This window comes from Microplitis mediator, chromosome 10, assembly GCF_029852145.1.
Source record: "Microplitis mediator isolate UGA2020A chromosome 10, iyMicMedi2.1, whole genome shotgun sequence".
NCBI classification, from domain to species: domain Eukaryota; kingdom Metazoa; phylum Arthropoda; class Insecta; order Hymenoptera; family Braconidae; genus Microplitis; species Microplitis mediator.
The window spans coordinates 13,325,698-13,469,876 of record NC_079978.1 but is presented as its reverse complement, the minus strand read 5'-3'; the positions used below and the strand labels follow the sequence as shown (position 1 = coordinate 13,469,876).

Here is a 144,179-nt window from a genome sequence, read left to right as displayed (position 1 = left end):
TTTTTATTCATTGGAAGAGTAAAATTTCTTGGAAGAGTAAAATAACTTTTTCAAATGATCGACAACATACTCTGAAATTTTCAAGAACGATAATTATTGATTCATTCTTGCCAAAAATCTAAAATTTGAATTTTTATCTAATAGTAAGCCTCATGCAAGAGCGTCATTAAATGTTTTTTCTGTGCACCAGTTGGATTACACCACTAAGTAGCACCGCTACACCGGTTTGAGTTCATTTGAACACCGCTTTTTTTACAATACATGAAGAGTAAGTTTAATTATTTAAATAAAATTTATAAAATTGATGTTATATTAAATAATAAATATTAAATGTAATGAAATAAAAGTGCTTTGGCCTATTGCAGACGCCATTGTGCTTGAAACTATATTACAACAGGAAGTAAGCGCCACCTCTCACCTTCCGCAGCTCGTAATTCAGTGTCACGCTAGCTAGGGTACAATGCTTGCATTACGTTACATAATATTACGAGTCAGTAGCACTATGAAGCAACGACATTCGGCCAAGAGGAAGCAACAGCGAGTGAGCCTAGAAACTCCCTCACTGCGAAGGGCAAGCTAACACACCACACCACCACCTATAACCACTGCACGCTGTACGACATCTCCTGAACCAACAATAGACCTCACCACCAACTAAACCTCAGTCATAAATAACTATATACATACGTATTTCCCATTATAGTTGCTTTAAGTACTCAAGAATAAGATATAAACGATAATTTAATTTTATGTCTTATTTAGTTAAGGTAAAAGCATCAATTATTGACACCATAAGAGTCAAGATTATAAGATCTTTTTTAACTTCCCGCTAAGAAAATCGACGATTTTCGAAAAATTCGGGAAGTTATTGTTTTTACCCCGATTTGCAAAAATAGAAATTCCGTCAGATGTCGACATTTTGAGGTCCTAGGAAGCTATTCTGACTATTTTCAGAATGATGTCCGAGTGTCTGTATGTATGTATGTGTGTGTGTGTGTGTGTGTGTGTGTGTGTGTGTGTGTGTGTGTGTGTGTGTGTGTGTGTGTGTGTGTGTGTGTGTGTGTGTGTGTGTGTGTGTGTGTGTGTGTGTGTGTGTGTGTGTGTGTGTGTGTGTGTGCGCATGTGTGTGTGTGCATGTGTGTGTGTGTGTGTGTGTGTGTATGTATGTATGTAAACTCTTTGTAACTAATGAATCGATTCAGATGGTTAATGCAACAATCGAAAGAGCTTGTTGGCCACCAACTTTTCTGATAGTTTCAGATCATTTGAACCAGTAGACTCGAAAATATGGGTGAATTACGAAAAAAAAAATCTGTTTTTTTTAGTTTTTTATTGATATTTCAGAAAGGAGTTGAACGATTGACTTCAAAATATAATCAGCTCTAGAACTTTATAAGCCACGTCGAATGCGACCTCAACCATCTCAATCGGTTAATTTGTTCGAGAGATATCGCGGGAGAAAGAAATGGTAAAAAATACGTTTTTTTGCGAATATCTTTAAAACAACTGAGCTAAACAATTCCAAAATCTGATCAGCTCTAGAACTCAATAAAATACGTCGATTGCCGCCTCAACCATCAAAATTGGTCAATTCGTTCGTCAGATATCGTGGGAGAAAAAAATGCTAAAAAACGGTTTTCTCGAAAACAATGGCATACAAAAGTATTTTCGAGCTCGAAGAGCTCGTAAATGTATCTGCAACAATGTTTTCAAGCTCAAGGAGTTCCTTGAGCTCGAAAACAGCGGGACGTTTTACGGCTGGCCCGCAGGGTCAACCGATAGACAGATTTTTTTTACTATATTAACGATTAATATTATTGAATTTTTTTTTCAACATTTGTAATTGGTCGCTTTATTTTATTAATTAGATGTGGTCTCAGTAGAACAAGGGCGCACACATATATAAAACTTGAGGTATTTTACGTACCTTGTCTGGCTATGCTCAGTGAAATCTCAGGACGAGGATAACCCCGTACTGGATCACTCAGTATTAAATTAAAGAGAGAGATCTTGTAGCTAACTTATCAGGAAGGTTGTTATTAATTAATTATACATGTTAAGATTAAAAAATAATAACTATGGCATTTATTTAAACGAAGTCGCTTTACAAAAGAATGAATGAAACCAGGAACAGTAAATATAAGATGGCTGACGGAACTGACTCAACGTGACTTAGATAAAATTATTTTATGACTCTACTGATCAATTAAATATAACGACTCCAAGATTTCCAATTAAATTATAAATAAATAGTTAACCCGACAATAAATAAAGCGTCTCGACTTACTCCAACGACTCCAACCATAACCAGTCCTTCTTTCCACCGATCCTTTTCCTCCATGACCAAAACCTCCAACCAGTTCCTTCCAAGTCCACCAATCCATTCCAAGTCCTTTCAAATACACCAGGTCCAATCCACAATTATAGTTACATAATATAAAATTATTTTCAACAAAACTTAATTAAATTAATTAAGGAATAAGCTTTCAATTGAGGTGGGCTTATATGCTCTTGGCCCATCTTTAGTAACTAGCAGCACGTGTAGTAGTAGTAGTAGATGGTAGTTTTAGTAGAAACCAAGATAGTAGTAAAAGACTGCATTTCTAACAAGAATAGTAAAAAAATCTGTCTATCGGTTGACCCTGCGGGCCAGCCCTAAAACTTCCTGCTGTTTTCGAGCTCCTTAAGCTCGAAAACATTGTTGTGAATACATTCTCGAGCTCTTCGAGCTCGAAAATACTTTTGTATGCCATTGTTTAAGAAAAAAACCAAGATGGCTAAGGCGGCAATCGACGCGTTTTATGCGAGTTCTAGAGCTGATTAGATTTTGAAATTGTTTGGATGAGTTGTCTCAAAGATACTCGCAAATAATTGTTTTTTTCTTCATTTCTTTCTACCACGATATCTCTCGAACAAATTAATCGATTGAGATGGTTGAGGTCGCATTCGACGGGGCTTATAAAGTTCCAGAGCTGATTAGATTTTGGAGTCAATCGTTGAACTCCTTTCTGAGAAATCAATAAAAAACTAAAAAAAATAGATTTTCTTTTCGTAATTCACCCATATTTTCGAGTCTACTTGTTCAAATGATCTAAAATTATCAGAAAAGTTGATGGCCAACAAGCTCTTACGATTGCTGCCTTAACAATCTGAATCAATTCATTAGTTAAAAAGTTACAAAGAGTTTACATACATACACACACGCACACATATATACACACGCTCAGACATCATTCTGAAAATAGTCAGAATAGCTTCCTAGGACCTCAAAACGTCGATATCTGAAAACTCGATTTTCGACAATCGGGGTGAAAACAATAACTTCCCGAATTTTTGAAAATTTACAATTTTCTTAGCGGGAAGTTAAAAAGTGACGCCTTTAAGCTGTTTTGATAACGATGGATAAACTTTATTTTTTTTGTCAATAACTACTCAATATTTTTCACTTACATTTTTTTTTTTTTAATTTTCTTAATTATAAAGATTATTTAAAAATGTACACGATTATTATCAATACAGTAGGTAATTAAATATCTTAAAATAATGTAGGGTGTCGATAATTGGACCCGTATCAATAATTGGTGCTTAGGCCTCAAATTTATTTCATTTCAAGGTAATTTTTTTTTAATTCAAATAGTCCACCAAACTGGGAGCCATGGTGTGTTTTCAAAAATTTTAATCAAGAATCTCAATATTTTAATTCTATTCATGTCTGTAATTTTTAACAAAGTGAACGAAAGATACTCAAAGGTTTAAAATATAGATTGACTGACTAATATTTTCAGGATTAAAGTTTAAATTACGATCATTTTTTATATTAACTATGAATTAAGTGCAAATATATTTAGCATATGTATTTTAGATTAGATATATGTTTATTTGAACATTTAATTACTTACGCAATTAACACCGTTTAAGATTTACCACACTTAGTAATACATATGCAGAGTTTAATCAAATTAACGTACCCATGTGGTCTGATGGAGTTTACCACAAAGAGTTTAAGTTGTTGCGTATTAAATTAATGCAATGCATGTTATAAAATTTGAAATATGAGCATCAAGGATGGATTTATTTTTGATCGTTTGAAGAATCAATCTTTTTTTGACGCCTGGGTCAAAAATAAAACTTAATTTAGACTTAGTCGTCTTAACTCGTGACTATTTAGACATCTTTGTTATAGAAAAAGAGGAGAGAAGTTGTTAGACCTTAGTGTTAAATAATATTAAAAAGAGAGTTTAGTCCAAGCAAGTTAATCTTTTAAGAGTATAGACACTAGGGTGCTCCGAAAAAAATCGATATTTTCTTTTTCTCTTGGCTGAAGTAAGAATACCCGATGAAAAAAGATTTTATACATTTATATATAGACTATATATAATCATATATAGACTATATATAATTGGATAGAAAAAATGGCCCGATCCAGTTGTATACAATTTGTATAGAAATTGTATACAATTCTATACAAATTGTGGACAATTCTATATAATTATATACAATTCTATATAATTATATACAATTCTATATATTGCAATTATATAAAATTGTATATAATTATATAGAATTGTATACAATTTTTATACAGTTGTATACAATTGAATCGGGCCATTTTTTGTATATAATTTTATACAATTGTATAAAATCTTTTTTCATCGGGTAGTCTCTATATATCGAAAAAAAAAAATCCTGTCGAGAGGATGATTGTTATTTCAATTATAAAAGGTGGCGCTCACTGTTTGAATTTTCCCATGCCAATAGCATAGGAATTGTATTTTTTTTTTTATTATTGTTAACAGTGTATAGCATATTTATGCCTTTTACACTTTTTGCCTTTAATCGCAATCGCCACCTTTTTCTATTCCCTCCTCTTTTTCATGCGGCTGTGGACCGACTTGTGCTTCTGTACTGCATCATTATGTGATGCCCTATACCCCACCTTTTTGCCGTGGGAGTATAGCGGCAAAGGGAAACCACAGAGAAAACCTTTTGCCAGTACAGCTGTCATTTTTCGGAGCAGGTGAAGTTCCAGTGATCGATAAAATTCCCATTTTACCGATCACTGGCTCTTCAGTCCGCGCCTAGCGCACAGAGACGTCCGATCAAGCTCAATGCATGGCTAAGCGGTCACCCAGCCAAACAGTAACCGCGATCGGTGCTGCTTAACTTTGATGATCGCCCGAGCCCCACATGAACCGATCGGCTGCCTCTGCCCCCTACATAGGAATTGTATTTTTTTTATTTGAAATCCTATAACTTTATTTGACCTTGAGGAAAAAATTTGAATCATAAACATTTTTGTAGGAAATTTTATGCTCTACAAAATTGTTCGAAAGCATAAAAGCTCTAAAACGTACGGTTCGAAAGTTACAGATATTTAAAGTTAATAACTTTTCAAAAATCAACGTTCAAACAATTTTTACACCAAAACTGTTACTCTCGAAAAGTATGAAACAAGGGCTATGTAAAAAATTTCATTCATTACAAAAAGAATTCAAAAACATCATTATAAATTTGGAACTTTATGATTAATTAATATGTTTAATAAATAATTTTTCATGGAAATTATTATTTTCTACTTGTATGACAAAAGCCCAGAGAGGATAGTACGACGGGCTCAGGCTTGGCCTAACTATCTAGAACCTTGGGCCAAGCTTGTAAGCCAGCCTTTTGTTGGTTTTGACCAAATTTTGAATCATCGTGTTGTTGATCAGCGGTGGCTTAGCGTATTAGTCACGGGTTAGATGTACGATAAAATTGTCGATTCGAGGAATGTCAGCAACCTCATACAGCAGGTCGTTGTTCACGTATTTTTTCAGTAGAGGTATTGGCGCCCTCTAGGGGGCGTCAGATCAAGCAAGTGCCACCCTCTACGTGGGTTCTGAGACTATTACTCCAACCGTTAGCGGTGCCCGCATGTTTTGCACCTTGTAACATGTGGCAACTCCGTGGTTGCAGGAAGCTAATAGGCACCTCTGCGCGGGCGAAGCCATCTCCTTTTGACTGTCTTGAATATCTAAGGGTAATAGCCCGTACACAATACTATCACTAGCTATAGCTATAGCTATAGTGATATTCACTTGGTGATGACGGTAGAGGGCAATCTTCTAATAGTTACCGTCCTAGATCCAAGTGGGATAAGGTGGAAGAAACTCTTTTAGGGTAATGAGTTATGCTGCAACTCACCACTTATCTGCAGCCTGTAGACCAATACAGGGAATTGGTACCATGGGGACTCTATTCCAAGCCCCATTTCGGCCAGAGTCTCTCTATTTCCTGAGATGGAAGGAGTGGGGGGCCCGAGTGAGGAAGGACTCGTAGTGGCTGTGGTTAGATACCACACGCAATGGGGATTTTTTATTATACCCCCGATTAATGTCCACTCTTGGTTTCGGCCGAGAGTGTCGTCTGGGTGGAAGATGGGTGATTACGCAGCGCGAGTATGCCCAAAAGGGCGAGATATCGGCCTCCCGTCAAATGGAGGTGGGCTTAACGGCCCCGTTACATTAATTAATTGTTCACATATTTTTGGTAGTTCGATTCACTGGTTCGGTATAGCCTGGCGCAGGCTTTTAAGCAAGATCTTTCAAATGCCCTTATTTTTTTCATGACGATGTGGTTGGTGTTCCACCAGGTGGGGGCGGCATATGTTATAATTGGGTGGACCAGCTGGTAACAGATCACCTTCACTTTTATCGAGAGATGTTTGCAGTAAAATATTCTGCAGTTAGCTCTGAATGTGGTTCTAGCTTTATCCAGTTGTATCTCAAGGTGGTCGTTAGATTTAAGAAGATAATCTAGATGGACTCCTAAGTATCTAACCCTTGTTTTCTTTTTTTTGTACTGCGAATACTTTATTTGAGCCTGGTTGCTTGATGTTGACATTGAAGTCTGCGAGGCCTCTTTTTTTCGATGCAGATAGGAAGTTATGGGTCCTTCTGAATAGAATAATTTCGCATTTAGTGGGATTTTCCCGAAGGTTCCATAAGGCGTAGTGCTTAGTGATGGTATTTGCTTCTTCTGAAAGTTTTTTTTTGTAGTATTGTCATTGATGGAACAGAAATATAAATAACGGAATCATCTGCGAAGGTTAGTGATCTTAGTATATAAGGAATCATATCTGTTGTTTTGTTCATTCTGGTGGAATTTACTATTTTTTCTGTGAGAACTATAACGAGTAAAGGGGAGTTGACGGTGCCTTGTTGGAATCCCTCGGTTATGAGAAATATTAGTGATGATATGAATATTCTGTCCCATGTTACGAAAGTTTTATTGCTAATCATATCAAGTATGATAAGAATTAGCCACCGTTTGAACCCTAGTGTTTGTACCTTTATAATAGCCCATTCATCCAGCCAGAGTCAAAGGCTTTTTCCAGGTCGATAAGGAGTGCTGCTGTGTTGTGTACTCGCTCGAGATAGTATTTTATGTCAGACACTAGTTTGTTGATGGCGTGTGTTGTTGAGTGACTGTGTCTGAAACCAAATTGGTTATCGGGAATCACGCCGTTAACTTCGCAGGCTTTAATTATCTGTTTGTTAATGATAATCTCGTAGACCTTACTGATGCTGGGCGTTAGACTTATCGGACGATAGCTGGCTGGCTTATTGGGATTTTTACCTTTTTTCAGTATGGGAAGTACTTTGGCACGTTTCCAGTTGTCTGGAAAATAGTTACGATTTCGAGCGTTATTGAATAGAATAACATAGGCTCTGATAATGTTTGGTGGTAGATGTTTGATGACCATAGGTGGGATGTTGTCTAATCTACTCGAGACTTTATTCGGTAATTTTTTAAGAATATTTTTCAGCTCAGCTGCTGTGCAGAAAAATTCGCCAGATGTTGAGTTAGGATTCAAGGCAGAGTTGTTATTGTCAAATTTGGTATGAGTGTTATTATTTTCTCTGAATTCTTTGGCTTCATGTCTGATTTTTCTTACTTCATGGTCAACAGTTTGTCTGAGAATTGTGTTGTCATTCAGGTATCTTGGTGAGTTAATTTTTTCAAAGTGAGCTCCAATTAGGCTTAGTTTGCCCACTGGTGTTGTAAAAGTTAAGTGATCGTTTTCACTAATAGCTTAAGATGGGTCACAGGTGCTTCGGGTGATGATTGGATCGTCTTTTTTCAGCTTTATATTATCTATGTTAATTTTTTTATGTGGTCTGAGCATTTTATTTATTTTCGGAAAAAATGATTTGCTATTTCGGTGGTTTATTTGTTTGGGCTGAAAAGACCAGTAGCTGTTAGCTGTCTTCACAAATTCAGCGTGAATTTGACTTTTGATGTTTTTAATGGCTATTTTTGTATCTTGTGTGACCTTATTTTTAATTTTTAGATCTGTTTTAATTAGTTTATGGTACAGTGTAAGCAATTTAGACATGTCAGTGTGTAGTTTTTTTATTTTAGAGCTGACATAACTATAGATTTTATCTTGTGGTTTGATAACTGGGACGACTTGGTCTATCGTGTAGATTATTGATTCATTAATTTCCTTGAGGTAGTTGTCTATTTAAACTATGGTTAAGTTTTGATTGTCTGGAATTTCTGAAGTGAAGTTGGTACTTAGTTGTTTGGTAAATTTATTCCACTGGGTGGATTTGTATTTAAGTCTGTGGTGGAGATTTCTAGAATGTTAAGTGGCTATATCGTCCATATCTATGGATATTTGAAATTATATGGCATCATGATCACTGTCATATTCTATTGTATTTAGTTTATTGGTTATTATATTTTTGGAGGTAATTTTTGAGTCAGCAATGCAAATGTCCAGGTATGATTGAGCTGGCTTGAAGGTCGGATTGAATGGTAGGTATATGGTTGCCTTGTATTTTAGTGCAGTGTCATTCGACTCCCGTTTGAGTAATTTTTCACGTCCGTTTTTGTTTGCGTCACCCCACTCACTGATTCTGATGTTGAGGTCACCAGCCAGGATGTAGTATGATTTGTGATTGTCTGCCTTGATGCCATCCAGGAGAGAGTTCAGTCCTTCAATGAAAAGTGATAGGTTGTCATTGGTAGCGAATGCGCTTATGATAAATAAACATGAGTTATTACTTAATTGCAAGCTGATAATTGTGTATTCGAGTATGTTGTTGACTATCGAACTTGGGAAAAAAATTTTTTGGTATTTAATTGATTTTTTTATAATTATAGCTATGTCTCCTCCTCGGATAGCACCAGGTCTATCAGTCCTGATAACATCGTAGTTCTTGAACATCAAGGAGTGATTGGAGTTCAGCTTAGTTTCAGAGATGAGCAGCAAATCGTATTTATTTGAGTCTAGAAGTATTTGAATTTCATACCTTTTTCCATTGTGGATTAGTGAGTTGACGTTTATTGCTATTATGTTTAGTGGGTTCGTTAAGACTTGTTAAGAGTAGTCTATCGTATTTATATCTTGATGGAGGGGGTTGTTTACCCCCAGCATAAGTATAATGAGGTGATGTTAGCTGTGTTTTCAGCTACTTGCTTTGCTATTTCATTTAGTTGTGGGTAGACTCCGTAAAGTATCTCCTTTTTGAATTCATTTATCCAACTTTGTAGTTGCAAGTTGGCGTTGTTTTGATGCTCACTTTGTTGTGAGTTTTGATAGTTGTTGTCGATGTGGCTTGTATTCTGAGGCTGGGTATTATGATGTTGAGATTGGGTGTTTGGAGCTTGCCTGGTGTGGAAATTATAGGTAATGTTGGCATATGTCATTCGGTTCTTTACCGGTCTTGATATACTGCTTAAGTTTGGTTAGCTTTGGTTTTTTATTGTTGTTTATTAGGTTTGCATTTTTTTGATATATGCAAACCTTGTATGAGGCGGGGTGTCCTGTCTGGTTGCAATTTGCACATTTGCTGTTTGATTTGAGTGCATCTTTTTCGATAATACAATTTTTAGGCGCGTGTGCGCCGCCACACTTTACGCATCTTGGTGCATAGTTACAGTTGTGACTTGTGTGTCCAAATCGCTGACATCTATGACACTGAACTGGTCCTTTTTTCCGGGGTTTTTGCCATGAAACTTTTTGTGACACTAAACGTCTAGTCTTTGTGGGGTCTGGCTTATCGTAAATTATTTTAGTGACTTTCATTATTTTGGCCAGCTGGAAGTTGCGAGATTTCAGTTCAGCTTCTACGTCTGCGGCATCGTAACCACCAAATACACCATGTAACACTAGGCTTTTTGGTCTGAGGTATCGTGGTGTGAATGTGTAGGATTGGCAGCCTTCAATGGACTTCACTAGCTCTTTCAATTTGTTAAAAGTGTCCATATTGATTGCTGAGATCATGATTTTTGTTTGATGAGCCTGTCTTCGTACGAAATCATCTTTGTCAATATTGTTGTCAACTGCTAGTTACACGATTTTTTTAATAGTTGTGCCTTCCACAATTACTTGAATTACCTGGATGATCTGCTGCGTCCATATGGTCCATCTCAATTTAATCTTCCTGGAGATTTTTGTACAGGTTGTGGGTGAGAGTGGTTCAATCTTCGGATGATGGATTTGATTACTTTGCTGTCTTTCTAGGTTAGACCCAGTCGCCTTTGATATCCGGAGAACCGTTGGGGTTAGTTGATGAACGAGCTTTGGATAAATTGGGTTGAACTTTGTGTAACTGGTTGCTAGTGCCCATTTCTTTCATTGCTTTTTGAACCATTTTGTCAAGGAGGAATAAATTAGTTATCATCCTAAGTGCAGTTATCTTGTTGTTATTCGGTTTTTTGACACTTTTTTTTTATTACACTTATCATCATTTATTTCACGTTTACTTGTGTTCGACGCCATTTTAGAGGTTAGCCACGCGGGCTATGCCTCTTGCTGTTTACTTGAGGCTTAGTGAGTTATTGACCGCACAAGTATGATATTTTTATTTTTGTTTTAAGTTGATTAAATTTATTTTGATAGTATTTTTATGATTGGTTAGGTTATTCACGGTGATTATGGTTTGACTATTTATAATAATCGTTATGGATCACAGTAGCATGTGTTCGCATCCAGTACTCAATGCAAGCATGATAACCACTCAGCTACAAGAACCATTCCAATATCTCGAGGTATATGCCAAATATAAATAAAATACAATACACTCGATATTATATCTCACGTATTTTAAGTTACAGTGGCAAATAGTAATTTTTACACGCTAAGTAGCAATTCACATTATTGATGATTTAAAAACTGCAATACCTCAACAAAATTTCATTTGATATTGTAATTTTTAGAATACTCGAGTTTTTTTTTACAATGTTTTCAGTATAGTTCTAAAATGTTACAAAGTAATATTAATAATCTTACAAACCTAGTCGCTAAGGACCATCTGGTTGAAGCGACTTAAAATAAATAAATAACAAAAAAAAAAAAAATCTTTCAAATTGCCCGGGAAAAAATGATCAGACCTCAGACATGAACAGGTGTGAGTCTTCAGGCCTGATCAGACATGAAAAATGGCCATGCCTGACCAGGCCTGATCAGGCATGTTTAGGTCTGATCAGGTATGTTCATGTCTGTTCATGCCCATCCGGGTAAAAAAATTATATATAAAAAATGGCCCTATATAATTATATATAATTATGTATAACTATATTCAATTATACATGTATATAATTATTGCTATAAAAATAAAAAAAATAAAAAATTCGGGCGCGTGCAGGATTTGAACCGTGGACCTTACGCTCGAAAGTGTAACTCGCTACCCACTGACCTAAGAGATTTAGTTGAAAAGTAAGTTTCGTATGAACTTCAAGTAATAAAAATCTTATACGTGATAGATTCTTGGTCAAGAAAATTTTAGATCTATGAGCAGACATGAACAGCCATGAACAGACATGAACATATATGACCAGGTATGAACAGGCGTGGACAGGTATGATCAGGCCTGAGCGTATTTAACGCTTCAGACATGAACAGACATGAACAGACATGACCAGGCATGGACAGGTATGATCAGGCATGAGCGTATTTAACGATTCAGAAATGACCAGGCATGAACAGGCATGGACAGGTATGAACAGGCATGATCAGACCTGACTGTATTTAACGCTTCAGACATGAACAGTCATGAACAGGCATGATCAGGCCTGAGTGTATTCAACGCTTCAGACATGAACAGGCATGGTCAGGTCTGATCATTTTTTCCCGGGTGTACTAATCGGGATATAAATGAATCATTATTGCGAAATTCATATATACATTACTTGAGTCATGAGTGAATTTTCTGTCTTTCCCAAATAAAAATCACTATCTAGTATATACAGATATTTGTTACTTTATCTATTGGATTTCATAAAATAGATAAAAATAAATATAAGTTTCATAATAATTTATTCTTAATGAATTGTAATATGCAACTTCTATTCTTACAAATGTTTTTAATTCAGAATTGTAATATTGTCAAAGAGATTTTTGAATATTGTTATTTCCAGAATGATCGGTGTTAAATAATAATGGATCATTACCATTCTTTATTCAATTTTTACAATTTACATTATAATTTTTACAAATCGTAAAATTAACAATAGTAATTGTGAGAATAAAAAAAATGGAATGTTTCATTAATAACATTAATTTTTAGTTTGGATTGTAAATTTCTATTCGGAAAGTAATTTTTATTTAACGACTATAATTATTAGTTAATTTTGAGCTGCGTTTTTTTCCGTGTATAATTTGATAAGTGGTAAAAAATTTATGCAATTTTTTCAGTCCGATATAAGTGTTTTTGCTTACTGAATAGGTAATAAAATTATTTTTATTGCAATTCACGGTATTCATTTTCTGTTTTGAAGATCTTAAAACACTTATTCTCACACCCTCATAATTCGATTGAGGTTCATTTAATCCACACATGCACTGTTTTAACACCAGTTGGTTAACACCGCTCAGAAGGAACGTTACACCAGTGTGAATTTATTTTATCACCGCTGTTTTTACAGCGTAGGTCAATTTTATTTTTTTTTAATTTTATATATATAAGAAGTTATCTCGAAACTAATTTCTCTTTGCTGACGTATATAGAATTTTAGAGACCATTAGACAGATTTTCATAATTAGGGACTTCTACTTATAAAATTTTTATTTTATCTTTAAATTTTATAACAATAAGTTAGTTATTTTAAAAGTCAAGAATAGCAAGTTGAGCAGAAAAATAATAACTAACGCATTAATAATTCATTTTTTTTTCTGTTAAATGTACAATATTTATTGAACGATGATAGTGTCAGCTCTAGTAAAGTAAGCAGTGCCCGATGTACCGTGCAACATAAAAGTATGGAAGCGAATATAAATATTGAAAAAAAAAAAAAAAACAAAAACAAGTAATACTGCTGGAAGTAAAAAATAAATTAATGATAACGGATAACGAAGAAACGTAAGAGTATTGAAATAAATATAAATAATTTTTTGTTCGTTCCACAAACGCATCAACGGTCACGCGTGTCATCATCTCTTGCGATTTTTATGCTTTACCGAGAATAGTCAGGATATAGAATCACTCGATACCGATCTTGTTACCAGAAGCGCGGAAGTATGAAAATATACAAAGCGTGCCTCGTAAAACACGCCACGCTTTCTGCTTCACTGCGGGTATGTTATCACACACATACATACATATATATATTGTTAAAGAATTAACATTTATAGTTTATATATAAATATACATTAGTTTAGTATATTTCAATATTGAAAATATAAGATAAATCATAAATGACCTAATTATTAAGACACTATTATACACGGAGAGAAATTTTCAGTAACAATTACAATAATATAGTATAGAAACCCTAGTAGAAATAATCAAGGTTTTACTCGATTTCAAACCAGTAACTGGCCAGCGATTCCGAGTATAAACTAGAAATCCTGCTACCTACATCAAAGGCGTAAACATCGGTCACCCAAATGTTCTATCTACACTAATGTGTGTGTTTATTTCCTTCTGTTTAACCTATATTAAAAATTATTGTAATATATACTAAAAATCTGTGTGAATAAATCAGGATTTGTGTACGTTAATTCGTCAATAATTTTATGATGTATAATTATTATACATATTAAGAAATGGATGCAATAAAAAAATTTTATACAATTCCCAGGTAGGAATCGCCAAGGCTGACTATAGGCCGAGTCTTGGCCCTGTTGTCACTTGCCAAGCTTCGGCAGCTGACCATTGGCCCAAGCATCGGCCGAGGCTGAGCCCGATAGTTTAATTTTTGTCAAGCCGAGCCTTGGCAGCTGATCATTGGCCAATGCCTCAGCCTGGGTTAAATTTTTATTTAATATAAAAAATTAGCAACTTTACATGTATATATATATATAGAGGGCATAACGGTTCACCGAGTATACAATTAATATCAAGAGTTGAAATTTTCTAAAAAGTAAAATTATTTGATTTACAATAATTTTCATTTAATTAGTTATTAGTCTTTATAATTGCACACTCACAACCTCATTGTTTTAACCTACCTATTGGATATGTTTGAATCTATCCACTGGCTTGTTCTGATCAATCAGCCATCGGCTAAGATGGCGTTACATAGTGAGGTTATGACTGGCTAATTCTATTAGGCAGTGATTAGTTATGACTCAAATCTGTTAGCTACGGACTGGCCTCCTATGAGTTTTAATTCTACTCGGGTAATATATTACATAGATATATTTATAATATTTCACTCTAAAACCGAGTGTGTAGTTAAAATTAATGCACTTGCCAAATAAAATTGAAACGCTCAAAGCAATCTATTGATATTTAATACACCGTGAAACGTGTTTTAAATGACTACAAAAAACTATAGCTCTATTTGTGGCCTTGAACATAGAACACATTTAATATGTGTTGAAAAAGTACACTTGTAACACACTTGGTTTTAGAGTGATATGAAATTTAAAATTAACGATTAAAATATAAGTTCATAATTTCTATACCTAGGATTGAAATTCAAAAATTTATACTCAATTGAAACATGGAAAATTTTGAATTAAAAAATGGTTATTAATTCATGTAGAAATTAATAATTACAAAAAAAATACTAATTGGAGTACTATTGTTTTACTAAAACAAAATTTATGCAATATTCTGACTAATCAATGATGTAGCTGAAAAATTGAAAACCAAGGTTATAAACCCTTTAATAACGTACGAAGTCGACTTATTAGTTTTTATAGTGTCAATTATATTTTTTATCACAACAAATGATCAGTTTGAAAAGCCTCCCGTTTATAAATACCATAATCGTTTTTAATACACTTAAAAGTGTTTTTATTTTTCCATGAAAATCCACATAAAATTAACACACCTTACGGTGTGAAAATTCACTAGAACATTTTTGACTAATGAGCATAACAAACTTGAAACTGCAGAGTGTATTTTTTAAATAAAATAATATATTTCAATAGCTTAAAGTCAACAGCATAATAGTTTTAATTAAATATATTACTCCAATGGAAATTTATAATCGTTTTTACATTTAATGTAAAATTTATGAAATTTATCCAGTTTATTATATAAACTTTATTGATATTACATTAGTAAATACAATTGAGATAATACATTTCGTCGAATTGCCTCTGCCTGTAGCTCGTTCTCTAATAATATATACTACTTTGTGTCACAAATGTTATGAAATACACATACATATATATATATATATATATATATATATATATATATATATATATATATATATATCAGTTTCTCTAAACGCGTCTCTATTAAGTAAGATAACACAAATTATCGCATAGCGACTTTGGCGAGTGCGTACTTAAATTATAAACCGTTTAATCTATCTACCTCTTCTCCTCTCTTCGCGTTTCTTCTCTTCTCTACTTTGCTTCCTCTCGACTCTACTCTACTTGACTTATTCTTCTGCTCCATCGCCTTTATCTTCTCCTCTATTCATACAACACGCACCAACACTCCTTCATTCTCTATTCCTCATAGGTCGCTGTAATTTCACGGTAATATCGTATGTAGTGAAGGAGATGAACAACGACGCATCACGCGTGTAATCGAGTGAAAATACAAGCTGTAGCAAATTTTAAATTATCTTTATTTATCACAAGCTATTCTTCAAATTAACGAGCTTCGCAAACATCTTTTTTTCTTCACTTTTGTTGTATTATTAAAGCACGTTTTTTTATACTTTCAATAATTCATTCTACATTATTTGACGCAATCGCAACAGGTTTTTTTGTTTTGTTAATATTTTACCTTAGTTCTCATAAATTTACTCAAGGATTGTGCATAAAATAATATCAACTACCTCATACATTTAATAATCTGAAAATGATTGGTGCTAATTTTCGACAGCATCTACCTTGCTCACAGAATGAAAAGCACAAGAAACTCTCTAATGCTTTCAACATGCTCGAGTACCTCTTCATGTGAACATCCAATCGGCTTATTCGCGCAGCTTTTTTGTTGATCACCATTGCCAAGATCTGGCAACCATGCTTTTTATCCTCCTTCAGACACAATCTCCTTGACATTCTTAAGTTATATATATATATATATATATATATATATATATATATATATATAGAAAGAAAAGTGAGGTAAGTCAAGCATGACGATTTTTAAGCTAAGTAAATCCTTTCGAAAATAGAGAAAAAATTTTATAATTTCGCAATTTTTTACTATTTTTTATGGAATCATAACTATTTTTATTGTTAAAATAAAATTCAACGATGATGTAACTTCAAAATATTTCAAGCTTAGAATTATAAAAAAATTGTAGAGTATTATTTTAAAAATTACTTATAAAAATATATATATATATTCTTGGCCCTAGCTCGGGTAATCATTGTAACGGCCAATGCCAGGTTGCTCAGTCTTGGCCCAAGTGTGGGTTGCGATTGAATGGCCAAGTCTAGGTTACCCAGTCCTGGCTCAGGCTCGGGTAATGATTAAAATAGTCAGGATTGAGTTTCTTGATCCAAACATGGACCAAGATAGAAGTGCCAAAGCTAGGTTCCCCAGTGCTGAGCCAAGAAAGGCGGAGTGAATTGGGAGTTTCTTTGGCGGAGTGATCTTGGAGTGACGCTAATTTTATTTCACTCCCAATTCACTCCGGTCCGGAGTTTTAACATTTAAATAAATTTATATTACTTTATATTAAACTGTTAAACAGTGTGTGTGTGCGAGTTCACGTGCGCATGTGCGAGTATGTACGTGTGTGCGTTTGGGTGTGTGTGTGTGTGTGTGTGTGTGTGTGTGTGTGTGTGTGTGTGTGTGTGTGTGTGTGTGTGCGTGTGAAAATGTGTGCGTGTGTATGCAAGCGCGTGTGCGGATGTAAGTGTGTGTGCGAGTATGCGCGTGTGCACCTGCGAGTGCGTGTGTGCGAATGTGTGCGTGCGTGTGTGTTCGGGTGGGTGTGTGTGTGCGTGCATGTGTTCAAGTGCGTGCAGGTGTGTGTGCGAGCGCGTGTGCGGGTGTGTGTGTAAGTGTACGTGAGCGTGTATGTCAGAATATGTGTGTGCGTGTGTGTGTGTGCGTATCAGCTGATCAGCAATGTATACGCGAGTTTTTATTTCGATTATATTTAGTGGAGTTATATTTTATTAATTATATTTTCAAAACTCTCCGGAGTGAATTTCACTCCGGGGGGATTAAATTAATAAAAAATTATCTACTCCGCAAAAACTCCCCTTCGGAGTGAATTTCACTACGAGGGGAGTGAATAAATGAAAATTCATTCACTCCACATTCACTCCGGATTTAATCCGCAGTCACTCCACGAATTTTTTACAGTCTATATATTGGGACGTTAATTTTCGTATGGGGGTCAAATCAAAGTGAACGTCACAAGCACCAACTGATTTTATTGTATTTACGAGCATGGTAACTCAAGACTTACATTTTAGCTCACAGTCATTAACGATTTTGATACAGATTTTGATTCAAGTTATAGTTTAAGAATTAAATGTGGAGTAAAGTTTGGCTACAGTTATGGGTTTTGATAAGAGAAATAAGTATTCGAATCAGAGACATGGAAATTTATTATGGGATATGGTTTGAGATTAAAGTTTGGAAAATGATAAAGTTTGAGTTTTGGATTTACAGTTTTGGTATTTTGAGTATGTGGACGAGTGAGTGTTACCGTGGAGCGGGACTTGAATTAGTCACCCGGTATCATCTGACGATAGAACCTAGTTCTATCCCTCTGAGACTTCTTGGTTGATTGCAGAGGTCTAGCTGAGATGCTAGCGCTCCAGTATATAAGGAATTTGACGGATGCAGAATGGGATCAGTTGTGGAGTTTTGGTTTAGCAGGCATCAACAGTAGTTTTGTGACCATTGCTGTTGTGGAAGCCGTTTGGTCATTTATAAATTGTTTAGTCTGGCAGGCTTCAGAGGACAAGCCATGACCACTTGTACCGCTGAGGAAGTCATAGGTCACTTAGTTTATAATTTTTATGATTAGCTGAAGTCTGTTCCAGGAGAGCAACTACCAAGGATATCCATACTCAGAATAAGTTAGTATGTACGTTTGGTGAAGCATGCGCCTCCAGTTATCGATATAGTTGAGATTGAGTTTGATTTATAGATTTAGAATATAGAGGTCAGTTATAGGTAATGATAATGTTTAGCTTGGGGTTTTGAATTTTGGGAATTGAGAAAGAGAAGTCGAAGGGATACGTGAGCATTCGACTCAACACGCTCGAAGCGAGTAGACGTGTGCAGTAATAGCGCTACAGTTCATAGCATTGCGGAAAGCTACAGGTTAAGATTATTGTTACAGAAGTATTATTTAAAACAGTGTTAGATGTTACTTGATATTTTTTATTCATCAATAATAAGGTATGAACTAATTATTATAATTATTAATAATTAATTGAGTTCGAGTCGAAGTCTTGAGGTATTATGCTACTGATTTAATTAAAGAAAAGATTTAAGATCAGAGAGAATTATGAGAATATTGTAACAATTTAGAATCACGTTCACGATTTATTGTTAATATTATTTTATAAAATAATTATAAGAAATATGTTTAGTTATTAATCTAATTAACATGAATATGAGACCCATATACATTAGTTTTACGAGTTTGTTAAAGAAATTGTTCTAGAGTATCGAATTTATAATTATTTTTCTAGTTTACCGAATATTATTTGATTATCGTTTGGCCCTAATTAATTAATTATTTTATTTATAATGTATCGACACGTATGATTTAGATGTCAATTCACTTTTTGTTAAGATTACTTTTACTAGTATTAGATTCAGTATTTTATTATAGAGTAAAATTATTTGTATTATGTTACAGTATTTTGTTTATTGATAAATGGAGATTTTGAGATTAATTGTTGTTTAATAAAAATTGAAAATCCGCTAATAATCTACATGAATTTGGAATGATGTAACCCGAACCACTCCCTCTCTCCATAAACCTACACACTGAGCGACACCATGGCGTAACGTAACTCTGTTTTTAGTTTTCCAGTCTCTGTTTTGTTTTTGCTTTTAAGTTCTGAGCATTTTAGTTTTAGTTCAAGTTTTTATTTATGCGTGGTTTTGGTGATAATTCTACAGATCAAAAATTATCTAAGTTATGATTGACTGGTTTGGTGATTCCAGTCATAAAAATTAGCTGGCGCCCTGTTAGTATTGAGACTGGAGGCTAAAGGCAGAGAACGAAGTTGTAACGGATAAAAATTAGCGTATATAATTTTTGTGTTATAATATATATATCTTAGGATATATAAAAAAAATCGTCTATTTTTATTTTTAAAAAGTACTCTGATAATATTGTTTAGGATACCGGGAAATCGACCCTGTTTTTACGGCAGCTCTTAACTTTAATATTAAGGGGTGCCTCATTACGATCTTCGCAGTAAAATCACCTGGCAACATCAATCTTTCCATCAAGTTGTTCAAGTTAATATTAAGGGAGACCACTAGAGTAAAATTTTGAAAAATTCAATTTTGTTTTTTTTTTTTTTTTGCATATTTCGATAGTCCATACCTTCAAAAATATCATACTACCATTCCAAGTGCATACTTCAAATAGGTTTTTTGAGTTACAGCCATCTGAAGAGCAGCCGCTTATCGGTTATCGTAAATACATTTTTCAAATTTGCTGCAGCTATAACTCAAAGACAAATCATTTGATCGATTTGATTCGAATCGCAGCGTCTTTTTTACATCTTTCTGCGTACCATGAACCTCCAGTTTTCCGATGTAATTTTGGCAGGCCAAAAATCATGAAATTTTCGCGAAATTTTTGTTTGAAACTCCACCATTTTGTTAACTGTCAATTTTTTTCTTAGCTTAAGGGTCATGGTACGGGAAATACCTTCTATAGGTTAATAAACTTTTTGGTTTTTTTTATTTAAAGCACCGTGAAGGTCGCTACAACTGTAGCAGTTAAGGAACTTTTTTTAACTTCCCGCTAAGAAAATCGACGATTTTTTAAAAAATTGAGAAGTTATTGTTTTCACCCCGATTTTCGAAAGTCGAGTTTTCATCAGATGTCGACATTTTGAGGTCCTAGAAAGCTATTCTGACTATTTTCAGAATGATGTCCGAGTGTATGTGTGTGTGTGTGTGTGTGTGTGTGTGTGTGTGTGTGTGTGTGTGTGTGTGTGTGTGTGTGTGTGTGTGTGTGTGTGTGTAAACTCTTTGTAACTTTTTAACTAATGAATCGATTTGGATGGTTGAGGTGGCAATCAAAAGAGCTGGTTGACCCTCAACTTTCCTGAAAATTTCAGATCATTTGATCAAGCAGACTTGAAGAAATTGGCGAATTACGAAGAAAAAAAAATTTTTTTTTTGTTTTTGAGTGATTTTTCAAAAACGACATGAACGGTCGACTCCAAAATCTAATCAGCTCTAGAACCTAATAAGCCGCGTCGAATTCCACTTCAATCATCTCAATCGGTTAATTTGTTCGAGAGATATCGTTGGCGAAAGAAATGATAAAAAACGGTTTTTTTCGATTATCTTTGAAGTGACTCATCCGATCAATTTCAAAATTTAATCAGCTCTAGAATTCAAGAAAACGCGCCGATTGCCACCTCAAACGTCAAAATCGGTTGATTAGTTCAAAAGACATCGGCGCTGAAAAGTTAACAAAATAACATTTTATGTTTTTTTTTCTAAATAAATCAAAATATAATGTGCTAAAATGTGTCTGAAATCATACCAACTCTTTCTCTTTATAATCTTTTCCGATCATCAGATAATGTCATATAACTTGTTTCTTAATTTTAAACATATTGTCAGCAAAAAATTGAAAAACCCAGTCTTTAATGTTTTTCTCGGATATTCCATATATTATTGCTCTGACCTAAGTCAAAACTCATTCAAATCTTGATTTCGATCACTGACATTGATTTCTGCCTTAACACATTTATTTCAGAGAACATAATCGATAAAAAAAATTTAAAAGCCGCTTCTTCATTAATGATTTTCGATTTTTAACTTTTCAAACTCTAGCATAAAATGTAACTTGTTAGAGCTTGAAAAGCTCATAAAAAAATGATTGCATGTAATAGCATTTTCGAGCTCGAAGAGCTCGAAAATATATTCACAGTGATGTTTTCAAGCTCCTTGAGCTCGAAAACAGCGGGAAGTTTTGGGGCTGGCCCGCAGGGTCAACCGACGCCCAGTTTTTTTTCGAGCGTTGGGAGGTTGTGAGTGAATCGCTGGATTTTGAATTTGTTAGTCTAAAAATTTTATCTTGTATTCACTATATATCTACACATGTATCTTTAAAATATTAAAAGATTCGTATTAAAAGGGTCATACTAGTGGTCGCCCTTAAGGATGAAAAATTTTTTCTCTTTTTAAATCAAAAATGAAGATTGTGGGGAATTTAGTCAAGTTATTAACGTTGCCCTCAAAATGACTGTTCGACCATTAGTTGCGGAGATATCGATAATCAAAGACAAAAGGATCCTTTTTCATTTGAAGACCGATATCTCAGCAACAAATTGTCATACAGAGGCAATTAAAAAAAGCAAATTGTAGTTGAATATATTTTTTAACCGAGGTATGCATTGGTTTTAATTCTTTTAATTTTCTTGGGTCCGTAGACTGAAAAAATAAAACCAAAAATTTTAGAAAATTTTAGTCACGAGCTATTTCTCGAAAAAGTGGTTCTGATCGATTTCATGAGCTCAATATTAAAATGGAAATAAATAGAAAACAATGCGGAATTTGAAAAAACTTTACTGATAATAATTTTTAGAAAATAAAATTGTCAACAAAAAAGAGTAAAACATTTTGTTATTAGTCTGATAGTTTGGCGGGAAAAGTAAAAAGATCTCCAACTTTACTTCGAACTCTAATAATTTTTGAACAGATGGATTTATCAAAAAATAATAAGAGACCTTTTTTGTAAAGCGTTCAATTTCCTACAAAAATATGTATTATCCTATTCGATCCATTGATTTGTTCAAGAGTTAACAATACTTAAAGCTAAAAAAAAAATTTTTTCCCGTGTTGTTTAAATGGAAAAATCGAATTTTTCAATGAGCTAGGTCTGTAATCGACATAGAATTTTTTTTCTTGCGCAAAAATTTTTTTTTCGTATTGATCTATGGTTTTTTCCACATGCACTTAGAAATAACAAATCTGGCTCCGAAATGAAGCACCCTATTATATATATATATATATATATATATATATATATATATATATATATATATATATATATATATATATTAAGGTCCTTCGTTTCTGGCGGAAGTTTGTTTTTCGTTTCTCATCAAGCAAAATGTTGTTTTTTTATGCTAAAACAAAAATTCCTGCCAAGTTTGAGCTCTTAATTTCAATCCTAAGTACTTTCCATTTGATTTCAAAGATTTCCCATCTAAAATCACGTAAATTAAATTACTCTTTTTAGTAATTACAGTACATAAATTACAATATAGAAAAAAAATTACAATTGATATTTTATCTTTCAAATTATTAAAATTATCACAACTCAGAAACTATGGACTTTAGCGACTTGACTCATATGACGTTTTTGAACGGAATAAAATTTCCTATAAGATTTCCATTGACATTTTTAGTATAATTTCGTTGGTTTACGTTCTTCAAGCCGATAAAGGTAAATTTCATAGGAAAAATGACTGTTGCAACGGACACAAGTGAAACAGCTTGAATAAAAGCTAAGTTACTATCGGCACGATTAAAGAACACTGAGTTCCTCACAATTTGCAACAAATGACGCTTTGATATCATAAAATGCAGCTGAGTATTAGAAAGTTAAAAAAAATTTGAGTTACGTGTATTTTAAATGAGAAATCTTTGAAATCAAATGGAATGTACTTAGGATTGTAATTAAGAGCTTAAACTTGGCAGGAATTTTTGTTTTAGCATGAAGAACAATATTTTGCTTGATGAGAAACGAAAAACAAACTTTTACCGGAAACGAAGCACTCTAATATATATATTTCGATATTCATATTTAAGTTAAAATGACGCTGAGATTAAATGATAAACACAAATTTTATATTTAATATTTAAAATAATTATTAGTTGAAATTTTATCTCATTAAATTCTCAGCATATTCGCGTTGAAAAAAGAAAATAGTTTAGTATCGCTATGATTTAATTATAAACTTCACCATAAAAAAAAAAGAAAACATTGGAAACGAATGAAAGAGAGTGTAGATGCAAGAAAGTTAAAAGGAGAGCTTGACTAAAAAATCTGACAAACGTTGTAAAGAGAAGATACTTGACCTGGCGTTGCTGTGGGTAAGACTTTTGATCTTTTTCGGATTGAAAAGCTCAGAAGCTCTTGAAACTGTGTTCTCTGAGAAAGCAATAGAGGCTTATACTGCATCCTACCATTTGTAACTTTTACCAGTTGTTTTTATGTTATATTTTTTTAAATTTATTATTCTTTTCAGTACTTTGGATACTTTTTTCATTAAAATCTGTCATATTATTATCAATATTTGATTGCAATATTTCCAAATCCGATGAGTAGGGGAAGGTGGGGCAGAGTGGCCCCCTGGGGCAGAGCGGCCCCCCTGAAATTTTGATCAAAAAATTTTTTTTTTTTTTTTCGACTAATTACTATAGATCCGATATGTTTGCGCATTTTTAGCCTTACGCATGACATCTGGGGTGAAATGGAACAGCCAAAACTTCTAAAAAATGATTTTTTCATACTTTTCAGCCGTTTCTCTATGTCTGAGGCAAATTTGGTCACGAAAAATATTCAAAAACAAAAATTTTTTTTTAGTTGATAAATTTTTGAAATAAAGTAAAACTATTTATAGTCTAAAAAATTAAAAAACAAGTTTTTTGGGTTCAAAATAATGACAAACAAGAAATATAGAATTGTTTTTTTTTTATTTAATAACAATTAGTAATTAAGCTAATAGAGGGTGAACGATTTATTACACCTAAGAAAATTTTTTTTAGTAATATAAAACCAAAAATAGTCGTCAAGAGAAATAAATACATTTTTAATGATGAAAACAGTTAAAAAAAAAAAAAAAAAAAAAAACTTTTTATCATTTTTTAGAAGGGGGCCTCTGCTCCACAAAAAAAATTTTTTTTTTTCAGAATTTCGGCAAAATATCCATAAATTTGTTCGAAATAGGACAAAAGTAAAGTGATCTGATGGTTGAAAGACACAAAAAGTAATAATTGGCTTAGGGGGACTGCTCTGCCCCAACCTCCCCTACATCATTTTATGGATGATTCTTTTTTCATTAAATATCAACACTTTGCAGAAAAACTATTTATCAAAGTTCGTGTATATTTCAGTTCAAAAATATTTATGAATGAGAAGTTTTTTCGCACCCCTCAAATGTACAGCTTGAGATATCCTCAATTCTCGTTAAAAAAGTATTTACGTTTTTTCACGTTAAATTGTATTTAACAAAGCTGTTTCAATATATCAATACACTTTCTAAACCTGAATTAGTGGAAATTTCATTAATTACGTTAGTGAAGCAGTATTCACTTCATAATCAGTGTATTTAAATAACAAATTAGTGAATTCTCGCTAATAAATATAGTACTATAATTTTCACTAGCAAATTAGTGATTTTCACTACTGAACTAGCGATATTTTCATAATTTCTACAAGTGAAACTGTTGTTCACTTCTTAATTGATGAATTTCACAATTTCACTAGTAACTTTAACTAACAAATAATTAAATATTTTACTAGACATAAATATAATTAATAATTATGGTACTATTTTTAAAAATTTTAATAAAAACCTTTCAAAATAGAAAAAAAATCGAAGTACAGAAAAATAATATATTTATATGAAGAGTACGTCAATCAAACATCACGGATTTTTTATTTCTTTATCAGTTATTGTTTGGTATCGTAACGAATATGCTATTTACACTCGCGCGATCACATGCGTAGGCCAGCGCAGTGGATATCATCAAAGACTTTGAATCGGAAAGATGCAGGTTCGAGCCCAGCAGTCACCGGGATTTTTTCATCAATCAAAATCACATATACTTCCTCTAAGTAATAATTCTAATACATTAATCACATCTCGGATCTAATTACAGGTATGTTATATTTTTTTTTCGCAATATAATATATTTTTTCACCGATGAAATCAGTGGATTCCCATATTTACTTTTCAATTTAGTGGATTCTCATATTCACTTATCAAATCAGTGAATTCCAATATTCACATATTCATTGAGTGAATATTCACTACTTCTGCGTGGTACGATTGTAGCATTGACAATTAGTGAATATTTACTTAAAATTAGTGAAAAATCACTAATTCACATTTAGAGAGCATATATACATTTTTGTGACAGACACTTGAAATCTACGACATTTAGCGCCTATAGCCGGCAGCTAAAAATATTAGATAAGATACAGCTGACAAAAAAGATACCTAATCGTTCTAATATTGACGTCATCATCGGATCAAAAAATATTTTTTGGTTACATGTGCGATAGCAAACGACCAAAAAATATCGAAGTAACTTAACGAGCCATCTTGTGACAAAATTTATCATCACTTCAATTCGTCCACTTACCGACTTCTATCTAATTTTCAACAAATACTCAAAACAATCTTACCAAATAAATAAACGCGGATTTATAACCTGCCATTTATAGGCACTAAATGTAGTAAATTTCAATTATCTGTCACAAAAACTAATGTATTTATCTAGTACAATCGAGTCTAAGACGCTCGTGTGTTGGTACCCTCGCCTTCGGCTCGGGCACCAATCTTCACACTCGCGTCTTAAACACGATCGCACTCGATAGATAAACTACCATTTTTACTACTATTTTTAACGAGTGGTATTCTCAAACCCAACTCAACCAATTATGATAGGTTCTGACAAAATTCCTTGAAAAATTGACTTTGAAGACATATGCAATGGTTAGATTTCTTAAAAATCTACCTAAAAATAACGACCAAATTTGTTGTTAATGAAATTAATTTATTTATACAACAAATGCTCAAAATAAACGCCGTAAATGCCTCGGCCTCATAAAGTTTTTTCATCAAAAATTCATCATTTCGGTGACACGACCGTTGAACCGAAGACATCTGATCTGTGACAATTAATTCGTAGATAATTAATCCTAGCGATAATTCATTCGCCGACAATTGCTCCGAGCGATATGGTTGATTCGTCGACAATTTATCCAACTTTAATTGATTTGAGACGCAATTGATCTGAATAACAATGGACCGAATGATATAAAATTCGGTGACAGTTTATCCTTAGAGTACGTACTTTTGGTGTGAATTAATTTCATTAAATAATTTCTTCAGTGCCGATGTAAGCTTAGATGTGTTAACATACACACAAATCTTTGGAAAAATTGTCCACGGATCAATTGTCGTGGATCAATTTTCGCAAATCAATTGTCCTCGGACAAACTGTCAGGTAATCCATCATTTCGATAGGCGTAATATATCCCTACTCTATAATTCAAGTTATAAAAATGTTCATGGTAAGTTACCGGGATGAATTCACTTTTATCTAAAACTGCATCACTCGCAAATAAAATTCTCTAGATTACACGTGCGCATTAAATTGATCGGCTAACGATTGTGGATCTTCATTTACTGATAAATTTGTTTCACCTTAAATTTATAACCTGACATCTAATTTAATTAAAATGCGATTGAAAGTAAACATAAACACTACCTTTTAATAAAATGGAATTAAAGAAGGATATTAATTAACCTAAAATTTTAATACTCTTTACTTCCTATTTAGAAAAAAACTTTTCTAAGTTTTTATATTAAATAATACATGTATGAGACTTTTTATTCGGTTAGGTTTCATGTTTGTTAATTAATAATACAATGAAAAGAGTAATTACTCTAATTTCTATGAAATAACTCGATGCAAAATGATTTTGTTCAATTGTACATGAGTATAAATGATTATATATGAGATCATATGTAATAATACATAATTATACATGATTATACACGGAAAAATCATTCCAGTTAAATTTACGTTACTCAAATCTTAATTTTCCCTATTGATTATTGTAATGGTGGACTATACCTTTCGATCATAATTATCCTTCGTGTCTCGCACTTCGAGATTATGAAGGTAGTATCACTACTTTCATGTCTTGGACCACACTTTTTAGAGAAATTTAAATTAAAAGTATAGTTCCAATTGCATACTGTGGCGCCGCCTCGCTACTACTTACTCATTCGTTTTTTTTTGTGTTGAACAGACCACATGTGTAGTGCGATTAGTATTGATAATTAATAAATACTTTGATGTTTCTCTTGCTTGTATTAAAGTAAAAAGTTAGTAATGGGTCGAAATAAGCGGTCAAGAAGCCGTGATCGTTCGAGTAAGAGGACATCGAAGAGACTTCATAAATTAGAGGAAAAGATGGAAGATATTGCGACGAAATTTGACGCAATTCATCGAGCCATCTTAGGACGCAACGAAAGAGCGACAAGATTGTCAGAAGGTGATCCGTCAGATAGTGAAGGTAATTATAAAAGGAAATTTCTGAGTCAGATTGCACGAGATGCGTTTTTCTTTCAATACATCTTTACTTTTGAGTCCGAGACGCCAATGAAATTGTTGGTTATAAAAACCACAAAATTTAGGTTATACGATTAGTCTGTTTACCTTGGAGGTAAAGTAGAGCTCATATGGTAACCAGACTTTGCCTGTAAGGTAAAGTAGAGAAATTGTTGATTCTAAATTATCCGAGAGATAATTTTGGAGTTGTGTAAATAAAAAATTCTTTGAATCTGGCAATAATAGAGATTCATTGATTCTGAATTATTTGAGAGATAAATTTAGAGTTATGTTAATAAATAATCTTGAAATTAAAAAAAAAAAAAACTACATTAATTACAGATGAGATCACACTAAATTTTGATGTTTGGATCTTCTCTAGGTGAAGGGCAAGTTGCGGATCCCAAATCGGGGACAGGGGAGGATGAAGTAGAGGAAATTAGTCCTGACCCAGGTCTTGCAGCTGAGCCTTCAAAAGATAAGGATTCATCAGTAGCTCAAGAGGGACAGGGGGTTTTGAATGAAACGACAAATACGGGAAGTGAGTCGTTAGCTGTGTCAGCTGATAAAACGGAGCTATTATTCGAGAACCCCAAGGTCTCCGAGACTGAGACCCTTCGGGTACTGGATGGAGATGGTCTCCGCATTTTTGGAGAAGAACCTGCGCGTGCAGAGCCTGAGTTAATTTTACACTCCAGTATTGCTAACCGCTGGAAAAATTACTTTTCTGAAGGGATGAAAAAAGAAGTGTAAGTTGGACTGCTGGAAAAATATCCGAGGAAAGGAAAATTATCATTCGAAGCACCAATTCTAAACAAAGAAGTGACCGTTAATTTAGAAGAATCGGCCCTAAAGAGAGATAAGTATTTCTGTCTCACTTAGAAGTTGCCCGGATCGGTGTTAGCAGCTCTAGCTCCAGTTATTCAGTCGCTAATGCCTTTCAAAGCTCTAGACAGTAAGGAAAATTTGGAAAAGGTCTGGGAGGCTGCGAAGCTGTTGATTGAGATTCATAGATCTCAGACCGTTACACGGAAAGCCTGCATTTTACTTACTCTAACCAAGCCATATGCCTCGGCATTAGAAAAGAGAACAACTGATGACTATCTATTCGGTATCAAATTGGGAGAAAAAGGTAAAGAAATCAAGGCCATCGGTAAGGTAGGCGAAGAGATGAAGCCTAGCTTACCGAAAAAGCCTCTCATGCCTGCGAATCCTTTAAACTTCAAGAGCTCGTCGAGTCAAAAGAAGTCGGAACCTCAGACGAGCGGGATTCAACTGTAAGAAAACTACCGACAAAACAGCAGCTGTCGAAACAAGGGACTTATCCCAAGTCCAACCAGTATCGACACCAGAACCAACGATCCCAGAATCGTTAACTTCGCAGACGGATGTAAGTATATTTGCAGGTCGTGTGGTGCATTTTGTGAAGGCATGGAAATCAATTACTGACGATAGCTTTGTCATCCAATGCGTTAAAGGTTACAAGATACCTTTTTTGTCAACCCCTAAGCAGAACCGTTCGCCATTGGTCAGATCTTGGTCAGATCAGGAATCAGCATGTATCCAACTAGAGATTAATAGGCTCCTGTCGATAGGCGCGGTTGTAGAAGCTGAGGATGACCCAGGTCAGTTTCTTTTACCATTCTTTCTAGTTCCTAAGCCCGACAAAGATTTATTCTGAATCTAAAAAAACTGAATACCTTCATAGACACGGAACATTTTAAGCTAGAGAATCTTAGATCCACATGTAACCTCCTAGAACCCGATATTTTCATGGGGACAATCGATCTTAAAGATGCTTACTTCTTAACTGCCGTTTGGAAATGTCATCGGAAATTTTTGAGGTTCACTTTGAACGGCAAAATTAAAACCCGAGAAGAGGTGCAAATACCTAGGGTTTATCCTAGACTCTTCTGCGATGAGGATTGAGCTTCCGCCAGAGAAGAGAATTTCAGTTTGGGCCCAAATTGAATCGATCAAGAAGAAAGCGATGATTAAGATTCGCGATTTTGCCAGGATTAATGAGGTAATAGTCGCTTGTTGCCCAGCAGTCGAATATAATCTACAACATTTTAGGTTATTCGAGAGAGCTAAAACTCAAGCCTTAGACGAAAGTGGGGGTTGTTTTGTCGCGATGATGTCAGTACCTAAGTTCACGCTGAAAGATTGGGATTGGTGGCTAAAAGCTTTGCCGACAGCCAGCAAGAAAGTGAGAAATAGCAAATATGAACTAACAATCTATTTGGACGGTCCGTTAATCGGATGGGGGGGCCTTTTGTGAGGGTAAAAGTACCAATGGGTTGTGGAGCCAGGAAGAGAGAGTCCTCCACATAAACCATCTAGAACTTAAAGCTGCTTTACTGGCTTTAAAATGTTTCGCATCAGATAGGCGTGATACGGGCATATTGCTCATGGTTGACAATACCACCTCTACGGTCAAATTGGACTCATACAAAATTACACAGAGTGAGACCCCGCTGATCCATACCACCGAGAGACGACTTTCCGTCATGTTACCGCTAACGGAAACGTCCGAAGTCGACATCGCCGAGCGAGTATACTGGATGACGAACAACGAGCCGAATAATTGGCCAAGGGCCATGACCAGTCGTAGCAAAGGCTTAGACGGCATAAAGTAAAAGTGCACGACTTTTTTATTGTTAACACCAGACCGACATCGAGGTAGTCGAGAAGCAACTTGACATCGACCGTCTCAATGAGCTATCGCAGCCTGGCTCGAGACGCTACCGACACGCCACCGAGTGTAAGATCCCGGAACTGAAGGCGAGATTGAGAAAACGAAACCAGATGACGGCATTCTGGATCGTATCGAGCCGTTATTGACACGTGTTGAGATAAAATAAAGTTAAAGCACAAGCAGTTACTAATAAATCTAATATTAATTAATAACACTATTTAATAAATTAAATAGTCCGATATTGCAGTAATCAGTTGATTTGGCATCGATAGCTGATTAATAGATATTATTTAATAAAAATAATTTATAAAACGGACGTGTGAAATTTGTACAGTGAATTCCACGTGCAACGTAACGATACCGGTAACGAAATCTTTCCGCGTGCGGAGATAAAATAATAAATCACTTGATTTATTGTAAGCTGATTACTCATCAACGAGGAGAGGTGATCGGACAGGCCGAAGATAAGCTTGTACAATTCACTTCGTTCGTGCGCTCAACTTTGCTCTCGTAGGCAATCGACAACTTACCGCACTAGTTGTACAATGTACTATTATTTCTACCTAAAATTTTTTTCTACATAACATCAAATCACTCTGCATTCTTATCAGGAGTTCTTACTTTTTTCATTTTCACACCCAAGTGGGTCAACGGCATATCTTCGTTGCACTAATACAGTAATCAGGAACTTTGGCCGAGTTTTTCTCATGGAAAAACGAGTATTTTCAAAAAATTAAAGCACACTTCGCTAAATGAGACAATAGTGCATTAATGTGCAGTAGAGTGTTCCTTGAAAGGACTTTTTGAATTTATTACGATCACTCCTCAAACGATTTCAATTACGGCAGAAAAAATTCCCTTACAGTGTGAGCTCTTAATTCCACCGGGATCACGTGCCGCAAAATTTTATAAGTGATTTTTTTTTTATTATATTTATTTATAAACAGATCTATTTTAGTTATAAATTATTACAGTCAGAAAATTGTAAATAAATAACTATTTCGACATTATAATACACAAAACTATAAAATTTTTGTTTATTATTTATTGCTTAAAACAAATAATAAACTTAAGGGTGATTAATCTATTTAAGCAAATATTAAAAGAAATTTAATTTATTTAAAGTATTTATTAAAGGTATTTTAAATTCTAATCGTTACAATGAAATTCTAAACACAATTGTATGTGTTTATTGCGTTATTAACAATGTTTTGAAAATTCAAATCATTATTTTAACAGCGTACGGTTACATGGAAATTAAAGACTATTAAGTATATAGAGTAATAAAATGTTTATTAATAAAACTCCAACATTTTGTAAACTGTCATCAATTCCTTATAAACAACATTACAAATTTTTTTTTATGAACTATTGTTCTAATATAATGTATTATAGCAGGTAATTATATTTTTTTTCTTCAACGTTTGGAAAAGTAGAAATTAAATAAATATTTTCAAGTTAAATCACATTTTAATATTTAAATCACTTCAAAACTATTATGTTTATTAGCATTATGCTATATCACATTTTCTTTATACCTCGGCCGAAAGTACGTACGTTCGGCCTCGGGTTCACTGCAGAAAATCTAGTATTCGTGCCGTTCTGGGATTACTCGCGCGCCATCTATAACAGCAAGCCGAAAAAAAGCAGTAGCGGGACGAAAGAGTTTTTCGTGCACACTGCTACCCGGTTATACGTATACTACCGTCACTTTGACAAGATTTACTGACACTCCCGCTCGTATACATGACCTTAAATCTTGTTTACAATTAATTTGAAATTTTATATGTCTATGTTTTTGAAAAAGTAATATTTACTAAAGATTAATAAAGATTAAAAAATTATTTTTTATAAATTTAATAATTTTTAAAAAATTAGAAATTATTTATGATACTAAAGTTAGCCGACGTCTAGTAATTCTTTTATTTTTTTTTAAACAATAAATTATAAAAATAAAAAAATATTCAAAAGTGGCGCCTACAGTTTTTTTAATTTTCTTCAAGTGCATATTTTTAGTTTTTTTTTTTTTTTGTAATCGGGTTAAAAAAAAAAAATCCGAAAAGTGTTAATTCTGGAGACTGTTAACTTCAGAATCATAATTATTTCTTTTAAAAATGTGTAATGATGATTTTTTTTTGTCGATGTATTTGATGCCTGCCCCCCGACCAGCAGAACTCACTTCACTCGTGCCGCAAATGTCGGGGCAGGCATCAATACCTGCTAAAACGGGATTATGTAATTTATACATCTTTGATTTGTCAACGTACTTTCGCCCGGGCATAAAGAAAAATAGTATACACTACACGGACAGAAAGTTGGAGAGCCCTGAACTGCGCGTCTGATGAAATCATGACGCGCAGTGCAGGAATCTCCAACTTTCTGCCCTTGTAGTGTAATATACTATTAATACTGTATGATTTATTATTTTTCATACTGTCAATAGTGTTCAGTTCAGTCACAAGTTTTATTTACTTTATATTAGTGAACAAATAAAAACTTAACAATAATAAAGTCTGATGTACACCGCTCACATTACTCACATATATTATTCCTTTTTCATAACTCCATATATATTTCACTACACAATCCTTGATTACTGAACGCGCAGCACGTCACGCGCAGAAATTTCATATACATACATTTGAATTTTCAAATAAGTATTATGAAATTTCAAATGGAATTATTAAAATTCAATATGTCTGAGAATTTTCAATACTTGCTTTGAAAATTTAAAAAACAAGAATTAATTTTAAGTACGTTTATTAAAATTCATATTTTTTTTTCTTAATTTTAAATACCAGCTTGATTATTAAATTACGTATATCAAATTTGAAGCTTTTCTTATTGAAAATACAATTCAAATATCTGGTTATGAAAATTCAATTTCTTTTGTATTGTAATTTTCAAATTATTTTTAACAGTGTATGGACAAAACCAAATTTATCATTAGGTGTATTATTTACGTAGTATAACAATTTGATCATTTGAGTTAAGTAATGTTATGAATTTTCCATATTTATGAGAGTATAGCAGACTAGAGGATCAGACTACAATCGAGCGATTATTAAGGATAAGCAGCATCGACGTGGGATACTAATTGGATGGGGACTCCTTAGTCAAATAGCAGCTTAACCAATAGTTAATGTATTTATTTTCTTTTTTTTAATTTAAATATTACTAAGTCTTACATTAATAAAGACAATAAATCCCAATTCAATTGTTTAATTAATAATTTATCGATATTTTAAATGAGATTCTATAAATCACTATATTCGTTCATGCATGATTATAGATACTTATATATGATTGTATAACTATATATAATTAGACAAAGTTCTTTTCCATTGGGTAAATAAGAATTTAATTTCATTTTTAATAATTAAATCAACACTTGAGTAATTTTTTACAAATAAATAAACTGAAAAAAAAACATTGTTTTCTATAAAGACAAATTATTCAAATGATCGCGACCGTATGACGCTAATTAATTACTTGAATTGAAAAATAAATTTTACTGTAAGGCTCAAACTAGGATATTTTATTAAGCCCTGACCTCAGTTATATACTCTCTTAAGATAAATCATTGAAAAGTGCTGCAAATCAGTGAATATTCACTGCATGAATAGTCCCAAGTATACCACTGATTGAATAAGTGGTATACTTGGGACTGTTTATGCAGTGAATATACACTGATTTGCAGCACTTTTCATTGATTCATTTTAAGAGAGTAGAATCGCCCATAACTACAATATTGAGGTCTAAACTAGAATTCTTTTTGCACACAGTTATCAACCTCTAAATACGGGATTGACCCTCAAATACGTTACGTAGAACTTTATAGTCTAAAGTTGAATTTATTTTTTCACATGGGTAATTAAAAACAAACTGATTATTGTGAGCATGCGTCTCCAAGATTTTATCTTATAAATTTGAAATTTCAATTCAAATGATTCTGTTGGTCTGCTATAAAATATTCTTCAACCACGTTCCGAAGGTATTGAAATATTTTCCACACAATTTCCATATCAATTTTTGATAGAATATTTTTCTGTTACACATTTTATTTGAAAATATTTAAATATTACCAAGTAGACTGTAAATTTTTTGAATCAAATATAGATGATACGATGTAATAAAAAATATTTTAACAATGTGAAGTAGATATTTTTATTATTATTTCGTCAGCTTAAAAATGTAAAATTTGAATTTAGTTCAAATAATTTAAAATTTATCAATCGGTTGAGTCATTCATTATCAACCGTATGTAAATTTATGTAATTTTTTTCCTCCATCCCTTTTAACTTCCGGCTACGAAAATCAAAGATTTTCAAAAAATTCAGGAAATTATTGTTTTCACTCTACTTTTTCGAAAATCGAGTTTTCATCAAATGTCGACGTTTTGAGGTCCTAGGAAGCTATTCTGACTATTTTCAAAATGACGTTCCTCTGTGTGTGTGTATGTGTGTGTGTGGATGTGAACGCTCTATAACTTTTAACTAATGAACCAATTTAGATGGTTAAGGTGGCAACCAAAAGAGCTTGTTGGCCATCAACTTTCCTAAAAATTTCAGATCATTTGACCAAGTAGACTCAAAGATATTTAAGAATTATGAAAAAAAAAAAATTATTTTTCTTAATTTTTGTTTTTTGATTTCTTAGAAACAACTTGAACTATCCACTTTGAAATCTAATCATCTCGGAAACTTAATAAAACGCGTTGATTAAAGAAAACTATAATAATAAGTTAATTAAATAATTAATAATTGATGAGTAGATTTTTCCATTCAACAAGATTCAATAACGGACCATTTATACATCAAGAGTGGCCCAACGTTACGAACCGATAATCGACTAGTCATAAGTAGCCATTCATGGGCCAGCCATCGGCAGCGCCGTATGACTGGCGTTTCCTATACGGGAAGTCATATTCTGATATGAAACCAATAATGCCATAACATATACATTCAAACATTTTAATAAAAATTCATTTCGATTTGACCACGCTGTCTTGAAAAAAATTAAACGGCTGCTGGTAACTAACCAGGCTTGGGCCATTACTAATTGCCAATGCTTGGCCGAGCGAAGACAGTCAGATATCCACCAACCTACGGAATTCTTTCCATTTACGGCGACTTTGCATGAGAAGTTCATATTTGAATTATTTAACTCGTTAAATTAAAAAAACAGTTTCATCATTTTGGTCAGAGATCTCAATTTTTCTAAAAATTAAAATAATAATAATTTAATCACAATAAAAAATTTGTATTATTTTCTCTATTCATAAACTAATGATTCAAAGTTTAGCATACTCAGGAGTTTCATCCCCTCGTTGCTCGATCTTATGTATAAATCTATAAGCCCGTAGATTTTAACAAGCTAAATATTGTACTGGAGATTAAAATTAAAAAAAATTGAATCATGATAACTGTTTTATTTGTTAGTGATAATACTTAAATTAAAAATCACTTTAATTATTTTTATTTTAACTTAAGTAGCGCAATTTAATTGGTGGAATAAAAAATAAACAAATAATCATAAATTAAAACATGAAATATTGAGGTATAAATTGTGAAGCACACCTAACGAGGACAAAAAAAATAAAGTAAGCAAGTTTGTATAGAAATCATATCATCGAGTGAGCGAGCAAAATCGCCAAGAAATTCATGTTGCTATGGTGAGGGAGTAGAGCAAAATAGAAGAATCCAAGCACGGCTGCAGTATTTCCACAGCACGAAAAAGATTCTGCTGTGCGATATCTTTCGAGGCAGCAACTCGTCTTCTGTAACGTGCTTTCAAGCAGACTCTAGGACGATTCCAATGCCGATACCGGAAACGAAAACTCTTCTCTACTCGAATCCGTTCCAGGAGCTAGAAGCATAATTTTTTTTTTTTTTTGTTTACTTTTTTTATTTTTTATTTCTTCCGTCTGGAGTCTTTCCGAACGACATTGCTTGTCTGAAGCCTTTGGAATCTGAATGTACTATCTTGCTTTTATAGTGAAATCAGATAGATTCTTTTAAGATTCTTGCTGGAGCAGCCCAATTTCGACGTCTCTATGTCGTCTAGTCTTTAATGATTGGCATTTCGTTAAATTAACATTAAATATATGCACTGCGTTTTTGTTTATAAACTGAGAAAAAAAAATGCGTGCTGGTAACAAGATTTAATCCTCTCACAGCGTTAACTCAACGACGCCAAATATTTGAGTGAAAAACATCTCGTTTAAGTTAATTGACGGTTCGCAGTTTGTAGCACGTGTTTTTTTTTTCTCAGTGTATGGAACTTGGATATTTCATAAATGCTATCAAACAAGAGAAGTGAAACATAAAATTTTTAATTTCAAAATTTAATGTATGAAAGATCAAAGTATCAGGGGCTCCATAAAATTTATAAAAAAAAATCTGGGCAAAAAATATATGTCACATAGCTGGTCGCTTACAGGTGACACTGCCTAATGATGAGCGGTGATTTAAAAATTATACAAATTTACGTGTTAAAAAACAGCCCTTATAAGAAATGACGACGAGCCCAGGCTTGGTCGAGGCGTAATACTTACTAACTCTGGGCAAAGCTAGAAATTCTAGCCTGGCCTAAGCTTGTTTGAGTACCGAGATGATAACTTTATGTCAGGTCTGAACTCTATCCTGGCCCAATATTGAGTACCAGTATTGAGCCAAGACTGTAGCTAAGTATTAGCCCAATGGAGCTCAACGAGCTCGAAAACAGCGGGAAGTTTTAGGGCTGGCCCGTAGGGTTAACCAATAGACCGATTTTTTTTTTTATAATTCGCAAAAATTTTCGAGTCTACTTGATCAAATGATCTGAAATTTTTAGGAAAGTTGATTGCCAACAAGCCTTTTCGATTTCCACCTTAACCATCCAAATCGGTTCATTAGTTAAAAAGTTACACACACACACACACACACACACACACACATACATATACATACAGCCACTCGGTCATCATTCTGAAAATAGTCAGAATAGCTTCCTAGGACCTCAAAACGTCAACATCTAGTGAAAACTCGATTTTCGAAAATCGGGCTAAAAACAATAACTTCCCGATTTTCCTAACGGGGTTAAAAATTTGCCTATTGGTTGACCTAGCCAGCCACAAAACTGCCTGCTGTTTTCGAGCTCACCAAATTTTTGAAAATTTCTAATTTTCTTAGCGGGAAGTTAAAAAATTCGTATTTGGCAAAAGCATTAAAATTTTGAACAAAATTTTTTTTTCATAACAAATTTAGCGTCGAAGAAGCTTTATTCGAATCTTTCCATATCATAAGGAAAATTCCTACACCATTTTGAAAAAAAAAATTTTATGATATTATGGGAATGGTTTCCATAACATTATGGAAATAGTTCCCATAATATTATAGGAATAATATGGGAACGATTCCCATACCATTATGGAAATGATTCCCATAATGATATGGGAATCGTTAATATGATATTATGGAAACTATTCCCATACTATTATGGTAACTATTTCCATAATGCATAGCAAAAGTTCCCATAATTTTCTTTCCGTGGACGATATCTCTCGAACGAATAAGCCGATTTTGATGTTCAAGGCAGTGATTAGCGCGTCCTATCGAGTTCTAGAGCTGATTAGTTTTTGGAATTGATCGATTTGATAGTTTCCGGAATATTCACGAAAAACGAAAAAAAAACGATTTTTTTTTCATTCTTTCGTCGACGATATCTCTCAAACGGATAATCTGATTGAGATGTTCTTGGCGGCAATCAAAAGCTTTTATCGATTTTTAGAGCTGATTTGATTTTGGAATTTATCGATTCGACAGTTTCCAAAATATCCAAAAAAAATTTTTTTAAATATCTCAATCTATTTGACTAAATGATCTAAAATTTTCTGGAAATCTAAGTTCAGAAGAAATTTTTCGAATGCCGCAAGAACCATCTAAATCGGTTCATTCACTAAAAAGATGTGAGAGGTTTACTTCCACACACACACTTACACACCCGCACACACACATGCATACATACACGTCATACAGACATCGCTCTGAAAATGTCAGAATAGCATTCTAGCACCTTCAAACGTCGACATATGATGAAAACACGATTTTTGCAAATCGGGGTAAAACCAATAACTTCCCGAATTTTTAGAAAATCGTCGATTTTCTTAGCGGGAAGTTTAAAATTCCAAGTCTGAAAAAACAATTTTTTTGTTATTTAAATGGGGAAATTAAATTTTTCAATGAGTTAGATCTGTAATCGACATAGAAGTTTTTTTCTTGCGCCAAGATTTTACTTTCGTGGTGGACTATGATTTTTCTACAGCACTTATAAAAAAAAAATATTCCGAAATGAAGCACCCTCATATATATGTATATGCGAAGACGTTCCCGACTAGAAATTTTTAGTTGAGACCTATTGGGTCCTTATTGGGTTGCCCTAGAGGGACCTCACATAGGAATATTACGTAAAGACCTATTGGGCCCTTATTGGGCAGTCCCAACTGGGCCCCAATAGGCAAATCCCTAAGAGATCTCACTAAGAAACCCTTGTTAAAAAAAAAATTAAAATGCGAAAAAAAATAAGATAATTGTAATTAAATCCGAAATGTAATCAAATGTTCTAGGAGGATTACTTGGAAGAAGTGTACATGATTTGTATTGATAAAGAAATCCCGGTGATTGCTGGGCTCGGACCTGCATCCTTCCGATTCAAAGTCTTTGATCCTATCTACTGCGCTGACCCACGTATGTAAACGTGCGAGTGTAAATAGTATATTTATTATGATACCAAAGATTATCAGATGAAGAAACAAAAAATAATATTCGGAGTGTATAGAAAAAATTTTCAGCTACCGTTAAAAAAAAAATTTTTATTTTTTGTGGCCAAAATGGGACCCTAAAAAAAGTGAAAATTTTTTTTTTATTTTAACGTCGGGTTTTCCTACTAAGGTCCCACTCAGAACCCAATTGGAAAAAATTACAATAATTTCTTTTATTTCCACGTTGGGATTCCCCACTTAGTTCCCACATAGAACCCAATAGGGAAAAATGACAATAATTTTTTTATTTTTACGTTAGGATTTCCTACTTAGGACCCAGTTGGGAAATACTGACCATGAATTATTTTATTTTTGTTTGGGATATCCCGATTGGGTTCTATTTGGGCCATCATAAGTATTTTCCTATTAGGAATGCCCCATTGGGACCCAATGAGGTCCAGATACATACACTGGGTAATCCCAAAATAATTTGTAGTCGAATTGAGGTGCAACAGGGTATTACATCGATATCAATTCCTCGTCACGATATCCTGATCTAGACCTTATTTGAAATAAGGTTAACCTGATAAGGACCTTGTCAGATCCTTATGAAAAATTCTAGTCGGGATATATTTTGTTGTGATTATTCATATCAATATCTGAAATGTAAAAGAATAAGTTGTAAGTGGTAATAACGTAGTATAAAGTCTATTTCGAATGTCTGAATTTTTTTGTTTACTTAGCTCTCCTAATAGTTATATAAATTAATGACTTTAATAGATAATAATGTCATCACTCGTTTTAATATATTTCTATCTTTGTCTTTTTTCTAAGCTGCTTCCACGACGTTGCCAAACCCTCAATAATATATATTTCTGCCGATGAATGAGACTAAAAAATATAGTTTAACTTTAAGTTTTCAAATAATTACGACGGTAATACTATGTTGTTGAAATGTTATCATTTTTTACCAACATTTAAATTTATAAGTGGTTCTCTATTTCTTAAACTTGGGAGATTGATAATAAGAAAAATAGAATGTCATGACGGAAGCTTGTCAGCCATAAGAATCAGCGTATAAGAACTTTGAAAATGTCATTTTTAGAACTTTATTTCTAAGAAACTAGACGGTGGATCCGTTTCAAATTTTGATAATACATCGATAAAGTACTCATTTATATGTATACTATGTTTCAAATCTTTAAATTGGGAAATTCATTTTACATTAGATTCGCTCGAACTTCTTTAAAAGTCGATTTGAAAAAAAAAATGTGATATTGATTTTTTTGAAAATATTCTATTTTTATCGTGGGAAGTGAATAAAAAGTAATTAGATTCTCAAGTCACTATTTAAATATTTTTTCGATGATTATAGATAATCGAAAATTAAAATAATGTATAAAGTAGATAATTTAAACCTCAACGTTTATTGGTACTACCAAACAATCATGTTACAGTTCAATTAACATCAGTCAAATACTGAATGATTTGTAATCACAATCAGTATCCATCGCAAAACATCATATGCATTCACACCGTCATTTTCACACTTCAATAATTCAGTTTGTAATTACATATTCAGCTTTATATGATCACTAATTATAATTATTATAATTTAACATTAGGTCGATTTGAGTGTCATATATAATTTACAAATATCGAACTTGACTGTAGAGTTTTTTAAAATTTTATTTATGAATTTAATCAATGAATCACTTACAAATTAATTTAATATCTTTGATAAATAACTAAAAGTATTTATTGATCCATGCATTAGTTGATACTGTCACAGTAAAAAAAAATGGTTGTAAGCTAATTAGTTTATATAAAATTAATGATTATCAATATCAAATTGTAAGAATGATTATATGTTATACTAGATTGTCATTAAAGAACATTCGCGGTGGGAGACGAAACATAAATTGTCATCATAAAGTGAAAGGACTCTCAGTACTGCAAGTCTATTGTTAGGGAAAGTTTTGTTCTAGTTGATTTTCAACAGTTGTCATTGTTAATTATAATATCATTTATAAACACAATATCAATCATTAAACTTGAATGATTAATAAACACAATAATTAATTTTTATATCAATTTAAATTATTTAATTTAGTAAACTTAAATATTTATTTACAAATAATTGCAAACAATATATTGGGTTTGGATTTAGTTTTAAAAATTTAATCGTGACAAATTGAATGATTTTGTATGGGAGCTGTATATACGAATGAAGAAGGTTCAGTGCGCAATACCATTTGATTCAATTGGAATTCCTGTGTGCGATGAATTCTGGTATTGGGTGTGACGGGTGTTTATGCGCGAGCTAGCTAGATCTCTCCCGTGATTCTCTTATTCTCTCACGGATTCGTACCTCCACTCAACTGTTCGATTTCGTGACACATCGTGTGTGCTGTGACCGAAAGCGATTTCCACACTGGTAATGTTCACAAATCGGCTATTGATCATCATCAACCATTGTTTTGTTCACTCACACATCAATTTAATTAATTCTATAATTTATTTCATTATTTATTCACTAGTATAAATATGCTTAAATATTTTGATTACTTACTAATTTTAGCATTAAATTAAATTTAAAAAATAAATTTTTTTTTTTTTTTTTTTTTTTAAATAAATAAATAATTTTTTAATGACATTTTTTATTTTCAAAATTAGCAGTTTAATGTTAAAAATTTAAGTTTAATTTCCAACTTTTATTTAGAAAAGTTTAATTTTTCAGTAAATGATAATTGTTTACTTAATAATATTTTAAATGATTGTTTGATTTAAAATCTTTATAAATAAAAATTTATCTTTTTAATTTTTAGTTTAAATAGAAAACAACTTTCTTTGAGACTTTAAGTAGACGAAATTAAAATAAATTTATAAATATATGAATAAATAAAACGTTTATATACTTTTAATTTAATATAAAAGATACATTTTTTACTCATTCCGGATTCTTTCACGAGTTGTTGAATTAATATTTTAATTAACTCTGAAGTTATACATTGGAATCCTGGGGCCATTTTTTTTTTTTTTTGTAAGAGGCATGTATATTCTCGTATATTAATTTTGCATAACAGCAAAGCTTTGAAGTTTAGAATAAAAAGAAACAGAAATATAGAAAAATATTATTAATATATAAATTCAAAAAGATATAATAACCAAATTAAAATTTGGAGTTACGTAAATGTTTGTATACATATTCTGGAGCCCTATTAGGGCAGGAACATTGACGAAGTCTATGAGAAGAATTTTTCCGAGTCAAAAAACAAATTCAGATTTAAGTCTCAAAGTTCTCAATGAGGTTTTTGAGGATCAATTTAGAATTTTAAAATTGGCAACAGTATAGAAAGTTATCCTAGTTTAGTCCTCAAAGTAGTAGTTACGACCAATTTTACCACTTTGAGGACTGAACCGGAATAACATAATCTGGATTAGAGCCTCAAAATACTTAAAACATACAGAAATAATTTTATCAACATTTGAACCTCAAAAGTCTCATTCGACGTATTCTCTCCCTCCTGTTTCTATCTAAAATTTTTCAAACTCCGAATTATAACTTTTCAGTCGTTGAGGACTGTGAGGTCCCAGTTATAATTTAAAATCGATAATTTATTCGCATTTAGACCTCATAGCTCTCATTGAGGATTTTGAGTACTATAGTAGAGTTACTTTCTGGGCGGCAAATGAAACATCAATGGAATTAAGGCTTTTCAGGACTAAACTAGAATTTGTTTTTTGACTCGAGTTACTTGTAATTTTGTTTATGAAATAATATAACAAGTAAAAAAAATCAAGACAAAGCGGTTTACTTTGACGAATTTTGATTGATTATTTTTTCAAAATATTTCTAGGGTATGTAGATACTACCAACAAACTATCTCAATAAGTTTCATAGTAAATAAAAGAAATTTTTTTTTTTTGTTATGACCGAACTGATTCAGCTAAAAATTTGAAGTTTTTCTGGCAATAGTAAAATTTAACTATCAATTACATAAAATTACGAGAAAGTTATTTAAAAAATACTTTTTGTTTAATTATTACACTATTTGTATAAAATTACAAAAATATAATGTGTTTATGATTCTTTGTCGTATCTGTTCTCTAAATATAAGACAATTCGATTTAACAAGGAGTTATTAGAATAAATATAAATTTTTGATGGAGTGGATAGAGAACACGAATGTTGGAAAATCCAAAAGTGCTCACTTCAATCGCTAATTTTATTTTTAATCATGCGTTTTTTTTTTTAATTATTATCTCATAATATTAATCAACTTTTTTTTTAATACGAATTTTTATTTAATTTTTGAGTCATTAATTAATCTTTTCATTTCTTACTTTCAGTTTAATGTTTTATATTAAATTTTATAAAAATATCCCGCTTTTTTGTCTTAGATTTCGCTTTCTTTTCTATTCAACTGCCCGCTAGTGCTGCTGCCAGTACTTGATGGATAGAAAAAATGAAAAAAAATAAAAATAGCTGCTAAATTTTTCGTCAATAATCAGTTTTACGTTTTTGTAATTAATTACAATTAAACTAATAGGATTCAGATTGTATTTTTCGAAAGGGTTCTTGTAATCAAGAATACAAAAATAATACAAGAAAAAAATTAAGTCAGTAAGTCGTGCTTTTCGAAAGTTATCGTGTTTTTACGAGGCCGAATACTACAATTGACGCACTAGGGGTTTCAGACTAAATCCATTTTTTAAAATTTATCTCATTATAAATCAACTAAATATTATATTGAAATATGTTCCTTAAATTTCTTTTAAAGTGGTATATAACTTAAACAACTTTGGTGCACTATAAAGAAGTTAGTGTTGATTTAAAGTCAGTGAAAAGACCTAGTGCGATTGAAGTGTGCAAAATCTTTAAATTTAAAGATTTTTTTTAGTTTACTTCCTAAGAATCTATTCCATTTGAAGCCCCCGGGACAAATATTTGATGGGTAGTAAAATCGAGCTTTAACAAAAAGCGTTATGTTGTAGAGCCATCCCATTCAAAGAGTCGTCGTCCCATTACCATTACTTATCACATATTTCCTATACTCCCATTTAGGCCTTCGGCTGAAGAAAGGTCCACATAGATTTTTCTGTCCATGGATTTTCGCAACGGATTCTTACGTATAATATGATTTAAAATAAAGAACAAGTTAGATGACATTATATGATGATCGAATGAGACCATAAAGAGGAAGAGTTGGCATGATTTTGGACACATTTTAGTACATTATGATATGATTTATCCGAAAAAAATAACATAAAATGCTATTTTTTTAACGTTTTAACGCCGATATCTTTTGAACAAAATTACCGATTTTGACGTTTGAAGTAGCAACCGGCGCGTTTTCTTGAATTCTATAGGTAATTAGAATTTGAAATCAATCGGTTCAGCCGTTTTGAAGATATTTGGAAAAACCCGTTTTTCACCATTTCTTTCTCCAACGATATCTCTCGAACGCATGAACCGATGAAGATGGTTGAGGTGGCAATCGACGCGTTCTATTAAGTTCCAGAGATGATTAGATTTTGAAGCCGATCGTTCAAGTCGTTTCTGAGAAAAAAAACACTAAGAAAAAGAAATTTATTTTTTCATAATTCGCAAATATCTTCAAGTCTACTTTTTCAAATTATCTGATATTTTTAGGAAAGTTGATGGCCAACAAGTTCTTTCAGTTGCCGCCGTAACCATCCAAATCGGTTCATTAGTGAAAAAGCTATAAAGCGTTCACATCCACACACACACACACACACACACACACACACACACACTCGCGCGCGCGCACGCACATACATACATACAGACACTCGGACATCATTCTGAAAATAGTCAGAATTGCTTGGTTAGAAAAATGCCAGCGTGCGTGTAACACGTGTCGTATTAACGCTCTGATTTTTTATACAATTAATTATTTTTTTTCGTGCTTATAAAATTTTTTTATGCTTAAAAATAATAATAGATAATAAGTTGTAATTTTATATATAAAAATTTTGTAAAGTTTCATTTAAAAAAGTGCTGAATTGGTTTTTCTAAGTTGTCAGATAAACTTTGGAGGTTAGAATGTTTAGTAGTGACGCTATTCAGCAAATTATAGCTGCTAACCCTCCTCGTATTACAATCTCGGAAGCTGGACAATCGTCAGAAGCCGGTAGTGCTCAACCCTTTCCCACTCCTGAAAGAGTCAAACTGGGAAGGAGGCCAAAACATCAGACCTTTACCAGAGACAGAATTAGTTCAGAGGGTGATATCAGAGAGCTCCTGAAAAGAAAAAGGGAGGTAAATAAAGAAGTAGAATCCTCGGAAAGTGATCCTGACATCACAGTTCCGCCTCTAAAAAAAATGGACAACAGTAAGGTGGTAACGACAGAAGGTTCGGGCCCCCATGGAAACATTGCTGGTACATGTTCACATTCAAGCCAACATGACGTCGCGACCAAATCTCCAGATGAGCTTCTAGGTAATGATACCCCAGACATTCGGAACGATCCTGAAATGATCTTCAGTAACATTCTCTTAACGTTGTCTAAGGAAATCAAATTGTTAAGGTCTGAAGCTAAGACACATACAGAAAATTTGGAGACTAGGATCTCTACTGCGCAAATTAGCAACTTTGCGGGAATCAATGGAATTTGAGACGAACTCATGAATATGGAATCAGCCTGGGATCTTAAATGGAAAGAGCTAAAAGCAAAGCAGTTGGAACTTGAAGGCAAAATTATTACAATTAAATCTAACTTAGAAATACATAAATCCTCCAGCGCAGAGAACGCTATAACAACAGTCAGCCATGATCAGAATTCTTTGGAAGCCAAGATTAGAAAACTGGATCAGCTCAATGAAGCACAAGAAAAAGAAACTAAGCGCCTTAACATCATCATCAAGAACCATTCTTGGGAACATGGTAATCTCCGTGCACATGCACAAAACTTCCTCCGCACCAAGTTTGACACAGAGTCAGACATCTCCAGTATCCAGACACTTGATAAATACGGCAAAATTGTCAGAGTTAAGTTTAATTCGTTGGAAGCCAAAGAAAAAATCTTATCCACAAAAGCCAAGGTTCTAAAAGACAGCAAAATATCTATATCACATGAACTCACTCACCACGAACTAACCCAGAGAGCCAACCTGAGAAAAGCTGCAAAGGACAAAAATAGGCTTGGTATAAAAACTCTGCTGAAAGGTAATAAGCTTATGGTCTATGACGATTGGTTTATCTGGGACAACCGAAGTAATGCTTTAAAAAGGTAAAGTTGGTGGATGGATTTAATCAGATGAAAACTCGACCCCAAGGTGCAAGCTCGCATAGAAAGGATGATAATAATAATTTGAAGCAGCTTCCATCTTCCTCAAATCAGCCTTCAAAAAACTAAGTATTTTCACATGGAATTCTAGCGGCTGCAGCAACTTATTTGACCACATTTATCTGCCAGAAGCTGACATTTACTGCATCTGTGAAACCTGGGTGACATTTGATATTAATCTTCCTCTCGCTTGGCGTAACTATCAAGCTTACTGTGCCTATGCTATTCAAGAAAGAAGCACCGGAAGAGCCAGTGGAGGTCTGGCTATTATTGCCAGAAGAGACTTTCAGGTAAATACTATTGAGGTATCGGACAGCTGGATCTTCTGCCACGTCAAATCGTCACGTTTGGAAGGCATCATTGCCTGTATTTATCTTAGACCAACAAGAGATATTATTGTCTCCCTTAAACTGCTTCAATCTGTACTTGATGAGATAAATGACACATACGGTCACCTTCCAATCATCTTACTTGGAGATTTCAATGCTCGTTTAGGCGACCTTGGTAAAATTCTAGATGATGTACTTACTGATACCACACTTTACTTTGAAAGAAAGACATTAGACACTTTAATCACCTCGAGAGACCGTAAATTAGCCCAATTTACGCAAGATAATAGCTACGTTCTTCTAAACGGCAGAACCTACAGTGACTACCCTGCACAGTATACTTGCACTCATATTGGGCGTAGCATCGTTGACTTCTGCTGGATAAACTCGTCCTCTGTGGCTGATATCTCAGATCTATCAGTCATTCAAGAGGAAAACCCTTCAGACCATTTTCCACTACACGTTAGCCTCTATTGCTCACAATCTAATGCTCTTGAAACTCTCACTCTCCACTCACAGGTACGCCCCTTCTGCTGGAAACCGTCTCAAAAGGAAAAGTACAAGGATGCGCTAAGAAACTCTGAAATAGTATATTGTACAACTAGTGCGGTAAGTTGTCGATTGCCCACGAACGAAGTGAGTGCGCTCATTTGGAGCTCGAGTGGATAATCGGCAACACCGCACGAATTGAACATACATTTTTTTATTATTAATGCGATATGAGTACTATTTTAGTGCTCGCTGTTTTGTTTCCCAAGTAGCTGTTTGCCCATTCAACTGTTACCGCGACATTTTTGTGGGTTATACGATAATTTACTTGTCGCACGCAGATAATCGTATAACGCACACAAATGTCGTGGAAACAGTTGAATGGGCAAACAGCTATTTGGCGAACAAAAGAGCGTGCGCCAAGATAGCACTTATATCGCATGAATGATAAAAAATTAGCTGCCAACTTCGAAGAAGAAAGCTCAGATCAACTCAGCACGAATCTCCTGGCAGCTATAGCAGATGCCGCAGAATCTTCAGAAATGATTGTCAAACCTCACCGAGCACAGAAAATGTCTAAAGACTGGTTTGACCTAGACTGCAGGATGAGCCAGCTTAGAGTCATACAGTGCTTTAGAATGTGTAAAGCAGCGGCCTTTAGTAAAGTCGAGATGGTAAAATACAGAGAAGCTAAGTATGAGTACAGAAAAATGATCAAGAGCAAGAAGAGACAGAAGCAAGAAAAAGTTCTGGAGAAATTAGCCAATATCAGGGACTCTTCGGGTTTCTGAAACACCATTAGAAGATACCGTCCTGCTCATGCACATGAAAACCCAATCCCGCTGGATTCCTGGGAACACTTTTATAGTTCAAATCTTCCACCCGATGACCCTGACTCAACAATGTTTTATGGGGTTGGCCATCCTACGTTGGATCCAGATTTTACTATGGAGGAACTCGACAAGGCTATTGCACATGCTAAAAATAATAAAGCACCGGGACCAGACAACATCCAAAATGAATTTCTGAAAAACCTACCGTTTAACTGGAAGCTCTACATCTTGTGCTTGCTTAATAGAATCTTAAAGGAGGAGGCCCCGCCGAACAAATGGTTTTCCACCTTAATAACTCTGATTCACAAGAAAGGAGACAAGAAGGATCACCAAAATTATAGAGGCATTGCACTGCTGAATCACTTGGCCAAACTTCTTACCAGTCTGATAAACTTCCGGCTAACAAAATGGATGGAGGATAATAAAATTATTCCAGAGTCACAAGCTGGCTTCAGAGCAGGGCGTGGATGCTTTGATAACCTATTCTCACTTGTTGCTGTATTGAATTGTCGACTGCGCCAAAAGAAAGCGACTCAGTACCTCCTGTTCGTCGATTTTAAAAGAGGTTTCGACTCGGTAAATCACAGACTCTTACGGCTGAAGCTCTTTGAGCTTGGACCGAGTGCAAAACTAGTACGTCTACTCAGAAACATCTATAACACTGCACATTTGAAACTGCAGATCGATGGCAAGCTGTCCCAGGACTTTAAGATCAATGAAGGAGTTCTCCAAGGAGAGTTACTCAGCCCACTTTTATTCATAACTTTTATTGCTGACCTTGAAATGTTCATGAGAGAAAACGGCTGTATAGGCACAAATATTGACGGTTATGTTGATATATTGCTACTACTTTATGTGGATGACCTCGTGATCACGGCTTCGTCGGATGTGGACCTTCAAAAGAAGATTAACGTGCTCAATAATTATTGTACTCAGAATCACCTGCAAGTTAACACCACGAAAACTAAAGTCCTAATCTGTAGTCGAGGCGAAAAACCCTCAGGAAATTTCCACTTCGCTTATGACAACAACGAGCTGGAGATTTCCAACACGTACGAATACCTGGGTCTAAAAATATCAACAGCGGGATTCAGCCGTACAACTGCAAACTCTGCTATACTCAAAGCCGAGATGGCCATAAATGCTGCTCACACGTTACTTGCTAAGTCTAAAACAGATTCATTTGACTGTATTGCGAAAATATTCGACAGCACTATAGCAGCAACGCTTCTTTACGCAGCCCCCATTTGGGCGATCAATTATATGGACTTAGTAGAACAGGTACAGATGAGTTTCTATAAGAGAGTCTTCTGCCTGCCCAGTAACACAGAAGGTGCTTTAATCAGAGTTGAACTTGGTAAACCTACTCTCGCCCTATAGATAGTAGAGATAGTACAGATAGTTAAATCAACCTGGCAATGGATCATCAAAGTACTGGAGATGGATAGTAACCGCTTGCCCTTGATATGCATCAGACGCCTACAGTCGCTCAGAAATAATGCAGCAAATGAAAAGCATAATTGGCTAGAGTCGGTATTCAAAATAATAAACCAAGTCACCCCTGAACTCACTCCAGCATTGGAAACTCTTGATGTGGAACGGTGGAAAGCTTTTAAAGCTTACTTCCTGGAAAGATACAAAAATCACCTTCTTGTGCAAGATCTAAATAAAGTGACTAGTGCCAAATACCTACAGGTGACAATACAAAGGCCATTGAATGGGTCTAGGGCTCCGTATCTAAGCAAAAGAATCCATTTTCAAGCCCTAAAAACGTTCCTGCAAGCACGTTTAGCCAACAGTTACTACCACCATTTTACTACGGACCAATCCTGCTTCAAATTCAACCCTATGCAGCCCTGCCCACTATGTAACTCCGGAGAACTGGACAATTTGGAGCACCTCATTGTCGCTTGTCCTATTTTAAAGCAATATCGATCGTTCTATCTGAAGAGGAGTAACTCAACTTTCCAGGAAGTGTCAGAAATTCTGGATTGTTGCGATACTCAAATGATTAAATCTCTCTTTCTTTTTATTAAATATTGCTGCCGCCTTAGAGCATTTTGTTTATGTGAATAATCTATGTTTTTAAATATAAATTTTTATTATAATTGCCCATGTGATCTAGTTAATTTATCGTCATATTTATTTAAAAAAAAAAAAAAAACAAGTTAAATTTTATTTCTAACCAATTGTATGGATGCTGTATGTGTTCTTGAATCAATAAAATTACTTATCTTATCTAGTCAGAATTGCTTCCTAGGACCTCAAAACGTCGACATCTGATGATAACTCGGTTTTCGAAAATCAGGGTGAAAACAATAACTTCCCGAATTTTTTAAAAGTCATCGATTTTCCAAGCGGAAAGTTAAAAAAAAGTTTATTTCGAATTGATTATTAATGAAATAATTAAAGCCAATATTCACTTGATTCAGATTACTGATTTTTTGGATCGATGCAATACAGCAATTTGGAATAATTGAATTTTTTACTGTATTAATTGCAAGAACAGTTTTTATGGACCTAATAAAATATTACTTTCTACACTAAAATTCATTTGCTTTCCTGGGAAAAAATCATCAGACCTGATCATGCCTGAATATTCGCCAGCCATGAGCATGCGTGATCATGCTTGGTCGGGTATGATTAATCTTTCTCATGCATGATCACGCATGCTCATGCTTGACAAATATTCAGGCATGATCATGCTTGAGCAAGCATAATCATGTTTGACTAAGTAAGATCAGGCCTGATCAAGCACAATCCCTAGAATTATTGACAAGAAAAATAAAAATTAAGATAATTCAATTTTAACTTAATTTAAACTAATTTTGTTGGATTGATGGATAGTTAATGTTTACTGGCTCAAAAGTACTATTGAAATTTTACCCGTGACAGGTCTCGAACCCACAACCGTCGTGTTATGAAGCACGTCCGCTGTCCACTAGGCTGACCTGTCTCGTTCAGGTTACGACGATTCTTAACATCTTTTAAAAACTCAGGGTTGTAAAAAATACAATATTATTTGAATTTAATTTCGATTTGGTCGTAAAATTTTTTTTAAATAACGAATTAAAAGAATTCTAGTTATAAATTACAAGCAAATTTAACAATTAAATTAATCTTAAATATGAATTGAGAAAATAACAAATGCAAATGTATTGATTATCATTTTTAATTTCGCAAAAATTTATTAATTCAATTCTTCAATTAATTAAAAAAAAATTTTATTACTTAAATATATTTTAATTATTTGTTGAAAAAAAAAGATTAATTTTAATGATTAATTAGATGAAAATTTGAACTACCAACGTCAATATAAAAAAGAAAGTTTAATTAGTTAAATTTTTACATAAAAAATATTTGATTATCCCTGATTAAAAACTTCAATTAATTCTGATAAAGATATCTTCTGAACTTAGATTTTCCATTCCATTTAGTCAAATAAACTCTGAGATATTTAAGAAATACGAAAAAAAAAATTTTTTTTTGATATTGTGGAAACTGTTGGATCGATCAATTCCAAAATCTAATCAGCTCTAGAACTCGATCAAAGCTTTCGATTGCCCCCAAGAACGTATCAATCAGATAATCTGTTCAAAAGATTTTGTCGACGACAGAAACAGTAGAAAACGGTTTTTTGCAAATATCGTCGAAACGACTAAACCAATCATTTCCAAAATTATATCAGCTCTCGACCTCAATAAAACGCGTCGATTGCCACCTCAACCGTCTCAATCGGATAGTCCGTTCGAGAGATATCGTCAACAAAAGAATGAAAAAAAATCGTTTTTTTTCGTTTTTCGTGAATATTTCGGAAACTATCAAATCGATCATTTAAAAAATCTAATCAACACAAGAACTCAAAAAAACACGTCGATTACTGCCTTAACCATCAAAATCAGTTAATTCGTTCGCGAGATATCGTGGGAGAAAGAAATGCTAAATAACGGTTTATTTGAAAGCAATAGAATACAAACGTATTTTCGAAGAGCTTGAAAATGTATTCACAACAATGTTTTCGAGCTCCTTGAGCTCGAAAACAGCGGGAAGTTTTAGAGCTGGCCCGCTGGGTCAACTGATAGACAGATTTTTTTTTTTAATGATAAAAGTTATTGAGTTATATCAAATACTATAACACATAGAAAAAAATATCTTGACTCAAAAAAATATTTCTTCAACCATGAAATTTTTTAGCGGGTTGAATGAAATCCGGAAATTTTTTGAACGAAGTGAAAGAATTTCTTGAATTTTAAATCTTAAATAAAAAAAAAATTCTAAAATCAATACATATTTCATACTCGGTCCAATAATAGAATTACTTGTTTTAAAAACTTGCATTTCTTAGTATTATAAACATTTTTCTTAACCCAGTGAGAGTCAGACGCATTACCTGTAGGAAAGATTTAGTTTAGTTGTGCTTCTAGTACTTTGTTTTCATATTGAATGGATATATACCATCAATTGCTTGTACATTGATCTAAACGAGATAAATATGTCACTCTTTTCATAAATGAATTTTTCTATCGAATCGATAATCTAAAGACTTTCATTTAAATATGGTTCGATAGTTTGTAGTGGATACCTTTATATTCATGTCGAATATTTTTCCGTTTTAATGTGAGTGCAAACAGAGGCTCGTCACTTGAACGTTGGTCAGATCTCAGACCAATCTTTGGAGGCCGAGCTTGAGTAGCTCAGGATTGTGCAAATATCGGCCCCGGTGTCAATATCTCTTTTCCTATAGGGTATCCATTGTAACATGAGGAAATTCGACATCGACTCTTTCGGTGTTGAACTTTACCACCGCAAATTTTAACACCTACACCGCTTGGACTTACCCCGGTTATTTTATACAGTGTAAATTATTCTTAGAAAATTCCATATAGAAGGCGCATAATAATAATAATGATAATAATAATAATAATAATAGTGGGATGCATTCAGCGTACGATGCAACTTTGGCGAACACGGTTACACATTTCATGTGGCAACGAGCAACGTGTAACCGAAGTTGTACAGTACAAACGAGGAGTCTTTCAGGAAAATTCTCTGAGCCCTCTGCTGTTTTGCATCTCACTGCAGCCAATATCTGTTGCCCTACGCCGTACCCGTGGATACTCAGTGGGTCCACCAACTGATCAGAAGTATTCGATTACCCACTTACTCTACATGGATGATCTGATGGTATATGCGCCTGATGAGGAACACCTTCAGACAGCCTTGAACATCGTAGGAGAGTATACTCGGGATGTCAGCATGGCTTTTGGGTTGGACAAGTGCGCGCTCGTTAATCTGGTGAAGGGTAAGTGCTCTGATGTGCGTGAAGATATCGAGTTAGTAGATGGGAGCGTCATTGACCATCTTGACGCCAGAGAGTCGTACAAATATCTAGGGATTGACGAGAGTCCCATACAGGATGTCTCGAAAATCGAAACGACTCTCTGCAGTGAGTATGTGCGGAGACTTCGGAAAATTTAGTCATCAGAACTTTCCGGGAAAAACAAAGTCGCCGCAAAAAACTAGCTTGCTGTCCCAGTACTACTCTATTCTTTCGGTGTTCTTGAATGGGCCCGAAAAGAGCTCAGAGACCTCGATATCAAGACACGCAAAGTCATGATCATCAATTGGAGCATGCATCCCAAATCCTCAGTCATCAGATTATACCTTTCCCGGCACATCGGAGGGAGAGGTCTACAGAGCTTGGAGTGTCTACATGATCGTTTGGTTTTGGGTATAACATACAAAGTTGTCAATTTCACAGCAGACGAAGACGACTTCCTTATGCAAATTGTTCATAGTCATGAGAATAGGCATAAGGGAGCGTTCTTACATAAAGCAGCAAGATACGCGGCAAAATCCCTCGGTCTTGGAAGAGTAAACCCTCATATTGAACTCCCTAAGGAGGAATTTAAAACCGTCGTCAGGAATGCTGAGCAGCGAAAACTGCTTAGTACACACATGGACAAGTCCATGCACAGCGTGTTCTTTAAACACGTGCGTGATCATGGCTTGTCCACCCAGCTGACGTTTTCCTTCCTTAAGTCAACTGATGTCCGAGACCGAAGGATATATTTTTGCCTGCCAAGATGGTATGATCAACACTCTCGAATACCTTGCTAAAGTGCTTCAGATGCAGCTACCCGACACACTGTGTAGGGTATGTAAGCAACATCTTGATACGCTTATGCATCTCTTGTCAGCATGTTCTGTGCTGGCAAGTAGTGCATACGTTCAGCGTCACAATGCTGCTCTTCGAGTACTTTATTATCACCTTAGACATACGCACGGTATCGACAAAATACCTGCGCTGCCTTATCTGCCAGGAGATATTCCGCAAGTTGTTGAGAATGACAGTTGCCGTATTTATTGGAACGTGTCATTCGCAACAACGCGGAAAATCGACCATAATAAACCTGATATTGTGCTCTTCGATAAAACCGCTCGTGACATTTATGTCATTGAGTTCTCAGCACCTGCTGAGTATAACATCACGGTCAAAAAAGAGTACAAACACCAGATATATCAGGATCTCCTGTTTGAAATTGGCAAATTTTACCCAGGCTACCGTGTCAAACTTGTCGTTCTCATTGTTGGCGTCCTAAGAGGGATGAAACAGACTTTTGTGTCTGCACTGGATAGAATACCAGCTTGTTCAGCGCAAGTTGAGTTTCTGGCATCGCGGATGCAAAAGGCTGTTATCCTCGGATCCCTCCGTCTCCAAAGGCGACGAAACTTGGCCTGCTGCGCATGCTGATCATCTTTTTGATGAAGCATCGCAGCAGTAACGATTTGGCGCTCAGGTGAGGCCCTCGGTAGAGTCGAAATACCAGGGATAACCCCCTGAGCATTTAACAAAAAAAGAAATAATAATAATACATGGAAAAAAATAACTAGGTTGTGCAACATGAAACAGTCTAGGTGGTTCACCATGAAAAATCATGTTACGGAGGTGGTGCGGCTATATTCTGTTTTGACTCGGGTAGGTGTCAATGTATTATGAATTCAAAATTTACTGAACATACACATTAATTTGTGGCTGTTTTTTCTGTAACATGTTTGAATACTTAATCAAAAATCTACATTGTATGCATTATTAATGTAAGCGTATGTTTTGCGGAGGCTCAGTGTTGTACGATAATTAAATGTTGATTCCATTGAATCGATGTCGCTCGAAATTCCGGTTCACTTCCTTGTAAGCTAATATAATTAAAGACATTTTTCGAGATCAAAGCATTCGTAATGAGTTTCTTAGTAACGCAGATCTAATCAAATTTTGATATTTTTATATTGAATTATTTTTATAGAGTTCAATGAAAAGTTTTTGATTCTTTTTATTTTTATCTAGCACTTTGTTTGGAATATTAATTTTCGAGAAAAGTAACTTTAACGATTAAAAAATTACAATTTGGGTGACGCCTTAAATATTACAAGCACTACAATTGCTGTTACGAAACCATTGTTTACTAACTTCAAAAATATTTAAACATATAATGAATTAATATTTTTGTAAGTATGAAATTTTTTTTAAGAATGTATAAAAACAAAACGAATAAAAAAAGCCTATTAAATCATCATTTCAAAAACTGTCAGCTCACTCTATCTTAGCCACCTAGCACCCAACTTCTGGTTTATTTATATTTCGTCTGTGACCCAATATACTTTAGTTAGGCGCTAGAAGGTAAAGATATTATCATAATTACAAAAAAAAAAAACTATCATTTCATCTCCTAATACAATTTTATAATTGAGCGTAGTTAAATAACTTTATCTATACTTTTTTCCAACATTTTAGTTTTACTCTGCCGTTTCAAAATAGACATTATAAAACCAACTATAAATTTTTTTTATTATGTCTTACAACATATCAATTTTTCCGACTTGTGTTGAACCATTTTTGGGACCTACTCTGGCACAAGCATGTCCTGGATCACAGTTTTTTCTCTTTATGACTCTTTTAGATACATTTATACGTTCCAGTCCAGAAATATCTCAGCTGTGCAATCGAGTGTTACCCACAAATCTACCAGATTATTATTATGATTTTGTTGTAATTGGAGGTAAGTCAAGTAATAGTAATAATAATAATAATAACAACTTGTTTTAGAAAGTAACTAAAGTAAATTAATTTTTCTACTCTACTTTTCATTCCTTCAACATACTGAAAAAAAGGTGATGTTAGAATGAACGCATACTAGTGTAGCTTTGCTACTTAACGGTGTTATACAATCAGCGTTAAACGGTGTACATGTGGAATAAATTAACTTTGATTACAGTATGCGGATGTGAGCATGTGTTTTATGATCTACAAAATAGAACAAAATAACCTGGAAATCAGTTGATTTTGCAAGCCAGACCCGAAACTTCCCGCTGTTTTAAGCTCAAGAAGCTCGGAAAAATTATTGTGAACGCATGTTCAAGCTTTTTGATTTTCCTATTACTTCACAAAAATTGAAGTAAATTGAAAAAATTGAAAAAATGAAGTAAATTATTGTTATTTTAATTTTTTAAGCCGATATCTTATGAACTAATCAACCAATTTTGACGGTTGAAGCAGCATTTTACGCAGTTATTCAGTTTTTGATGCTGAAAAAAATTTAAAATTAATCGTTTCAGCGATTTTAAATTTATCAGAAAAAACAACATTTTTTTAAATTTTCGACAACAATTCCCGACTTAAAATTTTTAGGTGAGACCTATTAGGCCCAATAGGGAAATCCCAAAGAGATCCCACTAAGGCATCCCTGTTAAAAAAAAATCGGTCTATCGGTTGACCCTGCGGGCAAGCCCTTAAACTTTCCGCTATTTTCAAGCTCCTTGAGCTCGAAAACATTGTTGTGAATACATTTTTGATCTCTTCGAGACGCGTTTTATTGAGTTTTAAAGCTGATCAGATTTTAAAATTGATTCATTGAGTCGTTCTTGAGATGTTTTAAAAAAACTATAAGAAAATTTTTTTTTAATTTCTTTCGACAATGGTTTCTCTTGAACGAATGAGCCGATTTCAATGGTTGAGGTGGTATTCGACGCGGCTTATAAAGTTTTAGAGCTGATTAGATTTTGAAATTAACCCTTTTCCGGCTTGGACCATCGGTGAGTCTAGGTGTGAGTCATGTAGGGATAGAGCCAATCAAAGTAAGGCTGTATGAGTGAAAGTATAGTTGTGGTAGTGTAGACAAGCACCCCCATCTACCATTTTTCTGTCCCTCTCTCTAGAAAACAGACTATAGCTCTCTTATATTAAGAATAAGACGTACGATTCAAATTAAGAGTAGGGATTCAAGGTCGACTGAGAAAGGGTTAATCCATCGAGCATATTACAAGTTATCCCAAAAAAAACTTTTGAAAAATTTCATTTTTGGAATATCTCCGAACGCAACCTATCGATCAAGCTCAATTTTTTAAGCTTTTAGATATTGACGAGCCGCGTTAAATGCCACTTTGACGATCAAAATCGGTTCATCCACTCAAAAGTTACAGATATTTACATACGTACAACCCTACATACATACATACTTACACTCGGGCATCATCTTGAAATTAGTCAGAATAGCTTCCTAGAACCTCAAAACGTCCAGATCTCTTAGAAATTCGATTTCCGAAAATCGGACCAAACCCAATAACTTCCTAAATTTTTGAAAATTTCCAATTTTCTTAGCGGGAAGTTCATATGAAAATACGAAAAAATGATGATAATTTTCATTTAATCCGAAATTTAATCTAATGTACTAGAAGCATTGCTTAGAAGAAGTGTACATGATTTGAATTGATGAAAAAATTCCGTTGACTGCTCGGCTCGAACCTACATCCTTCCGATTCAAAGTTTTTAATGCTATCCATTGCGCTGACCCACGTATGTGGACGTGCGGGTGAATAGTAAATTTATTATGATACCAAAGAATATAAGATAAAGAAACAAAAAATGATATTTGGAGTGTATAGGAAAAATTGGGAAAAATGGCAATAATTTTTGTATTTTCATGTTTGGTTTTCCCACTTAGATCCCAAACAGAACCCAATGGGGAAAAATGACAATAATTTTTTTATTTTCATGTTGGGTTTTCCTACACGAAGAGAAAGTTATGGTAACCGCTCCTAGTACGTTTATGAAATATCATCGCATTCCGTTACGGTAATGATTACTTGGAATTATGGGATATAGGTTCATACTTTCTAGAAAAAGTTCCAATTAGTATGGGAACAATTCCCATTATTATGGTAAAAATTCCCATATCACATGGTAATAGAATTATGGTAATGATTACCATACTCATAAGAATAGTTCCCATAAGCAAAAAGGAACCAATCCTATAACTACATTGCAACGATTCCTAAGTGCATATGGGAATAAATCCTATATATTATGGTAACTATTCCCATAATGCATGGGAATTATTACCATAATATTATGGTAATGGTTACCATAATAGTATGGTAATGAATACCATAATAGTATGATAATGATTACCATAATAGTATGGTAATGGTTTACATAATAGTATGGTAATGGTTACCATAATAGTATGGCAACGGTTACCATAATATTATGGAATAGATTACCATACTATTATCGTAATGATAACTAAAATATATGGGTGCCGTTCCTATTATCAATACGGAGAAAAATTTATGGTAACAATTACAATATATTATGGTAATGGTTCCCATAATGCATGGTAACCGGTTTTTTTTAAATGTTGATTATAGGAACGGCACCCATATATTGTAGTTATCATTACTATAATATTAGAGTAACCATTACCATAATATTATAGTAACCATTACCATAATATTATGGTAACCATTACCATAATACTATGGTAACCATTTCCATAATGTTATGGTAACCATTGCCATAATATTATGGTATCCATTACCATAGTTACATAGTAACGATTACCATAATTCCATCGTAACGATTACCAAATTCCATAGGAACTAATCCAATACCATATAGGAATTATACCTATAATTATGGGAATGATTACCACAATATATATGGTTCCATGCGTTTTGAAGACCTGACAAAATATCCCCGACAAAATATCTCTGGACAAAATATCCCCAGTTTTGTGTCAGTTTTTTTCACTATTTTTGCTTTCTTTTCATAGGGATATTTTGTCTACCACAAAATATCCCCAGTTTTGTGTCAGTTTTTTTCACTATTTTTGCTTTCTTTTCATGGGGATATTTTGTCTACCACAAAATATCCCCAGTTTTGTGTCAGTTTTTTTGGCTTTTTTCACTATTTTTGCTTTCTTTTCATGGGGATATTTTGTCCGGAGATATTTTGTCGGGGATGTTTTGTCAGGTGCTCAAAACGCCTGATACCAATATATATGGTTGCCGTTCCTATAATCAACGTTTCAAAAAAACCGGTTACCATGCATTATGGGAACCATTACTATAATATATTTTGATTGTTACCATAAATTTCTCTCCGTGTACTTAGGTCCCACATAGAACACGATGGGGAGAAATGACAATTTTTTTATTTTCACGTTGGGTTTTTTCCCTTAGGTCCCACTTAGGACTCAGTTGGGAAATACTGACCATGATTAATTGTATTTTTGTTTGGGATTTACCGATCAGGTTCTGTTTGGGCCCTCATAAGGATTTCCCTATTGGGAATGCCCCATTGGGAGCCAATGAGGTCCAGATTTAACGCTAGGCGATCCCAAAGTAATTTCTCGTCGGGAATATCCTTTAGAGAAATGATCCGAAATCAGTGTGTTTTATTGAGGTCTAGTGCTGATTAGAATTTAAATTCGATCGATTCAATTTTTTGAAGATATTCGAAAATAACCGTATTTTACTATTTCTTCCTCCGACGATATCTCTTGAACAAATTGAACGATTGAGACGGTTTTTACTGCAATCGATGCGTTTTGTTAAGCTCTAGAGCTGATAAGATTAAGGAATCAATTGAACTAGTTGTTTTGGAGAAATTTCAAAAAAACTAATCCAAATTTTTGTTTTTTTTTTCGATTTTTTAATTTTATCAGAATCTATTCGATTCAATGATCTGAAAATTATAGGACAATTAATAGCTAGCAAGCTCTTTCGATTACCGCAAGAACCATTCAAATCGGTTGATTAGTAAATAAGCTATTGAGCGTTCACACACACATACACACACTATTCGAAAAATAGTCAGAATAGCTTCCTAGGACCTCAAAACGTTGGCATCTGATGAAAACTCGATTCTTAAAAATCGAAGTGAAAACAATAATTTCCCGAATTTTTGAAAACTTTCGATTTTCTTAGCTGAAAGTTACTCTCCCATCATGAATTAGTGAAGATAAGAGAATATTTACTAATTTATGTTTAGAAAGTAAAAATAATAATAATAGAATTCCGTTGAAATTACGAAATTATCGTTAATTGCGATAAAAATAATTTTATTACCTATACGTCTTAATAAATTTTTTTTTAAAATAGTGTACAATGTTAACAACTTTGGTGGACTATAAAAAAGGTAGAGAGGATTTAATGTCAGTGAAAGGACCGAGAGCGAAAAAGAGACAGTAAAGCACACTCAACGCTTTCGCGATTGGGGTGTGCCATTCTTGTATAAGATTGCATAATACTAACAACATTGATTATATATTTTTGTCAATTCAACAATTATAATGGAATTAATGTAACTCAATTGAGCATCTATCATTTCTGCATGCGGTTTTGCTAGGGTTCGTAAGCACTAAATATTTTGCGATCACCTATTTGATATGCCCACTCAGTTAATCAATTTTCAAATATTATCAAACTGTCATGCCTCATATTTTCGCATTAATTGTATAAATAGATAATTATTTAAGTTACTTTGATAGTTCAATTAATCAATAATGGAAATACATATCAATAAGATATTAATTACACGTGTGCAATAAAAAATTTATGATTGTATTCTCAATTGTCATGGTATGCCATATAATATTATTAAATGACATTTTAGTAAAATATTACTATGATATTGATTGAATATTTAATCATTTGCTTGGATTATTAACGGAATTAATTAAGAGGAAGTAATCATCGTACACGCTTTTGTGATTACATTTCATTTAAGTATTAGTCGGGGAAATTATCAAATTGTTGTTACAATTAAATTATTTTGTTAATTAATCGAGTTTTGTTATAATTAAATGTATAAAATAAAAAACCTTTAAAAGTCAATGCAATCCATTATTTAAAAAATAAATATTCTTTATTTTAATTCAATTTCTCACTAATTTTCAACAAAAATATTTTACAACTATCGATTGAAGAATTTTTTATTTTTCAGAAGCTTTTATTGCTTGAAAAATGAGACAAGCTTGTCACCTTGGGCAGTTTAACCACTCAATAGTATTCATTGAAATAAAGTTTTTTTTTTCATTTTTTTCTTATACACTGAGAAAATTAAATAATAGGAATTACTATCTGGTTATGGTAAAATTTTTTACCATCAATCCGATAGTAGTGAATACTATCTAGATGATTGTATAAATCTTCTAGATTGTAACATTCATCATATTTATAATAACTGTTACAACCCTGTATGTTAACTAGAGTTAATTGTTATTATTATTCTAAATAGTCATATTTATCATCCAGATGGTAACAGTTACCATCAGAAATTATAATAGCTACAAGGTTAAAAAAATATTAAATGTTAATGATGATCAAATTTTATTTATTACTCAGTACTTAAATGATTCTTATTTTGATGAGCATACTCAATCATTCAAAATTTTTAAAAGAAACTCTCTTGCTTGGAAATTTTTATTTTATGCTGTACAGTAACTTATTCCAACATTTCAAACAGTAAAATGTACATTACTAAATCATGGATTTAAATAGATAATACTGGTTTACAATTTCAAAGTAACATTAAAATATTGCTTGTACGCCAATGAAGAGTTTATAATATAAATAATTTTAATACTTGTATTTTTACTTTTCAAAAATTGTCATTTTCTTGTAAAATTTTTATAAATAAAACTTAAGTATGTTTTCCGAGTCAAAAAACAAATTCGGAGTTAAGTCTCAAAGTTCTCAATGAGGTTTTTGATGATCATATTAGAATTTTAAGATTGACAACAGTATAGAAAGTTATTCTAGTTTAGTCCTCAAAGTAGTAGTTACGACCAATTTTACCACTTTGAGGACTGAACCGGAATAACATAATCTGGATTAGAGCCTCAAAATACTCAAAACATACAGGAATAATTTTATCCACATTTGAACCTCAAAAGTCTCATTCGACGTATTCTCTCCCCTCCCTTTTCTATCTGAAATTTTTGAATGTCCAAAGTATAACTTTTCATTCGTTGAGGATTTTGAGGTCTTACTAATAATTTAAAATCGATAAATTATTCGCATTTAGACCTCATAGTTCACATTGAGGATTTTGAATACTAGAGTAGAGTTACTTTCTGGGCGGCAAATAAAACAACAAAGGAATCGAGGCTTTTGAGGACTAAACTAAAATTTGTTTTTTGACTCGGGTCGTCATCATACTTGTATTAGAAAATTTACAATTTTACAGCAGTACTTGAAAATTATTGAATTTTCGATCAATTTTTTCATGGCATTCATTAATATTAATTACCATCCTTGGTTGTAAATATTATCATCCTGATAGTAACTGTTATCATCCTGATGGTACACAGAAAAAAAAATTATTTGGCCCAAAGAAATTTTTCTTGAGCCAAGAAAGTTTTGAGGACATGGAATGGAAATCAAGATTTTCTTGAGGGAAGTAAAAAAATTCCTTGGATTTTAAATCTTGAACAAAGAAAAAAATATTTTTGACTCAATAAATCTTCAAAGATTGATTCAATAGTTGAGTTATTTAGTTAAATAATTTAAATTTCTTGATTAAATGAATATTGTTCTTTACAAAAATATATTTATTACTTGAACCAAAAAATATAAATGTTCAGTACAATAAAGTTACAATGTTGAATTAAGTGATGCAATGGTTTGAATCAATAAACAGTGATAACTTGAACTAAAATACAAATCTCGAACCAATAGTACTGAGGGCTTAAGCCAAGTAAGTTTTCTCTTGGATTCACGCAGAGGTTCTCCCATTCTTTTCTCACTACTCTATCTTTGTCGCTACTACACAAGAAATGGAAACTTTGTCCACGTTATAAGGTTAGGTAGATGAAATTTAAAAAAAAAAATAATAATAATTATTTCATAAATGTTGTTATAATTATTTGTAAGTTTAGCAAATATTTGACCACCTATGTCTTTTATTTATTATAAATTCAGCTACTCTAGGAATTTTCGAGTGAAATTTTATCTGTTTTTTTTTTTCTAATTCAATTAATTTTATAAAAGCTCAAAACGGTAAAATTTTTTAGAATTATGATAAAAAAAAAAAAATAATGAAAAAATAAAAGAATTGAATAACTTTTTTTTTTAAAACTGCATTAATTGAATTTAAAACTATTACAAAAAATAAAAAGAACATCATTTGAATTCAAATTTTAATAATAAATATTCATTATTTACTATAATTTGAAATAAAATATTCTTAAATTAAGAAAACTTTAAAGTTTACAAATGAAGGCAAAATTTTTTTTGTTATAAATATCAAACTCTTTCAAACTTAGTATTCAATAAAAGAATTTATTTTAGCTCAGTCTTGGGTACATATAGTACTGAATAGCTTTATGTAAAAGAATAAATTTTTATTTCCAAATGCGTGTGGTGGCCGAGCGTGCTCAAGCACATGACTTTTTGAACTGCTCTCAATCGAAGGGTCGGCAGTTTGAGTCCCGTCATACGTCAAAAAAATTAAAATTCCTTCTTTACCGAAGGTGAAAAAAGTAACATTTAACCCTCCAGACGGTTAAATAAGTCGTACAGAGTTAAATAATTTTTTGAACAAAAAAAATGATTTCTTGAAAAACTAAGAAAAAAAAATACTTGGGCCAAGAATCAAATCACTTTAAACCAAGCAAAAAAATACTTGGGCCGAGAATCAAATCACTTTAAACCAAGAAAAAAAAACTTGAGTCAATAACTAAATTATTTTAAGCCAAGAAAAAACATACTTGAGTCAAAAATTAAATTACTTTAAGCCAAGAAAAAAGTACTGGAATCAAAAATTTAAATACTTTAAACCAAGCAAAAAATACTTGAGATAAGTCTGAAATGTTTTTAAAAAATACAAAAGCTTTTCAAGCTGAATAATTTCATTCTTGAATCGAGACAGTAATTTATTTAATAATGAAATTAGCTTCTAAATCCAAACTTTGTAAGTTGTTGTTTTAATCGAAAACAAAATGTAAGCTTGGTTTAAGAAAAAAGTTGGGAAGAACGTAAATTTCTTAGTTCAAGTAATTCTTTTTTTCTGTGTAACTGTTGCCATCCTGATATGATTAATTCTATTAAAAAAAATTATAACACTTACTATTTTTGCACTGAAAAACATTCGAATTATTCTAGATGATTGGAATTAAAAATTTAGCATAATAAACAAAATGTTACTTAATGTTCTCCGTGTAGCAGCTCATTTTACTCTGTGATTCGGTTTTGTTTCAGTTTTACCTTCTTAAAATAAAAAAAAAAAACGAGTACGCAAAGAAAAAATATATATTTTTTTTTACTAAACATTTTAGCTGCAATGTTCGGATGACCAACTTGCCCCATACTTTTCTAGACAAATCTTATTAAAATAAAATTTTTTCGCGCTCAAATGGTGTTTTATTTTACACCTGGTTTCTAGATTAATTTTTTTATTTTATTAAAATATTTATTATCAAAATTTAAAAGTTAAATTAATGTTTTCATTATTACTTTCTTTAGTTATATTGAATATCATTACAAAGCATTTTGTCAATAAATTTTTGAAGTGATTTATTTTTTTATTATTCAATATGCGTGGAATTGACTAGTACGATAGTGAAGCAACGAAACTTGAGAATGTTGATCTTTATTTCATTGAAACTTGTTCGTCGACAACTTCATTTGAACCTTCGCATCCTCAAGTCACAAGTTAAGAGTTTCTGAATTTCTATGCGCTCAAGAAAAGCTTTAGCGGAGACTCGTACCACAAAGTATGCGTTAACTCGCTTGAATCATTAATGTCGCGCAACGACCAAGTCAAAAGCAAATTTCTTGTTCGTCACCGCCATCTTCCTACACAATCAGTTCTTTGTTCTATTTACTTTATAAATTAACGAATTAATCGTTTTTACATTTTGCATATCGGCATAGATGACTTCATTTTTAATAAACGTAATAATAATAATCATTATTATTATTACTATAATAATTAATTTTATTATACTAAAAAATCGGTCTATCGTTTGACCCTGTGGGCCAGCCCCAGAACTTCCCGCTGTTTTCGAGCTCTTTGAGCTCGAAAACATCATTGTGAATACATTTTCGAGCTCTTCGAGCTCGAAAATACTTTTGTATGCCATTGTTTTCAAAAAAACCTTTTTTTAGCATTTCTTTCTCCCACGATATCTCGCAAACGAATTAACCGATAGAGATGGTTGAGGCGGTAATCGACGCGTTTTATTAAGTTCTAGAGCTAATTAGATTTTGGAATTGATCGGATGAGTCACTTCAAAGATAAATGAAAAAAACCGTTTTCCTCCATTTCTTTCGCCAACGATATCTCTTGAACGCATTAACCGATAGAGATGGTTGGGGTGGCGATCAACGTGATTTATTGTGTTTCAGAGCTGATTAGATTTTGAAATCGATCGATCGAGCCGTTTCTGAAAAATTAAAAAAAAAACTAAAAAAAAAAAAAATTTTTTTTATTGTATTTCTTCAATATCTTAGAGTCTATCAAATCGATCGATCTAAAATTTTCAGGAAAGTTGACGGCCAAAAAACTCTTTCGATTGCCACCTCAACCATCTCAATCGGTCGATTCATTAAAAAGATATGCAGAGTTTACATCCATACATACACACACACGCACGCACTCACATACATACAGATAATCGGACATCATCCTGAAAATAGTCAGAATAGCTTCCTAGGACCTCAAAACGTTGACATCTGATGATAATTCGATTTTCGAAAATCGGGTTGAAAACAATAACTTCTCGAATTTTCGAAAATTTACAATTTTCTTAGCGGGAAGTTAAAAAAATGTAACTAAACTTTTTCAAAAATTACCGTTTAAAATAATTTCACATCAAAAATACCTACTAGTTAGATACAGTTATATACAACTATGCATAGTTATATATAATCATATTTTGTCATAGATCAAATTTACATATAATCATATATTACTGTATATAATCATTTCTTTTCGGCTTCAAGAGTCATATCTTGATTATATATAGTTAGATATGACAATATATAACTACGCATGATTAAATATAATTATTTATAATCATACAAATATTTGGATATAATTATATATGATCATATTCAATTATATATAGTTAGATCTCATCATTTTTTCTCGGGAATTTTAAAAATAATTAATTGTTAACGTAAATCGGAGTTTATTATAATTAAACCAAAGAGTGATCAGTTGATAGGAAAATAAACTTGTAATTAAGAGTTTGTAATAATAAATATGTAAAGTATTAATTGAATGATCAAATATTTATTGGCAGTAGATTTTTGGTAAAATTCAATTATTTTGATGCAAATAATACAGTTGAATTTACAATGTTTCACTACTCTGACAATGATTGGATGGCTAGAGAAATTTACTAATGATGGTGCATTATTTAGACGTCCCTCCAATTTCGACACTAGATAATTAGCCTAGTAGAACACTCGTCTGATTAGTGAGTACGCTAGTCTGCTTTCCACAGGACAATAATACGTTTCCGTCATCGTCATTGATCCGGAATGAAATTCTCTCGCTTGAGTAATACACAAGAAAGCTATTTCTCATAATCAGTATTGATTCTACGACTAAACGGACGAAAATTCTTTTAATTAGTCAATAGTATAATTTAAGTACTGTTTTTTCTTATTTAGAAACAAGTGTATGAATATTTTATGAATGACGGGACAAAATATAAGTTATTAAAGTTACTTTTTTCATAACTCAATCATTTATTTTCGATTCAATCTACTTTATTAAAAATTAATAATTCTACTAGTACTTTCAGAAATATGATTGATGAATCTGAAAAAATATCACCAGAAGATATTAAGAATCAATATAATGAAAATATTTCAATAAATCATTTTATCCAATTATTCCTCATTCATTTTATTCATATATTTAAAATTATATATTTTTTTTTTTATATTAAATATGCTAAATCGAAATTTGTTTTTAACAGTTGTTTATTTATTTCGTGTTTTTCTATTTTTTGGTCAATAGGAGGGTCCGCTGGTGCGGTTGTAGCAGCTCGACTGAGTGACGTACCAGAGTGGAAAGTTTTACTTTTGGAAGCTGGTCCGGATGAACCACCTGGTGCCGATATTCCGAGTATGGTTGCTATGTTTCTAGGTAAGTCTAACCAAATATATGAATATATATAGAGGACGACCGAGATAAATTTTTTTTATTCTCTTTAATAGTATTAAATAATAATGTATTACTTCAAAAACTATTTTGATCATTTTAAAATGCTTGAAATTGATTTTTTCAAATGTTTTTCCATGTCATTACCCTATAATTTTATCGCAAACTATACCCCTGATTAAAAGAAACGATTCGAAACAATTTGTAATATTAAATTCTCGTAAGAAGAGCCATTCAAACATACACGGAAAAAAAATTCAAGTTAAATTTACGATGCTAACATCGTGATTCGTCCTACTGAATATTGTAGTGGTGCACAGAAAAAACAGTTAACTTGGTTCAAGAAAAATATTGTCTTCTGAATTTTATTTCTTGATTCAATAAAAGTAAAACACTTGATTCAAAAACTTTTTTCGGTTCAAGACAGTAAATTCTCTAGCTCCAAAAAAATTTATTTTTGAAGCGAAATTGAAAATTTCTTGGTTTAAGAGAAGAAATTCTTGCCTCAAGAAAAAAAATTTCTCACTCCAAAAAATCAACGATTTGAACAAAAAAAAAATTTACTTCGGCCAAGAAACTTTTTCTTGTCCCAAGGAAAAAATTTTCTTGCTCCGAAAAAATAAACGTCTTGATTGAAAAAAAAACCCTTGGGCCAAGAAAAAATCTCTTGGCCCAAGAAAAAAATTCTCTTGCTCCGAACAATAAATTGCTTACGAGAGTGAAACAAGTAGTTTTCAAATTAACCGTTTTCATAGATAAATGCCCAAATAATTAAATCAAACATTTCATTTGATGCGTAAAGTTATTATTTATCGAATGAAATGCTTCCGGTTTGGAAATTTCAGTTTATATCTGAGAACGGCTCGTTTGAAACTTCCGGAGACCAAGACGCAGGCGACCAACTTTTGGAGCAAGAAATTTTTTTTTCTTGGCCCAAGCAACTTTTATTTCCACTTAAGAGAGTTTGCTATCTTTTCTCTTTTTTACACACATGCGAACAAACGAAATGGTCCTGTTTGCACTTACATTAGCAAATGGAAATTTCAAATGAGCTGTTCTCAGATATAAACTGAAATTTCCGAACTGGACGCATTTCATTCAATAAATGGTCGCCTGCATCTTGGTCCCCGGACAAAATATCCCCAGACAAATAATTCTTGGTCAAAATATCCTCGTGACAAAATATCCCCGACAATAAAGCTCCGAATCAAGAATAAAAATAATAAAAGATAAATAATATTTTAGACACAATGGATATGAAAATTTATTATTGTTAAGTATGACAACTTGAACGATTTACTTTGAATAGATGATGATAGAAGAGGATAATCATGGACTTTGCTATCCATTTTCATGATTATTTATTGCTTTCTGATGTCGAAAATACCAAAAATCTATCAAATTTGACTCCACCATCTGACGGCATAAAAAAAATTAATCATTGACATAAAATATATTAATCAATACGCGTGAAATACCTGACTAGAAATTTTTATGTGAGACCTATTGGGTCCTTATGAGGTTGCGCTATAGGGACCGCACATAGGGATGTAACGCTAAGACCTATTGGGCCCTCATTGGGCAGTCCCAGCTATGCCCCAATAGGAAAATCCCCAAGAGACTCCACTAGCACATTCCTATTAAAAAAAATCAGTCTATCGGTTGACCCTGCGGGCCAGCCCCAAAACTTCCTGCTGTTTTCAAGCTCCTTGAGCTCGGAAATACTTTTGTATCCCATTGTTTTCGAAAAAAAACCGTTTTTTGGCATTTCTTTCTCCCGCGATATCTCACGAACGAATCAACCGATTTTGATGGTTGAGGCGGCAATCGACGTGTTTTATTGAGTTCTAGAGCTGATTAGATTTTGAAGTCGATCGTTCGAGTCGTATCTAAGAAATCAATAAAAAACTAAAAAAAAAAAAAATTTTTTTTTCCCTTATTCGCCATTATTTTCGAGTCTACTTGATCAAATGATCTGAAATTTTCAGGAAAGTTGACGGCCAAAAAATTCTTTCGATTGCCACCTCAACCATCTCAATCGGTCGATTCATTAAAAAGATATGCAGAGTTTACATCCATACACACACACACACACACACACACACACACACACACACACACACACACACACACACACACATACATACAGACACTCGGACATCATTCTGAAAATAGTCAGAATAGCTTCCTAGGACCCCAAAACGTCGACATCTGATGAAATTTCGATTTTCGCAAATCGTGGTGAAAACAATAACTTCCCAATTTTTCGAAAATCGTCGATTTTCTTAGCGGGAAGTTAAAAATATTAAAATGAGAAAGAACATTTCACTTTGATCCGCAACGTGATTTAATGTATTAGGAACATTACTTAGAGAAAGTTGACATGAATTTAATTAATGAAAAAATTCCGGTGACTGCTGGGCTCAAACCTGCATCCTTCCGATTCAAATTCTTTGATGCTATCCACTGCGCTGACCCACGTATGTGATCGCGTTGGTGTAAATAGTATATTTATTATGACACTAAAGAATAACTGATGAAGATATAAAAACTCCGTGATGCAATGATTGACGTACTCTTTATATAAATATAAGGGGGCAAAACGGGGTACTTAAGGAAATATTAAGTTTTCAGGGACTCAAATACGTTGAATCTTTTTTTCTATGATAATAATCGCACGGCAGTTTGATTCGTACCCGAGTCCTTTCAAATGCGAACTGACTGACGTCTTGGACTACTCGGCCACAGAAGGGCCCACTAGTCTACGTGGTTTTTAAGGAGGTTCGATACCGATTTTCGATATACTACCAAAATTCTGAAATTTTTTTATCGTAAGAGTTATAAAAAAAAAAAAGGATCACTATTAAAATTTCAAATCGATTCACTACACCGTTTTCGAGAGATAAATTTTCAAAATTCGTTCTTATACACGGGCGTAAATAGGAATCATTTTTTAAAGAGTTATAGTTTTTGCTACGATAATACCATCGCTATAAATTATTCAGTATCAAATAATTAAACATTTCTGAACACATTAATATTTTTTTTAAGTTTAATCATGGGTTTGTTATTAAATTATTAATGAAATAAGAGGCAAACTCTAGTTAATGACGTCACATGTCTCGTGAAGCTAAGAAACGACGGTAACAGCGTAAAATGACACAACCGCAGGAAATTCGAATAACTAATAAGCTTGTAGCACCAGTATCATTTTGACTGTGTTTAACCTCTAATACGTCTAGGGTGTAAGCTTCATTTTTCTGTTTTTCTCGCTTTTCTGATAGTTTTGAACGTTTATTATAAACAGCTTCTGATACTAATTTACCTTTTCAATATTTCCTCGTTTTAATATTACTTTCTTCCGTAATTAATAAAAACAAAAATCAGCTGTCATTCTTCTCTGTTTACTCACTAATACATACTACCACCACATAGTACTCGTGTTAGACCTGAGCTCCAGCTAGTAATAAACCTTGTGACCAACAATAGTACACAAAAAAATTACTAAACACTAGCGCGTCATTGCTGTACTTCCGCGTTTATTTTTTAATCACTTATTTCATTAAAAAAAAATTTTTTTTAAGATTCAATGCAATTATAATAAAAATATATTGTATCAACTCCTAAAAGTAAGTCAATTCATAATATATTCTATTCATAAAATTTTGATGTGTAGGAGTTGTAATCTTGCAAAAATACAATAGAACATCCATGATATCCCCTAAGAAAGATAATCCTTATTGAACCTCCTTAAGATCCTTAAGATCCATAGGAATGATTTGAATAAACAGTCATAAGTCACGAGAGCGTCTATTACAAAGGATGCAGATACTATTTAAAAATTACGATGCAGCATTAGGGTGTCCGTTATTTCCCAAATCGATTTTTATTTACCGACCGCCTCCTGAATCTTTAATTTATGACCTAAAAAAAATATCCAACACAATGAGGCTCTTAATTTTCACATTATACCGTGCCGAAATCATTTTATATTTCCCATTTAAATAACATGGGATTTTTAGACTTTTGACTCTTAATTTTTTTCCTCAGAAACAAATGAGAGTAAAAATTTTATCGAAGCTTATTCTGATAGGAAATTGAACGTTCTACAAAAAAGTTCTCTTATGAATTTTCGATAAAATAACTCCTTCAAAAGTTATTTAACGTTAAACTTGTGCTTGTTATCAATCCTATAATATTTTTAATTCTATTTTCATTTTTACCGTTTTTGGCTATAAAATCGTTGAAATCAAAGATAGTTGTTATTATCACTAGAGTACCGATGATCATTTATGTAGATTTCATGGCCTAAACAGAAAATCAAGGGAAAAAAAACATTGTTTTATGAAAAATAATAGAAATAACATACCTTTCCTCATACAGACGAACTTTAAAATGAATTAATGGAAAGTGATGAAATAAAAATGTAATAACTTCTTTGTCTATAATATTATAAGCAGATTTATTATCATTTTTGCTTTCTTTCAAAAACCTTCTACGTAGTTGTTATTGCCCGCCCACGTTTCACATTTAATTTCAAAAAATTTCTATCAATGTTAAATCTTTCAAAAAACTGTCAGGAAAAACAATATTTGATTCAAGTTGTAAATGAGTACAAAACAAAATATCCTAATGCGACCATAGCTTTCTTAACAAAAAATTATAAAGAAAGCAAAAATGATAATAAATCTGCTTATAACATTATAGACAAAGAAGTTATTACATTTTTATTTCACCACTTTCCATTAATTCATTTCGAAGCTCGTCTGTATGGAGAAAGGTATGTTATTTCTATTACTTCTCATAAAACAATTTTTTTTTCCCTTGATTTTCTGTTTAGGCCATGAAATCTACATAAATGATTATCGGTACTTTAGTGGTAATAATAATTATCTTATATTTCAACGATTTTGTATCCAAAAACGGTAAAAATGAAAATAGAATTAAAAACATTATAGGATTGATAACAAACACAAGTTTAACGTTAAATAACTTTTGAAGGAGTCGTTTTATCGAAAATCCATAAGAGCTTTTTTGTAGAACGTTCCATTTCCTATCAGAATAAGCTTCGATAAAATTTTTACTCTCATTTGTTTCTGAGGAAAAAAATTAAGAGTCAAAAGTCTAAAAATCCCATGTTATTTAAATGGGAAATATAAAATGATTTCGGCACGGTATAATGTGAAAATTAAGAGCCTCATTGTGTTGGATATTTTTTTTTAGGTCATCAACTAAAGATTCAGGGGGCGATCGGTAAATAAAAATCGATTTGGGAAATAACGGACACCCTAATGCAGCATCGTTATTTTTATAACTTCCATCATATTATAACAGAGGCAGCACTGTATTATTTATTTTATTCAAAAGTAAATAGCAAGATAAACATATAGGAATAAGTATAGTTTTTTAATTTTAATTATTATTTTATTCTTTTTACGCTGTTAGGATTGTAATTTTTGTAATAATTTTTAATTCTAAAAGTCTTTATCAAAATTACAATGTTGAATAGTAAGAAATGTAACCTGCATAGTAAATTTTAAAATGAGACATTTGAAAATTGATGCTAATGAAAGTATAGTCCACAATTACGATATTAACATCGTAAATTTTAGTGGAATTTTCTTTCCGTGTACTTGAACAGTTGTCTTATTTCTTTTAAATATAAATAATCAATAAAAGATTGAACGTAATTAAAATCAGAACCGTGTATTATTCTCGTAAAATCTCCATTTTACACGGTTCGCCTACATTTAATTCGTTAAACCATAAACTATAATTCGTGTCCAATTGAAATAATAGGAACAGAACTTGACTGGCAATATAGAACAACAAACGAGAAAAATGCTTGTCTATCAACAAATGGATCTTGCGGGTGGCCGCGGGGTAGAAATCTCGGTGGTTCTTCCGTCCACAATGGAATGATGTATATTCGTGGTCACGCTAGAGATTACGACGACTGGGAGTTTATGGGAAACGAGGGATGGAGTTGGCGTGACGTTAGTAATTTTGTGAATTTAATAAACAAGTATCCATTGATGTGTTAAAAAATTTTATTATGGTCGAGCATTATAGTACCTAATTAAAATTTACACTTAAAATAATAGGTACTACCTCACTTTATGAACATGGAAGATAATGGAAATATTGATATGGTTGATGATAAATATCACAGTACTGGAGGACCTTTGAGAGTCGAAAAATTTCCATGGCGACCATCTATATCTGATGACATCCTTCGTGCTGCTGAAGATAAGGGATTTGGATTAAGTAATGATTTAAATGATGACACGATAACTGGTTTCACGATAGCACAATCTACTAGTAAAAACGGGGTTCGTGTAAGCAGTGCAAGTGCATTCTTACGACCCGTTAGGGATCGTCCCAATCTTGATATTGCATTAAACGCAACAGTTACTAAAATACTAATTGAATCTCGCAGAGCTATCGGCGTTCTATATATTCAAGTAGGTAAGGTTCATCTTCAGACTTCAAATTAGGGATAAAGTGAAAGAGTCCGGGACCTTCTTTTGTTATTTTTTTTTTTTTTTTTATTAAATCTCAAACCACCTTTGTAAGAATGGATTTAAAATAATCGTAGGATTATTGAGTTTATGAAATAGTAGAAATATGCGCATTGTACCTCCAACACTTTCACCCTATTTATAACCATCAATTGAATTTTACCCATTTAAAAATTATTTGAACGATCCAATTTAGGACAATGAATTACGTACAGCAAGAATATCACGTGAAGTGGTTGTTTCGGGTGGAGCTATTGGTTCACCGCATTTATTATTATTGTCTGGAATAGGTCCAAAACAACATCTCAAAGAGATAAGAGTACCTGTGGTTAATGACTTAGCGGGTGTTGGTGAAAACTTGCAGAATCACGTTTCTTATACGCTCGCATACACAATTAGTCAACCAAATGAGTATGACTTAAATTGGGCTGCTGCATTGGAATACGTGAGTCATCAAAGAGGTCCCATGTCATCAACTGGTATGTCACAAATCACGGGTATTATATCGTCGAGTTATAGTACACCAGATCATCCGGATTTGCAGTTTTACTTTGGGGGCTTTCAAGCAACCTGTGCAACTACCGGACAAATTGGAACGCTTATAGATAATAACCTACGGAGTATTAGTATATCACCAACTAATCTTCATCCCCGAAGCAGAGGTTAGTATTATACATTATAAATCGTATGATATAATGGATTGTTATGTGTTATTGCATAATATCATACATGAAACATACTTGATATTGTTTTTAGTTATTATTCTTTTTTTTTCATCACAATCTATTATGCGCCTATTCTACTCTGTGTTGGTAGCCCACATTGAATTTGAATCAAAAAATTTATAATTGAATTTTTGTTTTGTAATTTAGGATTTATTCGTTTGGCAGACAATAATCCTGTAAGTAAACCTATCATACAGGCAAACTATTTCCAAGATCCTCAAGACGTTGCAGTTTTGATAGAGGGTATTCAACTAGCTATATCCCTTATGAATTCAAGTGAACTAGCAAAATTCAACCTTACCTTAATAAACCCTTCTATACAAGCATGCTCCCAGTTTATGTATTTAAGTGAAGAGTACTGGAGTTGTGTTGTTAAGCAAGACACTGGACCGGAAAATCATCAAGCTGGTTCTTGTAAAATGGGACCGGTTAATGATCCAATGGCTGTCGTTGATTCGAAACTCAAAGTTCACGGAATAAATGGTCTTCGAGTTGCTGATACCTCTATCATGCCGAAAGTATGTATAATTCATCAATATTGATTAATATTAATATTATTATTATAATTTTATCGTTCTTTTTATTATAAGTATTGTTATTATTATGAGTATCCAGTATGCGTTTAAAATTTTGTTTAATCGTTCATTCAGGGTTAGCGTTGGAATGATTTAACGATCGACGTAGTAATTATAGTAGTAACCTAAATTAATTTCCGATAATTGGAGTTTTCAATCTATAGAACTATGAAAACAACATTAAAAAATTTAAGAAATAATAAAAATAATAATAATAATAACAAAAAGGTTGTTTTGTGACAATGGGATATATTTCGAATATAAATTTTACTTCAAATATTAATTTCTTTTATTTAATGAATTAAAAAATTATGTGATAAAAATAGAAAAAAAGTCAGGCAAAATGAGGACTCTTCGGAAAAAATAAATTTTCTTTATTTTGCAGGATTAATAAATATGTTTAAATTTTTTACTTCGTATTTATATTCAGAAAAATAAGACAAATCTTTAGTTGCCTATAGAAAATTATTTTTGACTTCCCGCTGAGAATATTGCAAATTTTCAAAAAAAGGGAAGTTATTGGTTTCGGTGCGATTTTCGAAAATCGAGTTTTCATCAGATGTCGACGTTTTGAGGTCCTAGGAAGCTATTCTGACTATTCCCGGACGGACGTCCGTGTGTGTGTGTGTGTGTGTGTGTGTGTGTGTGTGTGTGTGTGTGTGTGTGTGTGTGTGTGTGTGTGTGTGTGTGTGTGTGTGTGTGTGTGTGTGTGTGTAAACCTCTCATATCTTTTTGGTGAATGAACCGATTTAGATGGTTCTTGCGGCATTCGAAAAGTATTTTCTGAACTTAGATTTTCAAAAAAAATTTAGACCATTTAGTCAAATAAACTCTGAGATATTTAATTTAGTTTTGTTTTACTATTTCATGTCTTTTATATTAGTTAATTAATCGGCTTCTTTCGCATTGAAAGAACCGCGACTCTCTCTCCACAACCTAGCATACTGAGCGCACCAGGACATGCCGCTACCACCGGTCATGTCTCTCATCTCCAAAGGGTATAGTTTTTAGGTTTTAATTTACGTGTACGTTTAGACCGGTTGCCGATAGCGGGGAAATAAAAGTCGGCTGGCGCCCGTCAGGATCTGGAGGAGATGAGAGGGGTGATTGGTGGGCGAAGTGTAACGTAGCCCAATTTCGCGTAATTTGAGTTTTGAGTTTTTGGAGTAAATTTATTGAGTAAGAATTTTGTGTAATTATCGGGTTTAATTGAGTCTTAAGAAATATTACGTTTCAACATATATATATGTATATATATACATAATAACCACATTATTTACGGTAAAAAAAAAAATTAATTTGTGCATGAATATTTACGTTGATAAACACAGTTTAACACTAATAAACGATCAATAAAAAGTTGAATTTTTTCATAGTTTTTCCACACTAAGAAGACACGGGGTCTACTGGACCCCACAAAAAAACACGTCCGCACTAATCCGACTCTGCAAGTTAACAAACGCCATTGAGAACTTTATGACGTCTCAAAACTTGTTGTATAGACTTCAAACAACAGCAGATGGCAGAGTAAATCTAATTCCCAAATATCTTTCTGAATTTAAAATAGCCTCAAAGTTCGCCTCAAATTTTTACGAAATCTCAGTTCAAACAGACTCTTTCGAACGTGGCAAGAATTATCTAGATCGGTTTAGTTATTAAAAAGATGTGAGAGGTTTACACTCACGCACAGACATACACACTCACAGACATCTCTCTAAAAATGTCATCCTAAGACCTTCAAATGTTGATATCTGATGGAAACTTGATTTTTAGAAATCGGGGTGAAAACAATAATTTCTCGAATTGTCGAATACTTGAAATTTTCTTAACGGGACCTTCAATATTTTTATTCAAAATTTTAGGGTACCTTATTTTGCCTCAGTACTAAAAAAATATATCCCAGCAATGTCATATTGCTTGAAAATAATTTAAAAGTTAAAAATTGTGATCAATTGGTAATAAAAAAATTTCTTCTTTTGATTTTCTCTAGACTCTTAATGTCTGAAAAAAAATAAATAATACCACTAATAGTACAGTTAAATACGAATTTCAAATATATGTTAACGTGGAAGAATATGTAACGTTTTGAAATTTTATGAACTTGTTTGAAACAATCTAAACAACGAGAAAAAAAACATTATTTCCGGAAAAAAAACTCTTTGCGACTATTTTTTATAAACAAAACACGATTTTTTTGCCGCAACCACGTAAACAAACAGCTCAAAATCTAAAACTATTCAACGGATCAGATCGTCCAAACTCTCATTTTGAAGTGAAACAATCATAGAAACTGAAACAATTTTCAAATCAAAACATTTTAAACTTTTTGAGTAATAAATTATTAAAATCAAAATCGTCATTTTATATACAATTGATCATATCTATAACAAGTATTAATATTTTCTTATTTACATGCAGAGAAATTGTTAGTAAAAATTACCCAAAACGTTTGATACTGTGAGTACATGTGGTAAACATCTAAATTTTTGAGAGCTTTACCAACTAAGCCATCCCAACCTCTACCAGGCTACGGTTCTTTTGCCTATACATCTATTAACCCACACTGGCCTTGCAGTCAGTCATATTTTTCAATCTTAAACACAGAAGTTAAAATAAAAAGATTTTTGACAATAATTTGGAAAAATGTTACATTTTAGCAAAGTACTGAACAGATTAAATGAATTTTTCATAAAACAATTTCGATAGAAGAATGTTAAAATTTTTAATAAAAAAAACATTCGGTTAGAAAAAAAATTACAAATTTATTTAATAATATTTAATTATATAAATTAATTAACTTATTATAATAATATAATTCAATTATTTAATTTTAATTTATTTCAATAAAAAATGTGGACTCGGTATCAATTTACTGCGCTAGTGCCAGAAAGAGAGAGTAAGTTAGAATTTATTTCTTAAGATCAAAATTTTCTTCAGCCAAGGAAATTTACTCTTTGCTCAAGAAAGTCATACAGCTTGTCTGGAGAAACTATATTACCAACAGGAGAACTGAATTTTGTTCGTACTACGAATTTATTTTCTTCAATCAAAAGATATTGTTATTGAATGATGTAAATTAAGATTCTTGTTTTAAAAAAAAAATTATTTAACTTAATAAATGTATTAATTTCGAACAAATATATTTGTGATTGATTTGAACTTATAAGTTCATTTTTAATACAAGTAAATAGCAAATCTTGGATAAAAAAAATTTTTTTTTAATTGAGAAAATCAAGTATCTTGAATTAATGAATAAGTATTTTAATTCAATCGTAAAAGAGTTTTTGACTTAAGAAATGATTTATTGACGTAAGATTTAAAATTCAAGTAAATTTAATACTTGATCGAAGAAAATTCTGGCCTTCCTTTTTCGACCCAAAAATTTTCTTGACTCAAGAAAATTTATATTCAGCCAAGATAGTTTTTTTTCTGTGTATGATCGACTTATTGAACCATAGGTATAGCCAAACTTGGGTAATCTTGACTTGGGCCAAGTCTGGCTTGCCATTGAATGACCAAGACAGGGGAACCCAATCTTGAGCCAAGCATGGGCCAATATAGGTGTGCCAGAGCTAGGTTCTCCAGTGGTGGGCCAAGTAGGGCCCCGTCGTTCAACTCTGGCAGCTCCTGCATGGGTAACTACATTTTTATTGGGGATTGAAAGACATTTTTTTTAGCTCTGGCTGAGCTTAATAGCTGAATTTGCAAAAAGACTAATTTCTTTTACGGATTTTTCATTCCTGGGAAAAAAATCATAGAATTAGACGGAAATCGAAAAATATAAAAGATGAAATCTTAATTTCATAAACTTCCAAAGATAATGTTTTTGTGAATAACTGTTTATGTCTAATTTTTTAACCGTGCGTTTTTTTTGTTTAACTAGCATCGGGTGCCCGAGCTCCTGCGGTTCTCATAGTCCGGCTCTCGAGATATGAAAACGCAGACGCACCGTAGCAGCATTGGATAGAGGTGAGCTGTGAGAACCGCTGGAGCTCGGGCACCCGTAGTTAGTAAAACAAAAAACTCGCGCGGTTAAAAAATTTATTCAAAATTAGTTGTTATTTGCGAAAAAATGAAATTTTTAAAGCTTGTAACATTAAAATTTCATCTTTTCTTAGAAATTAATTACTTAAATAGTTGTAAATATTTTGATTTTAAATTTACTGTACAGTTTCTAGAATTCTTCCCGTCAAATATGAGAGTTAAGACGATCTGTTCAGATGAATAGTTTTCATTTTAGTGTGGTTTGCTTTCTCGGCTGTGGCGAAAAATTCGTTTTTTGTTTATAAATAAGAGTTGCACATAGTTTTTTTCAAGTAACAATTTTTTTCTCGTTGTGTAAATTATTTTGAACAATTCCACAAAATTTCAAATCGTTAATAAAATTGTCCACCTCACCGTTCCTCTAAGGCTCCGGTACTATGAACTGAACTTAAATCTTTAATTATTTTGATGGAGTATGTAAGTCAGCGGTTGAAATTAAATAGCCGTGTGGATAAATTGATTACGATTAATTAATATATACAAAGTTTAATAGAACGATTTATATAAACTCATCAATTTAAAGTTGACTTTTTTATATTATTTATCTATCTGTACAAATATGTTTATATAAATTATTAATTTTTTGTCAGGTTACGTCTGGAAATACGGGCGCTCCAGCAATGATGATAGGGGAAAGAGCAGCAGCATTTATCAAACACGATTGGCTAGGATTAAGAAAACACTGGCGTTCACTGCCTACTTTTTAGAAATTTTTTAGAATTCGTACTTAATTGACTTTGTAACTAGTTATATATTCTGAAAGCTGTCGAAAATAATGCTTAAGATTTGGAAATGTCAATAAATATCAAGAAGTAATCTGACTCCAATAATTATAGTTTTGTAGAAAATTCAAATTTTTTAACGGTTCGAACGGAAACATCGTTGATCCGTATTTTTAAAACGCCGACGCAGTCCATCCGTAGCCCGACTAGAATTTCTTCCTGATTTGCCTGAAGTACCATAAGGACCTTATCAAGTTAATGTAAGGTTTGCCTTATTAGGGCAAACCTGACAAGTTCCTTGTCAGGACCTCATCAGGATAACCTATTAAAAAAAAAGTTATTTGCCATCAGGTCAACCTGACGAGTTCCTGATCAGGACCTCATCAGGATATCCCTATACAAATAAGAAGTTATTTGTCATCAGGTCAACCTGACGAGTTCCTGATCAGGACCTCATCAGGATATCCCTATTTAAAAAAAAGTTATTTGCCATCGGTTCAACCTGACAAGTTCCTGATTAGGACATCGTCAAGATATCACTATCAGAAAAAAAGTTATTTGCCATCGGGTCAACCTGGCGAGTTCCTGATCAGGACCCCGTCAGGATATCTCTATTAAAAAAAAGTTATTTGCGATCGGGTCAACCTGACGAGTTCCTGATCAGGACCGTATCTGGATATCTCTATTAAAAAAAAAGTCATTTGCCATCGGGTCAACCCGACAAGTTCCTGATCGGGACCTCGTCAGGATATCCTTATTCTAAAAAAAGTTATTCGCGATCGGGTCAACCTGACGAGTTCCTGATCAGGACCGTATCTGGATATTTCTATTGAAAAAAAAGTTATTTGCCATCGGGTCAACCTGACAAGTTCCTGATCAGGACCTCGTCAGGATAGTCTTATTAAAAAAAAAAGTTATTTACCGATCGGATCAACCTGACGAGTTCCTGATCAGGACCGTATCTGGATATCCTTATTCAAAAAAAAGTTATCCCTTTCCTTAAAATATTTCATTTACAGGCTAAAAATTTAGAAAAGTACAAAAGAATTTTATATAAAAATCACGTCAATCATTGTAGCACAGATTTTTACGTCTTCATCAGTTATTCTTTGACATCATAATGAATATTATATTTACACTTTCAAGATCACTTGTGTATGTCAGACCAGTGGATAGCATCGAGGACTTTGAATCGAAAGGACGTAGGTTCGAGCCCAGCAGTTATCGGGATTTTTTCATCAATAAAAAATATGTTTACTTCCTCTAATTAATGCTTTCAATACAATAAATAACATTCTCGTTCGAATTAAAATTCTCTTATTTTTTTTTCGCAATTTAATATTTTTTTAAAAATAATTGCTAATAAGGTAATCCTAATAAGGATTTGATGAGGATATCCTGGTAAAGTCCTGATAAGGCAATCCCGATAAGGACCTCATGGGTCTTATGCGTTACATCCATATCAGGATCCTCGTCAGGATACCCTGATCGGGACCTTATTTGACATAAGGTTAACCCCATAAGGACCTTGTCAGGCCCTTATGAAAAATTCTAGTCGGGAGACAAAATAAAGTGTCAACGCGTAGATGAGATAATAATCCAAGAAAAGAATCGACGACCAGGGCCTACCGAGGTCTTCTGGCACCCCAGTGAGGCCCACCCTAGATCTTTAATAGACAATTAAATATTTAAAAGTATTTATTTAATAGTGGAAAATTTTCCGTATTTAAGAATATCTTTCAAAAAATACTAAGTCAATAATATTATCATAAGTCATGATAGTGACGTAGAGTTACGAGTAAACATATTTTGCACACATCAATGTTCGTCACATGATTGATAATTGATAATAACTGAAAGTTAATGTATTGTAATGACAACAGTAATTTTGAATAATTACTAACTATAGAGCGATAATATTGTTAATCTATGCTAAATGCATCGTTATTTAAAAATAATCCTTCATTTGAATAATATGTGGTATAAGTAGCTAACAATGATCATCAATAGCTCAGTAATAATAATTTCATCAGTGTGTAGTGAAAAAACGAAAAAAAAATTCCGTAATCATGGTATGTATTACACCGTAAAAAATCAGAAGATTTTTAGGTTTAGTTGGTTTTTACCGGGCACTCAGCTAGTGAGCCATTATACCCGGCACCAATGAGGACAATTTTATAGTTGTCGGAGAGAATCGCAAGCCTGGCGATCATCGTTATTAGGCCTTGCTTTTTGCCGGACAACCTAACGACGAACTTAGCAAGCCCACTGTTCTTCCAACAACTATTTATAATTTAACTATTATGGATACTATTATAGCCACGAATTTTTTTCTTTAAACCAAGAAATTTATTATTTCACTTCAAAAATAGATTCTTTAGAGCAAGAGAATTTACTGTCTTGAACCAAAAAAGAGTCTTTGAATCAAGTGTTTCATTTTTATTAAATCAAGACAAAAAATTCGGAAAACAATATTTTTATTGAACCAAGTTAACTATTTTTTCTGTGCACGATTACGATGTTAACATCGTAAATTTTGGTGGAATTTTTTTCCCGTGTATTTATTCCAAATTTTTTGTCATACTAAAGGCTCATATTTGAATAACATGTACTAATTATTATTATTATTAATTATTTAAGCTTTACTTAACAAGTAAATGTCTATTAGGGAGATTTAAATTTTTTCAACTACTCGATGGCTTGTCCAAATCAGTTTATGGGTGGCCCTTCTATGACAGAAGTTTGCCCATCAACAAGAGCGTCAACTGTATTATTTTTGTATATTGTAAACAATTTAATTGACATAAGCCCGGCAGTTGCTGATCCCTGTGGTCGTGTTGCTGCTGACGAAAAGCCACGTGACGTTTATGATTTTATTGTAATTGGAGGTGAGAATATACAATAAAATGATGATAATAATACGTAATAATGAAATAGCTTGTGACAGCTGGTGATAAAATAATTAAATTTTATTTTCATTAGTATTAAATTGATTTTTTTCATTTAACTATTTTAATTAACCTTCCGTCCGTTGCGTGATCTTGCCACCGTTCGGTCGTCGTGCCACAGCTTTCCGCCGCCATGTATTTAACATCGCGCCGTTGCCAAGTATCATAACTATGATTTTTCAAAATTAAAAACCACACACACTTATACGACTAGACAATTGTAATTTTGTAAGAACTTTATACTGCAAAAAAAAAAATTTTGTATTGAATAAAAATATTAAAGAAAAAGATAAATTAAATGAGCTGGGGATGAGTCACTGGTGGTAACTTGCAACTCTGCGCAGAAAATCCGAACAAATTCAACGCCCGAATTTACTTGAGTTTATAAAATCTGAAAAATAATTATTATTTATTTATTTGATACTAAAAAGTATAGGAGATATAACTAATAAAACTTCGAAAGACTAGGAAATTTATTGTTGTTAAATTATTTTTCAATAAAAATTGCGGCTCTGCGCTCATAGCGTGACGGACAGAGAGTTAAATAATATTAAATGTCTACATTAAGCTAAAACAAAACATTCTTGAACAAAAAGCAAAGCGAATATTTTCCTTTGAATCGAAAAGAAACCTGGTTTATTAATGACATGTAACTAATATACACGCAAAAAAATAAATGGTAAATTTTATTCGGATTTTCAATTCATTTTTATTATTTGAACAATAAACCCACATCAAAGAAGGTAATTCATAAATAATCTAATATTGAAAGCGAAAAAGTATAAGAATGGTTCTCTAAAATATATTGATATGAAAAAAAATAGTCACTCTTGGTTTTTGAATTTTATTGTTTGAAATGATAAAATACGTCATCTTGCCATGTAGATACAATAGCCACGCATCAGTAATACTTTAGTTTAATTCTTTCACATACATTGAAAGATTACAAACACAAGTAAAATTTAATTGTTTCCAACTATAAAAACTGATGCGCTTAGGATATACTTTTTACAATTTGAAGAAAGCAATAATTATATACCGTTGTACATAAAATCAATTGTTCGACATTGAAAATTTTATTTATCATCCTGAATGTTTTTTTACTTCTTTGCTATAAACTTTAATGTTCCTAGCATCGAATGTTGAAGCTGAAACGTTTAATTATTATAATTTCATTTTTTTTATCTACTAAACAGTAATTTCTATTACTTGTAACATGATTCATTTACATATAAACTTCAAATTCAAATAATTAAATTAAGATTATTATAATTTATTCAATAAAACCACGAATTTACTGTTTGAAATGATATTAAATTGTGAGCACACTCTAAATTTTTAGTTATCAATTACTAATTTTTATAATTCATTTTTTTGCGTGTACGTAATTATAAATAAGGTACCGGTGGGTAATAAGGCCTAGCTAAAGGAGATTTATATAATAAAAAAACAAAAAATTGAACTTTTATAAAAACCATACGAATAGGCCTTATTTTACTACGATAGGGTAATAAGGCCTACGGATTAAACAAACTGTAATAGTTAAACTATACTTAATAAAATTGGTATTAGAGATAAATCATCACTTAAATTTAGCAACAATACTGCTTAAGAGTCAGAAGACTAGATCCCTTTGCTACACAGCATTTAAAACTATCAGTAAAAAAAAAAACTATCCTTTTTAGGAGTCGGAAGACTAGATTGTTTTTTTATAATTTCTTCTGTGCTACGACAGCATATGGCAGATGATGAAATATAGAAGACAGGGAACGTAGTATCGGGATTCTATAAACTTGTCGTAAAATCTCTATGCAAGACCCTTCTACTAGAGTAGACTTTAGCGAAGGCGATTATTTTAAATATCATTTCTGTCACTTAGGCCTTATTACCCACGGATACCTTAAATAAAATTTGAAAATAATCTATAAGTTTGTAATGATTTTGTTTTTCTGAACGTTATAAATAATGAAATACATTTTTGATGAAATAGGAGGAGCTGCAGGAAGTGCAGTTGCAGGTAGGCTAAGTGAAGTTCCTAGTTGGAGAGTGTTATTACTTGAAGCTGGTCCTGATGAACCGGCTGGTGCTGATATTCCATCGAATTTTGGAGTTTATATCGGTAACAAATAAAAAAAAAAAAACTATTTAGTAATGTCCTAAGTTGGAATTTAAAACCCTGCTGGAACCCAAAAATTAAAGCATCAAGAAAGAAAAGGACTCACTGAGTACTTAATTTGTATAGAAAAGCAACTCCTATATAAAACCTACAAATGTCAGTTACGGGTAAAAATGGCAGGTTCAGTCGTTATATAGGCGTAAAATTTAAAGATTATTAATACTCATTAGAACCTAAACATACACGGAAAAAAATGATCGGTAGCATTAACCGATTTTTTTCCGATTGATACATGTAGCAATATATATTTTTTTCAATATATTATCGTATATTAATACGGCAAAAATATAGATATTATTTTAGATGTTGTACGATAAATCACATTATAATATTTACATATTTTTAGCAGATTTCATAAAAATCTATCTTTTGCATTTGTCCCCATGGTGGAATTGTCGAAGAATTTTGCCATAATCTATCATAATTCATCAAGTAGGTTCCAAAAATACCATTGATTAAAAAGTTTATATATGTATTTATCTATGTATGTATATATATATATATATATATATATATATATATATATATATATATATATATATATATACAGATATATATTGGTTGCGTCATTTCGGAGCAATATTTTTTTTTTTAAGTGCATGTGGAAAAAATCATAGTTCATCACAAAAAAAAATTTTCGCGCAAGAAAAAAAAGGCCATTCGGCAGCCGAAATGGAAGGTAGATTTTCCAATTAATCTATATAAAAAGTTTCATATATACCTATCTTGTGATTTATGTTATTGTATAGTCACGATATGAAATTAGGCTCGTTTTCTAAGAGTGAGGGTAAAAAAAGACAACGACTATTTTCGATAGAGAACTTCAGATAGTAGATTTGACAAAACATTATATAGGTAATGTACCAAATCAACCAAATTTAATTAGTATGAGATCATAATTGTAATCGCTATTACGATGGCAAGACCAGTTTTAATTATAGGACGTACAGGTACGTTTAAAACATCATTAGTGATAAAAGAAATCATTTTAAAATATAAAATAGCTGTGAAATATACAGGTTATTTTCTTCACAATAAAATACAACTGACGAAATTGGATTATAATGAGAAATGCTGAAATTATGTGAAATAAAAACCATATTTCCAACATTTTTTGATTTCATTAAAAATTTTGAGGCTATCAAATTATTGGAACAAAAAGTTAAAACATGAAGCTTAGGGTCATTAATTAAAGATTATGAGACAATTTTTCAGATACTTCATACGGAAATTGCCTATGAATATTAGTTTTGAAGTTATATAAACTTTAGCAGTGATTAAAAACTGATTTTTACGAAAAATCATGACAATTTCAAAACCATTCGAACAATTCAGCCCATCTTTGAACTTGATCAAGGTAATCGCCTATAGAATAAGTGTAAAAAATTTCATTAAGATCCGTTAAGATTTGTGGGTGCTATCGTAATGACAAGACCAGTGATAATCATAGGGATTAGAGGTACATTCGATACATCATAAATAATAAAAGAAATACTTTTAAAATATAAAATAGCAGAGAAATTTACAGGTTATTTTGTGCATAGTAAAATACAACTGATGAAACCGGATTCTAATGGGACAAGCATAAATTATGTGGAATGAGAACCATATTTTCAACATTTTTTGACTCCATTAAAATTTTCAAGGCTATCAAATTATTGGAAGAAATGGTCAAAATATAAAGTTTAAGGTCATAAATTAAAGCTTATTAGTCAAGCTTTAAAATACTTTTTACGGAAATTATGTATAAGTTTTATTTTGAAAGTTATATGGACTTTAAAAGTGATTAAAAACTAATTTTTTCAAAAAAACCAAAAAAAAAATTTTTTTTGATTTCTTTCGTCAACGGTTTCTCTTGAACGAATGAACCGATTTCGATGGTTGAGGTGGCATTCGATGCGGCTTATAAAGTTTTAGAGCTGATTAGATTTTGGAATCAATCCATTGAGCAAATAAAAAGTTATCCAAATAAAACATTTTTGAAATATCTCTGAACGCACCCTACCGATTAAGTTCAAATTTTTACGGCTTCAAGATATCAATAAGCCGCGTTGAATGACACCTCAAAGATCAAAATCGGTTCATCCGTTTAAGAGTTATGAATATTCACACACATACATTCACTCGGACATCATCGTGAAATTAGTCAGGATAGCTTCCTAGAACCTCAAAACGTCAAAATCTGATAGAAATTCGGTTTTTGCAAATCGGACCGAAACCAATAAGTTCCCGAATTTTTGAAAACTTTTAATTTTCTTAGCGGGAAGTTAAAAAGGCCATCCGGTATCCGAAATGGAAGTAGATTTCTCACGATTATTGTTCTACTTTCAATAAGTATATATATTAAATATAGTATAAATAAGTATATATATATATATATATATATATATGATTTATTAAATTATATATATAATTTAATAAATCACCCATCAAAAATTTTTAAAGATTTGGTATTTTTGGAATCTTCTCGATGAATTATGATAGATTATGGCAAAATTCTTTGAAAATTCCACCATGAGGACAAATGCAAAAGATAGATTTCTATGAAATCTACTGAAACAAAGTAAAACAGAATTTGAATAACTTATTTACAAATCCACGATTGTTGAAATGTAGGATACTTATGTTTTAAGTAGAAAGTTGAGAATTTAAATTAACAGATCAGAATGAATAATTTTTCTAGGTTTTAAAAAGATGTAAAATTTTGATTTGTTAGAATCCGTAGGAGCTAATAAGAGTATAAGGTATGAAAAATACTTTATTTAGATCCACTTAAGAATCTCAAGTACCAAAATAGTTCTATTTCAGTATATTGAGTACTCGGGTGATCCAAACAAACGAATCTATTAAATTTATGGCCTAAAAAGGACCTATATACCAAGAAAAAAATTCTCCCGTTGAGAAAAATTTTTAGCTCAATTTTAAAAGGGGTCGCTAGTCATTTGAAATTTCCCATTTAAACAACACGCAAAAAAATTGTTTTCATTAAAAATATTATAACTTTTGAACCGTTTGAGATAAAAATTTGGGTCCAGCGTATTCTTGTAGAGCATTAAATTTCCTAAAAAAAAGAGCAGGGAGTCGAATTTCTATACTTAATATTTTGTATACTTACAGGCCATCAAAGTCTGAAGTTAACAGAATTATAGAATTTTAAGGCTCTATTCAGGAAATCTCCATTCTGATGTAGAGAATCACTCCACAAAGTTTGAACAAAATGCGCGGGGGTCACACTCAAAAAAGAATTTTTATTGGTGGAATGACCCAGTTATAGAGGCCAAAAACTGGAATACAATACAAATAAAAAAATTAAAACTCTATTTGATTTATAATCCCACTATGTCAATTACATTTTTTACTTGCTTCATTACATTATAATCAAAGAAAATGTTCTCGTAGTATTGATATTTTTAATAATAGAGCCTCAAATTTCTATAATTCTTCAATTTAAGCTTTGATGGCCTGCAAGTATACAAAATATTAAGTTTAGAAATTCAACTCTTAAGTCTTTTTTTTTAAGAAATTTAAAGTCCTACAAAAATAAACAATATTCTACTCTAATATTCTAGAGCTAAATTTTTATCTCAAACGGTTCAAAAGTTATAACATTTATAGTGAAAAAAATTTTTTTGCGTGTTATTCACATGGGAAATTTCAAATGGCTATTGCCATCTTTAAAAATTGAGCTCAAAATTCCTCCCAACGGAAGAATTTTTTTCTCGGTATATAGGTCCTTCTTAAGCCATAAATTCCATAGGTTGGTTTTTTTAAATTATCCTATTGAGTACTTAAAGCGAAGTGAAATTTCGACTCGGGTTACAACGTAAAATATTTTTTATATTTTCCTTTAATGTGGGATTTTATTCTAAAGGCAGTAGTCTCGATTGGAAATACAAAACGTCTAATGAAAGTCATGCTTGTCTGGCGCAAAAAGGGTCATGCAACTGGCCTCGTGGACGTAATCTCGGTGGGACAACAGTTCACCATGGGATGGCTTATCATCGGGGCAACGCTAAAGATTATGAAAATTGGGTTGCCATGGGCAATGAAGGATGGTCATGGGCAGAAGTAATCTCGAAAATTTTTATCTCTCTCTCTATTAAACACAGAAAACATGTTTTACTTATCACATTCACTGACGAAAATTTTTTGGTCAACACAAAAAAAAATCTTCTGTGAATTACAGCTCTTAATTAAAATCTTAAAAGAACTTTCTGAATTTTATACTCGTCCATTAAAATATGAAAATTTTTTTTTCTGCCCTCCGGCCGGAAAGTGGCAACTTTCGGGCCGCTGCCCTAAACGAAGTTGCAACTTTCCGGCTTCGTCGAGCAGAAAAATAGTATACGCACCTTGGCCAGTAAAAAAGAAAGCCTCAGACCACATGTTTGTCAGCCTCGGCTTCGCCTCGGCCAACAATTACATGTGCTCTGAGACTTTTCTTATTTTACTGGCCTAGGTATGTAATATACTATTTTTAATTTATTGTTATTTTCTATAGTAAGAAATTTTTTGTCATATCAACCGCGAAAGTTGAATTTTCAAGCAACATGCAGAGGGCGCAAACTATACGATTTCTGGCAATCTATAGTTTGGTTAACTTTCCTCGAACTTGTATCGAAAAGTAACTTCTCTCTCTCTATCTGTCTTTACATTCCTATACGACTTGAAACATTTGATACATTCTCATCAAGACCTCGTACTATATCCGGTCTTCATAAGAAAGCGCCCATAGCCTCAAACTCGTGACGTCACTTCAAGCAGTCAGAACTCCTACCGTTCCGCATACGTATCGAAAATAACTATTCTTTAGCTTTATCAATTTTAACACCTTTGTAGGATAGGAAATCCTTGACAAAAAAATATAATGTACTAAGTTTCTTTCTGACACTGTTATTTGTTAGTGATAGAGTTTACACCTTACTATTATTTAAATTTTTTATAAAATTACTTGCTATTTTCCAGCAATAAATGAATAAACAATAACAGTACAAAAAAAAATTACATATGTACTTAAATAACAAATGTTCTAAAATTCACGGGGATTTATTTTTTCAAGTATTGACAAAAAGATTTCAAATTAAGATTTTGAAAAAAAAATGTCGCTATGAAATGTCTGATGTCATTAATAAATTTTTTAGGTTTTACCATTTTTCCTGAAGTCAGAAAACAATTCAGAAATAGATCGAGTTGGTCGTCAATATCATGCAACTGGAGGTCCGATGACAGTTGAAAGGTGTCTATTATTAAATATACTTCCTTTTCTTACTTAGAGAAGAGCCAAATAGAGACATTGAAAAAATCATAGGCTTCTTTAAACTTACATCTTTTACTTTTAATTTACATTTTCAAAAAAATAGACAAATTTAACGCCAGTGCAATTTTCGAGAAAAATACAATACCTGCTAAAAAAATTCTTTCAAATTTATTTCTTTCCGATTTATAAGAAAATTTAACAAATCAAAATACCTTAATTTATCTGATTTTTTGCTTATATATAAGTACCCGGGTCAAAAATAAAACTTGATTTAGACTTGGTTTACCAAGTCGAAATTTGGAGCTGTTTTTTATAAGAATACCTCGACTTTTTTTTACGAAGATATGAAATACATTGAGTTTTCGCCTTGGTTTAGACTTAACTGGCTTACTTAGTCACGATTTAAGACGAAAAAGTTGAAATCAAGTCGAAATTGACTTGGTTTAGACTTATTTAACTTAAATTATAAGGCGAAAAGGTCAAAACTACGGTGATATAATTTTTATAAATTAAGGCGAAAGTAAGGCGAATAAATTACTTTTTTTCGACTTGATTCAGCAAGTCAAAAGTAAGATGAATGACTATTGTGCTAGAAGTAAAGACGAATAAGTTGAAATAAGTCGAAACTAAGATGAAAAAAGTTCAATAAGTTGAAAAAAATTTAATTTAAGTCGAAAAAGTCGAGATCTTATCGAAAAATCGTCGGCAAATCGATAACTTGAAAAGAAAATAAGGTAAAGCGAGCCTGAATCAAGTTTTATTTTTGACCCGGGTAATAATGATGTAATTAATATTTCAAATACTATAATGTAAGATTTCCATGGAAACCAGCATTCGCTGATGCAATATTAAAAGCTGCCAATGAAACAGGATACGGAACAACAGAAGATATGGTCGGTGAAAAAATTCATGGTTTTACAGTTGCTCAAACAATGAGTAAAAATGGAGTGCGACAGAGCACAGCATCAGCATTTCTCCGTCCAATTCGCAATAGGAGAAATCTCGATATAGTGCTTAATTCTACTGCTACTAGAATATTGACTAGAAAACAAAAGGTTATTGGAGTTGAATATATTATGGTGAGTAATTTGACAAGGAAAATAAAAAATAATTAATATCAATTTAACCGACATGCATGTCATTTGTATTTACTGTAACACATTGCCCTTAAGATGTTATAGTAATAATAAATATCAATATTTTTTTTTAGAATGGTAAAAATCATAAAGCAAAGGTCACTCGGGAAGTTGTAGTCTCAGGAGGTGCCGTAAACTCTCCTCAACTTTTACTTTTATCCGGTATCGGTCCGAAAGAGCAACTTGATTCTTTAGGGATTCCTGTCGTTCTTGACTTACCAGGAGTTGGAAAAAATCTTCACAATCATGTTTCTTATAAATTAGATTTTATACTCCCTAATGAACCTAATGCAAACGGATTTAATTTAGATGATGTAAGTCAGTATATACGCAACCAAACGGGACCATTATCGTCTTCTGGATTGGCTCAAGTGACCGCTATTTTATCATCACGTTACACAACACCAGACTATCCAGATTTACAAATTTTTTTTTCGGGTTTCCAAGCTTCATGTCGTGAAAATGGCGATGTAGATCTTACCAGTTATTATAATAAAAGAACAGTCAGATTCACAGCAGTCAATCTACATGCTAAAAGTAGAGGTCAGAGATATTTGCTAAACTAATTTGCAATTCAAACTATGTGAATTATAAAATGATGTAACAGAAAAAATTTTAAAAAACATGTTTGTTTTTTTTATTTAAGGAATTATAAGTTTGGCAAGTAAAAATCCACTGAAGCATCCTATAATTTGGAGTAATGATCTTGCTGACCCTGCAGACGTTGACGTATTGATCGATGGTATTCATGTTCTTATTAATATTGCAAAGTCAAGTACCATGAAATCACTAGGTCTTACTCTTGCAAGCCAACCGATCGATGAATGCAAGAAATATAAATTTCTCTCTGATGACTATTTCAAATGTGCTGTTCATATAGACACACGTACAGAAAATCACCAGACTGGTACATGTAAAATGGGACCTACTTCCGATTCATTGGCTGTCGTTGATCCATATCTTAGAGTACACGGTATCCAAGGACTTCGTGTTGCAGATGCTTCTGTTATGCCAAAGGTTATCTATTATTATTATTATTATTAAATTTTATTTCGGCTTTGATCCAACAGCTATTAATATTACATTCATTGATTTTTAATTACAATATGTTTACTGGAACAAAAAAATTTTGGAAAATTTATCTATATAAATAAAATGATAGAGGTCTGCAGTTATGCACGCATCACGGAAAAACTACTAGATCGATTTCAATGTAGTTTTCTAAGTTATATTTCTTAGATATTTGGCCCTTATCTAAAAAAAAAATTATGGCGATATCTTGATTTAATATAAAGTTATTACAAAATGCCCAGTGAAGCGGGCGGGCAGCAGCTAGTATTATATATATATATATATATTAGGGTGGTCCTTATTTTGGACATTTTCGAATTTTAATGCTCCCAGAAGCTTATGTGGTTCGAAATGAATAAAAAAAAATATCCTCAAAGTTTCAGGTCTCTATCTAAATTTTAACCCGTGCCGCACAGCGATGTAAGTTTCCCATTTAAATAACATGGGGTTTTTGGCATTGAACAATTAATTTTTTATTCCGGCTAAAGTAATTGTTCGAAAAATTTGAAACTCTGTAGACTTTATCCTTATATCAGCAGCTACTCCTCAGAATTTCTACAGATTTTCAGCTACTATAATTTTGGGGATACAGCATGATGAAAAAAAAGAAAAAAATTATTTTTCTTATTTTTAGCTAAAATTTTTTTCAAATAGCATATCAAATCAGCCTGCATGCTTATCAGAAGTTCTTACTTTTTTTTATTCTTGCACCTAAGTGGATGAACGGTATATTTTTGTTGCACTAATACAGTAATCAGGAACTTTGCATTAGTTTGCAGTAAAGTGTTCCTTAAAATAATTTTTTGAATTTATTACGATCATCTCACAAACGGTTTCAATTACGACAGAAAAAAATTCCCTCAAAGTTTGAGCTCTTAATTCCAACGGGACAACGTGCCGCAAATTTTGTTTTTGTGATTTTTTAAGTTTATTATATTTATTTATCAAAGACATCTATTTTATTAATAATTTATTATAGTTAAAAAATTGTAAATAAATAATTATTTCGATATTATGATACACAAAACTTCTAACATTTTGTTTATTATTTAATGCTTAAAACAAATAATAAACTCAAAGGTGACAAACTCATTTAAGCAAATATTGAAAGAAATTTAATTTATTGATTATATTTACTAAATATTAAACTAAGACATACGGCATAGATATAACGATCTCTGATATTAATTGAATGCATTATGTATTTTTGAAAAAGACACAAAGTCAAATAACATAAACAAAAATACTTCTTGAAAAAATCACAAAAAAAATTTTGCGGTAACTCTTCCCGTTAGAATTAAGAGCTTAAACTTTAAGGGAATTTTTTCTGTTGTAATTGAAACTATTTTGAGAGGTGATCGTAATAAATTCGAAAAATCCTTTTAAGATACACTCTACTGCACATTAACGCACTATTGTCTTACTTAGCGAAGTGCGCTTTGATTTTTGAAAATTTTCGTTTGTTCATAAGAAAAACTCATCCAAAGCTCCTGATTACTGTATTAGTGCAACAAAGATATGCTGTTCACCCAATTGGGTGCGAGAATGGAAAAAAGTAAGAACATCTGATAAGCATGCAGTGATTTGATATGGTATTGAAAAAAATTTTATATAGAAATAAAAAATTTTTTTTTCTTTTTTTTTGATCATGTTGTACCCCCAAAATTATAGTAGCTGAAAATCTGTAAAAATTCTGAGGAGCAGCTGCTGATATAAGGATAAAGTCTACAGAGTTTCAAATTTTTCGAACAATTACTTTAGCCGGAATAAAAAATTAATTGTTCAATGCCAAAAACCCCGTGTTATTTAAATGGGAAACTTATATTGCTGTGCGGCACGGGTTAAAATTGAGATAGAGATCTGAAACTTTGAGGATATTTTTTTTCATTTATTTCGAACCACATAAGTCTCTGGGAGCATAAAAATTCAAAAATGTCCAAAATAAGGACCACCCTAATATATATACACTAATGCAAAAAATTAAAGGAGCAGAAAAATTTTATAAATTTTTTAGTGATTTTTGGAAGGCTGTAACTTGGTGGAAAAAAAATCGTATCGAAAATTTAAAAAAAGCATTTTATAGCTTGAAATCTCTAGTTTAGGTGTATTTTTTTCAAAATTTTTTAAAAGTTTCGATTATTGCGCAAACATGAGAAATACCGCGAGCCAAAAAATTTCTAAATTTTTTTTTTTTTTCTGAAGAGCCCACGGACCGCGGAAAAATTCTTTCAACTAAACAAATGCATACATCGTTTAGCAAATTTATTCAGCTTCAATTTGTTTTTTTTTTTTAAACTCGTAGGACGATATCGAGGAGCTCGAAAACATTACTCTGAATATATTTTCGAGCTCTTCTAGATCGAAAATGCTATTACCTGCGATTATTTTTTATGAGCTTTTCAAGCTCTACCAAGTTGCGTTTTTTGCTAAAGTTTGACAAGTTAAGAATCGAAAATTGTTAATGAAGAAGCGGTTTTTAAATTTTTATTCTCGATTATGTTCAATGAAATAAATGTATCGAGGCAGAAATCAATGTCAATGATCAAAATCAAGATTCGAGTGAGTTTTGACTTAGGTCAGAGCAATAATATATGAAATATCCGAGAAAAACATTAAAAACTGGATTTTTTCAATTTTTTGTTGATGATATGATTTAAACTAAAGAACAAGTTAAATGACATTAAATGATAATCGAAAGAGACTATAAACAGAAAGAGTTGGTATGATTTCAAAAACATTTAGTACATGACATATTGATTTATCCGGAAAAAATAACATTTTGTTATTTTTTTAACTTTTCAGCGCTGATATCTTTTGAACTAATGAACCGATTGTGACGTTCAAGGTGGCATTCGGCGCGTTTTATTGAGTTCTAGAGCTGATTAGATTTTGAAATTGATCGGATAAGTCCCTTCAAAGATAATAGAAAAAAACGTTTTTTATCATTTCTTTCGCCAACGATTTCTCTCGAACAAATTAACCGATTGAGATGGTTGAGGTGGCATTCGACGTGGCTTATAAAGTTCTAGAGCTGATTAGATTTTGAAGTCGATCGTTCGAGTCGTTTCTGAGAAATCACTAAAAAACTAAAAAAAAATTTTTTTTTTCGTAATTCGCCAATATTTTCGAGTCTGCTTGATCAAATGATCTGAAATTTTCAGGAAAGTTGAGGGCCAACAAGCTCTTTTGATTGCCACCTCAACCATCCAAATCGATTCATTAGTTAAAAAGTTACAAAGAGTTTACACACACACACACACACACACACACACACACACACACACACACACACACACACACACACACACACACACACACGCACACACATACATACATACATACATACACTCGGACATCATTCTGAAAATAGTCAGAATAGCTTAGCTAGGACCTCAAAACGTCGACATCTGATGAAAACTCGACTTTCGAAAATCGAGGTGAAAACAATAACTTCCCAATTTTTCTAAAATCGTCGATTTTCTTAGCGGGAAGTTAAAAATTTCTTGGGAGAAAAGATCGATATGGAGAAGGGGAAAGTCACCGGTGCTAGACAGCAGCAGCCGGAGTAGTTCGGTGCTCGCCACGAGATTGCGCCTACGACATGTAGTGTCCCTGGTAAGACATTTATTCCAGAAGTGTTATATTTCAAATTCCATTACGATTTTGTTCGAGTACTCGTCTGTCACTTGACAGATCTACAGGTACCCTTTCGAATTGTACTATAGTATATCCTATAATTCATCATGACTTTTATATTTAATATTAAAGTTTACTTGAAATTCAAGTCTTGAATAATTTTGCTCGGAAAATAAAACACAAAAAATTACGTTTCAAATTAAAAAAAATAAAAAAAGAATTAACACGTCAACCCGTCGGAGAGAGAATACATTTTTGACTAAGAAAAATTTAAGTCTTTATTGAAGAAGCAAATTTTTGGAGCAAGAAATTTCTTTTTCTTGGCTCAAGCAACTTTTATTTTCATTTAAGAAATTTGTTTTTCGGAGCAAGAGAAATTTTTTCTTAGTCCAAGTTAACTTTTTTTCGTTCAAAACTTTGATTTTTTGGAGTAAGAAATTTTTTTTCTTGGGGCAAGAAACAGTTTTTTGGCCGAAGTTAACTTTTTTTCGTTCAAAACGTTGATTTTTTCGCAAGAGATGACTTATTTTCTTTAGCCAAGAATTTTTTTTCTTAAACCAAGAAACTCTCGATTTTGCTTCAAAAATAAATTTTTTTGGAGCAAGAGAATTTACTGTCTTGAACCAAAAAAAAGTTTTTGAATCAAGTGGTTTACTTTTATTGAATCAAGAAAGAAAATTTGGAATATAAAAATATTTTTCTTGAACCAAGTTAACTGTTTTTTCTGTGTATATATAAGTGAAGCGCAAAAAAATCGACTATTAGAATTTTTTTTTATATTCCCTTAAAATGTTATTACATGAAAAATAAATGTCTTAAAAAATTCACTATATAATATGAATTTTTTAAAGGTAATTCAAGAATTTTTTAAGTTTTCGAGTATGATACACTTTAGATGCTTTCGAGAGACCTTTAAGTATTAATAGTGGGGTTATATATTTTTTTATTTTTTTATTATCAGCATACATTATTACACAGAAAAAAAAATATTGATTCAAGAAAATTTTTCTTCAACCAAGAAATTTATCAGCGGGTGGAATGAAAACCGGAAATTTATTGAACCAGATAAAATAATTTTTTGAATTTTAAATCTTGAATGGAGAAAAAAATTCTTACGCCAATACATATCTCATACTTGGTCCAATAATAGAATTAATTGTTTTGAAAACTTTTATTTCTTAGCATAAGAAACATTTTTTTTAACTTAAGTATGTTACTTACTTAAGCCAAGAAATAAAAATCGGTCGATCGTTTGACCCTGCGGGCCAGCCCCAAAACTTCTCGCTGTTTTCGAGCTCCTTGAGCCATATTAAACTCATTGAGAAAGTGTCCTATGCCTTGTAAATGCCTCTGACAAAGTATTTATCTGCTTCACAGCATTGTTAATAATATTGAAACCGAAAAATAATTTTTTCGATAAAAAATAAAAAGTTTTTTAGCTCAATAATTTTTTTTACTCAACTAAAGAAATTAATTTCTTAACTGAAATTATATTTTTAATTGCGATAAAAAAATTTCTTGGTCCAAGAAAGTTTTTTCTTGATTTATAAAGTTATTTTTCTTAGTTCAAAAGCATTTTCGTTTTAGCTCAAGACATTTTTTCTTAACAACAAGATAAAAACATTTTGGAGCAAGAGACGCAATTTTCTTGAGAGAACATTTTCTTGAAAAAAAATAAAAACATTTTGGAGTGAGAAAGTAAATTTTCCTGATAAGAGAACATTTTCTTGAAACAAAATAAAAACATTTTGGAACATGAAACTAAATTTTCTTGAGAGGAGAACATTTTCTATGATGAAGATCAAATCAATTAATCCAAAAATTGAATTTTCTCGATGAAAGAAAATTATTTTGAAACAAGAGAAACTTTTCAAACCAAAATGCAAATTTATTAAAGCAAGAAAGAAAATTTCTTAAAGCAAGAAGTTTTTCTAAAAACAAGAAACGATATTTTCCTCATTCAAGGATAAAATTTTGAAGAAAATATTTTACTTGACCCGTATGAAAAAACAATATATGGTTAAAATATATAAAATCATATATGTTTGCAACAAAAAAATATATGATATATTATATTATATATCATAAACAATCGTATAAAGATTTTGGCCGATTTAATATAAAATTATATACAGTAGTAAATATATGTATTCCATATATGTAACTTATATGTTTTTTATATTAAGCTATATATATTTATTTACATTTATCTTATAATATATTGTATTAATATATTTCCATTTATATTCAAAAAATATAAAATTTTTATATGAAATGAAATATATGGCACCATATATTTTCTTTGTTATATTTGAGCATATATTTTATTCGGTGTATGTATATGTATATTGGTATATATATTCGCATCAAATTAACTAATTTTGAAAATTTTAACTGCAATTTAAAGAGTATATTGCGATTTAGATCTGATTTAATTGGAGTTGGTCATACGAATAAGAAGCTTTTTTTTCCATACACAATATAAATATATGTTTTTATATATGATCTGAATATATTTTTCGTGTATGATAGAAATATATATTTTTATGTATGATAAAAATATAGTTTTTGTATATGACAAGAATATATATTTTCATATATGATAAAAATATATTTTTTGTATATGATTGACATATATTTTATATATGCTAAACATATACGGACTCGTATATGATGAATATTATATTTTTTAATATAAAAAAAAACACATCAGAAAATATAGTTAAATTGGCCATATATATTTTCTGATCTTTATCATATATTTTTACATATATTCTGACCATCTATGTCATTTTCATACGGGGAACCAAGTAAATCTTTTTATCTGTGTATACCTTTACAAAATAGTGAAACTTCTTATTTTTATCTGGGGGGCCTCACCCCTAACCCCCCACCGGGGCTCCGCCCCTGGAGATGTTCATTTTCACGAAAGGAATTAACAAGTCAATTGATAGACATTGAACGACATGATATCATCGAATTGTAAAGCCGAGCATGAAGTTTCACATGAAATCGGTAGTCAGCTGAAAAATTGATTTGCCAAGTCTATTTTTTCCAGTCTATTTTTTCCGCGTCTATTTTCTCCGAGTCTATTTTCTCCGTGTTTATTTTTTCCGGACCTATTTTTTCCAAGTCTATTTTTTCGATCTCTTTTTTACGATTACCACCCTAATTATATATTTATAAGATTTAATTTAAGAATGTACATCGAGAAGTGAATCAGGTAACTGACCAATGCTATACCCACTCAATCACTGGCCATAATAAATCGTATTTCAATTATTTACATAGTAACAGTAAACATATGTAATTAAATTAGAAATGAATTAATAAAATGTATTAAAATGCCAGTTAATAGCTTAAGTAAATTTTTTAAATCAATTATGAACAACACATTAAAAATTCATTAGAAATTTTCATCATTGTTATTATTATTATTTCCAATATTTATAGGTTGTCTCAGGAAATCCTCAAGCATCAGTTACGATGATAGGTGAAAGAGCAGCTGATTTTATTAAAAAAACCTACAGTAAATGTTCTTATTTATAAACAATTGATTACCTTTTAAAAAAGCCTATCGTTTATTATAAATTGATAATAAAAAATTTATTATGAATCGTTAAAATAAATTATCATATCGTAGCATATGTTTTTCGATCGATGAAAAAATTTATTCATTGCTTTATTTTATTCCCTTCTTGAAAACTAAAATAGCTTTTTATATTTTATAATTAATAGGAAGTATTTCCAACGTAGAATTATTGATAACAAAAAGAAAAAAAAATTCATATGTTGAATTTGAGTTTAATTTTTTCTTGTTAGTCTATGACGTTTGGAAGCAGCGCCCGGGTCAATGGCATAAGGTAGAAGTACCATTTGTGGTCACTGCTCCATTTTTAGACATTTAATAATTTATTCTAATTAATGAAAAAGTATGAAAAAAAAAATTCCATCGAAATAGTGTGTTGAAGTATCTTCAAATACATTTAAAATATTAATTATGTCATTGTGTTTTACAAATCATTTTATTTACAATTTCTGTGGCCAAAACTAGCTCGAATGTGGCTAAAAACGGTACTTCTACCCTTTGTGCTGACTGATGCACTATGTTAATTCATACTGCGTGATGATCTGAATGTGGCGTCGAAGTAAGTCAGTGACTTTATATACTTTAAGATTAAAGATACAAGCTGACTCGAGTGATATAAAAATAAAAATAATTTTTAATCTCAATGAATTTAAAATTTTATTTTTAGTTGGGCCAATTTAACCGACAGATTTTTTTTAGTAATTAAAAAATAAAAATGTTAATGAAATAATAAAATTTTTGTCGCAATGATGGGATAAATGAATAATAAATAAAACATTTGACGATGGAAGTGCATAGAAAGAGTACATACTCATACAGTGTACGAACTTTGAATTTCATGAGCATGAGTAGTAAAAGCTATATCAACTGCTTAAATAAATTCATAGTGGATGAGGTCACTTTGAGGACGACCAAGTATTGCCAGGTCGTAACATCAAACGATCTTAGAAGCTCTTTCTATATCGATACATATATTGAGAAAATCAGCAATGAAATGAAATTGACAAAATTTTTTATAAAAATTAGCATCCTATATAAACAACACAATATAATATTTTTTGCAGAACCAATGATAATTTACGTAAATAATATATACAATTAGAAAAACTATAATTTTTACATTTAACATTCTAGTGAAAAAATTTTAATTAAAACAAAAAAAAATGTTGGGAAATCTAAAGTGCACACCTCAATTGCTCATTTGATTCTTAATCAATATTTTTATTTTTTTTCTGCCCTCCGGCCGGAAAGTGGCGACTTTCAGGCCGCTGCCCTGAACGAAGTGGCAACTTTCCGGCTCCGTCGATCAGAAAAATAGTATACGCACTTTGACCAGTAAAAAAGAAATCCTCAGACCACATGTTTGTCAGCCTCAGCTTCGCCTTGGCCAACAATTACATGAGCTCTGAGACTTTTTTTATTTCACTGGCCTAGGTATGTAATATACTATTTATTATGAATTTTTATTCATCGTTTAAATAATTAATTTGATTTTTCTATTTCTTATTTTCAGTCTAATTTTTATTTTTTATTCAATTTTTTTTTTAATTATCCCACCTTTCGCGCTTGAGGTGTACAATATTAATAGTATATTACATACTTAGGCCAGTAAAATAAGAAAAGTCTCAGATCACATGTAATTGTTGGCCGAGGCTGACAAACATGCCTCTCTAAAAATGAATCAGTGAAATTTTCACTATTTTTAGCAGTGGCTCTGTTACTCACTGAAAAAATAGTGATTTTCTAAATGAATCAGTGAAATTTTCTCTATTTTTGGCAGTGGATCTACTACTCACTGAAAAAATAGTGATTTTCTAAATGAATCAGTGAAATTTTCTCTATTTTTGGCAGTGGATCTACTACTCACTGAAAAAATAGTGATTTTCTAAATGAATCAGTGAAATTTTCTCTATTTTTGGCAGTGGATCTACTACTCACTGAAAAAATAGTGATTTTCTAAATGAATCAGACAAATTTTCACTATTTTCAGCAGTGACTGTTTTATTTACTGGCGAATTAGTAAATTTATAAATGAATCAGTGAAATAATCACTTTTTCGTGCAGTGACTGAAATGTGCACTATTTCGATCAGTAGCTTTCTATATATATATTTGACTTTTTCACTGAATTGTTAGTGATTGGAACTCGCACAATTATTTTAGTAATTTCTTGAGTAAATTAGATTAAATTAATAATACCCGCTAAATATAAACAGTAGATTATATTAAAATATTGTCGTTTTATATATGATATATTTCACCATCAGTCGATGAAGTAATGAAACTTATAACCATCGCTAATAAAACACAATTAACATCAGATTTGTTATTTATAAGTGACTGCAATTGAGATGTATTTGTGTGAGTTGAATTTTCACTGGTTTTGCCAGTTAATAGTTATTGATCACTGTTATATTAGTGAAACTACTTGGCTAGTGTTTTACATATATCACTGAAACGCCATATTGCTTTGCACCCATACGAATTTCGTAGCATACGAGTGTTAATTTTTTTCATCAGCATCAGGTATGTAAATCATTTCATTTAATTTTTCAACTTTATAAAAATATCAATATAAAATAATGACTAGTAGTAGATATTTTTCCTAGTTTATTAAATATTATATTCTAAAAGGTCAAGGACCCACTCTCATACGTATATAACCTCAAAAAAGACGATCAATTATTTAAAAATTAAAAATTTTTATAATTTAATATGGTGATAGAATTATATCTTAAAAATAAAAAATTAATTGGAGGACAGCAAATTACATTAAAATAAAATAATTTAGAACAACTTACAAAAGAAAAAAAAAATCTTCACTGACTCTAACCAGTGATTTTTTCACTGGTAAATTAGTGGTTGATTAGTTGAGGCTATGTCCGTGGTACGCAAGCGTCAGGTGGTTAGCTTGAGTATTTTGAAGTCTCTGATTTACAAGTGTCATTTCTTATCAGCTAAATTTAAGTAATATTCTTGACAATCGACTTTTTAGAAATATCGACTGAACTAAATATTCATAGTAAATATTTTTTGATAGTTTATCAATTATTATCGACTAGAATGTCAAAAATGCATTTTCACAAGTATTTTCATCACTTACACTTTATACTTATAATTTTTAATTTATTTCATTAGAAATTGGATGAAAGCAATAAAAAAATTATTTTAACTAAAAGAACATTCCTTAACGAATTTCTGTTGAGGATTGTGTCAGTAAGTAGTTTTTGTTATAGTTCTAATAATCTCGGTTGTTTTTTAATATATTTTATATTTATAGGATGGAACCAATCTCGTTGATTTCGTGCAAAAAGTCAGACAGCGTTACACGGAGAGCGTTCAACCTTATCTCATCACCGTTTCTGGACAGGCTGGTAACAGAACATTCCTACAAGGAGATGAGTGGTTGATCAACACTCATCCTAGGAGTCAAAACCTATTGTAGCCTTCGATCTTTTATATAAAATCTACTACATACTAAACCTAGAGTATCCAGAAAGTTTAAAAAACTTTTACAATTTTATTGATCATTTTATTTTTCAAATGAACGTCCCTGCTAAAAGTATGGTATCATCGTTACATATTAGTATTAGTAATTTGAATGATAACTGTGATAACAGTGAGATGTCCGATGATTAGTGTAACATTCTTCAATAACTATTTATTCATTCAAATTTAAAATTTTTATTGAACAAATTTAAAAATTTTCTTTCAGATCGAAAAAACAATTACGTTTTATCGAGAAAAAATATTAGATGGTTTTTTGAGTTTTATTTAATTAAGATTAAATATTTATGTTAGCTTAAGTTTATTTTCATAAATTATTAAGTTTCTATTCTGTGTTTAATGAAAATAATAGTTCATCGATGTGTTATTCATTAAAACAAATTTCATTTAAAATATTTTTTACTAAGTTTATAAAAAAAGTTTATAACCACAATTTTATAATGTAAAACCATTATTCGTTTTTTATTTAAAATTTGATAATATAAATTGTGGACTACTTTACGAGTTTGTTTAAATATTATTGTCTCTAACAGATCCTATTAGTACTACTTTTAGAATTATAAGTAATTTAGTGATTAATTAATAAATATAATTGTAATAATACAATAATTATGATTAATAAATTTACTAAGTAAATATTGTTAAGGCATGATCTTCCTGCAAGCAAAATTAATTTTATTAACACAGATATCGAGCTCTACTGATGTCTGTTACCAGCATTACTGATTGAATTTCAGTGATTCAGCTTTCCTAGCATTTATACAGCGCATTTCACTGATTCATTTAGTTACACGGTTTGACTGATATTGTTTGCAATTTTCACTAATGTATTTAGTGAATTAGCTGTACAATTTTTCCAAATGAATTTCACTGATTTCATTAGTTGTTTAGTTTCAATGACGACTAAAGTAAGTTTTACTAATTCATTAAGTGGCTACGTTGCACTGATGCTATAAGTGTATTTCACTTATTCGTTCAGTGAAAATGTCACTAATGCTAGCTGTTAATTTTACTCGTTCGATAAGCGGTTAATATTACTAATGATAACAGTAAATTTTACTATTTCAATAAGTACTTTGATATCACTTATTCAAATAGTGACTATTCACTATTTTCAAGTGGTATACTTATAGCTGTGAGAAATAGTGAATATGCACTGGGATCCAATGAAAATGCACTGTTTTATTTTTAAAGAGTGGTTTTTATTTTCCCGAGAGTAGGCTCAAGTCGACTGGCTGAGGTCTGGTCCAAGCCTTATCCAATCGTTCCTCCATACCAGGGTTATAAAGTAAAAAAATTGGTTATATTCTTGTACGAATATTAACATTTGAACTCAAATGAAAAAATCTGTCTATCGATTGACCCTGCGGGCCAGCCCCAAAACTTACCGCTGTTTTCGAGCTCAAGGAGCTTGAAAACAGTACCGTGAATATATTTTCGAGCTCGAAAATGCTATTACCTGCGATTATTTTTTATGAGCTTTTCAAGCTCTACCAAGTTACGTTTTTTGCTAAAGTTTGACAAGTTAAGAATCGAAAATTATTAATGAAGAAGCGGTTTTAAAATTTTTGTTCTCGATTGTGTTCAATGAAATAGATGTATCGAGGCAAAAATCAATGTCAGTGATCAAAATCAAGATTTGAGTGAGTTTTAACTTAGGTCAGAGCAATAATCTATAAAATATCCGAGGAAAATATTATTAAAAACTTGTTTTAGATGACATTATATGATGATCGACAGAGACTATAAAGAGAAAGAGTAGGTATGATTTCAGACACATTTAGTACATTATATTTTGATTTATTCGGAAAAAATAAAATTTTGTTATTTTTTTGACTTTTCAGCGCCAATATCTTTTGAACTAATGAACCGATTTTGACGTTTGAGGTGGCAATCGGCGCGTTTCCTTAAATTCTAGAGCTGATACAAATTTGAAATCGATCCGTTAAGCCGTTTCGAACATACTTGGAAAAAATCCGTTTTTCACCATTTCTTTCTCCAACGATATCTCTCGAACAAATTAATCGATTGAGATGGTTATGCGGCGATTGAGGCGTTTTATTGAGTTCTAGAGCTGATTAGATTTTGAAGTTGATCGTTCAACTCGATTCTAAGAAATCAATAAAAAACTAAAAAAAAATCTTGTTTTTTTCGTAATTCGCTAATATTTTCGAGTCTACGTAATCAAATGATCTGAAATTTTCAGGAAAGTTGATGACCAACAAGCTCTTTCAATTGCCACCTTACCCATTCAAATCGGTTCATTACGTAAAAAGTTATAGAGCGTTCACACCCACACACACGCGCACACATATACATACATACAGACACTCGGACATCATTCTGAAAATAGGATAGCTTCCTAGGACCTCAAAACGTCGACATCTGATGGATTTTCGATTTTCGCAAATCGGGGTGAAAACAATACCTTCCCGAATTTTTTTAAAATCATCGATTTTCTTAGCGGGAAGTTAAAAAAAAAACGATTTTGAAAAAATTTTATTTTTGAAATATCTCCAAACGCACCATACTGATCAAGCTCACTTTTTCACAGTTTGTAGAAATTAATAAACCGCGTCAAAAGCCACCTTGGAGATCGAAATCGGTTAATCCGTTCGAAAGTTACAGAATATTCACATATATACGTACGTACACACATTCATACGGACATGCTCCTGAAATTAGTCAGAATATCCTCCAAGAACATCGAAACGTCTAGATCTGATAGAAATTCTAATTTCGAAAATTGGACCGGAACCAATAACTTCCCTTTTTTAAAAATTTTCAATTTTTTTAGCGAAAAGTTACAAATTTTTCCGAACGAAATGTATAAATTGTACGCATTTTCCATTCGTATAACAGTTTGAAGAAATTACTCTTTTTTCATTATGCATGTGAGTTTATGAAGATTATTTTAAACTAAATATTTTCTTTTTACTGATGAAAATCGGTTAAATCTGTTTTTAGAAGGACATATACATGTATACACAATTATGTGAGCCACTCACGTCGCTGCACTCGCAGTCGAGGGTGAAATAGGATAAGTCCGACTTTATCGGCAAAACGCAATGACTTCCTTCCACATAATCCGGAAATGTAATCATTACATTTCAGCTTCTGTTCTCCCCTAGCTTTTACTTTGACGTTTACTTCCTGATTTTCAACCAACCGTTTGACATTTGATAATTCAGTTTATTTTACATTGATTTGCTATACAACGTAAATTATTAATTATTTAAAAGGTAAATGATATTAATGCAAAAAATATTTTTATTAAGAAACGAAAGTACTAGACCTTCTCAACGAGTGTGGTTTGATAAAAATCCGTTAGGAACAGCACTGTGTAGACACAGATGTCATAGTTCTTGTCACAGAAATTACAACCTAGTACGAAACTTTAGAACTGCACGGAAAAAAATTTTTTGTGATTGAAAACAGCTACCGTAGCGATCGAATTCTTCTCATGTAATCTTTGAGAAATATTTTATAACTAAAATCAATTTAATGTTGCAACTCATTGCTATTTGTAACTATACCTATAAAGTCTCGGCGGAGGTAAATTTTAAAACGAATTTGTACAACATTGTTTCCAACTCATCATCTAAACAAGCAAATCGATCAATTTTTTTTCTCACTGTAAAAAATTTCAGAGGGAATCCGAAGTGGATGATTTTTTATTTACTCGAGTAGTTGCTCGAGAACTTAGGCCCTGGCTACCACCTCGAGTAGATCAGTTGAGTAGAACTGAGGACGCTTGGCGAGGTCCTTACTCTACATCCAGAGCTTACTACGCATGAATACGAGCTGGCCTAACAATAAGTCTAGTCAATTCAAGTCATTCAGTTCACCGTGTCAAGTTTATTTTAATATCGTGTCTGTATTGTGAGCTTATTCTGTTTATTTAATTGTTCAACGCATTCTGTCTCCACCGAGAACGTCACCACCATCGTTGTCAACGCTAACGTATCACCAGAAAGTCCTCGAAGCTATAACACATCACTGGTAAGCTTTCAGCCACATGGTCCAGGGAGTTTAGGAAGACGCATTCTGGCCAAGTATTTAATATCAAAGCATCGTAAGTGGCCTACAATATTTATATCGGATCTGGTCACGTCATACTCTCCGTTCACGTTATTTATTACTATTATTATTTATCAATTTAAGATTATCCCAAACTTGCTTACTTCTTTTCTTATTATAATTTCAATTACAATTCATTAATTAATAGATTTACAATCACTGAGAGTATTAAATACAATAATATTATTAAAAATTCCATCTAGACTCTTTTTATCAATACAACATCCATTCTTTATTGTACACGCTGAAAAAAAAAGGTTAACTATCACCATCTTGTAATAGGGAATGATTACCATCTGCATGTGATAACCATTATCATGTTAACTATTTGTTTCTCATATAGTACCCGATGAAAAAAGATTTTGTCTAATCATATGTGATCATGCATAATTGTCTATATATGATCAGATCCAAAAATTGGCCAGGTCTGATCATACATAACTTGATCTGTTTATACATGATCATATATGATTATATATAATCATGCATGAAAGAATATAGTCATTTTTAGAATCTCATTTAGAATATCTGTAAATTATTAATTAAGTAGTTTAGTTAGGATTTATTGTCTTCATTAATATCAATGTCGGTTAAAATTAATTAAAAAAAAAAAAAAAAAAAAATTATTAACCATCAACAATTATTTTACTACGAGGTCACCCATCCAATTAATGTCCCACGCCCATGCAGCTTAACTTTGGTTATCGATGGTTTGTAGTCTGATCCTCTAGTCTGTTATACACTTACAATTAAGAAACGTTTATGGCATTACTTATATATATATATATATATATATATATATATATATATATATTAGGGTGCTTCGTTTCCGGCGAAAGTATTTTTTTCGTTGCTCATCAAGCAAAATATTGTTTTTTATGCTGAAACAAAAATTCCTGGTAAGTTTGAGCTCTTAATTCCAATCCTAAGTACATTCCATTTGATTTCAAAGATTTCCCATTTAAAATACACGTAAATTAAATTACTTTTTTTTTAACTTTCTAATACTCAGCTGCGATTTATGATATCGGCGCGGTTTTGGTTGCAAATTGTAGGGCATTTGGTGTTCTTCAAAAGTGCTCGTAGTTACTTAGCTGTAATTCCAGCTGTTTTACTTGTGACCGTTGCGGAAGTTATTTTTCCTATAAAATTGACCTTTATTGGCTTGCAGAACGTAAACCAATGAAACTACACTATAAATGCTAATAGAAATTTTATAGGAAATTTTATTCCCTTCAAAAAAAGTCCTATGAGTCAAGTCGCTAAAGTCCATAGTTTCCGAGTTATAGTAATTTTAATAATTTGAAAAATAAAATATCAATTGTAATTGTTTTTTTTTATATTTTATTTTTCAAATTATTAAAATTACTATAACTCGGAAACTATGGACTTTAGCGACTTGACTCATAGGACTTTTTTTGAAGAGAATAAAATTTCCTATAAAATTTCCATTAGCATTTTTAGTGTAGTTTCATTGGTTTACGTTCTGCAAGCCAATAAAGGTCAATTTTATAGGAAAAATAACTTCCGCAACGGTCACAAGTAAAACAGCTGGAATTACAGCTAAGTAACTACGAGCACTTTTGAAGAACACCAAATGCCCTACAATTTGCAACCAAAACCGCGCCGATATCATAAATCGCAGCTGAGTATTAGAAAGTTAAAAAAAAAGTAATTTAATTTACGTGTATTTTAAATGGGAAATCTTTGAAATCAAATGGAATGTACTTAGGATTGGAATTAAGAGCTCAAACTTACCAGGAATTTTTGTTTCAGCATAAAAAACAATATTTTGCTTGATGAGCAACGAAAAAAATACTTTCGCCGGAAACGAAGCACCCTAATATATATATATATATATATATATTTAGTGGTTGAGGTGATAATATAAATTATTAAAACCAACTAATTAATTTAAACAAATGTTTTATTTAAATAAACGGAAAATAACACAGTGATTGTAAGTATACAGCAAAGTAAGAAGCCTGGATGCGTGTGTACAATCCCACGGTCTATTACTGATTGTCCCCACCAATGTGGTAGAGATGAATAAATGAAATAATCGAGGTTCGACGGAAACTGTCGAATTTTATCGATCGCGTCACATAGTAGCAACGCTACAGAACTTCCTCTGTTTTTTTTTTTTTATTTAATTCACGATAATTAAAGTAACGGAATATTTACAAATGATATGAATAAATAAATAATTAAATGAATGAGTATAATAAAGTGGTGAATTATTACTTTGTAGAAAAAAAACTTTTCTATAAAAAAAAAGAAATTAAATCGTGTAAATTTTTAAATATTAAACCGGACTCGGCGTTTTACGGTCTCGGTTGCTGTGTTAATCGGCTGGGAGTTTGTTATCATCGTCGTCGTGTCGACTGAATTTGCCCCGTAGACCGGCTTTAATCTGTCCACAGAAATGGCGATTTGTCGTCCACGAAAATCAACGATGAAGTATTTATCGTGTCGGGTTATTACACGATATGGACCCTCGTACGGCGGCGAGAAAAATGGTCCAACCTGGTCATTCCGTACCAGTTCCGTTCCACGTACCAGTACGTGGCTGCAAGTACTAAGGTTCCTGAAACAGAAAACAGAATGCTTGCCAGGACGCGACATTTCGGCCGGTGCCAATGAATTGAAATGCCGTTTTATTGTATTAATGATGTCATGAGGTGAAGTTTTGTTACTGGGAGTGAGTAACTCACCAGGTAAACGAATTGGCTCACCGTACACTAATTCAGCCGGTGTCGTCTGTATGTCGTCTTTCCAGGCAGCGCGTAAGCCGAGCAAAACGGCTGGTAATGCGTCATACCACGACTCTTGATGACACAAAAGTGCTGATTTAAGCTGACGATGTAAACGTTCGACTAGACCGTTAGCTTGCGGATGATACGGCGTAGTGTGTAGGTGTTTTATTCCGTACATTTTTAATAGCGACTGGAATAATGATGATTCAAATTGCGGACCTTGGTCCGAAGTTATTCGTTTCGGTACTCCGTGGCGTGAAATCCAGTGCAGCGATAGTGCGTGTGCTATCGTCTCTGCAGTTCCATTGGATAACGGAACAGCCTCAGGAAACCTCGTGAATCGGTCGATGATAGTCAAGCATTGATTAAAGCCTCTTGACGTTTTTAAAGACACTAGATCGATGTGTATGTGCTCAAATCGTTCAGTTGGAGGTTCAAAACTGGCGATCGGCGATGACACGTGTCTCTGAATTTTATTTTTCTGGCAATCGATGCAGGATTTTGCCCATTCACGGCAGTCTTTGTTAATCGATGGCCAGACGTATCGTTTGGAGATCATTTTTAATGATCCTTTGATTCCAGGGTGAGCTAGCGAGTGCAGTGAATTAAACACCTTCTTTTTCAGCGGCTCTGAAACATATGGACGCACTGTACCTGACGCAGTGTCACAATACAGTGCAGGTCCGTTATCGAGTTGTATCGTTTTTAAATTTAAAGCAGTTGTTTGACGTAACAACTGCTGAAGTTCATTGTCGGTTTGTTGAGCGTCGGCAAGTTCTTGCGACGTTATAGCAGTAGATACTGCTTCGACGCGTGACAATGTGTCAGCGACAATATTGTCGGTACCCGACACATGTCGAATATCGGTAGTAAATTGACCGATGAAATCGAGTCGACGAAATTGCCAAGGCGATGCTCTTTCGGTGCGCTGTTTGTAAGCGTGCTGAAGCGGCTTGTGATCGGTGTAGATTGTAACATGCCGGCCTTCGAAAATATGCCGAAAGTATTTTACAGCCTCGTAGATGGCGTTCAACTCGCGGTCGTATGTCGACAATTTTTGAATCGACGGAGACACTTTTTGACTGAAAAATGCCAGTGGTTGCCAATTGTTATCCACTTTTTGTTGTAGAACGGCTCCAATACCGATTTCGGATGCATCGGTGAATATTGCCCAGTCAGCATCGATCTTAGGGTGTACCAACAGAGTAGCATCCGCGAGAGCGCGTTTAGCTGACTTAAAAGACTCTTGAAGTTCAGTTGTCCAGTTGACTGGATGAGAGCCTTTGACTTTGGGTCCTTCCAAGATTTTATTAAGCGGTGCTAGAATTTCTGCAGCGTTCTTGATGAACTTTCTGTAGAAATTCACTGTGCCGAGAAATCGACGAAGAGCTTTTACGGTGGTAGGAGGCTCGAAATTGACAATAGCCTCTACTTTCTCTGGTGACGGCTTGATTCCATCTTTAGTGATGAGATGGCCGAGAAATTTTACTTCCGGTAGACCAAATTGATATTTTGGTACATTAATTACTAGTCCGTATTCACGGAGACGCTCGAATAAAATTTTCAGATGCTCCATGTGTTGTTTTTCGTCGGTAGATGCGATTAAAATATCGTCAATGTATGGAAAGACGAATTCAAGGTCGCGGGCGACTTCGTCAATAAATCGTTGAAACGTTTGAGCCGCGTTTTTAAGCCCAAACGTCATAAACCGGAACTCGAATAATCCGAAAGGCGTAATGATCGCCGTTTTCGGCACGTCTTCTGGTGCAACGGATATTTGCAAAAATGCCTTTGCAAAATCGACGACTGAAAATATATTTTTACCGTGTAAAAATGCGGCAAAGTCGTCAAGATGACGCAACGAGTATTTGTCGATGAGTGTTCTATCGTTAAGCGGTCGGTAATCACCGCACGGCCTCCATTCTCCGGACTTCTTCTGCGCTAAATGAAGTCGTGAAGCCCAGGCGCTGTTGGATGGTCTGCAAATACCTTCTTCGATTATTTTTCGGAACTCTGATTGTGCGATTTTCGACTTATCTGGAGCCAGGCGTCTTGCTTTGCACGAAACTGGCGGTCCAGGTGACGTTCAGATATGATGCACCGTTGAATGTTTTCTAGTTTGACGCTGAGTAGCATCAGGTCTTGTAATATCGGTAAATTCTCTTAATAATTCCATATACGCAGAATTACCATCGACTGCTTTACTATTAGTTTCTGCCGATGTCGTGTGAGAATTTCCGGGTGTCAATAAACCAGTGACGCCATCACGAAGGCATTTTCGCTTTAGGTCGACTAGTAAGTCGTAATGACTTAGGAAGTCTGCACCTATAATCGGTTTAGTGACGTCAGCAATGATAAAATTCCATGAGAAGTCACGGCGAAGTCCAAGGTTCAATGTAATCGATTTTAAACCATAGGTTTGAATTATCGAGCCGTTTGCGGCATACAGTTGGTAACCAATGGGTGTACTATTTGATTTCAGCCAGCCACGTGGAAAGACAGATAAATCGGAGCCGGAATCGACAAGATATTCCGTTCCTGTAGTTCGGTCACGGATAAACAGGCGGCGAGAAATCGATTGAGAATCATTAGCCGCCTCTACTGATTCTCGTTTGAGTTTCCCTGCCATTTGCAGCCGGGAATGCACGATCGGGCATTTTTACCGTGCTTGTAATGGTACCAGCAGAGATCCAATTTCTTCGACACACGTGATCGTGATCGTGATCGACTTCTGGATCTGCTACGTTTAACTGTCAAGTTTTTCACTTGATTCGTGAGTTGCGCAATTTCTCTGCGCAGTGCAGCAATCTCGCCGTGCTCAGCGGTTGATGGTTGATTTGCTGTAGCAGCGGCAACTTGAGGTTTGAGCGATATCCGCTCAACCATACGGTCAGCTGACTCAGCGAGCTTGTCAAGCGTTGAGTCGCTGATAGCTTCGAGACAAACTTGAATCTCATTTGGCATATGCGAAAACCAACGTGCTTTGATGATGGCGTCATCGATGCTGGGTACCAGTGTACGCAGATGACGTAAATGTTGCGAAGGTGTCCGATCGCCAAGTCTCTCTCTGTCGAGGAGCTGAGTAATCCGTGCTTCTTCGGATCTCGTGAAGCATTTTATAAAAGCGGCTTTTAAATCGCTGTACGGCGTGTTTGCTGGAGGATTGATGATGGTGTCTTGTACTTCAGCAACGATGCGGGTTTCAAGCAGCGGTATCACCAGGTCAAATTTGGCGCGTTCTATTGCTACCTGATATGTTGCAAACTGTGCCTCAACCTGCGCAAACCACAGTTTCGGATTCTCCGTACTGAACTGGGGTGCTTTGATGTTCACGGCCATATTTAATTTAACTGACGTGAACGACGATGATCCCGATAAATTAGATTTAAATGTGTCTTCGTCAGATGACTCGGATTTTATTTTCTCGTCGCCGTCGATTTTCGAGTCTGACATCACCTACTGAAAATGTCTTTAATTCGGTATTGTGCTACCGAAGATTATCGATGACGCACAGCTCAGGAATGTGCAGCCGGCGAATCAGCTTAATCCTCGATGGTATTTCCGGCAACGAAAAGAAAATTATAAACGACACTGCACGAAAAAGTTAATAAACAATTTTTTAAACAGCTCGGGAACACTTTTATCACAACTCGATTTGCACTAATGGTCCCTCGAATTAACACTGATGCGGCATAACGTCCATAAGATGCCCAGCAATGCACCAGCGGTGATAAAAGATAAAGAACTGAACACTGACAAAGCAAAAAATATATCTGCACTAATTAACTCAAAACAAATTCACACAAAAATAACTGTGAATTCAAAAATCACGATCTCGCCGATTAAACGGCAAAGTGACACAATATTCGCGGGAAAACAACACGAGAACTCGCGAAATTTTTGCACTGTGTAATGCACGTGTTCGACGCTTCCCTTAAGAAGAGATCACGTCGGGGTCACCAATTTAGTGGATGAGGTGATAATATAAATTATTAAAACCAACTAATTAATTTAAACAAATGTTTTATTCAAATAAACGGAAAATAACACAGTGATTGTAAGTATACAGCAAAGTAAGAAGCCTGGATGCGTGTGTACAATCCCACAGTCTATTACTAATTGTCCCCACCAATGTGGTAGAGATGAATAAATGAAATAATCGATGTTCGACGGAAACTGTCGAATTTTACCGATCGCGTCACATAGTAGCAACGCTACATATATATATATATATATATATATATATATATTTAAATATTTATAGGTTTCATATCAATGAAATCTGATTAGATTTAATCATACATAGACATATATAACTACATATAGGTTTATATCAGTCACGTCTGATCAGATCTGATCATATATAGACTCATATATGGTTATATATGGAGTTATAACAGTCAGGTATGATTATATTTAATTATATATAGACTCATATATGATCAGATCTGATCATATATAGACTTATGTATGATTATATATGGGGTCATAACAGCCAGGTATGATCATATCTAATTATACATAGACTCATATACAATCAGATCTGATCAGATCTAATTATATATAGACTTATATATAATCAGATCTGATCATAAATAGACTTATATATGGGCTTATAAAAGCCAGGTATGATCAGATCTAATTATGTATGGGGTCATATAGAATTATATATAATTATATATGATCCCATATATAATCATGCATGATTATATATAACTTCATATATGATTATATATAATCATATATGATCATATATATGAACATATATAATCATATATGATTAGACAAAATCATTTTTTATCGGGTAATAATTACTATTGCCGATGGTAATAGTTACCATCTAGATAGTAATATTTCTTACGCCTGAAAAATTTTTTAATTTTGCATCCATGTTAACTATTTGTTTCTCATATAGTAATAATTGCTATTGCCGATGGTAATAGTTACCATCTAGATAGTAATATTTCTTACGCCTGAAAAACTTTTTAATTTTGCCTTTTAAGATAGAAATGATTATCATCACGGATAAGAATGGTTACCATCTAGATTCGAATGCTTACCATCTCCGATAGTAATAGTTAACATAAAAGCATGATAATTATTATCACATACAGATGATAATCATCCCCTATCACAAGATGGTGATAGTTATCTTTTTTTTTTCAGCGTGTAAGTATATCCTACATGTATGTTTTGTAAAAGGAAAATATATATAACTCTTAGTTAAATAAAAACCTTCGGTAGTGTGTATGCAATAAATAAATCTGTCTGATTAACTAACGCAATCACTAGAGTCCTTTTCGTTTTTATAATGTATTCCAGGCTGCATGTCACGGTCACAGGACGAAGGAGCACATGCCCAGAAGTTTTAATTATTTAAAGTGTTCCAATCAAATTTTATATTTATTTATTCATTCATAATTATTAATTATTTAGTGACGTGAGTACCCATTTTAACGTCTACTGCAAGAACAAAAAAATTTATGTAATTACAAGTATATAAACGGAAAAGATCAACTGATTTTTGGACTTGTTAATATTTTAACTAACTTTGATTTAAAAAAAAATCTTTCGTTTGAGAACATTTGCCGATCTTGAATAACATTGTTAGAATTGAAAATAAACAATTTTATTATTCATTGAGCAATTTATTGATTCAATGTCAATAAATCTCTATAAATATATTTACAAAAAAAGAAATTTTTGTCATGACAGCAACCCAGTACACAAATTATCCTAAAAAGAAATGTATTAAATTAGCAGATGAAATAACTTACATAATAATAAATTGCATTAACGTCATAAATTCGACTGATGATAGCACACATGATCGGTAAATGACATTTCTGCATTAGCAAATACATCATTGCCGATATTTTCCAGTTAAGCACGTTAAAGCTCGAATATAAACATCCGTCACGTCTATTGTTTCTTCGACATCCGACCTGGAAAATGTCGATAATACATTTGACAGGACAAATACACAAATATTGTTGGAGCCTGTAAATCGTAAAAACAATGAGACTCGTCAAGCGGAAATTTACGAATCATAGTCTCGCGTTATACTCTACTGTCATCGGGTCACATACTACCCTTCAACTAACTACTCTCCTTTTCTCTCTTTTGCACTCACTCTTATTCATACAACGCTAGTCCGTTTCCGTTTCCGGTTTTTTATCAACCACATATATATATATATATATATATATATATATATATATATATATATATATATATATATTTGCTTTTTTTGTAATGATCAATGACTCAAACAATTTTTAAATGCATTGTTTATATTTGAATCGAAAATAGAAATGTCATTAATCATCAATACAATTCAGCAATATAAGCAGATGGATAGTATAACAGAATTTAGAAGTTATTACGGATCAACAAAACTAATCCTTTCGATGAGGTTGAGCCGATTTTAAAAAATATATATGATTTAGTATACTTGTAGATTTACATATTTCTATAAAGATAATGAAATAAAAAAAAAAATTCGAAAAAAGTTATGAACAATCAAATAAACAACGATAAGATAAAATTTTATTTGGATATTTCAAAAAAAAAAGTGTAAAAGCTTTGGTTATTTTTTTTTTTTATTGTAAAGAAAAAACGTTAGAAAAGCACCCCACAATACTAAAGCTGATATCGAATGTCAAACGATAGAACAAGCCTACCTCAACCAGATACGACAAATCGGCTTCTATTACGGGCCACGATTGTTTTCCAAGAACATCAGTCGCCTGAGTAAACAACCCTCGTATATGTGTGTGTATGTTTGTGTATACGTATATTGCTTTCACTTCCAAGGCAATCCAAACTGCACTGCTACTGATGCTTGACAACCAAATAAAAGTTAGGGATCTTTTTTTTTGTTTCTCTTGTTGAAACGTATTTCGTAACTGATTTCTTTTTTTTTTTTTTATTATAAAATTTTATTGCTAAAAATATATTTACGAACTGACACAACATATCCAATAAAATTTAGACTATTTAACATTCTATTTTTCTCATATGATATTTATTTTAAACGAATACTTACATTGGTTTCTCAATACATATTTTGATTGGTTACTAGGGCAAAAATATTTTAAAAAATTCTTGGAAAATCTAAAAGTACACACCTCAAACCCACTTCTTAATATAAATGCTCTGCTAGATCAATCAGATAAGTGGTTAATTAGTTATAAAAGTATAAACAGACAGAGAGACAGACAGACAAAAATTCCAAAAAGGGTAAATACAGTATGAGTAGGTCATAAAATAATATTTGACGCATAATTCGAAATAAAAACACAATGTACAGACAGAGCCTACAGATTTATATATATATATATATATATATATATATATATATATATATATGGGGTATTCCATGCCAAATCGACCACTTTTGAACCCGACCCCGTTAGATTTAGCTGAAACTTTACTATTCTTTCCTACCCTTTGAAAGACATCTTTGAGAATTTTTTCAAATTTTTTTATCCAATCCAAAAAAATGATTTTTTCAAAAAAATGGCTTTTTAGGTAGATTTTTTTAAAAATCTAGGTATTGTATTTGTCCTCATGGTCGATTTTTCAAGGAATTTTGTCACAACCTATCATAGTTAGTTGAATAGAGTTCGAAAATACCATTCGTTGAAAAATTTATATATGTATATATATATATATATATATATATATATATATATATATATATATATATATATATATATATATATATATATATATATATATATATATATATATATATATATATATATATATATATATATATATATGTAATAAAACCAAGTTTTGAGAACACGATTGCGCCTAGAATCCTTATCGGGTGCTAATGAAATTTTTTACACTTATTCTATGAGCGATTACCACGGTTAAGTTCAGAGATGGGCTAAATCGTTCGATTAGTTTAGAAGATATGGCTGTTACAAATTCCCACGATTTTAAAAAAAAAAACATTTTATCCACTTTCAAGTTCATATAACTTTAAAACTAAAACTCATAGATAATTTCCGTAAAAAGTATTTGAAAGCTTGTCTAATAAGCTTTAATTTATGACCTTAAACTTGATGTTTTGACCATTTCTTCAAATCATTTGATAGCCTTGAAAATTTTAATGGAATCAAAAAATGTTGAAAATATGGTGTTCATTCAACATCATTTATGCATTTCCCATTATAATCAAATTTCGTCAGTTGTATTTTATTGTGCACAAAATAACCTGTAAATTTCACAGCTATTTTATATTTTAAAAGTATTTCTTTTATTACTTATGATGTATCAAATGTACCTCTACGACGTATGATTATAACTGGTCTTGTCATTACGATTGCACTTACAGTTCTTATCGGATCTTAATGAAATTTTTCACACTTATTCTATAGGCGATTATCTTGATCAAGTTCAAAGATGGGCTGAATCGTTTGAATAGTTGTGAAGTTATGGCTGTTTGAAATTTCCACGAGTTTTCGAAAAAATCAGTTTTTATTCACTGTTGAAGTTCATATAACATTAAAACTAAAACTGATAGACAACTCCAGTAAAAAGTATTTGAAAGATTTCCAATAAGCTTTAATTAAAGACCTTAAACTTAATGTTTTGACCATTTCTTCCAATAATTTGATAGCCTTAAAAATTTTAATGGAATCAAAAAATGTTGAAAATATGGTTTTCATTTCACATAACTTATGCATTTCCCATTATAATACAATTTTGTCAGTTGTATTATAGTGTGAACAAAATAACCTGTAAATTTCACTGCTATTTTATATTTTAAAAGTATTTTTTTTATTATTTATGCTATTTCAATCGTACCTGTACGTCCTATAATTATAACTGATCTTGCCATCGTAATAGTAATTACAATTATGATCTCATGCTAATTAAAATTTCTATACTTTGTTTACGTGAAGGTTAGTTTAGTACATTACCTATATAATGTTTTGTCAAATCAACTATCTGAAGTTTTCTATCGAAAATAGTCGTTGTCTTTTTTTACTCTCACTCTTAGAAAACGAGCCTAATTTCATATCATGACTATACACTAACATGTATCACAAGATATGTATGTATGAAACTTTTTATATAGATTAATTGGAAAATCTACCTTCCATTTCGGCTGCCGAATGGCCTTTTTTATTTTCAAATAGCCATAACTTTTTTAGAAATTGACTTTTGAGTGCCTTTTTTTTTCACAAATTTTTGTTTTTGAATGAACTTTTCGAAAAAATACACGATAAAAATTTAACATGATCAATTATATAAAATAATCGGTTTTTTTTAAGTAAAATCGTCATTTTTTCGTAGTCCGCCATTTTTTTTTTTTTTTTTCCTTAAAAAAACTTCAATTAATTTGACTATCCCCGCTAATCCTGGATTGGGCCGATTTTTTTTTATATTTTTTTTATTTATTTAAAAAAAATTGTCAAATTTCAAAAATGAAAAAAATTTTTTTTCCGTAAACTTTATTTTACCATAAAATAAATATAATTTAACGATTTTATGATATAATATTCTCAATTTATAGACTTAATTTACGAATATAATTAAGTTCAATGATTAATACAGTCAATATCCAATGATTTCACAAAAACAACACAAAAAATTATTTATTAATTTTCTCTCTGGCGTTTCAATATTTTACGAATTCTGTGTTCATTAGATTTGGAAAATTTTTTAACATACAAACAACCATTTTTGTCCGGAATTATACAATGTAGTTGTTGAATTCCTACAATTGGTTTCGTTTTCAAAAATCTGTCATTTAAATCAGTTAATGTTGTATTATAATCTTCTTCTGGAGAAAACTTAACTATGATATTTGGTAAATTATTCGGATTAGAAGCCCATTCAAAAAATTCTATCGGTGTTGTTATTTGTTTATCAAATGCAAGTTGGAGACTTGCTCTTGCTGCGTGTCGTTTGATGATGCCACCAATTCCATCACACGGACCTTTGCCATGGGCAGTCGCAGAAAAATGCAATTCAACAGGAATATTCATAAAATAAGTCCATAAATTGAGAATATTATATCATAAAATCGTTAAATTATATTTATTTTATGATAAAAATAAAGTTTACGGAAAAAAAAATTTTTTCATTTTTGAAAATTTTATTTTAAATGAATAAAAAAAATCGGCCCAATCTGGGATTAGCGGGGATAGTTGTCAAATTAATTGAAGTTTTTTTTTTTTGGAAAAAAAAAAAAAAAAAAAAAAAAAAAAAAATAACGGACTTCGAAAAAATGACGATTTTACTTAAAAAAACCGATTATTTTATGTAATTGATCATGTTAATTTTTTTTCGTGTATTTTTTTGAAAAGTTCATTTAAAAACAAAAATTTTTTAAAAAAAAGGTACTCAAAAGTCAATTTCTAAAAAATATATGGCTATTTGGAAATAAAAAAGCCATTTTTTTGAAAAAATCATAACTTTTTTTGGGTTGGATAAAAAAATTTGAAAAAATTTTTAAAAATGTCTTTCAATGGGTAAAAAAGAATAGTAAAGTTTTAGCTAAATCTAAAAGGGCCAGGTTTAAAAGTGGTCGATTTGGCAGAGAATACCCCATATATATATTACATAATGTGACAATTTTAATTTTAATGTTAATAAACTTTTATTTTATCAACCATCAATTAAAATTAAATCCTCATTACTCACGAAAAAGTTCAAAAGTTTCGCCATTAATTCAAAAACATAAATCATTAAAAATCAATAAATTTAATTAATTTTAAAATTTTATGTCCCTTAAACAATCGATCGTTGAATTATTCAAATCGTTTTTTTATATAGAATTATAAATAAAGTTATATACAATTTAACCTGATCGTGTTTTGGAAACAAGTTATATCTGCAATAATGTGCGAATTATTATATTATTATGAATTAATACTATGAAATATGGCGGATAAGAATTCATGTGTAATCATAAATACGGCCACGAATTTCTCTTAACTACAAGTGGCCAATAGACGAGCGGAGCAGACTACAATCCATCGATCACAAAAGTTGAGCAGCATCGAGGAGGGACATGAATTAGATGGGTGACCCATACCGGAAAAAAAAAATGATTTTATAAAATTTTATCGAATTTTACATAATTTTATACTGAAAATGGCCTGGTAAAATTTTATAAAATTTTACAAAACTTTATAAATTTTTATAAAACTTTATAAGATTTTATAAATTTTTATAAAATTTTATAAAATTGTACCAGGTCATTTTCAGTATAAAATTTTATAAGAAAAATTTTTCCCGGGAAGGTAGGATCACCTATGAGTGAGTCCAAGACGAAACTTTTTTGGCTTGAGACTCTAGTAATCTTGGTTTGAGAGTTTTCGTGTGATTGGTCAAAGAAAGTACACTATACTCAAACCAAGAGTTTAAAATTTTTAAACCAACTCCCTTTATTTTTAGTTCGAGCTCGTACCGTTTATTGTTTTAAAACATCATAGTTCTTGAATTAAGTGTATAACTTTTATGAACCAAAAATTTTTATTTCTTGGTTAAAGTAAGTAACATACTTAGGTTAAGAAAAATGTTTATTACACTGAGAAATGCAAGTTTTAAAACAAGTAATTCTATTATTGGACCAAGTATGAAATATGTATTGGCTTAAGAATTTTTTTTCTAATTCGAGATTTGAAATTTAAGAAATTATTTAACATCCTTCACAAAATTTCCGGTTTTCATTCCACCCGTTGAAAAATTTCTTTGTTGAAAAAAAATTTTCTCGAGTCAAGAATTTTCTGTATCTGTGTAAGTTTCATAAATGATAAATAAATGATTTTTTGAGCTTCAATTAAATTTTTATAAGTGAGATGTTGAATTTTTGAGGAAAAGATAATTATTAGTTTGAGAAATAATTCATGATTATTTTCGAGAATAAATCAAAATAAATGTACATCCATGCCATAAATTAAAGGAACAGAAAAATTTGAGAAATTTTTTAGTGATATTGGCAAGGCTGTAACTTCGAAAAAAATAATCGTATCGAGATTCAAAAAAAGCATTTTGTAGCTTGACATCTCTAGTTTCGACGCATTTTAATCAAATTATTTTAAGAGCTACGGCTATTGCGCAAAAATCAGAAATATTGCGAGACAAAAATTTTCAAAATACCTTTAAAATGATTGAACCTATCAATTTCAAATTTTAATCAGCTTTAAACCTTTAAAAAAACGTGTTGATTGCCTCATAGAATATCAAAATTGGTTTTTTAGCTCAAAAGATATCGGCGCCGAAATGTTAAAAAAGCAACATTTTTGTAATTTTTCCTAAGTAAATCATAATATGATGTACTAACATGTATTTTAAATTATACCAACTTTTCGTCTTTATGGTCTCTTTCTACCACCATGTAATGTAATGTAACTCATGCTTAAGTTCAAATAATATTATCCACAAACAATTGAAAAAACATAGTTTTCAATATTTTTCTTGGATATTTCATGTATTAGTGCTCCGACGTGAGTCAGAACTTATTTAAATTCTTACTTCGATCACTTACCTTGATTTCTGCCTAAATACTCTTCTTTCTTTTTTTCATTGAACATAATTGTAAATTTTTAAATACGCTCATTCCTTAATTATCTTCAGTTCTAAAATCTGGCAGCCAGAATGGAAGGTAGATTTTTCGAAAATTTTCAGCACCTCCCCGACTAGAAATTCCAGTTAGGCTTGCCGAAAGACTAATTTTGACCGAATAAGGCTTTCCGAAATACGGCAAGCCTGATTCGGACCTTATTCCGGCCTCATAATAAAAACCAAAATACGGTAAGCCAAATTCGGACCTTATGGTATTTGATGAGGAAAACCAAAGATCGAAATGCCAAAAACATTTCAAACTTGGTTGTTATTGGGGGAAAGTGTGGCATGGCGTTAGTTAGGAATACTTTTGGAATTCCTGACAGATATTTAATAGTGATGACCAAATGCTTGCCGAAGTCCGGAATGCCTAGTCAGGTAGTTAGTAGGAAAGTGAATCTTCGGAAATTGATACTGCTGCCATATGGTGGTTACCAAAGCCATGTCGACGTCTGGTATGCCAAATCAGCGCCCAACTAGGATTCTAGTGCGGCATACCAAAACATCAATTCGGGACGAATGAGGCTTTCTGAAATACAGCAAGCCTAATTTAAGGAAAACCGAAACTCGATATACCAAAACTTTTCCAAACTTGTTTGTCATTAGGAGTTTTCGTTAGGATGTAAAAGTCCAGTGAATCTTTGGAATCCTTGACTAAAATTGGATTGGGATGACCGAATGCTTGCTAAAGTTGGGTATGCCAAAGTCGGCTATTGTTAGGAAAGTCTTCATCATTGCCGAAGTTAGGTATATCTTTGGAATTCCTGGCTGTTACCGATCGAATAATATTCTAATACCATAACTAAACTTAGGAGCCACAATTGGTAGAGTAGCGTAGTAGTTAAAGCATCGGTCTTTCGTGCGTAGGGTCCCGGGTTCGAATCCCACAACAGCGGTCGTTAATAAGTTTCGCGTTTTTCCTTGAATTGAAAATTTCTAATTCGATTGAAAATAAAAGTAACATTAAATTAAAATATCTGATGACATACTGATTTGCAAAAATTTTTTTTTTTATCAATTTAGTTTAACAAAATTATATTATTACAATCATACATGACCATATATTGCTAATTTCTATGTATAATCATTTTTACAGATAGACTACGGTTTTTCAGGGTGACCGGTTTCTGAATTTGTGCCGAAATCGGGTTTCCTAATTATGCAGGGTTCCGGACGTGCGTTACTTTTGTGATGCGAGCCTTATGTGGTTGCCTTATTTCTAGTCAGGTGCGGGTGTGTGTGCGGGTGCGCGATCGCATGTGCGTGTGTGTGTCCGAATATGTGTGTGCGTGTGTGTGTGCGTATTAGCTGATCAGTAATGTAATACGCGAGTGTTTACTTCGATTTTATTTAGTGGAGTTATTTTTTATTAATAATATTCTCAAAACCCCTCTCCGGAGTGAATTTTACTCCAGAGGGATTAAATTAATAATAAATTATCTACTCCACGAAAACTTCCCTTCGGAGTGAATTTCACTCCGAGGTGAGTGAATAATTAAAAATTCATTCACTCCGCATTCACCCTGGATTTAATCCGCATTCACTCCGCAAATTTTTTAGAGTGTGTTACGCAAAATCCCTCGGTCTCGGAAGAGTAAACCCTCTTATTGAACTCCCTAAGGAGAAATTTAAGAGTGTCGTCAGGAATGCTGAGCAGCAAAAACTGCTCAGTACACACATGGACAAGTCCATGCACAGCGTGTTCTTGACGTTTTCCTTCCTTAAGTCAGCTGGCCTGATGTCCGAGACTGAAAGGGTATATTTTTACCTGCCAATAAGGTGTGATCAACACTCTTGAATACCGTGCTAAAGTACTCCAAATGCAGCTACCCGCCGCACTGCGTAGGGTATGTAAGCAACATCCTGAGACGCTCATGCACCTCTTGTCAGCATGTCCTGTGCTGGCAAGAATTGCATAGATCCAGCGTCATAATGCTGCTCTGCGAGTATTTTATTACCACCTTAGACACACGCACGGTATCGATAGAATGATCGTTGCCGTATTTATTGGAACGTGCCATTCGCAACAACGCGGAAGATCGACCACAATAAACCTGATATTGTTCTCTTTGATAAAACCACTCGTGACATTTATGTCATTGAGTTCTCAGCACTTGTTGAGTATAACATCACGGTTAAAGAGGAGCACTAACACCAGATATCAGGATCTCCTGTTTGAAATTGGCAAACTTCACCCAGACTACCGAGTCAAGCTTGTCGTTCTTATTGTTGGCGTCCTAGGAGGGATGAAGCCGACTTCTGTGTTTGCACTGGCTAGAATACCAACTTGTTCATCGTAAGTTGAGTTTCTGGCATCGCTGATGCAAGAAGCTGTAATTCTTGGATCCCTCCGTCTCCTAAAGCAACGAAACTTGGCTTGCTGCGCATGCTGACTATCTTGTTGATGGAGCATCGCAGCGGTAACGATTTGGCGCTCAGGTAAGGCCCTCGGTAGAGTCAGACTACCGGGGATAACCCCCTGGGCATTTAACTAAAAAAGAAATAATCATAATAATAATAATAATAATAATAATAATAATGATAAACGTTTTATCTGTTTATAAGATTAATTTAAAACAAAGCTTTATTGTAGCATTGAATAAATATAAGCTGAAGAAGTTTCACTCCTTCAGCGTGTACACTCTTACTGATCCACGCACTGATTTTTTTTCTGTCGTGAATGTCATTTTAAAAGTATTGAATTTACTTCTGGTATTAACCGGATTGGGTTCGAATCTAACAAAAATAGTATAAGTTACAAAATATCACAAATAATGTGTGGACTATTTTTATAACTTAGATTATGTTTATTTTAACCCAATATTTTGTAATGCGTGAATACATAATATTCAAAGATATCTGTTTTTTTGCTGTTAGGTCATGTGTATTTATAATGTTGTATAGTATTGGAGATCTGAAACTCACTGGTGCTTTTGGTGATTGAGAAGATTGATTATGATGCTATGTATGTAGTTGAACAGGTAAATAAAGTAGCTTATAGTGATGAGAACGATGTGAAAATTTTCTATCTATTGTCAGTAGTAGGCAGTTGGATAGCAATGTTCTTATGTAAAAGTAAAAGGTGCTAGTGAACAGATAGAAGCTCAAAGGTGAAAAGATGAGGTGAAGTAAGGGTCGGATAGAATAGGATAGGATAGGTAGGTTTAACAAGAGATGTTATCTACTGGGATGAATGTTGACTACCTCCTGCCCCGCTGGCCACCTTTTCCACCCATCACCTCACCACCATCCCTATTTCTAACCGATCGTATCTACTTACGGAGGCTTGCGTTACCGTTACGAAGCTCATAAGTAAAGACATGCCTGAAGCACTAGCAGCAGCAGCAGTGGCACATGGAAAAGAAGAATAAAATGAAGAAGAATAAGTATCAGTAGTAGTTGTACATAGTCAAATATAAGTATAAGAGTACAAGAAAAAGAAGAAGAAGAACACGACGAAGGAAAAAGTTGTGAGAATTCAACAAAAATGAGGACACGAAGGCGCTTCTTGAAAAGAGTTGCCAGCCTATACAGGCTTTTGAAACACGAAACACGAGGAAGTGTCAGTTTGCTTAATATTTATTGATCTTTGATAAAGATCATGCACACACATACTTAATGTTTACTTTTTTTTTCTCCCAAGTGTATAAACATCGTGGTGACGGTCTTTTGTTAGTGAGAAAGCGTCGTCAAGATTATGATAGAGATTTCTTTGACTACATCTATAGGATAAAGTGGTTGAATAAATTTTATATTGATACAAAATATCAATTCTTTGGTTTTATTGAGATGAATGGGGGATAGGTATTCACTCAGAGAAATAATAAGTCAAGTTAACTATAAAATTATAGTGCAATAACACTTCAACTATTTAATAAGAATTTCTACAACAATCATTTATAGTTATTATATCAATCGGAAAACAATAAAAATAATTATTTTTTAGTACAATTAATCATGTGAAATGTTAACATAACTAATTTAAAAATTTTTATAAAATAAAAATTTCATTATTTTCATAACTTAATTCTAATAGTTTTATTTACTATAAGTATTTTATTAAGAAGCATAAAAATTTTAGTATCGTTAGACATAAAATAATATTTATTGGAAATATTTAATATTTATTAATGTTATTACTTTTATATAATTGACACAAATCTAGTGTATGAGTCAAGTGAACTATACATTTGTGATTAAGTGAATAATAATTTTAGTTATCACGATTAAACGATTATATTTATAGTATCTGTAACTTTAATTCTGTTATATTCTAATTTTATAGTTAAAATAACTAGTAATATTAAAGTTAGTGAAAGACAATAATTTAGTATACTTGTCTAGTATTATTTTTGTTACTTTCAATATAATATTATTACTAAAGGTATTATGTTTAGTCATTCATGCATGATAAAAAATTCCTAAAATGTTGACCATCAAAAGAGGCACTTGATACTCTGTCGTATATCAGGGGAGCATTGGTGCCAGAATTGCTCTCAAGTTAGGAATATAACACTTTTGGAATTTATTTCTTACCTACCAGGGACGACACAAGTGGCGAGGAACTACCTAGTGGTGAGCACCGAACTACTCCTGTTGCTGTTGTCTGGTACCGGCGACTTCCCCCTTTTCTATTTATATTTTTTCTCTCAAGAAATTTTTCTCTTGGTTTAATCAACTTTTTTTTTTTAGTAGGAGCATACGAAAATTTGGACGTTATAAGAATAGTACTTATTCGGAGAAATTGAAATTTTTTTTGTTAATTCAACAAACTTTTTTGATCCAAAGAATTTTCGATGGAGTAAATGATTCACTTAAATTCGCAAATCATTTTCACAGTAAGCACTGCTAAAAAATCGTTAGCTTTTTGTTAAATTTGATTGAACAAGATATCAACAAGTATTAATTGTTGATTCAGATTAAATATGAAGCTAACAACTTTATGTTTTGCCACTTAGATACTTGATGAATATTTTGACCTGAAAATTATTTACTACAATAAGTGCATACTCACTGCACTTTTTTTACAGATGAAATCTGTTATTTGGCGGATATAATAATCAAAGAGAATAATTTTCGATCCAGTTTAATGCGATATACAAAAATTGTCATCAGTTTTTTTACGAAAGTTGCAATTTTTTTTTTCTATATAATTAATTTTTCCAACTTGAATCTTTTGAATTATAAGATTTAAAAACAATTAGATAATATTATTTGATGGATAATAAAATGATCTACAAAAAAATTCTTATGTCATTTTGTGATAAGTCTAGTAATTTTAACGGAAAAGTAAAAGGAAACATAAAATTTAATATAAATTTAAATTTAAGCTTGAATAATTTTTGAACGGTCAGATCGACAAAAAAATGTTAAGAAATCTTTTTTTAGAGCGTTTAATTTTCTGCAATAATCTGTATTGGTTATGTCAATCCAATGATTAGGTAAAGAGTTATGAAATTCCAAAGTTTGAAAAAAAACTTTCAAGCTATTTAAATAGGAAATTTTATTTAGGCGAGAGCAAGCTCTATGATTGAGTTAGAGGGCTTTATTTGATCGCTTAATTTTTGTTTTGTTACATTCAACAGACTTTTCGTAGGAAATTGAAAAAAAAAAAAATATGTCGATTTTATTTGATACAGTCCAATACATAAGAGAGGAAGACGCAAAACGGGGTACTTAAGGAAATAGTAAGTTTTCGGAAACTCTAATACGTGAAAATTTTTTTTTTCTTTATGATATTTGAAGAAAATAGAAAAAATTTTCAGCTATCGTTAAAAAAAATTAGTATCATTTGCAACGATTTCAATTAGTGTTCAATTACAATAAATAAATAATTCGTGCAAACTTCAATTTTAGTTCAAACAAATCGTTATAAAATAATTGAAGCAACAACTGAGTTGTAGTTATTCTTTGAATTTTTATAATTAATATAGTTATGAGATTGTCATTTCAACTACGTGACGGTTGTAGTTACAATCATTAATTTGCTTATAATAATTGTAATCAAATAATTCATAATGCTACGTTATTTTGTTTCATTAATTCCAGTTCGTTTAGTTAAACTAACCATAAAGTTATAGTACAGTAAAGCTTTAACTAAAAAAATTTAGTTCTATCAATTAACTCGATAATTAGAATAACTATTTAATATTAACTATGAATCGACACTTACGATTTAAACAATTGCATAGTTACTTGAACTAACGAAACAGTTGCTGAAATTGCTTCAAATTACATAATTTCAATTACATTTTAGTAGTTGCGATAAAAAATTTTAATCACAATCAAATTTTAGTAGTACCAATAAATTTTATAATGTTTCAACAATTAATGAATAGTCAATATTACTATCGAAAATAGTATTAGGAATTAATTTTAAATAGTTGAAGCTTTTTAGTTAAGATGACTATTGACTTTTCTCTGAGTGTATATATATTTGAGTTTATATATTTATATATGTAGATATTAAAAAGGTTGAAAAATAGTTTCTGGTGAAAAAATTTGACATACTCACCAGCCATTGGAATTCGATGAATTGAAAAAAATCCTATGAGAAAGTAAACACCTGTAAGGTTTTATCGGTGAATTATTTACGAAGAAATTTAAATTTTCACCAAATCTATAGATTACTGTTAATGTAAATATTATTATAACTTTATTCGTTTATTTATATTTTATGGTTTTATATTTAATTTTTGAATTGAACGGTGATTTGGGCAACAAATACAGTTTGATCTTGTTTGTTTTAAACAAATTTGTCGTATTTTACAATAATTCTATTGATAAAATTTTTCCAAAGCACGATGAGATGTCAAAAAAATTATAAAGAAAATTTTTTCAGTAGGGGAGACCGGGGTTTGTTGTCTCATGGGTTGGTTGTTACAGAGGTCATAATAGACAACTTAACGAACGAGATACGAATATTGATCTGTCTCAAAGAATCGGCGTCAATAGAGAGATGATACCTTTGCGATTTTTCGCTGCAGATCGATGAACCGTTCACCACAAATGACCGCTGTGTCAACCAACCCCGGTCTCCCCTGGTAACTTTTTTATACGGGTTTTAATTTATTTTACTTCATCCACATTGAATAAAAATATAGTAATATGTCTATAAATGTTTTGAGTAAAGTAATTTATTTTTATTTAAATTTTCAGGCACCCATTGTGAACCAAATACTTTCTAGTGCTTTAAATCTTACGTAAATTTATGGAAACTTTGCTTCTCCTACTTCAATGAAAATCATATTTTTAGTAACCGTAATTGAACATTCAGAAAATAAATCAGATTTTCAATTTTTTCAATCTAATAAGAGCTTCCCGACTAGAACTTTTTATAACGATCCGATAAGGACCATATCAGGTTAATGTTATTTTAAATAAGGCCTAGATCAGGATTTCCTGACGAAGAATTGATATCGATGTAACGCTAATGACTCATGAGGCCCTTGTCAGAATTGCCTTATTTGGTTCTTACCAGGACTCCTTCATCAAATCCTTATCAGAGTTGCCTGATTAGTCATTATTTTTAACAACATATTGAATTGGAAAAAAAAAAACAAGAAAATTTTAATTGGATTTAGAATGTGATCTAATGTATTAGGAGCATTACTCAGAGAGAAAAACATGTCTTTTACTAATGAAAAAATCCCGTTGACTGCTAGGCTCAAATCCGCATCCTTCCGATCTAAAGTCCTAGATGCTACCCATGCGTGACCATGCTCGCTCAGGCATGGTTATGCTTTCTCATACATGATTACGCATGCTCATGACTGGCAAATATTCAGGCATAATCATGCTTGAGTAAGCATAATCATGTTTGACCAATCATGTATGACCAGGCCTGTTCAAGCACAATCCTTGGAGTTATTAACAAAAATAATAATAATGATAATTTAATTCTAAACTAACTTAATTTTTTAGCATTGATGTATAGTTAATGTTTACTGGTTGAAAAGTGCTATTGAAATTTTACCCGTGACGGGTCTCGTATCCTCGACCGTCGTGTTATGAATGACGTCCGCTGTCCACTAGGCTGACCCGTCTCGATCAGTATACGACGATTTTTAACATTTTTTAAAAATTCAGGATTGTAAAAAATTAAATATTATTCGAATTCAATCTTGATTTGGTTATTAGATATTTTGTTAATAATGAGTAAAAAGAATTCTAGTTATAAATTACAAGCAAATTTAACAATTAAATTGATCTTCATTATTCATTGAAAAAAAAAAATAATAAATATGCAATTGTACTGACTTTTATTATCAATTTCACATGAATTTATTAATTTAATTCGTCAATAAAAAAAAAAACAATTTGTAATTACATCTACTTTAATTATTTTTTGGAAAAAAAAGCATTAATTTTAATTATTAATCTAATCAAAAATTATAAATTAAATTTATTTTAATCGTCGATAAAAAAAAACATCATAACTTCAACTACTAACGTCAAAATAAGAATAAATGTTTAATTATTAAAATGTTTTTATCAAAAATATTTGATTGTCCCTGATTAAAAACTTCGATTAAATCCTATAGAAGCTCGACTGGATTTCGATTGTACTTTCTTACATGATCAGATATGACTTTGCATGAATCATGCTCGATCGTGCGTGATTCATTGATGATCTTGCTTAGTCTTGCCTGAATTAAGCATAATCATGCATACTGATTTTTTCCCAGACTATAGAATAATCCATTTGGGAATTTAGCCTAACTCTTATGTTAGTTTCCTCATAGCGTTTTCAGATGAATTTCCATATGGTTCCCTATATAGTAATCCAGCATAGATTCCAATACAGACTCTCTCATGGGCTCCTACACAATGCCAAAGCCATATGGGAACCGTACGGAATCTTATGTGGATTTTTGCCTCAATTTGCCGTGGGAATGTGCACCATGTCAAAATGGGAATCTAAGTACTCACAGTTTCCTATGGGGATTCCGCATATAGGAATTCGAATACTCATGGTTTCCTACATGAAATCTTATATAAAACCATACTCTCCTATATTAATTCTTAAGGATCCTTGCATAAATCCATACTTTTTTATATGGATTCCTATGGGCTTTCATCCAATTCCTCATAGATTTATTAATTAGGGTAGTGATGCATGACGAAGCATAACTTCACATGAGTCATACGCGGTATGCATGCTCATGACAAATTACTCTTAATTGTGCATAACTATTCTCTCCGTATCATACATTCTCAACCATGATCATACATGATAAAACCCAATTGTACATGGTCATGTATAACGTTGCATAATTCGTGCAGTGTCATGAATGATCATTCATGATTGAGCTTGGTCAAGCACGACATTGCATGAATCTCGCGTTACTATTTCTTCTTCGTCATGCATAATCATGCATGATTTGACATGGGCATGCATGACGTTGCATAAGTCATGCAGTGTCATGAATGAACTTTTATGATTCAGCTTGATCATGCATGACGTTGCATGATTAAGCTTGGTCATGTATGGCATTGCATGAATCGTGCATGATTCTTCTTTCCTAGCCATGCATGATCATGCATGCTTTTACATGGCCATGCATGTTTTCGCATAATTCGTGCAGTGTCATGGATGATCATTCATGATTGAGCTTCGACATGCATGGCATTACATGAATCATGTGCGACTATTCTTTCCTCTCCACGCACGATCATGCATGATTGAACATGGTTTTGCATGATCATGCGTGTCTTTGCATGAATCGTTTAAAGTCATGCCTGAATCATGCACGATAATGCATGATTCATGCATGACGATTTTTTCCCGGGTATCCACTGCGCTGACCCACGTCGAATGGATTATTAAATTATAACCTCTTGGTACTTAAGGCAAATCAAGAAAAAATTCCTTCTGGGGCTATAACAATAATATTTGGAATAACTTTTAGCTTAATGAACAATCGAGAATGCTACCTTTATGTAGTCTTGATAAGGGAATCATCAGGAATGCCCGATGTTCAACAACTTTTGTTTTAATGAGACAATCCGAATGTGGTTCTGATAAGGAACTTATTAGGTTTGCTCTATCAAGGCACATTTTGTATTAATCTGAAAAGGTCCTTATAGTGCTTCAGGTAAATCTGAAAAAAATTCTAGTCAAGTTTAATTATTGTAGAAAATATAAAATTTTTTAAAGCTTTTAAAATATAAAAATATAAAATAAAATCATTTTTTATCATTTAAAGCTTATGATGTAATTATTTCACTCATTTTCAATTTTCATTCCGACGTTTAGTGTATTCAGAATAATTTAAATCTAAAATTGTGGTTCATCCACGGCAAATTTTTCCGGTATTATTTTAATTATCTTATCTACTACGTTTTTGATTTGACACTGTCTCCATAAAGTTGAGAAACAGTAAAGTTGTCCAGACATTGATACATCCATGCATTCAAAAGAAATTTTATAAAATAAAGTATTTGCATTTTACATAATTTTTATATCCAACAAGAAAAAAATGGATTTTTAAATTAACTCTCAGGCTAAAAACCTTGAGACATTATTCAAAAGAATATATTATTGTTATTTTTTATTTTTGTTTAGAAACAAAAAAAAATAATGAAGAATGTTTGGTTATTAATAATATTGTTTAATAAATTTAGTTTATCATTATTTTATATCTTATTACGCAAACCTCCTCATTCTGGACAGTACACAATGTTAACCGAGGCCATTAATCACCGCGCTTCCTGAAGTTTCTCGTTTTGGAGTGCACCCACGTGCCCCCGAGACCGCAGGGTAATTAAAGCGTAAATAAATAAGAGCAGAGGCGTAAATTTAGAGTCCATTCCCCACCCGGTAAAACCAGAGAAAAACAATTAATAGCAGTACCACTGCTCGCCATGCTCACAACGAATCTTTCGGGCTAGTATGCTTGACGTGTAAAACATCCAGAAAATCTCAATCAGACTCAATGGTGAGCAGTTTAAAATAAATAAATATTGTTTACTTATAGATATCGATGCATTTCATAATTTCATCGAATTACAACTTATATAATTAATTTATTAACGACATGTATATCTTTAATTTCAGTCAGAGCAAGACATAAAATTTGTGTCATTATATCTAAACGTTATTTCTGATTTGTCGTAGTCATCACATACAATACATTTATAAAGGTACATCAAAATAAAGGAGATCCATTTATTCATATGAGTCATGACCATGAGTATTATTATCTCGGGTATTGATAGCACTTGCCCCGGGCTTGTGTCCTTAATCTACCTTCGAGTATAGTGCTCACTACTTCGAGGATCAGTTATTTACAATACTATATTCAATGAGGCAAATAACTATAACGAAGCACTTTGATGAGATATAGGTTTACCCAAAATAAGCTAAGTTTCTACGTAACATTGTGCAGTTAAATATAAGAATTTTGATTTTAAGTGTTTCATTACCCATCGAAAAATTATCATATATATTCATGTACGATTCTTACATAAATCATACAAGATCACATGGAAACCCATACATAGTTTAGATATGGATCCTATATGAGCGCACATGATCAATATGGGGCATTCCACGCCAAATCGACCACTTCTGAACCCGACCCCTTTAGATTTGGCTGAAAATTTTTTCTCTTTTTGTACCCCATCAAAAACGTTTCTCATAATTTTTTCAAATTTTTTCACCCAACCAAAAAAAAAATTATAAATTTTTGAAAAAAATGGCTTATTTTTTATTTAAATAGCTATAACTTTTTCAAAATTCAACTGATTGGGATACTTTTTTTTTCAAAATTTTTGTTTTTAAATATACTTTTTGAAAAAAAATACAAAAAAATTATTGCAGTTTATATTCTTTTTTTATTGTAGATTTTTGGAAAAAATCAAAAAGTTTTCGATGTTTACTATTTTTGATTTTTTTTTATATGAAACTTTGACATTTTCTACAAATCTTCAAATTTTTTCAGATCGATGTTCTTTCGATTTATATTTTTTTTTTTTTCAATTGAAAAAAAAAATTTTTTGCAACTAACCTTATTTCTCATAGCACCATGCTTAAAATTTCTGAGAGTGTTCAGAATACTTTCGAATTTGGAAAAAAAAAATAAAAACAATAAATTTAAATGGTTATCATCGAAATAATTTGAATTTTGTTCGAAAAATCGAGTTAAAAAATAGAAGGACCTTCTGAATCATTTTTTTGTATTTTTTTCTAAAAACTACATTTAAAAACGAAGAAAATAAGAAAAAAAGGTTTTTGTTTGGTCCATTTTTGGACAGATGCTGGCAATTCAATAAAAAAAAATCTATCTATCGGTTGACCCTGCGGGCCAGCCCTAAAACTTCCCGCTGTTTTCGAGCTCCTTGAGCTCAAAAACTCTGTCGTGAATACATTATCGAGCTCGAAAATACTTTTGGATGCCGTTCGTTTCGAAAAAAACAGTTTTTTATCATTTTTTCTCCAACGATATCTCTCAAACGAATCAACCGATTGCGACGGTTGAGGTGGCAATCGACGCGTTTTATCAAGTTCTAAAGCTGATCGAATTTTGAATTCGATTTATCAAGTCATTTTTGAGATATTTCGAAAAAAATTAGAAAAAAAATTTTTTAATTTCTTTTGACAGCGGTTTCTCTTGAACGAATATAGCGATTTTGATAGTTGAGGTGGCATTCGACGTGGCTTATAAAGCTCTAGATCCCAGTCCATTTTGGAATCAATCCATCGAGCACATTAAAAGTTATCCGGATAAAAACACTTTTGAACAAATTTTATTTTTGAAATATCTCTGAACGAGCCCTACCGATCAAGCTCAATTTTCTTTCAGCTTCAAGATATTGACAAGCCGCGTCGAATGACACCTTAAAGTTCAAAATCGGTTCATCCGTTCAAAAGATACAGGTATTTACATACGTACGTACGTACGTACATACATACATACATACACTCGGACATCATCGTGAAATTAGTCAGAATAGCTTCCTAGGACCTCAAAACGTCGATATCTGATGAAAACTCGATTTTCGAAAATCGGGGTGAAAACAATAACTTCCCGAATTTTCGAAAATTTACAATTTTCTTAAAGGGAAGTTAAAAAAATAGTCGATTTATTTGGTTTAGTCTAATACATATATAAATTTTTCAACGAATGTTATTTTTGAACTCCACTCAACCAATTATGATAAGTTATGACAAAATTCCTTTAAAAATCGACCATGAGGACAAATACAATACTTAGATTTTTAAAAAAATCTGCTTAAAAATGTAAAATTTACAGTTTATAGTTGCAATATCGTGATTTTGAAAAACAAGTTTTTAAAATTAAACGCAAAACTTGCTGAGAAAAACTGTAAGTTTTAAAGCATATCGAATAATACTTTGATAATTTTCGTCAAATATTACAGTGTGAGAAGGTAAACTTAATACATTGTAAAACTGTAACGTTTCATACTTAAAATGTAAAACTTACTGCGTGGCACCAAACTGTAACGTTGACAGTTTCGTTTATGAAGCGCCGCGTTACTACTTAAAAATAGAATAAATGCTCGTGTGAACAGCAATTATTCCTGTTCTCTTCTTTCCGTGTAGAAACTGATTTCTTCATAAAGTAAATAACTATATTGATTTAAGAGTAAAATCTTTTAACTTTAACACCATTTAAATTTGTTAAGAAACATTTTAGACTCATCTCAAATATTTTTTTATTGGCTTAAATAATTTAATTCTCAGCTCAAATATTTTTAACTTCCCGCTGAGGAAATCGACGATTTTCCGAAAATTCGGGAAGTTATTGGCTGTCCCCGGTTTCAAAAAACCGTGTTTTCAGCAGATGTAGGCCCTTGAAGGTCATAGTATACTATTCGATTTCGTTGTTGAAATAATTTCAAAAAATTTTTTTTTTTTTACTAAGATCAAAAATTGCAAAACCGATAGATTTTAAATACTTTTTAGCATTAGAGGCTGAAAAACTGCCCGACTAGAAATTCCAGTTAGGCTTGCCGAAATACAGCAAGCCTGATTCGGACCTTATTCCGGCTTTATAATAAAAACCAAAATACAGCAAGCCAAATTCAGACCTTATGATATTTGCATGAGGAAAACCAAAGCTCGAAATGCCAAAAACATTCTAAGCTTGGTTGTTATTGGGGAAAGGTGTGGAATGGCGTTAGTTAGGAATATTTGTGGAATTCCTGACTAGTATTTAATAGTAATGACCAAATGCTTGCTAAAGTCCGGTATGTCAAATCAGGTGGTTATTAAGAAAGTGACAGGCCAAAATAACTTTAGCGTATCTTCGGAAATTGATACTGCTGTCTTATGGTGGATAAAAAAGGCTTGCCGGAGTCTGGAATGTCAAATCAGCACCTAAAGATGACGCGAGAGCGACGCGGAGGGCCCAAAGGACCCGCGGTCTAGTACTCTCAGTCCATAAAACCCATAAATATCTGGACAAGACATCGGGAATCTCTCGACGACGACGAATCACAAAACTTTGTACACTACTAGATAAAATATACTAAATAATGCGGTAATTTACGACAATGAATTACTGCGACAGACGGCTCCGAGAGCACCATACACAGGGCTACAGGCTCCAAAACGACGAAAGTCTAGGGTGGCGGTCGAGGTCCACCTTGGGGACTCTCCGACTCACTACCGCTTACTCCCAGACTCCAAACTTGACTACTGGGTCGACTCGTTCACGAGCGACGCCGTCTCAACTTTCTTCGTCAACGGTAGTTACCCAACTGCTACTCCATAATCTCCCACTCTAACTCACTCGCTCCACTCCATCTCTTTCAATCTCACATTCTCGCTTCTCCATCCATTCTTACCTTCACAAGCATACAAGCCGTGGACTCACGGGCCTTCCCGTGATATCCGAAGTTAGCGAATTGTTGGCTTCCTCGAGCATCGCAAACGAGGCCTACAACCCCCCCCCCCCCCCCAATAAACGTACACGTACCCCAGCTAACTCCGGGTACCCACTCGAAGGGGCGGCGACATCTCAGTCGCACCTCTGTGATCACCACGTCAACCCCGAGGGCTAAGCCTAGGCCTAGTCATCATCACTGGTCGGGAGGCACGTTATCTTGGCCACTATCCGTGACACAGCTAGACATCCCCCGTTAAATTCACGCTCCATCACACAGACACTCCAAAACATACCACATACCGTACACGTATTCTATCGCACACTTAACTTACCATACACACTTATACTCTATATGCTCAACTCACCATCTGCTACACTCAACTCAACACACATACTCACGTTATCTCTCTCTATCACACAGACTCACACGTACTCCAACCTCAAACTCCATCTCCTACTCCATCTCTTCGGCAATGTAACGTCACAATATGTATAATAGACCGGTTCAAAAAAATCGACTACTTTTTTTTTTCAAAACCCGCAGTGAAATATCTTCCTAGCCATGAAAAAAGAAGCCTGTGAAAACGGGAGCTCTTAATATCAATTTTGAAAGGTCGCTCATCGTAAATTTCTATTTTACGCTTAAATAACATGGAAAAAAAAAACTTTTTTAGTTTGGAATTTTTCACCTCGGCAATGGCTCATTGTACGAATAAGCCCAATATATATTTTTGTAGGGAATTTAACGCTCTACAAAAAAAGTCTCTTATCATTTTTCGACAAATCCATCTGTTCAAAAGTTATTGGAGCTCGAAGTCAAGTAAGAGTAAATTTCGAGATCTTTCTACTTTTCCGGCAAAACTATCAGACTTATCATAAAATGTTGTAGGGTCTTTTTTGTTGACAATTTTATTTCCTACAAATTATTATCAGTAAAGTTTTTTCGAATTCCGCATTGTTTTCTAGTTATTTTCATTTCAATGTCGAGCTCTTGAAATCGATCAGAACACAACTTTTTAAGAGCTTAAAATTAAAATGAAAATAACTAGAAAACAATGCGGAATTAAAAAAAAAACTTTACTAATAATAATTTGTAGGAAATAAAATTGTCTACAAAAAAGGTCTTATGATATTTTGTGATGTCTGATAGTTTTGCCGGAAAAGTAGAAAGATCTCGAAATGTACTATAACTTGACTTCGAGCTCCAATAACTTTAGAACAGACGGATTGATCGAAAAATGATAAGAGACCTTTTTTGTAGAGCGTTCAATTTCCTACAAAAATATGTATTAGTCAATTCGATCTATTAATTTTTTCACGAGTTAAAAATACTCAAAGTAAAAAAAAAAATTTCCCGTGTTATTTAAATGGGAAATCGAATTTTTTGATGAGCTAAGCCGCTATTGGACTTGAACCATTTAGCCCAGCGGCATAATTTTTTATTTTCTATATACTACCAGATTTTCTGGTATAGCAGTAAAAAAAAAATATAGCCCTGAAATGACACACCCTAATAAATATATATATATATATATATTATAAGCCCTTATTTATCGGTAGCAATTGGATCATTTCTTTACTACAAAGAAACCACTTATTTCATCGAATTAAACTACTTAAATATATTATATCTTTCTCACAATCAAATATTCATTCGGCCATATCAAAATATACACTATCTTTGGCTCAAATAAATCTTAGTCAGCTCAAATAAACTTTTTTTTTAGTGTACCGAATAATATATTAATAGCATAGCTATTAGCTATAGCTAAACTTAGGAGCCACAAACGGTAGAGTAGCGTAGTAAGTCTCAGCGTAAATAGGCCCGGCAACGGACGCTTTTTTCAGAACGCTAAGAAATATACAATCTTCAATCATAGTGAATGCAGCCATAAATTAACAAAAGTATTATAACATTAAACTCCAAGTGCTCTCAATTAGTTTGTTTATCTTATTTTATCACAAATAAGCATATAGCAAACGTAAATCCGGGAAAAATGATTTGGATCTGACCATATATAAACATATCTGATCAGATCTGGCCAGATCTTTAAATTGCCTCTATCTAACGAGATCTGGGCAAATTTAATCAGATATAATTATATGTGGTCAGATCTAAACCTTTTTTCCCGGAATCCCTATTAAAAAAAAAAATTATAAATTGAAAAAAAAAATAAGATAGTTTTAATTCGATCCGAAATGTAATATAACGTATTAGAAACGTTATTTAGAAGAGTTATACATGAATTTGATTGATGAAAAAATCCCGATGACTGCTGGGCTCGAACCTGCATCCTTCAGATTTAAAGTCTTTGACGCTATCCACTGCGCTGACCAACGTATATGATCGCGTGAATGTAAATAACTAGATATGAACAATTTTCTTGATTATCTCTGAGCAGATATAACAAGATCTGATTATGTTAATTGTTGTATTAAGTTAAGACATAGTTATATGACCAGATCTAATGAGATTTACGCAGATCTGAATAGATACAAACAATTTTCTATAAAAATAAGACGTACATCGGATCATATCTGAACAGATGTAACAAGATCAGATTATGTTAAATGTTGTATTTAGTTCAGATATAATTATATCAGATCAGATTTTACAAGATATACGCAGATCTGACCAGATACAAACAATTTTCTATAAAAACAAGACGTATTTCGGATTATATCTGAACAGATGTAACAATGTCAGATTATGTTAAATGTTGTATTTAGTTCAGATATAGTTATATCTGGTCCGATCTTACGAGATATACACCAATCTGACTAGATATAATCATGTCTGATATTGTATCTAGCCTAAATATAATTATATCTGATTAGATATGACCGGATATAAACGATGATCGGCTGGATATAATGAGATCTAATCATGCATAAATATTAGTTCTGATCAGGTATCAATAGATCTGCCAAGATATGTATCTGGTCAGATCTAAATCATTTTCCCCGGTAATCAAAGTGAATCCACCAAAAATAGGTGAGTCTTCGCCTCTCACCACAAACAAAATGGCATCACAACATCTTAAAAGGCGCCTGAGCCCCAATAATGATACCATCAACTAGCGCATCGAAAGTAAAATTCCCAAAGCTAACACCAACATCAAAAATTCCCAGCAGTGGAATAAAGTATTTAAAGATTCACTTGCCAAAAGCGAATTGTAACAGCTCGGAATCAAAATCAATCATACATCAGCAAATCCTAACATCACGAACAACAAACGCATCGGTTCAAACCCAGGACTTCCTCCAAAGGGTGACAATATCTGGCTTGAACCAAAAAAAAAAAAAAAGGTCGAAATCCGCAACAGTAATAGCAACAAGGTAAATTTGACATTATCTAATTCTTTCAACTCATTAAATGACAGCATCAGCTCCCAAAATATGGAAACAGACGCTGTAGTGACACCTAGTGGTCCTAGCCAGACTCAACAAGTCAATCAAACCCCAACAGCGGATAATACAGAAGATTCTTTAACTACTAAAGGTAAACCACAACCAAGTTTTACTACCATAGCAACCGAAGAGTCAGTAGGAGAGGAACCAAACTCCAAAAAGCTAGAAAATCTAGTAATTGAAAAGGTCCAGAAGAACCACTTTAGCAAGTCCAACCCCACGTGGTATAACTTTATCATACAACTCAAACCAGGGAGCAAAACTAATAAACTCCAACACCAGCCAGTCCACTAGGCAGTAAAAAAAAGATCACTAATTACCCAATGCAAAAAATGTCAGAGGCTTGATCATTCAAACTACAACTGCTGGCTTCCCTATAGATGCGTCAAGTGCAGCAACACTCACGATTATTGTAAGTGCACACTAACCTTTCCAGACAATAAAGGAAAACTCAAGTGCGCAAACTGTGAATCAACGAAACATCCATCGAACTACAAAGGATGTCCGTTATTGAAATTTGTCACTAGCGCAAAGAAAAATGCAAACGACAAAAAAATAGCAGCAGCGAATGAAAAAATTCAAAAAATAAGCGAAACCATAGACCCACTTATTTCATACGCTTTGGCCGCTGGTATTCAAAACAGTCACTCACAATTCTACCAACAACATCAACCATACCACACCCACCATACCATTAACAACACACAACAGCAATCCAACACCTCCCCCCCCCCGATGGATTCAAGATCTAAACAATAAAATAGCTAATATGAACAAAAACATGCTCCTAGCTGTCAATAGTCAAATAACACAAATTTCAAACCAAATGCAATTCAACTCGAAAAAAATCGAACAAATATGTAACATACTATGAATGCAACATGAATAAACGAGACTTAGTTAGCAAACTAAAAATTGCAGCCATCAATGTTAACTCAATTCAAACCAACCAAAGACGCTACGACCTCCAGTGCTTTGCAGGGGACAACGACCTGGACGTGGTGATCATCTCTGAAACGAAACTCAACAAAAAACACAAACTTTCATTCAAGAATTATGAATTTATTCACACTGATAGAAAAAAAACAGAACACGGGGGTGGTACAGCAATTCTCATCAAGAAAACTATTAATTTTAACAAAACCAGCTTTCCTACCTCTTATAATAACTCGACTCTGAAATTCACAATTATTAAAATCAAATCCAACTCAAAAAAAAACCTATTTATACTTGCAGTTTATGCAATCCAAAACAATAGAACGACATGCATAAATGAACTCAACAGCCTATGCGACAACCTGAAACTACAAAACCCAGATAACCATTACATACTGGCCGCTGACCTAAACGCCAGAAGATAAGACTGGGGTGATTTAACTACAAATGAGAGAGGCGGACAACTCCGAAACTGGGAATTCAGTGATGGACTGACCTACAGGGCCATATCTGTTCCGCCGAAAGAACAACATTCATCAGAGGACAGTCAATCCTTGACATAATAATATTAAACTCAAGACTTGACTTTCTCGTAACAAATAACAAAAGCATCACAGTATCCGATTATGACAGTGACCATAAAGCTAATCTGTTCTCGGTTAGCTGCTCACAATCCAACGCAACAAGTACTGACATTCATAAATACAATTTCAAAGCCACAAAATGGAAAAAATTTACTGCAAATCTTAAAAAAAATTTCACCCAGGTCATCCCGACTGACCGGAACCTCACCAGAAAAGAAATAGATGAAACAGTACCTATAACTAAAAACAACAACAATAGTGTGGATAAATATCTAAATTCTAGAATTAAAAAGCTTAAAAAAAAATAATCTCACCTTCTATTCACCTTAAACAAGCTGCTAAAATAAGACTCACAAGGTAAACTACCGTCAACACAGGCAATCAAAAGCCTCCTGAATCTGTGCAAAAAGAAACTCAAAAAAAGTTTAAGAAAACAATTGACAACTACTGGTCCACACAAATAAAGCTAATCGACCACAGGCAGATAGAAAACTTTATCCCACAAATTAACAAAATATTCAGGCCACGAGAACCAATAAACATTAGGGATATCAATACTGAAACTCTGGACCCCAATGTGGCAGCTAGAGCGAATATTCCCACCATAGAACAGAACATAGCAACCGACCCAGCAGACAAGCTCAATATCATTGGCGCGTTTTCCGAATCGATTAACATGCCTAGACATACCAACATTGGGACAGAAATTAAAGAATTAGCAGACAATAGAGCCGCAGAGTATATAGCAGAACTAGATAACATAAGGTCCAACAATGCAACAATCACAAAATTTACCTCAAGAAACTCTGCAACCCACTCAACATCTGACGAAGACGAAGAAGATATCTTCAAAAACCCCCCGTCTGTTCAAATAATTTTCAGCAAACTACCAAACAAATTATCAAGTGGACTCGACAATATTCCACCAATAATCTTAAAACACATCGCCTTCAATGTCATTACCGCTTACGTGATTTTATTCAAGAACGCTATTAACAACCACTATTTCCCGGAGGCCTAGAAACGTGCGAAAGTCCTCCCTATATTAAAAAACAACAAAGATCCTACCAACCCAGAAAGCTACAGGCCCAATTTCGTTGAATCATGCTCTCGTTGGAAATAAACACGTGAAAATTAAGTTTAAAAATAGTTCATAATAGTTATTGTGTCGTTAATGTTTGCCTTTGCTCATCGTTTGAGGTGAAAACAATATTTTATAATTTATTGATTCAAATCCGGTTTGGATAATTATTTTTATCATTG

At 32.4% G+C, this 144,179-nt stretch overlaps 2 protein-coding genes across 5 annotated transcripts; both read left to right on the top strand.

Annotated features, from left to right (window-relative positions):
* The first annotated feature begins 41,338 nt into the window (after positions 1-41,338).
* Positions 41,339-80,475, top strand: LOC130676192 (glucose dehydrogenase [FAD, quinone]-like). Of its 4 annotated transcripts, none has more exons than XM_057482247.1 (9): positions 41,339-41,810; positions 55,684-55,844; positions 56,131-56,395; positions 67,651-67,779; positions 73,594-73,790; positions 73,899-74,258; positions 74,512-74,977; positions 75,188-75,558; positions 80,250-80,475. In XM_057482247.1, exons 3-9 carry the CDS (start codon positions 56,188-56,190, stop codon positions 80,364-80,366), a joined length of 1,848 nt encoding a protein of 615 aa, XP_057338230.1. In that variant the 5' UTR covers positions 41,339-41,810; positions 55,684-55,844; positions 56,131-56,187; the 3' UTR covers positions 80,367-80,475. The 4 variants fall into 4 exon arrangements, with proteins under 4 accessions (XP_057338230.1, XP_057338233.1, XP_057338231.1 ...); XM_057482250.1 differs by having other exon boundaries at positions 73,899-74,262; positions 74,606-74,977; XM_057482248.1 differs by lacking the exon at positions 55,684-55,844.
* A 1,870-nt stretch (positions 80,476-82,345) lies between these two features.
* LOC130675854 (glucose dehydrogenase [FAD, quinone]-like) lies at positions 82,346-100,292 on the top strand. Its single transcript, XM_057481737.1, has 9 exons — positions 82,346-82,453; positions 83,050-83,269; positions 85,320-85,448; positions 89,377-89,573; positions 90,647-90,741; positions 91,577-91,841; positions 91,973-92,441; positions 92,545-92,915; positions 100,059-100,292. The coding sequence occupies exons 1-9, from the start codon at positions 82,451-82,453 to the stop codon at positions 100,152-100,154; spliced, it is 1,845 nt and encodes a 614-aa protein (XP_057337720.1). The 5' UTR covers positions 82,346-82,450; the 3' UTR covers positions 100,155-100,292.
* The last annotated feature ends 43,887 nt before the right edge of the window (positions 100,293-144,179 follow it).

Excerpts from the sequence above, each read along its gene's own strand:
- LOC130675854 (XM_057481737.1), top strand. Across the intron at positions 83,270-85,319 it reads TGATTTTATTGTAATTGGAG|GAGGAGCTGCAGGAAGTGCA; the intron begins GTGAGAATATAC and ends TTGATGAAATAG. Across the intron at positions 89,574-90,646 it reads AAGGATGGTCATGGGCAGAA|GTTTTACCATTTTTCCTGAA; the intron begins GTAATCTCGAAA and ends TAAATTTTTTAG.
- LOC130676192 (XM_057482248.1), top strand. The coding sequence starts at position 56,188 with ATGTCTTACAACATATCAATTTTTCCGACTTGTGTTGAACCATTTTTG. Across the intron at positions 74,259-74,511 it reads TCGGCGTTCTATATATTCAA|GACAATGAATTACGTACAGC; the intron begins GTAGGTAAGGTT and ends GATCCAATTTAG. Across the intron at positions 75,559-80,249 it reads ATACCTCTATCATGCCGAAA|GTTACGTCTGGAAATACGGG; the intron begins GTATGTATAATT and ends ATTTTTTGTCAG.